At 35.0% G+C, this 144,179-nt stretch overlaps 1 pseudogene across 1 annotated transcript; it reads right to left on the bottom strand.

Annotated features, from left to right (window-relative positions):
• Positions 1-61,008: 61,008 nt before the first annotated feature.
• LOC309971435 (E3 ubiquitin-protein ligase RNF13-like) lies at positions 61,009-115,382 on the bottom strand (annotated as a pseudogene). The gene is made up of 2 exons: positions 115,181-115,382; positions 61,009-61,553 (listed from the first exon to the last, which is right to left on the bottom strand). The product of its transcript is annotated as an E3 ubiquitin-protein ligase RNF13-like (transcript).
• Between the last annotated feature and the right edge of the window lie 28,797 nt (positions 115,383-144,179).

Here is a 144,179-nt window from a genome sequence, read left to right as displayed (position 1 = left end):
TCTTCTTTATCCAGTCCTCTATCAATGGACATTTAGGTTGCTTCCATGTCCTGGCTATTGTAAATAGTGCTACAATGAACATTGGGCTACATGTATCTTTTCAAATTATGGTTTTCTCCAGATATATGCCCAGGAATGGGATTGCTGGTTCATAAGGTAGCCCTATTTTTAGTTTTTTAAGGAACCTCCATACTGTTTTCCACAGTGGCTGTACCAATTTATATTCCCACCAACAGTATAGAAGGGTTCCCTTTTCTCCACACCCTCTCCAACATTAATTGTTTGTAGATATTTTCATGGTGGCCATTCTGACCAGTGTGAGGTGATAACTCATTGTAGTTTTGATTTGCATTTCTCTGATAATTAGTGATGTTGAGAACCTTTTCACGTTCCTCTTGACCATCTGTATGTCTTCTTGGGAGAAATGTTAATTTAGATCTTCTGCCCATTTTTTGATTGGGTTGTTTGCTTTTTTGATATTGAGCTGCCTGAGCTGTTTATATATTTTGGAGATTAACCCCTTGTCTGTGGCTTAGTTTACAGATATTTTCTCCCACTCTGTGGTTTGTCTTTTCATTTTGTTTATGGTTTCCTTTGCTGTGCAAAAGCTTTTAAGTTTAATTAGGTCTCATTTGTTTACTTTTGTTTTTACTTTCATTACTCTAGGGGGTATATCAAAAAAGATCTTGCTGCAATTTATGTCAGAGAGTGTTCTGCCTATGTTTTCCTCTAAGAGTTTTATTGATATAGTATTCACTCTTACATTCAGGTGTTTAATCCATTTTGAGTTTATTTTTGTGTATGGTGTTAGAGAATGTTCTAATTTCATCCTTTTACATGTATCTGTCCAGTTTTCCCAGCACAACTTATTGAAGAGACTGTCTTTTTTCCATTGTATGTTCTTGCCTCCTTTGTCATAAATTAGGTGACTATATGTGGGTGGGTTTATCTCCAGGCTTTCTATCCTGTTCCATTGACCTAAATTTCTGTTTTTGTGCCAGTACCATATTGTCTTGATTACTGTAGCTTTGTAGTATAGTCTGAAGTCAGGCAGTCAGATTCCTCCAGCTCCATTTTTCTTTCTCAAGATTGCTTTTGCTATTCCTCATCTTTAAATGATAATAACAGAACCAGCTTTTCAATATCACTGTGAAGATTAAGTGAGATAATGAAAGTTCACAGGAGGAGGGAAAATTTAATATGTCGCCATGTTCCAAATAGACAGCACAAGCACAAATTCACAAATAATCACATGAAAAACTAACAAGTAAAAAAGTAGCAAATAAAATGTCAAAGGGTATAGAAAAGGAAACATTATCTTTAACTAAGGGTGCCCCCCAAAAAGGAAATGATGTAAGAAATGGGCATTGCCCTGTGGACTGTTCTAAGTAGAAGTCAATGAAATACATTTCAAGTGTAGGTGAATATGTGAATAAAGGTATAAGAGTTGTGGGTGGAGAGAAAGACACATTAGGGAAAAGAAATTAGGTATGTTTGCCAAATGTCTGGAACTTCCTTTGAAGAAAGTTGTAAAGACAAAGTGACATAGATCTGTGCTGACATTAGTACTATGATAATTATTTTAGATTTCATTTGATAAAGAAGGAAATGGATGGTACATGCTTCTAAGCAATGGAATCTCCAGGACATAATGATTAACTAAATATGCATTAAAAGAAGGTGAAGTTGGTGTAAAATTAATTTCAAGTTTGCCTGGGGTATAGGTGATGCTAATAACAGGAAGAGAGAGAACAGTAACAGAGCCAGATTTCAACCCAAGAACTAGTAAAGCAAAGATTAACAAAGAACATTATAAATATATCTGGGAAATAAAATAATTTAAAAGCACATATAAATTGAGTGAAGTCATATATATGACTTGCTTGTGTTTGGAATAACTGAGACCCTTTCACTATGAGGACATTTTGTGATTTCAAGTTTATTTACACAATATGATAGAAATTTTAAGAAGCAGAGTAAAGCTTCAGTTAGATGTTGATCTCAGGAGCTGTGATGAATGGCCGTCTACTCTCTCCTTATTCTATTTTGCTAATTACAGTAATTAGCAATAAAGTAGCTTTAAATTTTTTGCCTCTGAAAGAAGTTTAAGAAGCATAAATATTGTACAGCTGAATTCTTATATCATTCAGTTCAAATTCTTTATTTTATAGAGGCCCAGATGACTTACTGAAGGATTCAGAACATGATTTCCAAATCATGATTTAAAACCATCTTATTTTCTTGTAGAAAACATCACAGTTCATGGTGATAAAGTACAGAATATCGTTAGCATTAAGAGAATTCAGAAATCCTGGTCTTCCTTGGTGGCGCAGTGGTTGAGAGTCCGCCTGCCAATGCAGGGGACACGGGTTCGTGCCCCAGTCTGGGAAGATCCCAAATGCCATGGAGTGGCTGGGCCTGTGAGCCATGGCCGCTGAGCCTGCGTGTCCAGAGCCTGTGCTCTGCAATGGGAGAGGCCACAACAGTGAGAGGCCCACGTACCGCAAAAAAAAAAAAAAAATTTCAATCTATAAACTTTAACAGCTGTGTAGTCTTATGAAATGCATCACAGCATCAAAAATATTTTTAAGCTGTATTTTTTTGCATATACATGTGCAAAAATGAAAAATATGAGAAAGAGTTACCTAATATAAAAATCAATAGCAAAACAAATGGGCACTTAAAAATGGGCAAAAGACTTGAATAAGCATTTCTCTAAAGGAGACCAACAGGGGTGTGTGTGTGTGTGTGTGTGTGTGTTTGGGTGTGTTTCCACTTGCACATGTGTGGAAATTTACATGCTAATTCAATAATGTATATGGAGATGCAAAGGATATGTAATATTCAAGCCAATTTTGAAAAATAACAATGATAGGAAAAAACTATTTGATTTTAAGATGTACAATAAAGAAATTGATATGTGTAATCAAAAGAACAGAAGAATATAAAGTCAAGAAATAGACTGACACATAGGTAGTCATTTGATCTTCAACAAAGGCACCAATGTGATTTAATGGTTAAAGCTTAGTACTTTCAATAAATCATGTTGGACAACTGGATATATATCTATGGAAAGAAACTAACCTTGACCCTTGCCTAATATCACATTAAAAAAATACTCACAAGAAATTACAGCCTTAAAGGTAAAAACTAAAATAATAAAACATCTACAGGAAAACAGGAAAAAAAATCTTGGTAACCTTGGGATTGGTAAAGATTTCTTAGATCACACACATACACACACACACACACATACACACACACACACACACACACACACACACACACACACACACGCATACACCCCATAAAAGAAAAGCTGATAAATTGGATCAAATTGTGATTTAAATTGTCTACTCCTCAAAAAACACAATAGAGAAGGGAAAAAGTAAGCCACAGACTGGGAGGATACATAACAGTTACTATATCAAACAAAAGAGTTTTATACATAACAAATGAAGAATTCTAATAATTCAATAATAAAATTAACCCTGAGATGTGTAAAAAAATGTTGAAAGACATTTCATAAAAGATTTATGAATATCCAATAAACTCATTCAGGGAAGCTTACATAATTAGTAATCAGAGAATGACTTCGAGATACCTCAAAACACCCACTGGATTGGATAAATTTAAGAAGGCTGGCAATACCAAGTATCAGTGAGGATGTGGAACCAATTGGTGTTTAGAGTGTAAAATGGTACAAACACTCTGGAAATGAAGTTTGGCAGATTTAGCAAAGTTGAAACACACTTATATGAGACACCAATTCCACTTCTACATATTTTCCAAAAAGAAATTAAAACACTTTATTAGCAAACCAAATCCAACAATACATTAAAAGGATCATACACCATGATCAAGTGGGATTTATCCCAGGGATGAATAATAATTCAATATCTACAAATCAATCAGTGTGATACACCATGGTAACAAATTGAATGATAAAATTATATGATTATCTCAACAGATGCAAAAAAAAGCTTTTGACAAAATTCAACATCCATTTATGATAAAAACTCTCCAGAAAGTGAGTATAGAGCAAATATACCTCAACATAATAAAGTCTGTATATGATAAGCCCACAGCTAACATCATATTCAACAGTGAAAAGCTAAAAGGATTTCCTCTAAGATCAGGATCAAGACAAAGATGCCCACTCTTACCACATTTGTTCAGCATAGTCCTAGCCACAGTAATCAGGAAAAAGAAATAGAAGGAATCCAAATTGGAAAGGAAGCAGTAAAACTCTCACTGTTTGCAGATGACATGACACAATACATAGAAAATCCTAAGGATGCCACCAAAAAACTACTAGAGTTCATTGGTAAAGTTGCGGTATACAGAATTGCTATACATACATCTATTCCATTTCTATACACTTAACAACAAACTATCAGAAAGGGAAATTAAGGAAACAATCCCATTTAAAATCTCATCAAAAAGAATAAAATACTAGGAATAAACCTACCTAAGGAGATAAAAGACATGTTCTTGGAAAACAATAAAACACTGATGAAAGAACTGAAAATGACACAAACAGATGGAAATCCATGTTCATGGATTAGAAGAATTAATATTGTTAAAATGACCATACAACCCAAGTAAATCTACAGATATAATGCAATCCTTATCAAAATACAAATGCTTTTTTTTTTTTTTTTACAGAACTAGAACAAACATTTTTAAAATTTGTATGGAAACACAAAATACCCTGAATAGCCAGAAAAATGTACAGAACTGGAGGAATCATGCTCCCTGACTTCAGACTGCACTACAAAGCTGCAGTAATCAGAACAGCATGGTAGTAGTACAAAAACAGACACAGGTCAACAGAACAGGGTAGGGAGTCCTGAAATAAACCCACACCCTTATGGTCATTTAATCTATGACCAATACAATGGAGAAAGGATAATCTCTTCAATAAGTGGTGATGGAAAAGCTGGACAACTGCATGTAAAAAAAAAAAAAATGAAATTAGGGGCTTCCGTGGTGGCGCAGTGGTTAAGAATACACCTGCCAATACAGAGGACATAGGTTAGAGCCCTGGTCTGGAAAGATCCCACATGCTGCAGGGTAACTAAGCCCGTGAACCACAACTACTGAGCCTGCACTCTAGAGCCTGCGAGCCATAACTACTGAAGCCCACACGCCTAGAGCCTGTGCTCTGCAACAAGAGAAGCCACCGCAATGAGAAGCCCATGTACCACAACGAAGAGTAGCCTCTGCTTGCCACAACCAGAGGGAAAAAAGTCAGCACGCATCAACGAAGGCCCAGTGCAGCCAAAAATAAAATAAATTAAATAAGTAAATTTTTTAAAAAATTAGAACATTCTCTAATACCATATACAAAAGTAAACTCAAAATGCATCAAAGACCTACATGTAAGACCAGATACCATAAAACTCCTAGAGGAAAACATAGGAAGAACACTCTTTGACTTAAATCACAGCAATATTTTTTTGGATCTGTCTCCTAAAGTAAAGGAAATAAAAGCAAAAATAAACAAGACCTAATTAAACATAAAAGATTTTTGCACAGCAAAGGAAATCATCAGCAAAATGAAAAGACACCCTACTGAGTGGGAGAAAATATTTGAAAATAACATGACCAATAAAGGATTAATATCCAATATATATAAACAGCTCATACAACTCAACATCAAAAAAAATCAAACAACCCAATTAAAAAATGGGTAGAAGAAATGAATAAAAATTTTATCAAAGTGGAAACACAGATGGCCAACAGGCATGCAAAAAGATGCTCAATGTCACTAATCATCAGGGAAAAGAAAATCAAAACCACAAGGAGACATCACTTCACACCTGTCAAAATGGCTGTCACCAAAATGAACACAAATAAATGATGGCAAAGATAAAGGAGAATTTTATGTTGGTGGGAATGTAAATTGTTGTAGCCACTGTGGAAAACTGTACAGTTTTCTCAAAAAACTAAAAATAGAACTATCATGTGACCCAGCAATTCCACTCCTGGGTATATATCCGGAAAAAGAAACATGCTAATTCAGAAGCATATATGCACTCCAATGTTCATAGCAGCATTGTTTTCAATTGCCAAGATATGGATGCAACCTGTGTCCATTAACAGATGAATGGACTTGGAGGACGTTATGTTAAGTGAAATAAGTCAGAGAAAGACAAATGTTGTATGGTATTACTTATATGTGGAATCTAGGAAATACAACAAACTAGTGAATGTAACAAAAAAAGAAGCAGACTCACAGATATAGAGAACAAACTAGTAGTTACCAGTGGAGAGAGGGGGGAAGGGGCAATATAAGGATGGGGGAGAAGTAGGTACAGAATACTGGGTATAATATAGGCTACAAGGATGTATTGTACAACATGGGGAATATAGACAATATTTTGTAACTACTGTAAATGGATTGTAAACTTTAAAACTATAAAAAATGATTTTTCCTAAAAAATAAAAATAAATACGTACATACATACAAAAAAATATGGAGGCAAGAGGGTCTGACATTATATAATCTTTTGAACAAGGAGATGAAAGTGGAAGTCATTGAAAAGACTTCTAGAAAAATTATTTTAAATGAAGGGGCTTTCCTGCCATTTCCTTTCACTTATTTCTGTCTGAAATGCTGATGAGATGGTGTTAGTAAAGCAACTATTATGCAACCACGAGGTAATAAGATGGAGACTATAAACCACCTTCCCAAGATGACTAAGCAGAAGTTTTGACAGTATTGTTTCACTGACCACATTCTCAAACTACCATATCAGCTCCAGATCAAATATCTTTTTAGTTCTTGTTAGATGGGGAAAAATTAAACTGATTTAGATACACTCATTAGTTAGATATTCTGTTATACTCAGGTTTATTCCCAGCTAATGTAGAAAGAAAGTGTTGTCTTATTTATCTTATTTAGTAAGCACAACTGTGATCAGTTGTTCCCTCTACTTCCTCACCTGGTTTGTCCCTTAAGATACTTTAGCCCACTACAAGTCATGTATCAAGTTCCTTTTGTAAATCAGGAAAAGATTTCACAGAGTATGTCCTCCTGCATGTTCAAGGCATACCTAGACTTATTCCAGTAGTATCCCTTTGAGAAAAGATTCATAAAAGCTTATAAACATTTTTATAATTTATAACAGAAATAGTCCTCTGTCTCTTTTTTAGAGTCTGAAATGATGTCTTTTGTTCTAATCTGTTCTCCTGTTAAAACTTATTTCTTGCTATAATTCCGCTAAACCAACATAGCATAGCTATTTTTAGGTATAGATGAATTTGCTTTCATGTGATTTTTTTCTTTTATCTACAGTGAACACAGGTCCAAAGAAAGTAATTTTCCAGAAGTTTCATGACGATTTTTCCCTTAGCTTAAGGAATAAATGGCAGCCATTCAGAGAAGCAGAGAAACTAAAATATTGCACATTTCCCAAGAAAATAAATCATAATATAAAATTAGATATAATTAGACACATTGTCTCTTGCCTGTTAATTATCCATGTTCAAATCCAGTTAAAAATACCTTACCCACTTTATTCTTTGTTCCTATTTTCATCCAGAGAACAATTAATATCCTAATATGCCATAAAGAAAGACTGCTGTACTATATTTTTTTTGAAGGAATGAAAGCTAAAAGCAGGGGGTGAAATGATTGTTTACCTTGGTCCGAGGTAAAATTGCTTTAATTTTCCCAGCTATGTTGCTGCAGTAATTTAAAAGCCTGAGCACGTCCTCCCAGTATCATTAAAACAAAACTGGAATTAAGACCCAGCCCACTCAATCCATATCATAAAGCAGTCAAGGAAATGCTGATGGTGTTTGAACTATTGACAGTGGGTTGAATTTTATGAACTAATGGAGTATATATCATCACCGATTATGCTGATAATGAATTGATGATGTTATGCTTAAACAAAGAAAAGGGCTTGCCTGAAAGATTTCCTATTTGAGTAATCATTTTTCTTTCACTTCATGCCTACAACACGGATATGGGTAAGAAAAAAATTACCCATGAAAAGAGATATTGTTACATCTGAAACTCAAATGTGAACCGTGTCAGCCAGATAGAACGCTTGGGTTCTACAAAAGTATAGTTAGAACATTCCATTTTGCGGTGGTGATGTGTTTATGTGAAGTACTTAGCACTAGAGAGAGATCTCCATCCCTGCAAGAGTGTCTCTGTTTTGAAAATTATTGTTTAGTACCTCTCCTTTAAGTAGTGGTGGTGGTGGTGGTGGTGGTGGTGCTGGTGGTGCTGGTGGTGCTGGTGGTGCTGGTGCTGGTGGTGCTGGTGCTGGTGGTGGTGCTGGTGGTGGTGCTGGTGGTGCTGGTGCTGGTGGTGCTGGTGGTGCTGGTGGTGGTGGTGCTGGTGGTGGTGGTCGGTGTTGGGGAGCAGAAGTGGTTATTGAGGGCTAGCCAGTCAAATGATGATGATTATTAGGGATATCAACAGAGTTGGTATTGAAACCAAAGCAATCATTGGAGCCAAAATTCAAAGGAGACGCTGTGATCAGTAAAATAAACACACACCTTACCTACAAGCCAACAATTCCAATTCTACGTAGATAACTATGGACACTCTGGCATAGGAGGCATGTACAAGAATTTTTGTAATATAAAGAAAAAGGGAGGGCTTCCCTGGTGGCGCAGTGGTTGAGAGTCCCCCTGCCGATGCAGGGGACACGGGTTCGTGCCCCGGTCCGGGAAGATCCCACATGCCGCAGAGCGGCTGGGCCCGTGAGCCATGGCCGCTGAGCCTGCGCGTTCGGAGCCTGTGCTCTGCAACGGGAGAGGCCACACAGTGAGAGACCCGCGTACCGGAAAAAAAGAAAAAAAAGAAAAGGGGAATCAACCTAAATGTCACCAATATTAGGCTGAACAAATTAATTATTATTTATTCATTCAGTGAATCATATGCACAGTAAAAATGAATCAATAAGCCATATGCATCAGATATGATGAACCCTAAAAATGTAATACTAAGAAAAGGAAGCAAGTTACTTTTGAAACTTTAGTTCAAAAGCAGATAGTACTAAGTAATATAATTCGAAAGGACAGTTAACATGAATTTAAGAAGAGCAATTTAAGGGAGCAATTTTGAAGGGTATGGTGAATGATGGCTAGAAAAAGTTTTCCAAAATACAGTAAATATTCAATTTTTAAACTTGGTTTGGTAGAAACAGGAATATTATGTAAAAAATGTGAACCACTTTTATTGGCTCTCTTTCCTTGAGCATTGTCTCATGGAATTTTCACAATTTATCATATATTATTATTATCCTACTTTATGTAAAGGCAAACTTAAGCACGTATTAACCTGGCCAAAGTTGCACAGAGTGAATTATCCAAAATAACACAGCTAGCAACTTTCAGAACTGGGATCCAAATCTCGGTAATTTGACTGTAGAGCAAATGCTCTTAACCACATGATTATAGACCCTCTGTGCCCAGGGCATTATCAAAGCACATGCATAATTTCAATGTAGCCATAATCATATCCTGCATTTTATATGTAATATCGCATTTAGGGAAACAGTCTGTGTCATTATTACCTTCTGAAAATATACATATTAATGGTTGCATAGTATTTTATCCTGTCTGTGCCATACTTTATATAAAAAACAAATTTTGATTTCCAATGTCTTGATATAATAGTGTTTCAGAAACATCCTTGAAAGTATCCATTATTTTCCTAAAGTAAATTTTTAGAAATCCGATAATGGTAAAACATAAAAACACAATTTTTAAACATTCTGTCTAATTACTCTCTAAAGGGTCTTTATCAACTTATTCTCTTCCTAGCTGTTTATGAGAAAACAAGCATTTTGAAAATTTGACACATTCTGATTATACAATAGTGCTGTTTTAATTTGTATACATCTAATAAGTAATGGAATTTTATATTCTTTCTGATAAATAATTTTTATTTCTTTTGATGATCTTCCTATAGCTATATTAGCATTTGTTTTAGTGTTTAGTAAGACAATTTTCTGTAAAAAATAAAGAAAAAGGGATTCTCTGTCATATTTGTTTAAATGTTTTATTAGTCTACAGATACCTTCTAAGTTAATTTTTAACCTAAAGCTTTTTCAGATTCTTCATAAGTCTATGTGGCGTTAAAATTTTTTTAATATGTTTAGGAGATAATTTTCACCACAAAATGCCATATGTAGGCACCTTTTTTCCTTCTCTTCATATTTTTAAAATCATAAGTTCTCATTGCACCTAAAAGTATATGTTATTGTCAGATGTAAGATAAGGATGTCACTTTTTTCAAAATTATTTCTTAAATTTCCAGCAATGTTTGTATATTTACTCTTTTAAATTAATTTGGGTATTTCAAAACTTATGCGTGTATATTATATATACAATGGTCAATTTCTGGGCTGTCATTCTTTTCCATTATTTTCTCTATCATTTCTTGCCCTATTGATTTCTAAATCACTGACTTATCTATCAACTTTTGTACTAATCTCTACTCCTACGAACGTAGTAGCATCATCAATTTCTTGGATGATTGCAATGACATCCTCACTGGTTTATCTACTTCATCACTGCCCTCCATCATCAGTTCACCATGTAGCAGTCAGAGTAAATCTCAAGTAAGTCAATCACATCATTTCTCATTGTAAATACTCTAGCAGCTTTTATTTCATTTTTAAATTTAAACTAATCATGGATTACACATCTCCATAGCACCTGACCTCCTCACCCTGGCCGTAGTTTTTGACTTAATTATCCATTTCTCTCATTCTTCTCTAGTCATTTCTGCCTTCTTAGTATACTAGTGACAACCCAAGTATACTTCTCTCCATACAAAATGTTAAAATTTAATAACATTTTCAGTACTTCCATGCTTATTTCAGTAGTGATTTGGAGAATAAACCTGTCACTGCTAGCTCTCTTAGTACATTTTAATCAGAAAACACTTTACAAGATTTATAGATCTTGAAATGATGTTGGCATCAATTAAAAATAATATTACTGTCATTTTCCAGTTTCTAAATGCAATAAATATAAAATAAATTTGTATTGCTCAAGCAGGCTTACCAACAGACTTAGATAAAAACTTTTTTTTTTTTTTAACATGAAAGGAGTACCATGTTACTTACTGATGAAAACATCTAAATTGTAGCCCCCGGTTAAAATCTAATCACAAAAATGCTACTCTCTCTGAGATTTGGGAGTGACTACAAGCCCATTTGAAAATTAGGGGTAGGTGAAGCTCAGGAATTTGTGTCAGCACAAGAGTCTCGGGGAAATTAGTTACATCCCACTCCCAACCCTCAATTTTCTTGTGACAAAAACTATAGTGAAAACACATCCAGTAGTCATATTCTATCTGTTAAAGGCACAGTGTGGTTAAGGAGAGGTCATTGGCTACCCAATGACTTTCCTGTGTTCTTAGTTTATTTTTCTTATGACTCTTTAAAACAGCCTAAGAATACAGGAAGAGGAAATTATTATCAGGCTTTGTTTACAGATGAAAAGATTAACAAACAAATTTTCTTTTCTTTTTTTTTTTTTTAACATCTTTATTGGGGTATAATTGCTTTACAATGATGTGTTAGTTTCTGCTTTATAACAAAGTGAATCAGTTATACATATACATGTGTTCCCATATCTGTTCCCTCTTGCGTCTCCCTCCCTCCCACCCTCCCTATCCCACCCCTCCAGGCGGTCACAAAGCACCGAGCTGATATCCCTGTGCCATGCGGCTGCTTCCCACTAGCTATCTACCTTACGTTTGTTAGTGTGTATATGTCCATGACTCTCTCTCGCCCTGTCACAGCTCACCCTTCCCCCTCCCCATATCCTCAAGTCCGTTCTCCAGTAGGTCTGTGTCTTTATTCCTGTCTTACCCCTAGGTTCTTCATGACATATTTTTTTCTTCTTAAATTCCATATATGTGTTAGCATGCGGTATTTGTCTTTTTCTTTCTGACTTCACTCTGTATGACAGACTCTAGGTCTATCCACCTCATTACAAATAGCTCAATTTCGTTTCTTTTTATGGCTGAGTAATATTCCATTGTATATATGTGCCACATCTTCTTTATCCATTCATCCGATGATGGGCACTTAGGTTGTTTCCATCTCTGGGCTATTGTAAATAGAGCTGCAATGAACATTTTGGTACATGACTCTTTTTGAATTTTGGTTTTCTCAGGGTATATCCCAGTAGTGGGATTGCTGGGTCATATGGTAGTTCTATTTGTAGTTTTTTAAGGAAGCTCCATACTGTTCTCCATAGTGGCTGAACCAATTCACATTCCCACCAGTAGTGCAAGAGTGTTCCCTTTTCTCCACACCCTCTCCAGCATTTATTGTTTCTAGATTTTTTGATGATGGCCATTCTGACTGGTGTGAGATGATATCTCATTTGTAGTTTTGATTTGCATTTCTCTAATGATTAATGATGCTGAGCATTCTTTCATGTGTTTGTTGGCAGTCTGTATATCTTCTTTGGAGAAATGTCTGTTTAGGTCTTCTGCCCATTTTTGGATTGGGTTGTTTGTTTTTTTGTTATTGAGCTGCATGAGCTGCTTGTAAATTTTGGAGATTAATCCTTTGTCAGTTGCTTCATTTGCAAATATTTTCTCCCATTCTGAGGGTTGTCTTTTCGTCTTGTTTATGGTTTCCTTTGCTGTGCAAAAGCTTTGAAGTTTCATTAGGTCCCATTTGTTTATTTTTGTTTTTATTTCCATTACTCTAGGAGGTGGTCAGAAAGGATCTTGCTGTGATTGATGTCATAGAGTGTTCTGCCTATGTTTTCCTCTAAGAGTTTTATAGTGTCCAGGCTTACATTTAGGTCTTTAATCCATTTTGAGCTTATTTTTGTGTATGGTGTTAGGGAGTGACCTAATCTCATACTTTTACATGTATCTGTCCAGTTTTCCCAGCACCACATATTGAAGAGGCTGTCCTTTCTCCACTGTACATTCCTGCCACCTTTATCAAAGATAAGGTGTCCATATGTGAACAAACAAATTTTCTGTGCATCAAGTACCTTTATACTGGGGATACATTTTCCCAAGCAAAAAACTCAGCTTTCAAGAAACATTGTCTGTTTTTTTCTCTTGGTTGACTGAAATTTATTTATAATTCAAGGCTTTAGTCCACTAGAAGAAAATAACTTAATCTAAGTAAATTGAGTTATTTTCTGTGTACACAAGGATCCACTTTCATGACATCTGCTCTTCTACGGATCAAATCTAATTTCCTGATGGGAGTTGCGTACAAATCAGGCATTTTGTTTAATACCATTATCCATGGTGATATGACTTGGGCACCCAGATTCCCATTAGCTCTCACAATTCACAAGGTCCAGGAGGATCACAGCTATAATCTTTTGACCTCCAACTGCATGAGCATTTTAGATCCTACATTTTTCAGTTATTTTCATGGCCCAGAGAAGACACAGAAAATGATTTCATGCCCTCCTGCACATCTCTGGGGCTATGGAAAAACTCTCTTAAAATTACCAGCTCCTGGGGAAAGAATAGTCTCTTCAGTAAATGGAGATGGGAAAACTGGACAGCCACATGCAAAAGAATGATGTCGACCACTGTCTTACACCATACACAATAATTAACTCAAAATGGATTAAAGATGTGAACTTAGGACCTGAAATCATAAGACTCCTAAAGAAAATATAGGCAGTAAACTCCTTGACTTAGGTTTTGGTGATGATTTTTTGAATCTGACAAAAAGTAACAGAGGCAAAAATAAATAAGTGGGACTATATCATACTAAAAAAGCTTCTGCAAAGCAAAGGAATCCATCAACAAAATAAAGCAACCTACTGAGTGGGAAAAAATATTTGCAAGTCTTATATCCAAAAAGCAGCTAATATCCAAAATATATAAAGAACTCAAACAACCCAATAGCAAATAAACAATCTATTTAAAAATTGGCAAAGGATCTAAAAAGATATTTTTTCCAAAGAGGACATACAGATGGCCAACAGGTACATGAAAAGATGATCAGCATCATTAATTATCAGGAAAATGCAAATCAAAACCACAATGAGACATCACTTCACACCTATTAGAAAGGCTATTATCTAAAAGACAGGAAGTAACAAGTGTTGGTGAGGATGTGAAAGAAAAATCCTTTTACACAGTTGGTGGGAATGTAAATTAGTACAGCCACTATGGAAAACAGTATGGAGGTTCCTAAAAATATTAAAAATAGAACTACCATATTATGAAGCAATTCCAGTTCTGGGTATTTATCTGAAGAAAATGAAAACACTAACTTGAAAAGATATATGCACCTCCATGTTTTTTGCAGCATTATATACAATAGTCAAGATATGGAAACAACCCAGGTGTTCATCAGTGGGTGAGTGGTTAAACTGTGAGATATATATTTATATGTATGGAATATTTTTCCACCATAAAAAGGATGAAATCTTGCCATTTACAACAACATGGATGGACTTCAACAGTATTATGCTAAGTAAAATAAGTCAGAGAAAGACAAGTACTGTATGATCTCAGTTATATGTGGATTCTGCAAAACAACAACAACAGCAAAAGCTCCTGTATACAGAATACAGTTTGGTTGTTGCCAGAGGCAGGGGAGGGACTGGGGAAAATGGGTAAAGGGAGTTAAAAGGTAAAGAAAAACAGCAACAACAAAAGTAAATATGGTGCAGCATTACTGAGCAACAAAAAAGAAAATTTTGAAATGAGAATCTCTGATTATTTCCTGGAAGGTAGGTAGAAGAGGAGAAATAGGGAGGGAAGAAAAAGAGTAAAATATTCCTTGTCTTATTTAAAGATTATGATATAGATTCTGATTAAACTCTAGAGGTGCTTATATAAATATAGTTCTAAATATTTGTATTCAAATTTTAAGGGTAGAGAACTTTCTGAAAAACCAATAAAATGATGGCAAAATATTTTTAAAAGATATATCCCAAAAGGGTGGAGAATGGTAAAGAAGACAATAAGTAGATGGACAAGTGGTAAGTGATGCAACAGACTCAAGAAAGCTGAATCTTAGAGCATAAGTTGGAAAGCTGGAAAGGATACCATAGAAAAGGAACATTCAGTGTAAGAAATGAGCATTTGGAAATTAAAAACACGACAGTAGAAATGAAGAGATGGAAACTAAAGTGAAGGAAATCTCCCAGAAAAATAGAACAAGAGATACAAGAATAGACAGTAGAAGAGAAATAGAAGGTAGGAGATCAATCCAGGAGATCCAATAGTCAAATAATTAGTCAAGAAAGAGAAAATGGAGAAGAGGAAATTATTTACAAAATGATTTAATTTGATACAGTTTTCCAGAATTTTTGCCATGATGTGCAGTACTGCTGTGAACACTTGTATATTGTTAAGAACACACCACCATCATTTAGCCTGTGCATATTTTCTCATTTTATGCATTTTGATTTGCTCGTGTATGCATTTATGGATGCATTTATTTATATAATGAATTTCCATAAACCCACTACCCAACTAGCCAATAACCAGCTATGGTATTCTTGCCTTTCAATAAACAAACCAGCAAATAAATACGACCTCCCATATTTTAATCCCTTATATTGTCCTTTCTACTCTTCTGTTCCCAGAGAGTTAAGAGCTTTGCTTTTTGAAAATCTACTTGGGAAACTGGTCACAAACTCCACACTCATCAATTCTCATAACCTCCTAGAGAATCTGTTCTTCAGTTCATCCATCTGTACCCCAGGAAGCAGTCCTTGTAGTATGGCAGGTCAGAAGGCTTTTTTCTCAGGAAAATATACAGGTGATTAACTCCTTTCTTGCCATCAGACTTCATTTTTTCTGCCCTTTCTCTAAGTGGGGGAGAAAACTGACTACTACTAAGGAAGCATTCTTCTATGCTCAGTATTAGCTTATAATGCACATTTATGTCTACAGTTATTATGGGTTGTGGCTTTTGTAATACAAAAGTAATTTTCCTTGAGAGATTATACTTCTGTGGTGATTTTAAAATCCCATTCTGAAACTCAAAAGCCAATACTTGATAAGTTTTGTTCTTCGTATTTTTATGTGGTATCTTTTACTGAATGGACCAATTAATCATTCTGAATGAAGGGAAAAGGGCAGAAGACAGGAAAAAATTCTTGAGAATTAAAAAGACATGCATCGATATATAAAAATAGTCTCATTTTAAAATGAAACTACTCAAGAAAATAAAATCAAAGATGGAAGCTCCTGTTTTCCAATTTCTAGTATATTGCATTGAATAAAACTGGCTTCATTGGAATATGGATGATCAGAATGTTAACTGAATCCTAGCCCTACTGGCCATCTTTTGAATTATCTCCCTATCTATCTAATCTCTATCCAGTATCATCTATCTATGGACATGCAAATAAATAAGAAATATAGACACATAAAACTAACACTTGTGATTCACAACTCAGTTGAAGAAGTAGAGCATTACAAAGAACTTTCAAAACTGAAATACCCTTTGAAGTCTCCTAATTTTTCTCTAGTATCAAATACATTTCTCAATTTTATGCTTATCACTCTTTTGCTTTTCACAATAGTTCTAATGCAAGTGGATGTGTTTTTAAATATGAAACTGTTATACTTTGTATTCTTAAAAATTTATATTAATAAGATTATACTAAATGTATTATTGCCATTTTCTTTTTTCACTCAACATTGTTATTTAATATTTATCTGTGTTATTTCACACAGATCTACTTGATTTTTTTTAATGCTATCAGTATTCCATTGGTTGGATATTCCACAATTTTTACATCCATTCCAGCATGTTCTGCATGATACCATTTTTTGAACTTTTTTGAGATATGCTTTTTGCCTCAGTGCAAAGTAAATTTTCATAATTTTGTTCATGGGCAAGAATATACTTGGGTTGAGATGATTGCATTTAACATCACAGATCAATGATTCTAATATAAAATACAACACACCCTTCTTTCCTCTTCAGTTTCATGCTCTGAAAGCAACCCTGTGCATTTTATTCGTTGGTAGATGTGCCTATGGGGAGATATCAGTCCTGCTGCCATGAGTATTACAACCTCTTCGGTAGTATTGCTTTTCTCCTTGCAACCAATATATTGGACTTGTAATTTATATGTCAGTCTCTTGTGAATCTTACCTGGAGAGAACAAATCAATTTTCTGGAATGGCAAATTTGAGGATCAAAACCCTTTAGCCTCAAGCAATTTTGTTTCCCTAGAAGACTTTTCATCTTTCTTCTTACTATGCCACACAGTTGCTCAGAGAATTCCTTCTCAGAAAACTATAGGAACCCACAGTAGCTCTACTGTATATTCTCTGAAAAAATGTGTAATCAATGAAGTGGCATATGACCAAAACAAATAAATAAAAGTCCTCATGATATAATACAACATTGGTCACTCTTTATTCTTTTAAGATATTGGTTGCAGTATAGATTAACACACAATGGAAAAAAAAAAGTCTCCTTTTTTTTCTCATTTTTTACTTTCCTTTTATTGTTCCTTATTTTCATCATTCATTTTTTGTTTTTACTTTAATTGCTTTCCTTGTTGATAGTTGAGAAAAGCTGCTAAGGTTTAAGATAGGGTTATGAAGGAAAAGCAGTAGAAAATAATCATATGCTATTTTAAAAATTGTAATGTATCATGATAATTCATGAGATAAAGAATGGTAGAAATCTGTTGAAACCTGAGAAATAATGTCATTTAAAGATAATTGGTGGGAGCCAAGATAATTTCTAATTAATTATTGACAGTTAAATAGAGGCAGATAAAGTAAAAAGTATGAACTAAATTTGGAGTAAGATTGCCTTTCTAAAGAAGCATATGTTGACTTCCAAAGCCTAAATTCTGTCAGAATTTTTCATCTTTGAGCAAACCAACAATTGAATTTTCTTGTAGATTTAAGGAAAATTATTACTTAAATATGATGCTAGTTCTTGATGAATCTACTGTGTGAATTTGATGAATCAAATTCCTTGCTCTACTCTAATTGTCTTATGTTTGCCTAAGGATTATGTTTGGATGTTATCATGGTAGTCTGCTTATTCTGATATTCATAAACGGTCTATTTATTCATACATATTAATGCTATGAATCAAATAAACTGTGTCATTGCCACAGGCAAAACTGTATGAAAAGGGAAATCTGAAAGGGAGCTTTCTCAGATCACATTAGTATTGTTCTGTGTCTGTCTTATCCTTCATTTGTCTATAGGTAAATAATAAAAATATAACTTTCAAGGTAATTCCTCTCCTCACAGAATTATTTTCCCAACAAGTTTCAAATCATATGTTATAGAGATTAATATTTTCTAATTTCCCCTTTTTTGCTAATTTATCCACATTTGCATATTTCCTTTGTGAAATACTACATACATGTGATTATCATTGAATATGCCCTGACAGTGCATGTCAGACTCATATCATCTACATGTATGTATATATATATGTATGTATGTATGTATGTGTATATATGTATATATAAAGAGATATATAGATAGATATCCTCATTATTTGCTGATCCCATATTCATATATTTTTCTACTTGGGAAATTTTATATGCGATACTTGGCAGTACTTCTGCAGTCACTCATGGACATACACAGAGTGGTAAAAAATTTAAGTCCCCTAAGGTACATGCTCCCAGCCAAGGTCAAACAAGACGATGCTCTTAGTTTTATAGCTTTCATATTATAAACAAATGTGTTTTTTTCCCACAGTCTGCTTAGTGCCGCATTCTTCACATTTTTGTGCTTTTGGTTGGTTGATGATTTTACTGTTTAAAGTGGCCCACAGGCATAGTGCTAAAGTGCTCTCCAATGTTCTAAGCACAAGAAGCTGTGATGTGCCTTACGGAGAAATATGTGGGTTAGGTAAACTTAGTTCAGGTATGATGTATAGAGCCAGTTGGCTGTGAGTTCAATGTTAATCACCTATATATACTTATATTTATATTCATATTTATGTATTTATTTATATTATATAAAGTATCTTTAAACAGAAACACACATAGAACAAGGGTACTTATAAATCAGTTGAGGAAGATGTGGTGACCAGGCTCACAGGACTCTAACCTTGTGAGACTCTAAACTTTATCTCAGGGCAATGGTTCAGATTTCATTAATTGAGATTTTGCAGAGCCTATAGATTATAATTACTATTATTAAGGAGAATTGACTGTAAATGGATGATAGATGGTTGATAGACAATTATATAGGTGTATGTATGCATACATAAAATAGTGAAAATATAGGTGTTTTAATAACTTTTCTACAATAAGCTCTGATATATTTCCCACAGACACTTTCTTTTGACTGTGTATGTTGTGCAAATACATGAACATTACACAAAAATATTTTGTAAACTTATCTATATTCCTGAGTTTCTGTTTTAGCACAGATAAGTTATAATTTCTGTTTTCGCATAGATCTGTGGTTTTCGAAGTGCATTCCCTGAACCAGCAGCGTCAGGATCATCTGGGAAGTCGTTAGAAAAATCTCAAGCCTCACCTCAGGTTTAGTAATTCTGAGTCTCTGGAGGTGGGGCCCAGCAATGCTGTTTTTAACAGGGCTCTAGGTGATTCTGACACACACCAAAGTCTGTGAAATGCAGGTCTAGATGATTGCAGTGGCCACACAGAGATTTGGCAACATTCTATTATCACAATTCAAAAGAAGAATCTTAATTTGAATGAAATAGTAGATTTATATCAACTTAATATTTGGCTTCTCTACTTGACTACATTATAAATAAAAATGATGACACCTTTCAATTTCAATTTCTTTCATTGCAGCTACGATTCTTAGGAGATAATCCTTTATAAACAGTCGTAGACACCTTCAGTCAATCATACATAACAACATACCACATGTTCAATAATGCAACATGTCACATGCACATGTACAAACACACACCTAAGCACACACACATTAAGTCTTTATTCAGGCTATTTGATGGCAGGTCTTACCAATGACAAGTAGTTTCAAAAATAATTTATTTGTGCTTATGTTACAATAAAAATACGAAAGATACTTTCAAACTACTTATCTCAAGGACAAACATAAACTCATTAATATGGCATTCTTCATTTTCTGAGGATCTTTGTATATGATATAAATTATAGTTCATTTATATTCTACAAACATTATTAATATGGGATTTCAACAAGGAAATTAGATTAACTGTAAACACCCCGAAAAGAAATTCAGATGCTCAAAGATAGTAACTGTGCAATATCTTCAGGTATAGAAAACAAACCTACATCTGAGAGATATTACTAAGAAGATAATTCTAGTGTCTTGGCATTTTCCTAAAAGAACACTGATTTCAGAATGAAACACTACAGAATCTGCTTAGGTTCATCTGTCTTAGATATCCACATCTGCCAGTAACTTATTTTTAAATTTTTTTTTTCACAATTTCCATCATGCCAATGGCAAGTTATATGGTGAAGCCAAACCTTAGCAACTTCTAGGACTAAAATCAGTAAGTCAAGGATCTCTTGTGACTTTATCTGGGTTTTAAAAATATCTTGGACAATACCATCAGCCTTGACTCTTGACATCTCTGAATGACTTCTCGAAATGTCTTCACACAGACCTAAAGGTAGAAAGAAGGCCTGAAGTAAACGGGAGATACAGTACTGTAGTTAAACCAGTAAAGTCTAAGGTTGCAGCAAGCATAATGATAACCTTGTCCTTCTTTTTTTTTTTTTTTTTCCTTTTGCAAGATAATTTGACTTTCTCTCATGGAGTGATTTTATAGGCTTAGAAATAAACACTAATTTGCAGGTAGTAAATATTTCTCAAAGGGTTTACTGCAGCCCAAAATTAAGAACTGGAGAAAGCATAACTACATGTTTTGTTTACAGAACAAGAAGCTGTATTTTGACCAAATTCTAATATTTCCAGTTTGAAAAAGAATAATTGAAAATGTGCTGCTTACAAATGTAATGAGAGTTTCACTGTATTGTTGAGACGTCTCAGCTTTTTAACTGGTTTTGTTTTTTTTAATGAATTTATTTATTTATTGGCTGCATTGGGTCTTCGTTGCTGCACACAGGTTCTCTAGTTGTGGCGAGTGGGGGCTACTCTTCATTGCAGTGCGCAGGCTTCTCATTGCAGTGGCTTCTCTTGTTGCGAAGCAGGGGCTCTAGGCGTGCGGGCTTCAGTAGTTGTGGCACGTGGGCTCAGTAGTTGTGGCTCACGGGCTCTAGAGCGCAGCCTCAGTAGTTGTGGCACATGGGCTTAGTTGCTCCGTGGCATGTGGGATCTTCCTGGACCAGGGCTCGAACCCGTGTCCTCTGCATTGGCAGGCAGATTCTTAACCACTGTGCCACCAGGGAAGTCCTTAACTGTTAAGTGAACCCCTTTGAGCCACTTTATGGAACAATCTTCTATGACTTTAGTGTTTTTGATTCTTTATCATCAGGATTTGTCCAGAGCTTGAGATCTGCCTAGAACATTTCTGGGCCTGTATCCCAACCAATCATAATTCATACATACATGTAATTCATGAAATTTCCCGAGAGCTGTTCTGCCAAGTAAATCTATTCTGAACCTTGTTATGTATATAAAGGTTGGACTCATGATGTGAGTAGAGAACAAAATTATTATCTTCAGATGATGAGCACAAACATATTTTATTTAAAGAAAACTCCCAGTTGGTGCAGAACTGAGAACAGATGGAACCAGCAAAATTGCCTACTTGCTTAGGCTCAATGCATTAACTATTTCAGATCACTAGGAAACCTCTAAGTAAATTACTGTTCTGAAAAACTCCGATGGTGGGATAATACAGCTATGCTAATTAGAATGGTTCAATAAATACGTGGGCCTGAAATCTAGGAGTCTATTGGTAAGTGTCGGTCGTTTAATACAAGATGAAGTGATACTGCTTTCTAGGGTATTACTTACTAACATAATCAGATTTTTCACATTTTAAGGGCAATGTGAGAGCAAGTAAGAATTGAGAAGGGAACGAAGTATGATAATATCTTTGAAAATAAAAATATTTTATTTAAATTCCTTTCTAGAGCTGCTATTATATTAGACAATACCTCAATGAGATAACTAAGTAGATAAGAAGTCTTAATTTACTTCTTATAGTTTTTTTGATGCTATAAAATGCCCCACATGTTTGCATACATATTTTTTTTTTCTTCTCTGAGAACATGAATTGCTCTGGTCCATTGCCTGTTTTTGTTTTTTTGGGTATTTTGGAATAAAATACACGTAATGAAAGTTACCATTTGTTATATTTAGTACATTCACAATGCTGTGCAACAATTACCATAATTGAGTTTGAAAACATTTTAATCATCCCAAAAGGCAATCTCAGACCCATTATGAAGTCACTCTCCATTCCCGCCTCCTACTAGCTCCTTGAATCCACTAATTTGCTTTCTGTCTCCATGGATAGTCTAATCTGAATATATCATAGAGATGAAATCATTTAATGTGTGACCTATTGTGTCTAACTTCTTTCACTTAGCATATCTTCAGGGTTCATCCAAGTAGTAGCATGTACGAGTACTTCATTTGTATTGCCAAATAAGATTTCACAGTATATATCATTTCATCAGTTGATGAACATTTGAGTTGTTTCCACTTTGGGCCATTGGGAATAGTGCTGCTCTGAACACTTGTGTATACGTTTTTGTTTGAGTACCTGTTTACCATTCTTTTCGGTATTTACCCAGGAGTAGACTCAAATGGTTATATGGTAATTCTGTGTTTAACTTTTGAGGAACTGCTAAACGATTCTCCAGAGTGCTTGTACCATTTTACATTCCATCAGCAACATACAATTTCTCGATAATTTGGTCAACACTTTTTCTTTTACAATAGCGTTTGTAGTGGGTGTAAATTGATATCCCATTGTGCCTTGATTTGCATTTTCCTAAGGACTAATGATGTTGAGTATCTTTTCATGTGCTTGTTTGTGACTTGTAAATCTTCTTGGGAGAAATGTTCATTTATATCCTTCATCCATTTTTAAAAAATTGAGTTGCTTTCCTTTTTGCTGTTGAGTCATAATAGCTCTTTTTATATTCTGGATACTAATTCCTTATCATATATATGATTCACAGATATATTCTCCCATTCCGTGGGTTGTCTTTTCACTTTGTTTATAGTGTTCTCTGGTGCATGAAATTTTTAATTTTAATAGAGCCAGATATATTTCTTTTTCTTTTTTACCTGTTTTTTTTTATGTCATGTATAATTAACCATTACCAATTCCAAGGTTGTGAATATTTACCCCTAATATTTTCTTCTAAAAGGTTTAGGGTTTTAGCTATTATATTCAAGCCTCTGAACCATTTTGAGTTAATTCTTGTATATGGTTTGAAGTAAGGATCCAACCTCATTCCCTTGCATGTTCCCAGTGCCATTTGTTAAAAAGACAGTTCTTTCCCCATTGAATGGTCTTCACACCCTTGCCAGAAATTACTTGATCATAAATGTATGGGTTTATTTCTGTACAGTCACTTCTCTTCTATTGACCTATATGTATATCCTTTTGTAATATCAAACTGTTATAATTACGGTAGCTTTATAGGTACTTTCGAAATTGGAAAGTGTGGGTCCCCTAACGTTATCCTTTTTCAAGATTGTTTTGGCTACTTGGGGACCTTTGCAATTCCATACACATTTTAGAATAGGCTTTTCCATTTCTGCAAAAGAAAAGAGCAGGGGCTGTTGGGATTTTGATGGAGAATGCATTGAAAACATACATAGCTTTGAGTGGTAGCACCATTTTAACAGTGTTACATCTGCCAATTCATAAATACAGATGTCTTTCCATTTGTTTATTTTCATTTCTTCCAAAGATATTTTGTAGTTTTCAGTGTACATATTTTGTAGCTCCATAGATAAATTTATTCTAAATATTTTATTCTGTTTGATGCTAATTATAACTGGAACTGTTTTCTTTCATTGTGTATAGAAATACAATTAAATTTTTCATGTTGTATTGTACTCAGCATCTTTGATGAATTCTATTAGCTGTAATAGTTTTTTCATTGATTCTTTAGGAATTTCTATAAATAAGGTCATGTTTTCTGCAAATAGAAAAAAATTTACTTTTTCCTTTCCAACTTGGATGCTGTTTGTTTCTTTTCCTTGCCTAACTTCTTTCACTAGAACTTCCAGTAGAACATTGAATAACAGTGTAAAAATGTGATGCTTGTCTTGGTCCTGATTTTAGGGGTACAACTTTCAATCTTTTACCATTTAGTAGTATGTTAGCTGTGGGTTATTCATAAATGTTCTTTATCATGTTGAGAAAATTCCTGTATATTCCAACTTCCCTCTTTTTTTTTTTTTCATGAACCCATGTCCCCTGCATTGGCAGGCAGACTCTCAACCACTGCGCCACCAGGGAAGCCTTTCCCTCTTTTTTATTATGAAAGGATGTTGGATTTTGTCCGAAGCTTTTTTCTATGTCAACTGAGAGAATTGTGTCAGTTTTCCCTTCATTCCGTTAATGTAGTGTATTATATTTATTGATTTTCATATCTTGAACCACCCTTGCATTCTTGAGATAAATCCCATTTGGCCATGAGGAAAAATCCTTTTAATACTTTGCATTTGGTTTGCTACTATTTTGTTGAGAATTTTCACATCTGTCTTCCTATGTGGTCTATTGTTTTCTTTTCTTGTGTAATCTTTGTCTAGCTTGGTATCAGGATAATTTTGACCTTATAGAATGATTTAGGGAATGTTTCTTCCTTTTCTATTTGTTGGAAGAAATTTGAGAAGCATGGATGTTAAATCTTTTAAAAATCTCTGAGAGAATTCACTAGGGAAGTAATCTAGTCCTAGTTATTTCTTTGTTGGGATGTTTTGATTAATAAATCTGTCTCTTTATAAGTCTGCTAAGATTTACTATTTATTCTTGAGTTAGTTTTAGTAATTTGTATGTCTCTAGTAATTTTTCCATTTATGTAGTTTTTTCTAATTTGTTAACATACAATTGTTTATGGTATTCTTTTAATATTGTTTTTATTTTTGTAGGGTTAATAGTAATATCTTCACTTTCATTTCAGATTTCAGTTACTTCTATCTTCCCTCTTTTTGTAATAGTCTACTCTAATGTTTGTCAATTTTGTTGCTCTTCCCAAAGAACTAACTTTGGTTTCATTCCTTCTATTGTTTTTCTATTTTATTTCATTTATCTTCATTCTAGTTTTTATTATATTCTTCCTTCTGCTTGCTTTAGGTTTAGTTTGTTATTTTTCTAGTTCTTTAAGATATAAAGTTAGGTTATTGATTTGCCATCTTTCTTCTCTCATAATGTAGGCATTCATAGTTAAAGATCTCCCTCTGAGCACTCCTCAGAGGTGTTAAAGAGTAGTAGAGGGAAAGTGTTCTATGGCCTTATGATTTAACCTCAGTCTTTAAGTGGGCCTCTTCCTAAGAGCTGTGACCTTCACGAGTTTCTCTTACCTTCTTTTTTTTTTTTCCCTCTTCTTCTTACCTTAGGTGAGACAGGAAGGTTAGAGCTGGGTGGTTTTGACACCTGTCATCTCTGTGAATTTGACTCCATATTATGTTGTCCGTGATCCTCATGGACTAGCTTATAGCTCTCTTGTAAGTGACTCTTGGCTTACTCCTTGTTTCAGTCTGGGTGCCCTGAATCTCAGCTGATGCATGTCGGGCAGGCAGAAAAACTTCTAGAGAAGGGCAATGTCCAATAAATTTAAGAAAAGAGAATTTTGGAAAATAGGAAATATAAGCATTGACAAATGTAATGGGACTACAAAGAAAATCATGTTTGAGAGGCTTGGCCAAACACACACACACACACACACACACACACACACACACACACACACACACACGGGATGTTTTTGAGGCCCTTTGAGACAGTATAGTACTGGATACACAGACGGGATCATTGCTGGTTAGTTTGATTTAATAGATGTGTCTGTTTATTTTTTAATGTTTTTAGACTTGAAGTAATTTGTTTTCTCCCCTTAGAATATGTGTATATCTACAATATTCACTAATTTATCTTTTATTTCTTCAAAAGTAAAAGCAGTAAAAGAAAAATGTCTCAACAAAGAAAATTAAATAAGGAGTAGACAAATATTCTATCATAATTCAGAGTAAATGACTATTATTGCTTTCATTAAAACAAGTTTCATAAGAATATCTTGTGAAAGATGATATCTTTGCATGGAAAAGTGACTTTATCTAATTTTTTTTCAAAAGCAGCATCAGTTCAATTGAGAACAAGCTATGAAAAGCTGTATAAACACAGTCAGAATGCATTTATAGAAATTTTATTCAAACATCAACATCTAAAAAACATTAAATTACACTTCCCATTAGAGTTGGCACATATCTAACCCTTTACAGGTGCCCATAAACGTAATCTTACATGTATATTTTTCAGTGTCACATATTGAAAATTTAGTGGTAAAAGGAATTTTAGAAAACACCATCATCTATTATGTCTTAATTTGTACAGCCCTCATTTAACATTTATGTTCATGTAATGACTGGGTTCAAACTCACATAACAGTGAAATTCTAGGACATAAAAAGAAGTGAAGTTCTGTAGCTATTCTCATGAGGATGCTAGGGTGACAGTTAAGATAGGTTATAATTGACACTAATTGGTGCTCTGGATTGCTACAGCATTATCTTCTTTATAATAATGTGTGCAGAATAGCTTGATACTTTCAAAGCATCAAAAACATGTCTTTTATGAAATAAACACACTGGTATCTGTAACTGAATAACAGCAACAAATAGAGGTGACATTTTGAAAAATTCATTATTGTTTTACAAAAATATTCAGAGGTGATATAGAAATGCTGTAGATTCCATATATTTTTTTCTTTCTAAAGTGAATTTTTATTATATTAATTAAAAGATATAAATATTAAAAACTATGCTATCTGAAGCATAACTATTCAGTCACAACTATTCTCTATGATGTGTGTAGTTCCTTCAAGTTTTCTTTTTGTAGACAATTGAAATATTGAATATGATTTTAATGCTGATTTTTTCTTCTCTTATCTTCAACTAATAAATATTTTCCCAGTATATTCCAATAACATTACCTATTAACATTTTCAATGGCCACATACAATTTTAAGTGGTTCATCACCATTTACTTAGCCTTTCCCCTATGTTTGGAAATGTAAGTTATTTCAGAATTATACAGTTACAAAAACACACTACCTTTAGTATCTTTGTGCTAATCAATGTTTCCAATTCATAATTATTTCTAAAATAAACAGCTGTAAAACTTCTGGGATAGACACATAAACATTTTAAGTGTGTTGATACAAGGATATATATTGCCAAACTGCTTTATAAAAAGATAAACTCACTTGACAGTCTCAATAAAAGATCTTATGAATACTAACCAGCCTAGGTAAGTTTTTTCTAATTCTGTTTTAAACTGTATTTCTCTTATTACTAAGGAGGCAGACAATTTTTATACATTTGCCTAATACTTGTATGCCAAAGGGATTATCAGTTCCTTATCTTTACTCACTTTTTAATTAGGGTCACAATGTTGCATCTTATTGCTATATAGGTTTCTTATTTAGTAAAATATAAATGTATGTCATAATGACAATAAATGTATTCCCTGTTTTTGATCTGTGGCTTCTGGTTACTATTTTACATATCCAATTTTCAAAATTTTGTGAAGTTAAAATCTATCCATCTTCTGCTTTATAATATCTCCTATTATTTTAATAAAAATTAGTCTATCCAAAATAACTATATTTTTATCCATTTAGAATGTTTTGGTTTGTGTTGTAAGATAGGACTCTATCATTTTTCCAAGTGGTTTATCAGTTGTCTCTACACTGTTTAATATAAATTCCATTCCTCCTTGATTTATGCTTTCTCTTTTATCATATAATAAGCTGATATGTAATAGGTCCTGTTTCCTGGCTGTCAACTCTGTTTTATTGCTCTGTTTATCTAATTTTATGTCGTTTCATACTATTAAAATTAGGCATAAAATGGCTAGTGCCCTCTCATTGCCCTTTTATATTAGAATTCTTTTTGCTGGGCTTGTCTTCTTATTTTTCTTGATAAGTTTCAAAATCATTTGGTCAAAACTCCAAAATAAGGTCTACTGTTTTTTTGTAGAATTGAATTAAATCCGTTAGTGAATAGGAGTTAAAATTTGTCTAAAAGTGGCTTCAACCCAAATTAAGGAAGCTATTCTGAATTCATCACTGAGTTTATGAGGATTAGTAGTCAAAATTAATTTGGTCAATATTTCTTCACCATTGTCCTCCAAGATTTATAAATATTACTGTTAATCCATGTAATTCAGCATTTCTTATTTATTAAATGTTACCATTCAGTCCCTGTGAATATTCCAATATGTAGGAATTATGAGACTTTCACTAGTCATCCCGTATGATTTCACTAGTCATGATGCTGGACGTGAGGAAAAATTAAGCACTGGGATGTAGTACTGAATGTTTCAAAAACATGAATGAGCGAAAAGCAAGGTTCACAGTACAAGGCTTACTTTCCCTGTCATAAGAGTGTCATATGTGACACTGTGTGAATATTTGCAAGGGGAGGAAGGACTGTTTCTTCTTTCTCTATAAACACTTTTAAGAGTGTCAATTTCTAAGTTAGCTGGGAGAAGTTCTTCCCCTAGTTGCATTAGTATATTATATTTCAGGATCCTTCTCCACAAAAGTGAGATTTGAATTCTACATAATACTCAGGTCCTTCAAAAGTAGCCTTGGTATTGGAAACATTATCTTCATAATATTTATTTGTATTTTTCCCATGAGAGATATCCTTCATGCATTCTCCTTTATGCCAGAAAAATTAAAAAGGGCAGTTGCAATAGTTTTCCATTTTATTTATTCAATTATAGTCCACTTGATTTTTCATAAGATATGAGGAGTCTTGAATGAATTAAAGTAATTTAGGAGGAAAATTTGATAAAAATCAGGATCAGAAAAAATACAAAACGAGGAAATGATCAAAAGTGAGGAGCAGTATGAAATTTATATATGTATATATATATTAAACCAAAGTTCTACAGAATTAAGGTTGAACTGCAAATCCAGCTCAAATAAAATAGATACACTTTCAGCTATGTGACTCACTTTGTTCATCAGGCCCACATATACTGATTTCTCAGAGGAAAAGGATCATTTCCCAGGCTTTTGTTAAGGAAGAAATTTCAGACATGAATCTCATCGTGCAGGCAAGATTGATGATGTGAGAAGTGTTGGCGCCTATATCCATTTAATAAATGGAATAACCAAAGCTGTACAGATTGTTACCGCAATCTTCAATATTGGTCAATGTGATGGTGTTAAAGTATAGGTCTGTTATCACCCTTTTGGGTGGGGAGCAAAATGGAATGACCAAAGCATACAGCTTTCTGATCATTTGCCTTGATTCAAGATAATAGCAAAAGGATATAGAGTAGATGAACTGTGAATCGCAAGCTGCCTTACAAATATATCAATTCTTTCAACCTGACCTTTAACAAAAGTTACAAATCAAACACTTTGAAATCACAGTCTTTGGCCTGGTCTATGTTGTTCATTAAAGAAAATTTATATACTTTACAACTATATGAATAAATAACATGGTCTATTATCCTCTTGTGAAAGTAGGTAGTAGCTGCTGAGTGAGTGTCTAGTCATTATACCACTGAAGAGGGCTGAGATTTTTTTTCTCAAAACAGAGAGCTTGTTCCTCCACCGGTTCCAATTATAGTTGGCCTTGTGTATTGGAACTACATTCTGCTTACATTTTGATTGATTAACTTGTTTCTAATATTGACATTTTTCTGTTTTAAATATTGCTTCATTGAACAGATATCTTGTCCCGATATTAAATTACTAGTGGGCATTTTGTTTTCCTTTTATTCATTTTCTGAAAATGTTACCTGAACTGATTGTGATCTACCCCAAAATCTCATCTATAACCACTCTTCAGCATCTTACTACACAGGTCTTTGCTTAAATGTCACTTCCTGAGACACAAGTTCATGGACCCCTTTGTCCAGTGTATCTGCCCACGCTCTCTCTGTGCCACCACTGGCTTGTATATTCTTCAGAGCACTTACTGTAGTATTTGTCCCTCTCAGTAGAATGCAAAACCTATGAGGCCAAGAACTTTTAGAACCTAAAACAGACTATAACACACTGAATATTTGTAGGATCGATGAATTAGAGAAAGCTGAATGAATACATGAATAAAATTGTTAATGTAAGTAACATGTGCTGACTTCTTAATTATAATAATGACTGGTAATTGCAAGTAAATATACTTTAGCACACTAAAATGTTTACCTCTGTCTTCTCTAATAATTGTATAATATGAGCATTGGATTTTATCAAAATTTTAAGAATAATATTGATGCATTAATTATTTTATCTGACCTTTCAAAATCATATACTTTACTACTATATATCCCAATTTTCCTTGTGTATTTGGGTAAACCCTACCTAGAGGATCACCTTTAAATATACTCTTCATTTCTATTTGCTATTATTACATCAAGGATTTTTACACCTACACTTCACAGTTTTTAATTAGTTTATATTAAACATAAATAGATTCATTTAGTTGTATACCTTTTAAAAATATTAAAATTTTCCTTTCTTGACCATTTTTTCTTTTATTTTGGGTGTGAGCTATAAAATGGTCCATGCAAAGAATGATCTGTTATATTTAGGCGTTCAAGGTGTTATCCCTTAAAGTAGCCAATTTGATTGACATCACAGTTAATATTAGATGAAATATATAAAATATTTTCTGAAATATCTGTTTCAGATGGCTATTTAAATTTATAGAGAGAAATTATTTTAACTCTAATGGAAATTAACTTTTTAACTGAAGAAGTAAATATTGTGCATATGCTTTTTGTAGAGAGGGGGTGTGTGTGTGTGTTTGTATGTGTGTCTATTACTTACCTTTCAATGTATCCAAGAAAATTTGGGATATCCATAACTAAAGGAAAATTAACACAATAGATATTGAGATGCAACTAGTACAACTATGTATAATCTATACAAGATTATACATAGATCCCTCAACTTGGGATGCATATTTCTTTGTACTAGATGCAGTGTTAGTTCTTCATATATTTGTGGTAACATGAAGAGAGCCTTAAGGACAAATGGCATTTAAGTTATGAACTGGAAGAAACCAGCCACTCTGCTTTTGTACTGGAGGATGACACGGCCCTTAGGTCTTAGTATATTTTGATATGTTCCACAGGATCTATTTTATTTTTCTAGCATGCCAATCTCTTGTACTGTGTTAATGCCAATAAGTTACACCAAATATTATGACAAAATGTCTAGTATGCTCAACTGGGGTAATAAAAATGTCCTTGTTTTTTCCTGCCTGAGGTAACGTTCAGTTAAAAACAATTTCTGCTCACTGAGATTCAATAGCTAATCAGATATATATATATATATATATCTTGTACTTGTTGATGGGCTGTAGAGGAAAAGAAAATTAAAACCCTTTCTTTGACCTTTGCAATTTGGAAATAATCTTTTATTACACACTGATTTGACATATCAGTTAAAAGTGCCAATTTTAAATGGCAGTTATCCCTCTCCCATCTACTGAACCTTTTGATACACATACAGAAGCACAGAGAATTAAAACGATGCAGGAAATACTGGAAACTTGCCTGCTTGCTGCTACTTTTATGTGTTGCATCGGAAAATGAAGTTAACCTCTTTGCTTCCATCTCATTTTTCACTTATGTGATGTGATAGAGGGAGTGAGCTGCTATTTGTAAAGAGCTTCAAAGCTGAAAACTAGTGTGTAACCAGCGAAAGTGCTTCAATTAGATTTCAGATGATGTAAACACAGCCCAGTGTAAAGCATCTCCTCAAACACCTGCTCTCTCTTTTCAAATTAATGTGTTTTTCCACAGAACATGAGTTCATTTGAATTACTTTTTAAAATATATGCTTCATACACATTTTTAGAGTCCTGTTCTATTAAAGAAATTGATTCACATCTCATGTAACTATGTTTTGAAATGACTGAACTTTCCTCTCTCTTATAATTTGCTTCCCCACTCAAAGAATAAATAAGAAAAAGTATGGACTAAATGAAACAACTGACAAAGCTAAGAAAGAGCTAAAGAATGCATGTATTGGTTAACCCTAACTACGTTGCCTCCTACATGTGAGATTTAATAAGTAAATGTAAGTTACATAGCATAATCTTTGTGAAATAATCACTAAATGTAAATACAAATACGTTATAACATTTACTGATTAAAATTCTCCAGAAAAGTCAGTATTTCACTTTCTTCTTTATGAAGTACGTTATCTCCTTGGCATTTTCAAGTTTCCAGTTTTAAAGTGGGAAAGCAAGTTCAAGTTTGTGGGATGTTTGTGGTATTCTAAGACAACTTGATCTTGCCCATTGTGAGGCTTGTGAGCAAATGGGAAAATATTTCTTTTGCATTTTGGAAAAGAGTACATATTTACTAGTATTTATTGAATTCATAACAGCTTCTATTTTTTAATGAAAAAGTAGCTCAATTCGTATCTACCTAGTAGTGCTTAAATGCATGTCAATACTTGTAGCTGTTATACAAGCAAAACTCATAGTTGTAGTTCATCCTATAATATTTACTAAAAATACAACTTCTTTCTTTTTTAAAAAAAATTATACCTGAACCATTATGTCAAAATATCCTACCAACAAAATTTCTGGAATTTAGCCCCCATTTAAGGGGTTTTTCATTTACGTCTGAGTTTCTCAGAAGAAGGCCTTCTGATTCTTCTTGCCTTGACAATATTGACTTTGCAATTCAGAATCCTTGAGATGCTGTCATCTTGCTGCTCAGAGCTGGCCCTCATTAGTGACTACTGCTATCCCTCACACTATTCTTTTTTCTTTTTTTTTTTTTTTTCTGGTACGCGGGCCTCTCACTGCTGTGGCCTCTCCCGCTACAGAGCACAGGCTCCAGACGCGCAGGCCCCGCGGCCGTGGCTCACGGGCCCAGCTGCTCCACGGCATGTGGGATCTTCCCAGACCGGGGCACGAACCCGTGTTTCCTGCATCGGCAGGCGGACTCTCAACCAGTGTGCCGCCAGGGAAGTCCCCTCACACTATTCTTGATTGTTTCAAGGGTAATGAGAGTGTGTTTGTGGTGAGATGGTACACTGATCTCCTCATCACCTAAAAATTGGTGTAGACCTAACTTCTACAAAAGAAGTTTGGATATACAATTAATAAGATTACTACAATTACAATTGTAGTAATTGTAGTAAGTAAGTAAGTAAAAGATTACTTGTAGTAATTGTAGTAAGTAAAAGATTACTACAATTACAATTACTACAATTACAATTACTAAGGATTTGAGGGTAAACCAAGCACATCACACACATATTTTTTACAAAGTAACCTAAATTTGCCGCATAAACCCACACTACTTTAAGAAACCTTAATCTTATTTCTCTATGTTGCTCACTACATCTTACACCTAGGCTTGGAAATTTGGATAAATCGACCTCAGGTTCTAGATAGAGGCAATATTTTTATTTTAAGCAGATTTTTAAGGCTTGCTTCCAGAAGTTCTTATTTTTTGCCCCTTTTTTTTTTCCAAGGTGACTGGCACTGGGACTGCACATTCCATGAAGGCAAATGTCCACCCTCCCATTATGCACGCTTGCTTTATGGTCCTGCCAAAATATCATAACACATTCCAAAGTTGATAATTTCCTAAGGTCTGGATTATTTATTATCTATAGCAACTGTTGTATAGCAGTTTGAAGATTTTGATATAGTGTATTATGTTTGCAAAATGAAAATCACAAATAAAAATTGCATCAGTTGTACATTGTAGAAATCTGTGAATAGTTGAAAAACGTAAAATTATACAAAATAGTACCAACTACAAGATCACTGCTATTTTTCATTTTGGAACACTGATTTATCTATAGCAATCAAATAATTGATAATCTACTAATGGTTACTAGATACATATAACACTGTTTTAACCATTCAGAAAATCTTGATAACATAGCTATATATTTAACATAAATAATAAAACTATATGGGTATTTTTTTAAGTTTAATAGGAGTTTTAAGGTATTGCTGTTAGTGATTTCATTCAAAACATCTAGAAGGATGTGAGTGTGTGTGTGTGTGTGCATGTAGCACACATGTGAGTGTTTTGAAAAGCTAAACAAGTGTGTACCAGAAAAAGAAAGCTTCATACACTGTAACTTCTTAAGGAAATGTTTGTATTTCTTTGTGTAATTTGTACCAGCTTATTGTACATAACAATAGATGTGAGAAAGATAATTCTACTAAAATTCTTTTCTAAAAATCTTTAAATGATACTTGCTTTTAGAGAAACTGTGAAGTTGTTGCAGCTCATAGAGAAGTACAATAATTTTGAACAAAATGTGAAATTGCCAGTATAAGTGATCAGCTTCTAGTTCACAGTGTAATTTAAAACCATTTTTTCTCTTAATTCTTACAATGTTTTTGCAAAGCTATTGTGTGCAAGGCAGTCATTGTGTTTGAAAGATCTAAAAACACACTCTCTGCTTTGAAAGATATTTCAGTATGGTGGCGGGTTTGGTGAGAGAACAATCCTGAGATTAGGTATGAACGTGAATATAATGTATGCAGAATATATAAAATGTTCCAAAATATTAGAAGGATTTTGCATGAAGATATTATTACCTTCTGTAGGGGGACTTCAAGAAGGATTAAGGGAATATTTGGATTGTAAGGTTGGGACCCTATTTGAAAGGAGTTACATTTAGTGAGGTGAATTAGATTTAAAATGTGGAGTTGAGAATGGAGTTTAATTTGTAGCTTTTACACTAGAGATAATTATAACAAAAATAATTACAGCTACAATTCGTAAAGTTGAATTAAGTGCTATGGGCTAAGATAAATAGTTGGGAGGCATTATTTCATATAGTTGCAACTAATTCCTTATAGGAAGGCACTGCTTACTATCATCCCCATTTTATAGGTGAGGAATCTGAATCATAAACATCCTGGATAATGTTCACAACTTGTAAGAGGTGGACTTGAGTTCAAGAAGCAAAAACCATCTTTGTAAATGTAAAGGCCATGCTCTAAATTAAAACTGTATAGTTTTCCCACATAACAAGGATCAGAACATGGCTTTGGTCATTGAAACAGCATAGGCCTCCTTGGTTCTAAACAGCAGATTCAGAGAAACGATATGGAAAGGTAAATGTTTATAAGCAGGATATACTGGATCTGAGTGTCATAATATTTTTAGCTCTGATGAGCTCAAATATGTACCCCCAATAAAAATGATAGTTATAAAATAGATTATGTGAAGTAATGGATTTTCATCTAGTAACATTAACTAGCTTGCTATAATTATGTATAATGCTTTAAGGTTTTATCTATTGATACTACAATACTATAACAATTAACAAGACATTTAAAAGTATTATATCTCAAATGTTTACTTTTATATTTTATATGCTTTATAATACACATGAAATAGTAATTCAGGTACATATAAGGAGTGAGTACTCTAAATTATTTTAGACAGACATAATATAATCAAGCTAATTTGCAGACCACTGATTAAAGAGGCTGCCATCACAAGGGTCCACATCTAAAAATTAAAAATGTGACCATAATACTTAATTTTAAAAACCTTCCACTCTCTTTCAGCAGAGTAATATTTTAGTATTTGGCTTCACTTTTAACTCCATGAGTAGATTTTTTCAGTAGCCTACTAGGAGACTTATTTCTCATATATAGATTTGCAGTAATTTTCAGTAATTCTTCCCATGACAGATTAAAGAAAAATGCATTTCTGCCAAATGCATGCAAAACATTTTTACTCCCTTCTCCTTTTCATTTTCCCCCTTATCTTTCAAACTGATTCTTGAGTTCCATGTATACTGTAGCATTATTTTAAATGTTTATTGTGAACTGTGATGCAAAATAAGTATTCTTCCATTGAATGGCCTTGGAACCCTTATTGAAAATCAAATGACTGTAAAAATTTAGATTTATTTCTGGACTCTCAGTTCTATTCAGTTGTTCTATATATGTCTATCTATATGCCAATACCACACTGTTTTGATTACGATTACATACCTCTGCAGTAAGTTTTGAAATCAGGAAATATGAATCCTCTTTGTTCTTTTTTTTCAATGTTGCTTTAGTTATTCAGGGTCCCCTGCATTTCCATATGAATTTTAGTAGCAGCTTGTCGATTTCTGAAAAAGAAGCAAGTAAGATTTTGATAAAGATTTTGTTGAATCTATGGATCAATTTAGGGAATATTGCCATCTTAGCAATATTAAATATTTCAATTCATAAATGTGGGAGGTGTTTCCACACAGTTTGATCTTTAATTTATTTCAACAATATTTTGTAGTTTTCACAGTACAAATTTTACATTTCTTCTGTTATGTTTGTCCCTAGGTATTTTATTATTTTGGTATTATTGCAAATTGAATTGGTTTTTTTAAATTTCATTTTCTGATTATAGCTTTGTATAGATATAAAATTATTAATTTTTGTACACTGATCTTGTACCCTGCAACTTTATGGAGCTCACTTTTTTCTAATACTTTTTAGTGGATTCCTCAGGATTTTCTGTATGCAACATAATCTTATCTGCCAATAGAAATTGTTTTACTTCTTCCTATACAATCTTTATGCCTTTTATTTGCTTTTCTTACCAAATTGCTCTGGCTGGAAACTCCAGTATAATGATGAATAGAAGTGGTTAACATAAGTGATAGAAACAGAAATACTTGTCTTCTTTTTGATTGCAAAGGGAAAATATTTGGTCTTTCACCATTAAGTACAGTGTTAGCTGTGTATTTTCATAAGTGACCTTTATCATGTTAATGCCCTCTAACAATTACATAAATATACTTTCTATTCCTAATTTTTTCAGTGTTTTCGTTATGAAAGGGTGTTAGTTTTTTTTTCAAATGTTTTTCTGCATCTATTGAAATGATCATGTGGTTTTTGTACTTTTATCTACTGATGCTATAATATAACATTCATTAGTTTCATCTCTTAAGATAATCTTGCATTCTTGGGATAAATGCCACTTCCTCAGAGTGTATAATCTTTTTACTATGTTGCTGGTTTTGGTATTTTGCTGAGGATTTTTTTGTTTGTTTGTTTGCTAAGGATTTTTGTGTCTATGTTTATGAGATATTGGTAAATAGTATTTTTCCCTGTGAGGTAAAAAAAAAAACAAAAAACGTTATTTTCCTTGTTATTGATATAAAGATAATGCTGGCCTCAGAGAATGAATTGATAAGGGTTTCCTCTTCTTTTTTTCTGGGAAGAGTATGTTAAAAAATTGTATAAATTCTTAATTAAGTATTTCATAGAATTCACCAGTGAAGCCATTTGGTCCTTTTCTTTTGGAACTTTACTTTGCGGGATGCTTTTTCATTACTAATTCAGTCTCTTTCCTTGTTAAAGCTCCATTCAGATTTTCACTCCCCTTTTGAGTCAGTTTCAGTGGTTTATGTCTTTGTAGAAATTTTTCCATTTTATTTAAATTATTTATTTTTTGACATCCAGTTGTTCATAGTATTCCCTTGTGATTTTTCTATTTCTGTAAGGTTGATAGTGATGTCCTCTCTTTCATTCCCATTTTAGTAATTTGAGACTTTTCTTTTTTCTCTAGGTTAATCTAGCTGAAAGTTTGTTAATTTGTTGATCTTGTCAAAGATCAAATTGTTTTGTTTCATTGATTTTCTCAAATGTTTTTCTATTCTAATTAATTTTTGCTCCAGTATTCATTATTCCCTCTTTCTGCTTGCTTTATATTTAGTTTACTCTTCTATCTTCAGTGTATTAAGGAGGAAGGTTAGGTGATTGATTTGGTATCTTCTTTTTTTTTGGGGGGGGTGTATCTTCTTTGTAATATAGGTACTTATACTTACAAATTCCTTTCTAAGCACTGCTTTAGCTACACACAATATGTTTATTATTTTTATGTTATTTCCATTCATCTCAAAGTATTTTCTAATGTGTTTTGTGATTTCCTCCTTGATTTATCTGTTATTTGGAAGTATCTTGATTGCTTTCCACATATTAGCAAATTTTCTAAAGTCCCTTCTGTTACTGATCTCTAGTTTCACTCCATGGTGGTCAGAGAACATACCTTATATGATATCAATCTTTTTAAATGTAATATTTTTATGGCCTAGTATACAGTGTATCCTGCAAAATGTTCCACGTACACTTGAAAATAATGTATATTATGCTATTTCTTTGTTGAGTGCCATACAAAGATCTGTTAGGTCTAGTTGGCTTATATTTCTATTCAAGCATTTCATTTATTTCTGTGTAGTTATTCTATCCATTTGAAAGTGGGTTACTGAAATCTTGAGCCATTATTATTGAATTATGTATGTCTCAGCTAGATATTGTCAATTTTTGCTTCACGTATTTTAAGTCTCTCTTGTAAGTGCTTGCTTATTATTTATAACGGTTAATTTTTTATAATGTTTCTAACTATAAATATTATTGTATATTTGTATTTATTAAATATTCTTCATGTATTAACCTAATTATTAAATCTTATCTCTAGTAACATTTATTTGTTTAAAAGTCATTTTGTCTCATGTTAGTAATGCCATTCCACCTCACTTATGGTTGCTGTTTCCATGGTATATCTTTATTCATCTTTTTATTTTCAACCTACTTGTACCCTTGAATAGCAAGCATGTCTCTTTTAGATGATATATTGGACTTAGCATTGTGTATGTTTTCTTTTTAATCCAATCTGACTCTCTTTTCTTTGGATTGTTTAATCCATTCACATTTAATACTATTATTAAAATAGTTGAATTTGCCTCTGCTGCTTTTTTAAAAAATTATATCTTATTTACTTTTGTTCCTTTGTTCCTTTTTTATGTTGTTTTCCTTTTGCATTAATGGAGTATCTTTTAGTGTAATATTTTAATTTCTTAATGATATACACTACATTAAAATTTTTTGTTTTAGTAATTGCTCTAAGGCTAACAATACACAACTTAATTTATCAGAACCTACTTCATATTTACATCACCTTTATTCCAATGAGATATAGAAACATTATTCATAAAGTTCTGTTATCTCATCCACATTTTTGTGCTATTATGGTTATGCATATGACATCTATTTATATTACACACCCAACAATATATAGTTATAATTATTACTTTCTATAATTTTATGTATTTTAAAGAAGCTGGAAAAAGAAAGGATAGAAAGTATATACTTCAGATTTTGTTATATTAACTTTTATACTTAGAATTCTGGGTATTCTTAATTTTCTATTTCAGTTTTAAGGTCCAGGCTTTGGGTAGCACACAACTTAAATGTCAGCTGTGATCTCCCCTTGGTATCTTTCTCATGATTTATTCTGTGGTGAAGAACAGCAACATGTGTCTCTTTTTACTCCACGTGAATAAAAATGTTAGTGAGAATATATAATTTAGAGCACACTACATATTTTATAACACGTTGATTTATCCTTCGACCAGAGACAACATATGTTTGATCAACGTTCATATAAGCAATGAATTTGTGTTACTCTTCAGTAATTCATTTGAGGAAATTCTATGCGTGGGATGAACACTGCATGCCATGTATAGAGCTTGGGTCATCTCATCAGAATTCATTTTATAAATTTCTAATTGGATTGGATGGGACTTAGATTTATTGTTTCTAATCTTTAGTCCTGCTTGGACTTCTGATAATGCAACTACCCCTCTCAAACTAGTGGGAAACAGGAAAATGCAGCTGGCAAAAGAAAAAGGCAACTTTAATACTCCCAAACACAAACCTGAAAAAGATTATATAGTACTGGCATGTTTACATGAAGGTAACATGTTACTAAAAAACATTAGGAATTTTAGCAAATCAAAGATACCTGTAATTGTTGAATAGCAGGTGCTTTGGCCGTTATACTAGTGAGATCCATTTCCTTCACTAACTGTTCTAAATACATTTCTTCTGCAAAGAGAAAACAGTAGGATGCTGATTATTTCTCATCCTTTCTGGCCTTGTATCACACTTTCAAAGGAAAACTGCCCTTTTAACTATAATTTATAATGCATTATGTAATTTACTGCTACAGTGAACATGCAGAAAGTATTTGTTTAATTTGCAATTTGGGGACTGCTGAGCTTGGACCAATTAGTGGCAAAGCAGAAATCTTTTACTTTTGCTGAAACTCCACATTCCACACTCAATACTTGAGCAAACTTTTTTTTTTTTAACATCTTTATTGGAGTATAATTGCTTTACAATGGTGTGTTAGTTTCTGCTTCATAAAAAAGTGAATCAGTTATACATATACATATGTTCCCATATCTCTTCCCTCTTGCGTCTCCCTCCCTCCCACCCTCCCTATCCCACCCCTCTAGGTGGTCACAAAGCACCGAGCTGATCTCCCTGTTCTATGCGGCTGAGCAAACATTTTTGATACGTCAGCTTAACCATATGTCATTTCCTTTGTAAGTTGAATTCTATCAATCACAATTTTGATTCCCACTTATGAAAACAAGCTCTTTATAATGACTCACATATATCTCAACTTGGCTGCAGGTATTCCATAATAATAAGTCATTTCCTTTTTTACAGATGATAAGCAATTTAATAACATTGATCAAGGGTTTGGTCTTCCTACATTCTAAGCTAATAAATGATGATGGGAGTGCTATATGTTTGTGTGTGTGTGTGTGTGTGTGTGTGTATGTGAGTGTGTGTGTATTTCTATATATGTATATATATGTACATATATATGAAAATAATTTTATTAATCTTTTCATATAATTTGTGAGTGATCATTAATCCTATTTGAAGCCGACCTACTCTTTAATATATGTGGCCAAATACCTAAGGAATGTTTCTTAGGATTTATCTTATTTCCACCTGATTAATTTGTGAAGCCACAGAATTTAGATCACCAGTAATTTATAAAGGAATGAAAAGACATTATTTGGGCACCTACTTATAACCCAAACCCCAAAGGCAATACTGGAAACCTCAAGATCCCAAACCATTAGCAGCAAATCAAGACTGACATTAAGAATTATTGTTTCCCAGTTATCCCCCCAGGAAGTCAGGCCCCCTGCATATATTTCCAGAAGTTGTGTACTACCCAGCATTAGGGAACTCTAGTCATATCAGCTTGTGAACATCAACCATCTTCAGTTTAACTCCATTTGTGACTCTTTGCCCTCAGGAGAGCCAGCAGACCAGCTTCAGGCAGGGTTAATTCCATTTCTCTGATGGGATCTGTTTTATGTAGAATAGAGACATTCACTCTCCTCTCCTTTCCTGCTTCCATCTCCTCTTCTGATACTTTCCTGCCCTGCCTCCATATTCAGTATTTCCCAATTGGTAGGGATATCAGAGATTTCTTATCCATGAAGCAAGGGATGTTTAGTCTGTTTTCAGCAGTTTTCTTGGAGATATTTGGCTAATTTAACACTGGGCCCTGTCCCCACCTGGCTAGTGAAAATAAGTCTCTCCTGTTCCTGGTAAGTTTTTCGCTTTTTAACTAGTGTTATCTGCCTTGCTCTCAGTTCTCTGAACGTTCATTTTTTCACTCAGATTGAGAAAAATATAGATGCACATAATTTAAATATACCTTCTAAACACCATGGGGGATAGATATTATTATCCCAATTTTATAAATATGGAAACCAGATTTTATAATTCACCCAAGTCAGGCTACTGATAAATGGTAGAATTCTAGTCCCATTCTATCTTATTTCAGTATCTTAAACTCTTTCTGCTAGTTAACAGTTTCTTAAGATTGCATTTAGTGTTCTTAATTCTCCCTTTCCATCTCCCTGACTCTTACACTTTTGATCTTGTTGGCAAGCTTTCATAGTAATATCTGGATGTAATATATTTTTCTTGGAGGGCTATGTATTCTCATCAGTTTTCTTCTAAATTGTGTATACCTACCACATTTTGTTTGTGAAGAGGGCTGGATTATAAACATCGGGAGTCAGTGACATCTAAAACATTATTTTTTAATTAAAAAGATTTAGGAAGATACCACAATAGGTGAGCACAAAGTAAGAGTAATTTTATGATACTGATTTGCATCAGGAGACCTCATTCCAGGAACCAAATCTGACTGATGCATTGACACTTTCTGCTTGCAGATCAGTGTTGCCCTGCTGGATGAAAAGCCCACTTTAAGCCCCAAGTCCCTGAATGCAAGATTGCAGCCTGTCTCTTAGAGTTTAAAGAGTTTTCAGGTAAGGACATTTGGTATTTCATAGAAATTAGAAATTTAAAATCCTTACAAATAAAATATACCTCAGATGACAATGTCACTTACATGAAGATTGGGAAGCACCTCTGCTTTGAGAGTTAATTTTACTCTGTTTGCTAGAAGAGATTGCCCAGGAAAATCAGAATCTTCGGAGCAATAGTTGAGTTCAAATCTCAATTAGAGTGTGCATTTTCACTCCCATGTTCATTGTAGCATTATTCACAATGACCAAGATATGGAAACAGCCTAAATGTCCTTTGATGGATAAATGGACATCTATCTATCTGTCTACCCCTATCTATTTATCTATTTAGATATAAATATGTAATGGACTATCATTCAGCTATATAAAACAAGGAAATCCTACCATTTGTGACAACATGGTTGAACCTGGAGGGTATTATGCTAAGTGAAATAAGCCAGACAGAAAAAGACAAATACTGTATGATCTCACTCTTTTGTGGGACTCTATTAAGAAAAAAAGAAGAAGAAGCAAATTTCATAGAAATAGAGAATAGAATGGTGGGAAGGGAAAAAAGGAGGGAGGGCGAATCTGTAGGTCTCAAAAAGTACAAGCTTTCAGTAATAAGAAGAATAAGTTCTGGGGATCTAATGTACAGCATGGTGACTATAGTTAATGATACAGTATTATACATTTGAAAGATGCTGAGACTAGATCTTAAGCATTCTCACCGCTCAAAAAAATGTAAAAGTTAACTATGTGAGGTGGTGAATGTGTTAATTATCTTAATTTTGGTAATTATTACACAACATACTTGTATATCAAATCAACACATTATACACTTAAAATATATTCAATTATATTTGTCAATTTTTCCTCAATAAATTTGGAAAAAAGGGGAAAATAAAAGAAGAGAAGAAACAGACATATGCCGGTAAAACTGAAAACAAAAGAAAATAGCCCACACAGCTTATGTCAATTAATTTGAATATCAATGTGAAGTAAATGTTCTGGGGAAAATAAATATTACTGCTATTGACCCAAGAAATCTAAAAAAGAAATCATCAAGTTAATTGAAAAGTCAATTAAAGATCTCTCTGTAGTATCCAAGGAACATGTAATTAATGTACTCTTTGTCTCTTAGTACAGAAAAAAATTGGAAAACTCCAAATTCACTTTATGACACTAAATTATGTTGATAATACAATGATTAATGTTAGCCCCCAGAAGAAATGTACTGGGGGGCCCACAACTGGTGTATTACATTAAGAATATGCAGATTCTGATCTGCTGAAGAAGGTGGCACAAGCCACGCACACGTGGTCAGCGGGTAGCTCCCTCAGCATCCAAGCTCCTCCTTTGGGGAAGTGAAACCCACAGGATCATTTTGATTCAAGTCATGTTTTCAATACACTGACACAAAATAAATAGTCACAAGATCCCAGAAGCAAAGAGGCTCAATGAGCTGAGTCTTTCCTCCAAGGTCAGAAGTGAGCAGAAGATAAGGAGCAGAATAGAAAGCAAAGATGGTTGGGGTGAGGGTTACTAACTTTTCCCAGGCTTAACTCTGAGTGGTTACTATTTTTAAAAGTGCCCAGGAAAAAGGAAAGCAAGAATTTATGATAGGCATCCTAAATTCAAGTTCTTATCTAAATGTCCAGACTCTGGGTATGAGCAGGGTTATTATATTGTAAAATGCCTAGGCGGCAACTCAGAAAAACAAAAGTTGTTTTTCTCCACAGCTGTTTTTCTCATCACAAAAAGTTTGTTCCAATTTCATTTACTAAATTGAATTAAAAAATCATAAATAAAATGTTAGCAAATAACATTCAACAGTTCTTTAATTCATACTTTGTCCTATCTTAGAAGGCATTATCCCCCCAAAAGTTGCAAGGATGTTACAAATGAAGAATTATTTTTATAATTTACCACATTGTCAAATGTGGTTATTTGAATAGGGAGTGACTATGGGAAAGTCTGGAGGTAGGAGGATGTAATTAGGTATTCATGAGTAGCACTAAATGACCCTGATCTTGGTGACTATCTATGAACAAGAAATATCTGTCAGTGTCATTTTATCAACAAACACCCCTGTGGGTAGGAATAGGCTTTACCTTTGTTTCAGCCATCTATCCCTGCTGAGAAACTATCCCAAAATTTAACAGGAAACTAACTTTCTATTTCTCATGATTCTGCCATTTGTGCGTCGCTCAGCTGGGTAGTTTATGTGCTACATGGAGTGTGTTAGGGATAGAACTTCCAGGATGGCTGTATTAGTTCTCTAGGGCTGCCATAACAAAATCCCACAGAATAGGTAGTTTAAACAACCTCAATTTATTTTCTCACCGGTCTGGAGACTAGAAGTACAAGATCAAGGTGCCAGCAGGTTTGGTTTCGCCTGAGATCTCTCTCTTTGGCTTGCAGACAAGAGGCCTTCTCAGTGTGTCCTCAGGTGGCTTTCTCTTTGTGCTTATGCATTTCTCATTCTTCCTCTTTTTATAAAAATCCAGGCCTATTGGATTATGATCCTACTCTTATAACCTCGTTGAACCTTCATTACCTCCTTTAAAGGCTATATTTCTAAATATAGTCACCCTGGAGGGTTAGATCTTTAACATGAATCCAGGGGTGGGGGTGAGGGGTGGCACACAATTCAGTCCAAAACGGTGGCTTTATTACTCACCTGTTCTAATTCCTCAGTTGGGATGGTTGGAACGTCTGGAGGCTGGTGGGATATTCTTCTCTCTCCAAAACGCTTCTCACTGTGGCTAGCTTGGGATTTCCTACAGCATGGTGGTCTCAAGATAGTCAGACATCCTATGTGGTTCCGGCTTTCAAGAAAATAGAAGCTTTGAGGTCTCTTTCTTGAAGGTTAGGCCAGAAACTGATAGAGCATTATTTCTGTCACATTGTATTAATCAAGGTAATTAACAGTTCAGCCCAGATTCAGAGTGGAAGGAGTGGAGATATAGACTCTTCCTTCTTCATGGGTGCAAGGGCACACATATGTAAGGAAGAAAGGAATTACTTTTTTTAAAGTTTTTATTTATTTTTGACAAATAAATATTGTATATATTTAAGTTATACAATGTGATGTTTTGATATATGTATACATTGCAAAATGATAACAACAAGCAAATGAATTAACATAGCATTCTGTAGTTACCCCCCCCTTTTGTTTTTGGTGTGGTATTAACATGAGATCTACTCTTTTAGCAAATTGCAAGTATATAATACAGTATTATTAACTATAATCACCATGCTGTACATTAGGTCTCCAGAACTTATTCATCTTACAATGGAAAGTTTGTGCTCTTTGATTAATATCTCCCCTTTTCCCCCACCCCCAGGAAGGAATCGATGAGTTCTTTCTTCTAATGCTTTCTATCACACACCTAAAATGAATTAGTGTTCCCAACGTCAAGCAACCTATGAAGGTTAATCCTGGATAGGGAATAAATTTCACGAAAGAGACATTATACCAACTCAGGAGAGAAGCTTCTTTTTTTTCTGGGCAATAGAATAAATGCCCATATTCCAAGCCCTCTGGAGGCCTGAAGCAGTTCTAGAGTTGTTAGAAAGATTGGCTGAAATTGATTAAGAGACCCAACGCTTGGCCAGAAGTTTTACTTTACTCTTGTGCTGTAATTTCCATTCATTGTCCATACCCTTTCATTAAACTCTGACTAAAATTACAGCCTGGTATTGGTTCTGCTCTCTGGAGAGAGGAAAGGGTCTATGTCCATAATTGAGATGAAATGATACAAAGGAAAAAGCAGTGCCCTTTGCCCAAAGACTAGGGAGGAAGTATTAGGGGTGATCAGTAACAGGAAATAGCCCAACCAAGGCATTGCAATAAGGCAAATGTTATTTATAATACAGACAGTAACAAGGTTACATCAATTAACAGTTCCTAATCTCATGAGAAGCTATAACCTAGGAAATAATGTTGGTGAATGTTTGTGCCACTGTGATTGGATGCAGAAAGACATCATACTAATCCCTGTTCTGATTTAAATTATTCATGTCTTCTAGTGTATCTGGTCCCATTCATGTATCTGGTTTCATTTAAATCACTCACATCTTAAAGTGCATATAGGATAAAAAGTAAACATCATAGCATAATATAAAAAAGTCCTCTGTGATCTTGAGTCCATGGATGGACATAATATTGATGAAAAATTCTTCACAAAATAGAGTGTGTGTCTTTTCTGATTAAGACATTTTCCCTCAGATTATTAGTAGAATTCAGTATCCAAAAAAAAAATAAAAACCACTGTCTTACTACCTTATTTCTCACTGTTATTTCTGTGACCTTCAGTCACATTGTTTGCTACTCCCTGAAACTGTTTTGTTCTTCCATATTAGCATGCCTTTGTTTGTTGTATTTCTGAATCCTGGACTCCCCTATCCTTTCTGTGTTCCCTCAGAAATCAATTACTAAGATTCAGTGCAAGCCTAACTCTTCAATGAAACATTTCCCAATAATTCTTAGCTCCTGACAGTTCTCCGCTACTATATTGTGAACTCCTTGATGGTAAAGACCACACCTTACATACATCTCCAAGGAAAAATAACAGGGAAACATTTTTAAATGATTAAAAGAATGATATAATATCACACTCAGATTTTAAATGGAGATTGCACTGGCTTTCAATCCCATGAAACTTCAATTTTGAAGAAACCTGACAAAACAACAAATTAATCTCCATATGTTCTTCTTGGAATGCATATGCATACTGAATCGCAGGGTAAAACCTCAGAATTACATAGGTTCTTAAAATAAATGTGAAAAGTAATTCTAATGATAATATTTTGTGGCATATGTTTTGGTCAAATAAAAGAAACCATAGCAAATATGCTGCAAAAATGCTTTGGTTCAAAATGTCATTTTAGATCATCTTTTCCCAGGTAAAGATAAACGTGATTCTAACAGTATTTGGCCAGTAAATGTGTTTTCATTGATGTAGGTTGGCATTTTCCTTTTGTAAACTAAAAATTAATAATTTGAGGGATTGAAAAGACATGTAAGATATGGTAACTGAGAAAAGAGACATGTATAACATCATTTAAAAGAGTAGAACTTTCATGATATGTTTCTTCTTGGTATGCAGTTATAAAAATGATTTTTTAATGTTCATAGTGTAACAAGTTAGTTTTTTCCCTCTTGATGTTAAAGAAAAATAATAAAATATTAGATTCTCCTTTGGAGTGTTATTTTTGATACAAGAAATCAAGTGGACATCAATGCATTTCTCTATATAATCAGATTGCTTTATTGCAATCATCAGAAATTAACTTTGCTTAAGCATAATAGAAACATTTTGGAAGAATATCAGGTCTTACGGAATTACACTATAGGCTAGATAATCAGGTCCAGAAAATGAACAGACTTCACCACCACTCTCTAGGTTATTGCCACTGACAGCCTGTGACACTGATATTAATAATTTCTCAACTTTGCTATACCTTTGACTCAGTTCTGAAGAAGTCAAATCTCTAGTTGACCCTGCCTGATGGGGAGCAGGGACTGAAAACATCTTACCTCTTTCTCACTTGTTGTAGGAGGTGGGACGTAGGTAAGGAAGATTTCCCAAAACATAAAAAGTGTTGAGAAATTGGTAGCCTTCACATGTATAACTATCTGGTATACATTTTTAATACATCAGGAGATAGAACATATTATACATTTTGGCTCTTTTCAAACTCAATATTTGGCAGTCTCCACGTTAATCTAATATAAAAAGTAAAGATTGTGAGAGGACTCATTCTTTTCTATTTGAAGTTAATTTTCATAATATACATGGGAATAAAAAGATAAAATAAAAGATAAAAATATGTTACTGTAGAGTATGGAATCTTCCCTTATATTAATCAGACTGTTTGTACAGGATAAACTTGACAATTTTAGAGTTGACATAAAAAATAATCAACAGAAGTAAGATTTTTGTTTTAGCGCCCCCAAACTGAGTCATTTACCAACTAGGTGGGGATTCCAGAGAAGATTATGTCATTTGTTTGATGAGAGTTTAAAACCCTGCATACTGTGATCCTGTGCTGACTCTTATTTTTAATGCTGTAATGACAAAGTAAATGCCAATGGTTATAATTCAGAAGATAAAGACATTTCTTATGGAACTGCTGAAGGCAAATCAAATCACCAGAATAGTGTCAAGTGGTGTCAACAGAATGGAGATTATTAAAGAACATGAAAATACTAACAAAGTACCCTCACTGAAGTTCCAGTAGCATGATAATTCTTGAAATGGTGAACAACCAACACAAATAATATGTATCACCACTGCTATTAAAAAGCCATTAGCCTAGATTGGGAAGAACTATTCAAACTTAGAAGTAATAGAAGAGATTACAAACAGAGGTATAGGCATATTAAAATATACAACACTTGAAACTGATATGTATCAAAGTAAACATCACATCACAATTAAAGGCAAATAATATGGTACTTAAAATATTTTCAGTAAATATGACAAAGGATTAATATTCTTAATGCATCAAAAATGCTTTCAAATTGATAGCCTTTTAAGATCTCAATATATAGATGGATAAAGAGCATTATTAGAATCAAGAAAGAAGATGCTGAAATAGCTTGTACAAATATAAATATATGTACACATTCCTCAACATTTTTGTAATAAAATAAATACAATTAAAAGCATCATATTTCACTTGGAAAGCATCAATTTTTTAAATGATAATATGCATTGTTCAAAAAGTACAGTAATAAAAGGGCACTTTTATTTATTCACTCTCATAGGACCTGAGGATATGATAAGTTTTTTGAAAGCAATATGGCTCTAGGTATCAAAGCAATACATTCATAAACTTGAACTCAGTAATTTAAATTATATGGATTTAATTTGTCACAATATAAAAATACTGTTTATCTCTGTATTATCTCTTGTAATTAGAAAACAAAAACTAAATGCTTAACAAGAAATAAGTGAAACAAACTATATTCAGATAAAATAGTTCAACCATTAAAATAGTTACGAGACAGTTTTAGCTCCAGAGAAATAGTCACTCCCATCATTACAACAACAATTTAAAAATGCCTCTTTGACTCGTCAGAGAAGTGAGATTTCAGGACACATTATTTTCATGAAATTTAGAGAGACAGGTGAATTCAGAAAGTCACAGCAGAGATCTGATTACCTGGAACAAAAGTCATTGGAACCATAAAATGGTAGGAGCACTGAACGGTAATTTTCATTAATTGCTTTAGATTGAATATAGACTAACGTGAGAGGAAGAAACTCCTGGAGGCCACAGTCTTGGTGGAATGTGGGCAGCAAAATGTTCATGAGCTTTACCTCCAGGAACTCCACTAGGTTCTCATGGTTGAATATCTAAGAAAGGACACCTTTTGATTCAATCAACTAGAAAGAAAGAAAAATCATTCTGAAATATTACCACCGCATTGTCTATAACAAAGGCCTTCTCTCCAGGATAAAGACTTTACCAGAGTCTTGTTCCAGAGTCATGGAGAAAGGGTGTTCGTCTCACTGCAGCCCCTTCTATCCTTCCTATCTTACGCAAGTACAGGACTGGAGTGGGAAACTCTACGAGAATAAACACTTGTATAGGTCACAGGTCACAGACATGAACACACTAAAAGACAGATTTACCTAGAATGCTTCCAACTCCCACACCTTACCACCACACCAAGAGGGCTCCAGTGTAATAGTGGATTATCAGAGATAGTAGATAGCTAGTATCTCTGAGGAAGGGTATATAAGGAAGACCAAAGTCAATACAGGAGACAAAAGCAAAAACACTACAGGATTTTGAGATCCCTAGGGGGTACAGCTACTGCAAACACTAAACATGGCACAACTCTTAGCCAGATTTTTTAAAAAGCACAGTGGAAGAGACAAAGCAGATATTAGAGCCAGATCCAGGTATGACACAAATATTTTTATACACAGGAATTTCAAAACACTATAATTAATATGGTAAGGGCTCTAATGGAAAAAATAGACAATATGCAGGAACAGATTGTAATGTTACTAGAAAGATGGACATTCTAAGAAAGAATCAAAAGAAAATGCTAGAAATAAAAACACCCTACTAGAAATGAAAGCAATCTTTGATAAGCTCATTGGTAGACTAGACATGACTTAAGAAACAATCAGTAAGCTTGAGTTAAATCAACAGAAAGTTCCAAGACATAAATGCAAAGGAAAAAAAAAAAAAAAAGACTGACAAAACAGAACAGAATATCCAAGAACAATTTCAAAAAGTGCAAAAATGCATAACTGGAATACTAGAAAGAAAAGAGAGAACAAATGAAAGAAATACTTAAAGTAGTATTAACCAATGACTATGCAAAATTAATGGCAGATACCAAACCACAGATCTAGGAAGCTCAGAAAACACTAAACAAGATAAATGCTAAAACATAAACATATGTTTATCTTATTTACATTGTAGAAAATTAAAGACAAAGAAAAAATCTTGAAAGAAGCAATAGGTTAAGAATAAGGATAGGAATTAAGTGGATTTTTCATCAGAATCCATAATAGCAAGAAGAGTTGTGTGAAATACTTAGGTGCTGAAAGATAAAGCCCTAAGAAATGAGAATTCTATATCCAATAATATTACTCTTCAAGAGTGAAAAAGAAATACTTTCTCAGACAGACCAAAACTGAATAAATTATTCACCAGAAGATCTGTCCTGCAAGGAATGTTAAAAGAACACGTTTGAGGAAAAGAAAAATGAAACTCAAACCTAGAAACTCACACTCAAAACTCAAATGAAGATAAAATAAACTTTTTTACTTTTCTTGTTCTTAATTAGTCTAATAGTTAACTGTTTAAAGTTATAATAGTAATATTTCATGCAGTGATTATAGCATATGATAAGTAAAAGGAATGATATTAACATCAAAGGGACAGAAGGGAGGAACTGAAACTTCATGTTAAATGGTATAGTGTTATTTCAAGGTGGACATATATTAGTTACAAATGTGCAATTGGAAATTCTAGGGCAATCACTAAAACATTTTTTAAAGCATAATTGCTATGCTAAGAGAGGAAGTAAAATGGAATAAAATACTCAATAAAAATGCTCAGTTGAAAGCAGAGAAAGGAGAAAAAGAGAAAACAAAGAACAAATGCAATGATTAAAAACCAGTTACCAACGTGATATATATTAATCCTGCTATATCGATAATCACTTTTTCATGATAGTTGTATGGAATCAGTTTATTCTGCAAGACTAAAATAAAATGTGTATATATTTAAGGAGGTGGCATTCCATAACGATTTGAACACAGTCTTTAGAGTCAGACAGAACTAAGCAGCTCTGTGTCCTTGTGGAAGTTTCCTAAACTGTGTCTTCATTACTTCATCCTTAAAATGAGTTTATAATACTTCAAATTGATTTAAATGAGGTTATGCATATAAAGCTCTTATCCCAAAGTCTGGTATGTGGTAAATGTTAAATAAATGGTAAGTATTATTATCAAACTTTTTATATTCCTATGGGAAGAAAGTCCCACTCAAGGTAAATTTCACATCACTAACAGAAAATAAGGGCAGACACATTCTATATGGATGTTACAGAGAGGAATTCATTCATAGGGTAAATTGTTTCTATGTCTTCTCAGTTGAAATGTACAGTGATGTTATGACTTTGGTCTCCTAGTCAGTGTTTTCACTTGTGAATTTCAGGAGGAAATAGAAAAGGCATTATATCAATAATCACTTTAAATGTGAACGAGCTAAACACACCAAATAAAAGAAACTGCTAGAATGGATAAGTAAATAAGACAACCCAGGTATATGTTACATACAATAATGGATAGATCAATATATGGATGGATAGATATATATATAGAGAGATAGATGACAGATAGATAAATTAAAACTTAAAGGATGGATAAGATATGTCACACTAACGCTATTCAAAAAAAGTTGGAGTACTTATATTAATTTCAGACAAAGTACACCTCAGATCAAGTAAACCGATGACATATATAAAGAAAGGAAGTACATAATGATAAAGGAATCACTTATCCAAGGAGATATAACATTCTTAACATATATGCTCTTAACAAGAAAGCATCAGAATATGGGGCACAAACTGCTGGAAATAAAAGGAGCACTAGGTAAATTCACTATTACAACTGAAGACTGCAACAGCCCTCTTTCAATAATTGATACATCAAGCAGGCAATCAGTAAAGATAATAGTTGACCTAACAGGACTATAAATCAACTCGATCTAACTGGCATTTATAAGGTACTTAATTCAACATCAAAATACACATTCTTCTTAAGAAACATGAACATTCACGAAGATATACCACTCCTGGTCTATGAAGGACAGCTTAATAAATTTAAAAAACAGAAATCCTATAAAGTATGTTCTCAGACCATAATGGGCCTGTATTCAAAATCAATAACAGAAAGATAGCTGGACGATCACCAATTACTTGAAAATTAAACAATACAATTCTACATAATACATGGAGAAAAAAGAACTCTCAAAATAATAAAACAGGGCTTCCCTGGTGGCACAGTGGTTGAGAGTCTGCCTGCCGATGCAGGGGACACGGGTTCGTGCCCTGGTCCGGGAAGATCCCACATGCCGCAGAGCGGCTGGGCCCGTGAGCCATGGCCTCTGAGCCTGCGCATCCAGAGCTTGTGCTCTGCAACGGGAGAGGCCACAAGAGTGAGAGGCGCATGTACCACAAAAAAAAAAAAATAATAATAATAAAACAATACTTTTAACTAAATGAAAATGAAACAACATCTTAGCAAAATATGTGGAATGCAATGAAAACAGCATTTGAAAGGGAATTTATGTGTTAAATAAATATGTCAGAAAAGAAAAATGATCTAAAAACTATCTTAAACTTCCATTTTAGGAAGTCTTTTAGAACACCAGAGAAAGAAGAATTTAAGTCTAAATCAAGTAGAAGTAAATAAATAATAAAAAACAGAGCAAAAATCAATGAAATTGAAAGCAGGAAATCAATAGAGGAAATCAATGAAATCAAAAGCTATTTCTTGGAAAAGATAAATATAATTGATACACATGTAGGCGGGTTAACCAAGAAAAAGAGAGAAGACAAAACTTACCAATATCAGATATGAAAGAGGGGTCATCCTCGCTGATCCCACTATCATTAAAATTATAACAGAGAAATACTATAAAAAGTTCTATCAATTTGATAAATTACAAAAGTATCAATTCCTTCAAAGACCAAACCACCATAACTAGGTAACCTGAGTTTCCCTCTTTCTATTAAAGAAGTGGAATCAATACTTAATAACCTTACAAGAGAGAAAACACCAGGCCCAGATGGTTTCACTGCTGGATTCTACCAAACATTTAAAGACAAAATGTTATCCACTCTCCACAATATATTTCAGAAAATAGAAGCAAGTAAAACTTTTCCTACCTCCTTCTATAAGGCCAATATTACCCTAGTACCATTAAATACCATTATAACCAGATAAAACCATTACAAGAAAAGAAAGCCACAGACGAATATCTCTGTGGACATAGATGAAAAAGATTCTCAACAATATATTAGCAAGTGGACTCCAACAATGTTAAAAGGAATTATACACCATACCCGACCGCATCCATAGTTTTAAGAGGAAAAATCATATGATCATATACACTACTCCCTCAAGGAGATGGAACATAAATCTCCACTCCTTAAGTGGTGGCTACACAAAGTGATTTTCTTCCAAGGAGTACAGTTTGGAAAGTGGGGGAAGGAGAGTAACTATACAATGCAAAAGTTGATAAATACCACTTCAGTTAGGTGGTCAAGGTTAACATCAACAAGTATAAATCATGTTGATAGTTTGTACCCTTAATATGGTAGGATGAAAATGGCCTCTTCTGTGGTCTCCTTCCCCAAATCACTTACACTAATCTAATAATAAGAGAAATATCAGACAGATTTCAATTTAGGGGCGTTCTATCCAGTACCTGACCAGGGATCCTCACACTATCAACATCATTAAAAAAAAAAAAAAAGTCTGAAGTTGTCATAACTAAGAGGATCCTGAGGAGATATGATGACTAAATGTAATGTGCTATCCCAATACTGAAACAAAAAGTGTATCAGGAGAAAATTAAGTAACTCTGAATAAAGTGTGGACTTTAGTTAATAATAATATATCAATACTGTTTCATTAACTGTAACATGCACCATTCTAATGTAAGATGTTAATAATAGGGGAAACTGCAAGTTATTTGGGAACTCTCTGTACTATTTTGCAATAAATCTTCAAATCTAAAAATTTTCTAATATATAAGGATTATTTTTAAATATGAGTTTTTTAATGACGGGGAGGCATGCTTATATCATAAGATGAAGTGAAATACAGACACAATTAAAAATATAGTAAGATCTCAGCTAGGTTAAACAATGCTCATGCAAAATAATCTGAAGAACATCTACTACAGTATTATCAGCATTGTTTGTTTTGGAGAGGCTGTAGCAGAATAGGTGATGCTTATTATTGTTTTTATACTTTGTACAATTTCAAATAATAATTAGAAACATGTTACACTAAAAGATATAAATAAAGGCTGATACCTCAGCTTTGAATATTTGAAATCACAGAATATCACACCTCAACATATTTTCTCAGTTTCTGTAACAGGGTCAATGTCAGTAAAAGAATAAAAATTTTTAAAAATTTAAAAAAACAACAACCTCTTTGAACTACTCATGCCAAGTGTTACTATGGCAATATTCAAAATGAATAATTAAAGTACATTTCAAAATTAATAAACATTTGATAGTTTGGAAATGTTCCCACAGTTTCTATGGAGATAATTATTATGCCTATTTGAACAAATATTTCTCTTGATAAATGAAAGTTTATTTTCAAAATTAAAACTAAGACCTTCTTACTTTAATCTACTTAACACAAAACAGAATTAAACAAGTAAAGTACTCTTAACAATCACTGAAGACTAGAAACCACAGAAATTTCTGCACTCTATGCTTTAAAATATGAATATGCTGGATCTTTTATTGCAAGGAAAGAGACACTTCAGGCATTTAGCTTTCCCTGAGAATGAGTTTTCAAAGACTGTAGAATCAAAGATGAACTGAGGTTACTTTTCCAAAATGCAGTGTTTAGGTTAGAAGTTTTATTATGAAAGAAACAAAATTAAACTTGAGCAGTAGTTTAGGTTAAAGGTCATTATAAATCAAAGATTTGTTTGATTAAAACATGCTTTGTCTTAACCTCTAGCCCTGATAGAAAATATCAAGGATATTTTCTATCTGAACTGAACAAGGAAAGGTTAGAAAGAGTGCCCCTAAGTCTAATATGATGACTTGTAAGGTGATAAATTGGCTGGCTAGTAATTCATATAGCTCTCTACAAACTTACATTATATGAAAGATCTGGAGCGGGTGGTGGGGGTGAATGAATTTGATATTAGGTAGACAAGAACCAATTAGGATTGTCTTCAATTTTAAGCAAAAGACCCAAGTCTCTCTGGACTCCATGTGACTTTCCTATGATAGATTTGGTGGGACCATGATTTTGATTTGTCCTTTCTGACTATTAGCTAGAGAATTCAAGTATGCTCAGGAACAACATCAATGCATGTATTATATGAGTAAAGAAATGTGATAATAATGTGAAGTGTATTATCTCTGAGTTTATAAGAGAGTGAAAATAGCATTTGATATTTTGTGAGAAAACTGCTCAAAAGAAGTTTGAATGCTAAAGGTGCTTAAACATGTCATTTAGAGGCAAAGAAGAAAAAAAAACATTTTCACAAAAACTGTATGAGAAATCAATATTAAGAAGACAAACAACCCAATCAAAAAATGGGCAGAAGACCTAAATAGAAATTTCTCCAAAGAAGACAGACAGATGGCCAAGAAGCACATGAAAAGCTGCTCAACATCACTAATTATCAGAGAAATGCAAATCAAAACTACAATGAGGTACCACCTCACACCAGTTAGAATGGGCATCATCAGAAAATCTACAAACAACAAATGCTGGAGAAGAGGGATCCCTCTTGCACTGTTGGTGGGAATGTAATTGATACAGCCACTATGGAGAACAGTATGGAGGTTCCTTAAAAAACTAAAACTAGAATTACCATATGATCCAGCAATCCCACTACTGGGCATATACCCTGAGAAAACCATAGTTCAAAAAGACACATGCACCCCAATGTTCATTGCAGCACTATTTACAATAGCCAGGTCATGGAAGCCACCTAAATGCCCATCGACAGATGAATGGATAAAGAAGATGTGGTACATATATACAATGGAATATTACTCAGCCATAAAAAGGAACAAAATTGGGTCATTTGCAGAGATGTGTATAGACCTAGAGACTGTCATACAGAGTGAAGTAAGTCAGAAAGAGAAAAACAAATATAGTATATTAACACATATACGTGGAATCTAGAAAAATGGTACAGATGAACTGGTTTTCAAGGAAGAAACAGAGACACAGATGTAGAGAACAAACGTATGGACACCAAGGGGGGAAAGTGGAGGGGAGGATGAATTGGGAGATTTGGATTGACATATATTCACTAATATGTATAAAATAGATAACTAATAAGAACCAGCTGTATAAAAATAAATAAAGATAAAAATAAAAATACTATGTGAGAAATGTTTCAGGGTAGAAAAGTTGCAATGATTTTGAGAGGCTCTGAGTCACCTATGGACCTTATTATTGTAGGTTTGATGAAAGTGGGGTTCAGCTCCTCTGTGGGATTGACCTTGTGGACACACGTTGTGTGCCTAACTTGACCTGGTCCTCTAAGCCTTTTGTCTCTTATATTATTCATTTGTTCTCTTACACTGTTGATCAGTTCTTTTTTCTGTTCTCTTAAAGACTTTTAAGCCTGAAACCATAGAAATTCACAATGAGAGTTAAATGTTCCATGCTTAATCAAATGCTTTGTCTCTGACTGTTTTTTTTCATTTTTAACCTTTCCAACATGAAAGTAAATATTAAAATATGTGTATTTTTTTAATTTCAATAAAAAGTCATTGGATCTTTTTATAGTTAAGGCCGTTTTAGAATCTAGAAGCATGACGTTGTCTTTCTTGGAAGTATTCAATTTTACATCTTAATGTTTTAATACAAAGAACTCTTAGAACTTTCTAAAATCATGGAAGACTTTTTGATTTCTATAGTGGGGTTGATTTTTTGTAATTTATAAAATTAAGTTTCTTGAGATGTGATTTGTATACAAATACAACCATTTTAACAATACTAGGTTTTTTTTGTTTTGTTTTTATTTTTTTACATCTTCATTGAAGTATAATTGCTTTACAATGTTGTGTTTCTGCTGTACAACAAAGTGAATCAGCTATACGTATACATATATCTGCATATCCCCACCCTCTTGCGTCTCCCTCCCACGCTCCCATCCCACCCCTCTATGTCATCACAAAGCATCAAGCTGATCTCCCTGTGCTATGCAGCAGCTTCCCACTAGCTATCTATTTTACATTTGGTAGTGTATATACGTCACTGCTACTTTCTCCCTTCATCGCAGCTACCCCTCCCCTGCCCCACCATGTCCTCAAGTCTATTCTCTACGTCTGCATCTTTATTCCTGCCCTGCCACTAAGTTCATCAGTACTGTTTATTTTAGATTCCATATATGTGTGTTAGCATATGGTATTTGTTTTTCTCTTTCTGACTTACTTCACTCTGCATGACAGACTCTAGGCCCATCCACCTCACTACACATAACTAAATTTCATTCCTTTTTATGGCTGAATAATATTCCATTGTATATATGTCTTTATCCATTTATCTGTCTATGGACATTTAGGTAAGCATACTAGTTTTGACAAATTTAAATTTTTGAGTAATCACCACCTCAATCAAGACACAGTATTTTCATCCACCCCAAATGTGCCTTTCCCAGGCAATCATCTCCTCCCAACACTGGCTCCAGGCAACCACTGACCATCCTTCTGTCACTATACATTCAATTTACATTTTCTAGAGTTTCATGTGAGTAGAATGATATGGTACATAGTTTTTTGGAGTCTAGCTTCTTTGTCTCATAGTGTATGTAATATTTACAATCCTCTTGTGTTCCTCAGTAGTTTGTTTCATGTTATTTTGAGAAGTAATCTATTCTTTGAATATACCACAATTTGTTTATTCATTTAACTGTTGGTAGATTTGAGCTATTTACAGTTTGGGGCTACAACAAATAAAACTGATAGGAACAATCATGTAAAGTCTTTGTGTTGATGTAAAGCTTAATTTCTCCTAGAAACATCTAGGAGTGAAGTTGTTGGGTCATACAGTAATTGTAGGTTTGAAATTAATAAGAAACTCCAAACTGTTCCAAATTGGTTGTATCATTTTGCATGTCTACCAGCAGTATATAAGAATTCCAGTTGCTGATATCCTTACCAAAACTGGTACAGCCAGTTCTTGTAAACTGAGCCAATCTATTGATATGTAGTATTATCTGCTTGTGATTTAGTTTGAATTACCACAGTGGCTAAATATCTTTTCATGTGTTTGTCTATATATCTTCTTTTGTGAAGTGTCTGGTTTAAATAGTTTGTCCTTTTTTTTTTTTTTTTTTTGCGGTACGCGGGCCTCTCACTGCTGTGGCTCTCCTGTTGCAGAGCTCAGGCTCCTGACACGCAGGCTCAGCGGCCATGGCTCACGGGCCCAGCCGCTCCGCAGCATGTGGGATCTTCCCGCACCGGGGCACGAACCCATGTCCCCTGCATCGGCAGGCGGACTCTCAACCACTGCACCACCAGGGAAGCCCGTTTTTTTAATTGGAGTTTTAGTCTTATTATTGAATTGTTAGTGTTCTTTATACATTCAGCATACAGTTCTTTTATCAAATAAATACACATATATATTTATTTATCAGAATTACATATAAATGTACATATTCATATGTCATATATATTTCTTTGAAGTATGTGATATGCTTTTTTATTTTTTAGTTGTATCTTTGAAAAAGCAGAAAATTTTAATTTTTTTAAGTCCAATTGTCAAGTTTTCATATTATGTGTGTATTTGTACAGTCTTAAAATCTGATAATATTATGTTCTCCAATGTTGCTATTTTCTTTTTAAATTGTTTATTCGTCCTTTGCAATTTCACATAAATTTTAGAATTGCCTTGTCAATTCCACCCAAATAAGTATGCTGGGATTTTGAGCAGGATTATATTAAATCTATAGATTCAAATGGTGGATAATCTTAAAAGATATTGAGTCTTCCAGTCCACAAACATAGTATTTCCTCTTTTGCTATATGTTCTTTAATTTCTTGGCAATTTTTTTTTTTTTTTAGATTTTTTCATTGAATAGGTCTTTAAATATTTTGAAATAATTTGTCTCTAACTATTTTAGGTATTTTAATGTTTTATAAGTGTTATTTTGCTTTCAAGTTCCAATTGTTTATTGCTAGGCAGTAAGAAACCAAATGCATTTTGTATATTTATTTTGCATTTGGGAAATATTAATCTCACTTATTTTAATAAATTCTTTGCAAATTTTGTGAGATTTATATCATACAAAATTGTCACCTGCCAGAAAAGACAATTTTGTTTCTTCCTGTCCAATCTGTATGCCTGTTATTTTTTGTTTGTTTGATTGTATTGCACTGAGTAGGATCAATACAACATTGAATAGAAGTTGGAAGAATTGTCTTTCTTTCATTTTACAAATCTTACCAGGGAAGCTTTCATTAAGTATGATGTTAGTTGTAGTATTTTTATTTATTCATTTATTTATTTATTTTTTGCCAGTTCTTAAAGTGGAAAACGTGTTTATTAACATTCAAACTCCCTTCATACAAGGCCATATAAAAATTCTTAACATTTTGACTGTACATAAGTCTATATTTTCTACATAGTTACAATAATGTATAATTTAGCTTTTCATAATACATTGTTTAAATACATCATTAGTCCTGTTAAACATAAGCAATATTTGCAAATCTAATACTTGAACAATTTCCTCTGTTCATAGTTTAGCAGGACTAATTAGCATAAGATGCTCTTTTTTAAGAGGTATATAATCTGAGTATTAACAATTACTGAAGTTTGGTATTTCTATACAGCATTTTCTTTTTGCTTTGATCACAATAACACAAAAAATCCTTAAGGATACTGAAATTCAGTAACTAAAGCCCAGAGACATTAGCCAATAAGTCAAGTTCATACATAACACTATAGTATTAAAAACCTTAAAAAAAAAAAAAAAAAAAACCTTTTGCAATCTGCCCTAGTAGAGACTGTTCCTCTCAGGATAAGACTACTTGGCAATAGAAAGGAAAAAGACAACTTTGAGTCTCTGTGGTGCTGATCGGAAGAAAAATGTTAACTTACCTTGTCGCCTCTCACTAATGATGGCAGTAATACCAGAACAACCATATTCCAGCTCAACAACTCTAGGTAACTTTATGGAGATGGGAGTTGGCTTAGCTCATGCTAGGTGACCACAGCACTGACCTTGTGTGTAAAAACATGGAACATTTGCATATTGTGATCTAGGTCTTAATTGTAAGCTATACTGAGGAATTTTTTTTTATGTTTTGGCTATATTTCATTCCAAAAGAAGAGTTGATTTGATGCTTGAGTTACAGCACCAGTCTGTATTACTTATTAGTGAAATGAAGTACACTCCTGCAGATAAATACCAGGTCAAAAAAACCTGTTTCAGTAATCTGATTAACCTGTAGAATACTAAAAAATAAGTTATTTCCACAGAAATCTCTGAAGGGAGCAAAATAACTATATGCCTAAATAAACATTTTAAAGGGAAATAACCCAATACCCTCTGAAGGTCAAACAGTGTTTGCTATGTTGTAATCCTATTCATCATCAGGCTGCAGTTGGACTACAACACTATGTTCATTAGCTTCGTTTTCTGCATCACTACTGTCAGTATCTTCATTGTCATCTTCCTCATAGTCTGAAGATTCTGTCAAGTTCTGATGTGAGCGGGATTCCGGCAAAGCCCCAAATGACTGGGTGCTGACAGAAGGCAAAGGTCTGAATAAAGGCGTATGTTCTGACACTTCATTTTCTTCTTGACTACTCTCTGTGTCAGAGTCTGAATCGCCTTGAGAAGGAACAACTTTTTGCTTGCAGACTGGACAGGTTTTTTTGGTTTTAGTTAGCCAAGGATCTACACACTTGCAATGATAAGCATGGGAACACGGAAGGATTCTGAGCTTGTCTCCATCTTCATATTCATCCAAATCAATGGCACATACCTCATACTCATCTCCTTTTTTGAATTTATGTATAGGGAGTTTCTTAAGTTGATCTTTACGAAGTCAGTTTCTTCTAGCTCTATGTCTATCCTGGACAGATTTTGTGATCTGTACTTACTGTCCCTGGATCCCATGTTAATGAGGTCATCAGAATCAACAGTGTGAACTATGGCTGCTTTGTATCCTGCTCTCTGTGCATTTAAAACCTTTTCATCAAAATTACAATCAAGTCTTCTAATTAACACGATGAAAGGGCCAGATGAATTGTCTCTTAGTGGCGGAGGCACTATGAGTTCACAGGCATCCTCTGGTTTTGAGTTAATCAAAAAACCCTTTAAACCTTCAGCTGGAAGTCTATAACCAAATCATGCTGGAAGGTCATCAATGTCTGAGACGTGTTTTCAAAATTACATGCTAAAATGTCCGCTTCTACAGGCAGTAGGTTTAGGAATGCAAACAGCTGGGCAGTCAAGATGGTATAGACTTGTGTGGCCGACAGCATAAGCATCCCTATGGAGAGCAGCATCTCACTGTAAAGTCACCTGGAAGCCTGACGCCACAACACAAATAGGCTCGCCAGCCACGTCACTGCGGGAGAAGTCCCTAATCCTGACTTCATGACTGAATCTCCGCACCGACCCCCACCCTAGCTGTAGTATTTTTATTGATGTCTATTATCAGAGTGGGAAAAAAAGTCCCTTTTGATCTAAGTTTGCTGAGTGTTTTTATCATGCATGACTGCCGAATTTTTCAAGTGCTTTTTTCTGCAACAATTATCAACAAAATAGGTGTTGAGGTGGTCAATTGGACAGAAAGACTGAAAGTACTAATCAAGCCTTTATTCACTTACTGTGACAGTGAATAATGCAAGAGGTTAAAGGAAGCTCTGGCTCCCTGCTATTTTGTTTTTCTTCATAGAATGGCAGGAGAGGGTCAGATGGATGGGGCGCAGAAAGGGGTAGCTGTCTCTGAGGAGAGGCTTAACAAAAGGCTCTTGTCTCTTCATGGACCATGGGCTGAAGGTAAGGAAAGAAAGAAGAGGTTAGGAGTTGGAAGGTACTGAGTTGAAGTACAGTGCCTTAGCCACGGGCACTGAGATGGAGGCCTCAAAATAGGTGGTCAGGGCTAGGAGTGCCCATATGCCTATGAGGATGCAGATGAGTGGGGTGGGGGAAATCTGAGTCCTTGACTACAACTTTCTTCAGAAAATTGCAGTGTAACATTGTGCACCAAATCTGGTGAGGGGAAAGCAGCTTTCACTCATGAGGCCTGTCAGGCAAAGCTTGGTAATTGCCTATAGTTGGGCCTAAGGATTCCACACAGGATTTAGGGATGGAGCCAGACTCCTCAGTCACAGGTTTTTCTCCTTTATTGTCTTGATAAAAACAATACTTTAAGTTCATTCTTCTTTCCTAATATATGCATTTGGAGCTTTAAGTCTCCCTCAAAGCACCACATTGGCTGCATATCCTGTTATTAGCTATGCCTTGCCTTTTTTTTTTTTTTTTTTGGCGGTTACTCATGGGTTGACATTATGCATCTTTAAATTTTCCAGTCTGCCTTCAGATAATATTGAACCACTTCACACAGAATCAAAGGAAAGGCTGAAATGAAAACAGGGATCTGTGATGTATTATTTTAAAGCAGGATACTTTTTAGCTGGCTTGCTGGTCCATGAGATTAGGATAAGTTGAACGTGGAGGTACAAAAGTGTGATGTGTTATAACTGATATGAAGATATGAAGGAGGTATTCAGGAAGGCATCAAGTGCCCAACTGAGTTTGGAGAACACAAATTTGTAATGGCACTTGTGCGTAAGGCTGTATGGTTTTCTCCAGCAGATCTCAGCAACCTGAGTAATAAGTGGAGAAAAGTGGGTTGGAGTTGAGTAGGACTGATGGGGTAGAAAGAAAAAGCTCAAGTATTGATGGTGAAATTAATTGATTGAAATGACACATCATCTTCCCTAAACTGGATAAGAGAGAAAAGGAATTGAAGAGGTAGGTGAAAGATCAGGAAACAAGGAAATTCCATATTCAGTCTAACATTTCATTTTCATGATAAGTGTGAGATGAGAAGAAAATGTACAAAAATTGAGGGAGAGAGGGAAGAAAAGCATGAGAAAAATTTTAGATGTAGCAGAATTTAACAATGATATAAAATCTCTATCAGATCCAATTTGCACCATTCTTCACTGTACTCTTTGCCCTGAGAGGATAGCCTGCATAGAATTATATCATCAATAGATTTCCTTTACCTCAAGCTTCTTTCTAGGTTTGAACATTGAGAGGCACTAGCATGAGATCAGAAGACAAGACAGGTCGAGGTAGTTATTCTTCTTGATGCCTCTTTGCCAAGCTGCAGCTCCTGCCAGGATGTTCCTTCTATAAGGCTCCTGTCTACAGATTCTAATATTTATTTCCTTTCTTTGTCCCTTAAGAAGTAGGGTTGTAGCCATTTCAGGTGCCACATTATTCCCCAAATGCTGCTCACACCTTTGTAGAGCATCTCCTTATTAAATTGACCCTGAACTTTCCAGTTTGAGTGTGCCATCTGTTTCCAGTAGAACCCAGGCTAACACACACGCACACGCATACACAGTAATAGCCCAATGTGATGTCAGATTTCCTTCCTCACTGAAAATCAGTATTTCTCTTGGATTTGTCATACAAGTTCACATGTTATACAGGTTCACGTATAAGTGGAAAGTATGGCCACCAAAGTGCTATGTCTTGAGTGGACAAACTGTCTGATCTTTATGCCCCACTAATTTTGGTGTCTAAAATCATATTATTAACCACTCTAAAACAAGATAATGAATCCAGAAAAATCTAATCCAACAAATATTTATTTAAATGCTTGGTATGTACCTGGCACTGACCTGATGAAATGAACATGACTCAATGTGTGTCATGAACACTAGTGCAAGTGATTTATATGAATTATCACTGCATTTCTCCAGCACCTAATGTCTTCTTTCTTCTTTAAAACTTCATAGAAAGTTCTGTTTGAAAACATATATTTTAAATGTCTAGCTTAGCTTATACCATTGTTTATCTTTGTATGTCTAATATATATATTTCCCTGTCAGATTCAATGTAATTCATTTTTATGAATTCTGAATTGCCTGTATTTTTCAATACCCTTCATTTGCTACCAATCAACTTAAGACTCACAGAATTTGAACAGTTTTTTTTTTTTTTTTTTTTCAGGATGATATTGAAGATACTCATGTTGTTAGGTCAGCAATCATATTTCTAACTGCCTCCCCCCAATATCTGCCTTCCTCTTCATATGGCGTTCGTCCCCTGTGCATATCTGTGTCCGCATTTGTCCTTTTTATGAGGATATCTGTCATGTTGGATTAGGGGCCAAGCCTACTACAGTATTACTTAATCTTAACTAATTACATTCCAATGACCCTATTTCCAAATAAGGTCACATTCTCAGGTACTAGGGGTTAGGACTTCAACATACGAATTTAGTGGGGGGGACACCATTCAATCCATAACAATACTCAATAAATAAACTACTGCATTATTTGCCAAGTGCCTCAGGTGGACCCCAACTCTGAGACTTAATACATTTATCTTATTATAAAATACTGACAAGAAACTGGTTAGGTATACTTTGCTAATCATAAGGACTAATTTTATTTTCTGTACTCCTGATAGCAATTTATGGAGGTAGACTAGAAGTACCTCGTGAATGAATCCAAAAGACTACCTTCAAAGCTTAGAGCACAAAAGGTGGAGTATTAAATTCCAAGCGTAGGCACTTGTCTGATGGATGAGTTCTTTGATCCTTCTCTCCCTTTCTCTGAAGAGGATTTAGGGTAAAGAACTGAGTATATATAAGTACAATCTCTTTTTCACTCTCCTCCTCTCCAGTTCTTCCATTTCACTTCCTATTTCTTTGTATAAAAGACTTTGGAGAGCCCAAGAGCATAGCAGGCCTTTTTTATGTGTGTTTCAAATCAAAGAGATATCCAGTCAGCAAAAATCAAAGATCACAAGTAGCAAATCTGTCAGGTCTGAGATGTAACCCTGTGTCTTTTTTTCCAAAAGAGACAATTGACCTTCTCAATAAGTCATAACTTATGTACTATGTACAGAGGTATCAAGGGTTTTAAAAGCACAGCATGTTTAATACAAAAAGGTGTATTCTGCTATCTATAAGTAACAGAAAATAAAAGAATAAGTGTGACTGCGTCCACTTTAGTCTAATTTTTATGCTAATAATAATGTATCCTAAAGAGCACAGATTGTTTTTCCCTTAGTAGGTGGAAAGATATAGAAACAGATATAATGAAAGCTAGATAACATAAAATATGATTTTTAACTACTTATTCATTTCTTTTGTTCTTGAAAATGTGTCACATTCACTACATAAGTGAGAAATAAGTGATAAGAAAGAAGGGCACCCCAAGCTTGAAGAAATAGCAGAACATGGAAATAAGTCTGAGGTGAGAACCATGAAATAAGATTCAGATCAGGGAAGAGAACAATTCTAAATAAAATACACTCTGAAGAATAAATGTAAGAATAAAGGCAATTTTAATCTGTCATCCTATTTGAAGCTTAAGTCCACATTAAATCTCCTACTACTGGAAAAAAGGAGGTGGTAAGAAAATACAAAGGAAGAGATTATTGGAAACTGCATAAATTAGTTGATGAGGACTCATGAATAGGAGCTTTCCAAAGTTTCAAACACATATTCTGTATGTGTGTGGGTATTTGTTTGCATAACTCATATTTTGTCAAGTTCAAGACAATTGTGACTCGCAGGATTGCTGAGGGTCTGAGAGGGAGAAAATGTATCTAAGAACAACTACCATAAGAGTTGACATATACTGGAGGATTAAAATTAGAAGTTAGTTTCTGGTGTTGGTTTCATTAGTATTGGCAGCAAAAGTTTTCACTTTGATTAAATAATTTTCTCTTTTATATTCAAAAGCTGGAAAAAGATAACCTACAAAATAACATTAAAGGAGAAAAAGTAGGATGATAAAGCAGCTTGTTCCCAAGAAATCCTTAAATCTCAAAAAAGAGAATGATTGTTGTTTCTTGTTGTTGTTGTGTGTGTGTGTGTTTTAGGAAAACAGCTGTATATATCAGCAGGAGATGGTTAGGTTGGGCAGAGGTCATGAGAGAATAAGTGATAATGAGAGCATTTTATTTTTATTGTCTGGAACTTTTTTCTCTGGGATGGAGCTTCAAAAATGGAACCCTCTCCTCTCAAGGTTTTCTCCTCATAGATATTTTGAAAAAAATCTTTATTTTAAGGATTTTTTTCCATGATGGTTTAAAATAACTACATAAATTATTTTATGTAGTTAAAAGGCTCCAGATAGGTGACAGGGAGATTGAAGAAGGAGGATGATATGGTCCAGAAAAACTATTTCCAAGAAAACCCAGCCCCTTAAAATCACGTGAAGTGTTTGACCATATAGCAAGGTGTTTTAGATTCCTTTTTATTTTCAGTATCTTTAAGGGAAAAGATGGATAGGTAAGCACCTAATGAGGCATTAACTTAACTGGGGTGGAAAGCGGGGAGATGCATAAGAAAGGAAATGTAATCATTATGGTATGTATCTCAATTGTGAATAATACTATGAATTATTATGTATTTCATAATAATGAAAATATGTAATACAATTTGCCCCCAAATTTTGATATGATTACATTGGAAGAATACCTTTAAGGTGGAAGGAGCTTTATAAGAGTGCTAAACCCTCATTTTACTGATTAGGAAGGCAGTAGGTAACATGTGTAACTGAAAAATACATTGTATTATAAGTGTGTAATTTAAACATATAGTGCAAATACCTCCCAAAATAGTTAGAAATGTGTTTCTCTCTGTGAGTGAGCAAAGGAGATTGGAGGGTGGAAGGTGGGGACTGCTGACTTACACAATGAATCTAAACAATAAAAACATATATTTTTAAGTCAAGAAAGAAACAAATGATAAATATAATTTTTAAAAGCTATCTAGTTTTTCAGGAATTCCCTGGTGGTCCAGTGGTTAGGACTTGGCACTTTCACTGCCAGCGCCTGGGTTCGATCCCTGGTCAGGGAACTAAATCCCACATGTCATACGGTGCAGACAAAAAAAAAAAAATTGTCTAGTATTTTATCATAAATGTAGAATAATGTTTGGACACTGTGACTAAATTAAAAAATAAATTGTTTCAAAGATAAAAGCTATGCTTGCCTGTATCTTAAATAAGACAGCGGGAAGAAAGACAAAGAATGTGAAAGAATAAAGACCAGGTTGCATTTGTGCATATGAATATGACACAGCACTTACTTTTGACAGCACATATGTAGCTAAAAATGCATACATACATCTAAATGCTAAGCAGTTCTACTGCCATATATGTGTAACATATTCACATCAAAGTTAATTAATGTATTATCATTCTAAAAATAAATACCAGATTTTACCTTATGTGTTTCTCATGTCCAGGCTTCAAGACTTTATTGTGCCATTTATTCCTTTAAGCAATTGCTACTCAGAGGAATATTTAGTTTGGTTTGGCAATTAACAGCATAAAGAGCTTAAGTGGCATTTGTTGAGAACTTTTTAGCCTTGGACAGAAGCCTTCTCATAGAACAAAGTTTCGTATATATTCTTCAGAGAAATAATACCAGAAGGTGCTCCTTCAAAAGAGTAGTTCCAAGACAAATTATTTTGGAAACAACATATTACACTTTCATTTTGGATTTTGACCAATATATCCTTAATGTTTTCCTCAGCTTGACTACACATTAGATAGGTTTATTCCTGAATCTAGTCCCCTTTTTCTTAGAACAATGGCAGTTAGAAATATGATTGCTGAGCTAACAACATGATTATCTTTAATATCATCCTAAAAAAAAAAAAAAAACTGGTCAAGTTCTATGAGTCTTCAGTTCCCTTTTTCTTAGAACAATTACTATAGAAACCTTGCAATTGTAAGTGCTTTCTCTGTCCCTTTGAGATGTAAATCTTCCCTCAGTCTCTTACCAGTTTTACAAACCAGGAAGGTCTCTCTCAAACATCTGCGAGCCATTCCTGTGAAATGTAGTCATAAAGAAAGATAAAGTCCCCATCTTCCTATCTCTGGGGCAGGTATCACTAGCAAATAGAGATACCCTGATCACAGTCACCACCCTTCCATATAAAGTCATCTAGTACATTTTCACTAGCTCACCTCACGGCTTCAAAACTCCTAACTTTTGTTTCAGTAGAGAGGAGTTCAATCTCTCTCCCCTATTTCAATAGTCTTGAATAGTTTTCCCTGCCTGTTTAACGCCACCTGTTGCAGTATTGCTTTGGCAATATTTATGAAATACATTTTATATTAAATATTTTCAGGAATACTGCAGAAAAGAAACGAACCTACCTGAGGTTCCTAACCAAATGTTCCCAATTCATAGCAAAATGAAAACTTTTATTTGTTAATACATATTTCCATTATACCAGTAGTTTTCTTCAAAGCATGGCTCAAAGACCAGCAATATCAGCACCAAATGGGAACTTGTTAGAAATAAAGTTTTCAGGCCCCACCGAAACCTTTTGAATCAGACAATTTGGGGGTGGGGCTCAGTAACCTGTGGGTTACCAAGTCTGCCAGGTAATTGTGATGCATGCACACTAAACCAACACTTTTTATCACATGTGTTGGGAAATTCAATCCTAGGTAACAGCAATAAAGAAACAAAGGCCAGCTAAGAAAGAGCATTACTCTATTTATTTATTTATTGCATTTTAATAATTGAAATTAACACTCAGACAAATTTCTGTCCTAAAATTAAGAATGCAGAGCAAACAAATATATTTATATTTCATTTATGACTAAAGGCTTTTTAGGTTTCCTTGTTAGCTGTCCTCTCTGCCATGCACTCTTCTTTCCTGCTCCATGCATTATATGAATACATTTTTATTTGTCATTATTCTAGAACTAATATAAAAGTTTTATGATCAAGAATCTGGAGGTTTATTTGCACTCATTACTGTTAATTCTGGGAAGTCTTTCTCTTGTCATAGTTTTTGACATCCCATGAAAATACAAAACAATTCTCCAGCACCTAATGTCTTCTTTCTTCTTTAAATCTTCATAGAAAGTTCTGTTTGAAAACACATATTTTAAATGTCTAGCTTAGCTTATACCATTGTTTATCTTTGTATGTCTACATATGTATATTTCCCTGTCAGATTCAATGTAATTCATTTTTATGAATTCTGAATTGCTTGTATTTTTCAATACCCTTCATTTGCTACCAATCAACTTAAGACTCATAGAATTTGAACAGTTTTTTTTTTTTTCCAGGATGATATTGAAGATACTCATGTTGTTAGGTCAGCAATCATATTTCTAACTGCCATTACTAAACCAAATATTGTTTCTTGTGATTAATGTATTTCCTTCCAGATGCATATATAAATTGCATGTTACATTCAGAAGTAGTACAGAGTCTGCAGAGAAAGCAGAACTCTGAATTAGAGGCGATAGCCCTTACAGAAAGCTCATGTGACTTATTTTTTGGGTTTTTTAGCTGTGGAGAAATGACACTAACTACCCATATTATACAAGGCTGATTTTCTCCCTCCTTTACAAACAAGATCCATTCCCCACCCACATCTTTACCTTAGGTCTTTAGACAATATTTTTAACACTGAAGCTGGAAAAGCTAGGACTGAGAAAGTGGGAAGCTATGATCACTACATACCAAAGTGTACTTAATAATCACAGTCATGCACAGAGATAAAGTTCACCTTTTATAATAACATTTGTGAAGTTTTACATTTACATAAGTGTAATAAGCCTAGCAGTTCCTCCAGGTATGCATATTAAATCTTCAAGCAAAGACAGGTATACTGTGTATTTCCTTGCATTTGCATTAATATTTGCCACTTTTTTTCATTGTCCCATCGTGAATCTGTTGGAATCTACAGACTTTCCAGTTGGTTTTGTTACAGCATTTTCTTTTGTTACCAATTTGTCACCACATTATAGATGAGAATGACACCAAATATAACTATCACTGAATGAAATTTGAAATTTTTAGCGCATTGGGAAGGACTGTTGGTTGAAAAATCTACTCATTCCCATTTTCCCAGAAAAATCAATGAGAGGAAATGAATTCAAGTGCTCTTTTTTTTTTTTTCTGGATTCTTCTTCTAGAAGATATTTAGTCAACAAGCAAACTGTTTGTCACAGATTGCTTAGGGTAAATTTTACTCTGAGACAGAGAATTGTCTACATGAGAGCATTAGAATTCTTGACAGACATGGACTATGTCTGGAGGAACATCTTTGAACTTGGAAGCTGAAGATCCTGTTTATAAATATAAACCTACTTCATATTTTTGTAAATTTCTCTGCTTTTCTATTTTCCTTTGTGTTTTGAAGGTGTTCTGTGCACTGATTTAAAAACTATTGGGGACCCCACTGGGGTTAATGAATAGGTAGAACCAAATAATTTGATGTCACGAAGACACTGATTGGCAGTGATTGTGCTGGCAAAACACTTTCCTCTCTTCTCTAAATTCTCTATGATACCATTTTCTGTTCTGTTAGTCACATAACTGTGTGGAGGATAAACCTTTTCAGTTTCTAATTGCACTTGTTGTTTACTGTAAATTACTCTTATGAAAATATTCCCATGTATTTGCCTGTGCAAGTGTGCATGTAATTGCATTTTGGCAAGAGGGCAAAAATACATCCACTTTGAAAATGAAGTCTAAGGGGTGCTTGTACAATGACACTTTTAGCTTGACTCTTAGTTGAAATTTCTTTTGTACTCCTAAAACTGACAAGATGACAGTCTCGTCATCTTAGCTTCTCCAGCCACAAGATAGGTACAAAACTGATGCTTCTAGGTTTTTCCTGACATTGAACCTTTGTCAAACATGCCACATTTAAGGATAAAGGGAATTCTCTTGTAAACTCTCATATCTTGCTGTGGGCATGCATATGTACCTCTCAAAGCCCATCACCAAGTCATATGCAAATATATTCCAAAAGGTGCCATTGCTGTCATAACAGGGAGGTGAATTGGAGGTCTTTCCAGAATAATGGTAGAAAGCTGAGCTGAAGGACTGCTGTCTGCTTCTACCTATGAATAACCTGGCACCCCAGGCAATCAGCTCACTCATGAGCAGATGATAGCTGTCTGGAGTTTCATGTCATAATTACTGAAAAGGAAAACTTCTGAAGTGAAAAAATAGGTTTGATAAATACACAGTCACCACAAGAGTACAGAAAAATTATTTTTTTATAACTACAGTATCAAAAATAGGCTATACATGTTCCTTCTCAGAATAAGAAGTACTATTATGAGGGTGCTAGAGCTTTGTATAATCTTTGTTTTCCCAGGTAGAGATCATTAGGAATTTTACAGGCTTAAGCAAAGTGATCTGGCAATAATAAATGGAAATATGAGTTTATAAGCTCAGCTGTCTTGCCAGGCTGCACTGTCTGCCCATCTCTGGACTATTATTTGTGTAAGAAATAAACTATCTTATTTAAACTACAAAAAAAAAATGGAAAGAATAGTGAAAGGAGAAAAATGGGAAAACTAATGGTGTTTCTCTTTTATTATTTGGATTTTTTGAATTTTATTTTATTTATTTTTTATACAGCAGATTCTTATTAGTTATCTATTTTACACATATTAGTGTATATATGCCAACCCCAATCTCCCAGTTCATCCCACCACCAACCCCTCTCCGGCCACTTTCCCCCCTTGGTGTCCATACGTTTATTCTCTATATCTATGTCTCTATTTCTGCCTTGCAAACCAGTTTATCTGTACCATTTTTCTAGATTCCACATATATGCATTAATATATCATATTTGATTTTCTCTTTCTGACTTACTTCACTCTGTATGACAGTCTCCAGATCCATCTGCGATTCTACAAATGACACAATTTCTTTCCTTTTATGGCTGAGTAATATTCCACTGTATATATGTATCACATCTCTTTATCTATTCACCTGTCAATGAGCATTTAGGTTGCTTCCATGTCCTGGCTATTGTAAATAGTGCTGCAAAGAACATTGGGGTGCATGTGTCTTTTTGAATTATGGTTTTCTCTGGGTACATGCCCAGTAGTGGGATTGCTGGGTCCTATGGTACTTCTATTTTTAGTTTTTAAGGAACCTCCGTACTGTTCTCCATAGTGGCTGTATCCATTTGCATTCCCACCAACAGTGCAAGAGGGTTCCATTTTCTCCACACCCTCTCCAGCATTTGTTGTTTGTAGATTTTCTGATGATGCCCATTCTAACTGGTGTGAGGTGATACCTCATTGTAGTTTTGATTTGCATTTCTCTAATAATTAGTGATGTTGAGCAGCTTTTCATGTGCTTCTTGGCCATCTGTATATCTTCTTGGGAGAAATGTCTATTTAGGTCTTCTGCCCATTTTTTGATTGGGTTGTTTGTTTTTTTAATACTGAGCTGCATGAGCTGTTTATATATTTTGGAGATGAATCCTTTGTCCGTTGATTTGTTTGCAAATATTTTCTCCTGTTCTGAGGGTTGTCTTTTCGTCTTGTTTATGGTTCCTTTGCTGTGAAAAAGCTTTTAAGTTTCATTAGACCCCATTTGTTTATTTTTGTTTTTATTTCCATTACTCTAGGAGGTGGATCAAAAAGATTTTGCTGTGATTTATGTTGAAGAGTGTTCTTCCTATGTTTTCCTCTAAGAGTTTTATAGTATCTGGTCTTACATTTAGGTCTTTAATCCATTTTGAGGTTTTTTTTGTGTATGGTGTTAGAGAGTGTTCTAATTTCATTCTTTTCCATGTAGCTGTACAGTTTTCCCAGCACCACTTATTGAAGAGGCTGTCTTTTCTCCATTGTATATTCTTGCCTCCTTTATCAAAAATAAGGTGACCATATGTGAGTGGGTTTATCTCTGGGCTTTCTATCTTGTTCCATTGATCTATATTTCTGTTTTTGTTCCAGTATGATATTGTCTTGATTACTGTAGCTTTGTAGGATAGTCTGAAGTCAGGGAGTCTGATTCTTCCAGCTCCATTTTTCTTTTCAACACTACTTTGGCTATCCGGGGTCTTTTGTGTCTCCATAGAAATTTTAAGATTTTTTGTTCTAGTTCTGTAAAAAATGCCACTGGTAGTTTGATAGGGATTGCATTGAACCTGTAGATTGCTTTGGGTAGTATAGGCATTTTCAAAATATTGATTCTTCCAATCCAAGAACATGGTATATCTCTCCATCTGTTTGTTATCTTTGAATTCTTTCATCAGTGTCTTATAGTTTTCTAAGTACAGGTCTTTTACCTCCTTAGGCAGACTTATTCCTAGGTATTTTATTCTTTTTGTTGCAATGGCTAATGGGATTGTTTCCTTAATTTCTCTTTCTGATGTTTCATTGTTAGTGTATAGGAATGCAAGAGATTTCTGTACATTAATTTTGTATCCTGCAACTTTACCAAATTCATTTGATTAGCTCTAGTAGTTTTCTGGTGGCATGTTTATTTATTTATTTATTTATATTTTTGGCTGTGTTGGGTTTTCATTGCTGTCCATGCGCTTTCTCTAGTTATGGTGAGTGGGGGCCACTCTTTGTTGTGGTGTGCAGGTTCTCATTGCGGTGGCTTCTCTTGTTGTGGAGCACGAGCTCCAGGCATGCAGGTTTCAGTTGTTGTGGCATGCAGGCTCAGCAGCTGTGGCAAATGGGCTTAGTTACTCCACAGCAGGTGGAATCCTCCCAGACCAGGGCACCAACCCATGTCCCCTGCATTGGCAGGCAGATTCTTAACCACTGCGCCACCAGGGAAGCCCTGGTGGCATTTTAGGATTATCTGTGTATAGTGTCGTGTCATCTGCAAACAGTGACAGTTTTACTTCTTTTCCAATTTTTATTCCTTTTATTTCTTTCTCTTCTCTAATTGCCATGGCTAGGACTTCCAAGACTATGTTGAATAATAGTGGCGAGAGTGGACATCCTTGTGTTTTTCCTGATCTTAGAGGAAATGCTTTCAGTTTTTCACCATTGAGAATGATGTTTGCTGTGGGTTTGTCATATATGGCCTTTATTATGTTGAAGTAGGTTCCCTCTATGCCCACTTTCTGGAGGGTTTTTATCATAAATGGGTGTTGAATTATGCCAAAAGCTTTTCTGCATCTATTGAGATGATCATATGGTTTTTATTCTTCAATATGGTGTATCACATTGATTGATATGCATATATTGAAGAATCCTCGCATTCCTGAGACAATCCCACTTGATCATGGTGTATGATCCTTTTAATGTGTTGTTGGATTCTGATGCTAGTATTTAATGAGGATTTTTGCATCTTTATTCATCAGTGATATTGGTCTGTAATTTTATTTTTTTGTAGTATCTCTGTCTGGTTTTGGTATCAGGGTGATGGTGGCCTCATAGAATGAGTTTGGCAGTGCTCCTTCCTCTGCAATTGTTTGGAAGAGTTTGAGAAGGATGTGTGTTAGCTCTTCTCTAAATGTTTTATAGAATTCACCTGTGAAGCCATCTGGTGCTGGACTTCTGTTTGTTGGAAGATTTTTAATCACAGTTTCAATTTCGTTACTTGTGATTGGTCTGTTCATATTTTCTATTTCTTCCTGGTTCAGTCTTGGAAGCTTATACCTTCATTTCTTCCATGTTGTCCATTTTATTGGCATAGAGTTGCTTGTAGTAGTCTCTTATGATGCCTTGTATTTCTGAAGTGTCCATTGTATATTCTCCTTTTTCATTTGTAATTTTATTGATTTGAGTCTTCTCCCTCTTTTTCGTGATGAGTCTGGCTAAAGGTTTATCAATTTTGTTTATCTTTTCAAAGAACCAGCTTTTAGTTTTATTGATCTTTGCTATTATTTTGTTTCTGTTTCATTTATTTCTGCTTTGATCTTTATGATTTCTTTCCTTCACCTAACTTTGGGTTTTGTTTTTTCTTCTTTCTCTAGTTCCTTTAGGTGTAAGTTTAGATTGTTTATTTGAGATTTTTCTTGTTTCTTGAGGTAGGATTTTATTGCTATAAACTTCCTTCTTAGAACTGCTTTTGCTGCATCCCATAAGGTTTGGATCATCGTGTTTTCATTGTCATTTGTCTCTGGTATTTTTTGATTTCCTCTTTGATATTTTGGTTATTTAGTAATGTATTGTTTAGTCTCCCTGTTTTTTTGGTTTTTTTTTTTACAATTTTTCCCTGTAATTGATGTCTATTCTCATAGCCTTGTGGCCATAAAAGATGCTTGATATGATTTCAATTTTCTTAAATTTACTGAGGCTTGATTTGTGACCTAAAATGTAATCTGTTCTGGAGAATGTTCCATGTGCACTTGAGAAGAAAGTGTAATCTGCTGGTTTTGGATGGTATGTACAATAAATATCAGTTAAATCTATCTGGTCTATTGTGTCATTTAAAGCTTGTGTTTCCTTATTAATTTTCTCTCTGGATGATCTGTCCATTTGGTGTAAGTGAGGTATTGAATTCCCCCACTATTACTGTGTTACTGTTGATTTCCTCTTTTATAGCTGTTAGCAGTTGCCTTATGTATTGACGTGTTCCTCTGTTGGGTGCATATATATTTATAATTGTTATATCTTCTTCTTGGCTTGATCCCTTGATCATTATGTAGTGTCCTTCCTTGTCTCTTGTAACATTCTTTATTTTAAAGTCTACTTTATCTGATATGAGAATTGCTCCTCCAGGTTTCTTTTTTTTTTTTTTTTTTTTTCTCCAGGTTTCTTTTGATTTCCATTTGCATGGAATATCTTTTTCCATCCTGTCACTTTCAGTCTGTATGTATCCCTAGGTCTGAAGTGGGTCTCTTGTAGACAGCATACCTATGGCTCTTGTTTTTGTATCCATTCAGCGAACCTGTGTCTTTTGGTTGGAGCATTTAATCCATTTTTGTTTAAGGTAATTATCGATCTGTATGTTCCTATTACCATTTTCTTAATTGTTATTGGCTTGTTTTTGTAGGTCCTTTTCTTCTCTCGTGTTTCCCACTTAGAGAAGTTCCTTTAGCTTTTGTTGTAGAGCTGGTTTGGTGGTGCTGAATTCTCTTAGCTTTTGCTTATCTGTAAAGCTTTTGATTTCCCCATCGAATCTGAACGAGATCCTTGCCAGGTACAGTAATCTTGGTTGTAGGTTCTTCCCTTTCATCACTTTAAGTATATTGTGCCACTCCTTTCTGGCTTGTAGCGTTTCTGGTGAGAAATCAGTTGTTAACCTTATGGGAATTCCCTTGTATGTTATTTTTCATTTTTCCCTTGCTGATTTCAGTCATTTTTCTTTGTCTTTAATTTTTGTCAGTTTGATTCCTATGTGTCTCGGTGTGTTTCTCCTTGGTTTTATCCTGCCTGGTACTCTCTGTGCTTCCTGAACTTGGGTGGCTATTTCCTTTCCCATGTTAGGGAAGTTTTTGACTATAATCTCTTCAAATATTTTCTCGGGTCCTTTCTCTCTCTCTCCTTCTTCTGGGACCCCTGTCATGCAAATGTTGGTGAATTTAATGTTGTCTGAGAGGTCTCTTAGGCTGTCTTCATTTCTTTTCATTCGTTTTTCTTTATTCTGTTCCACAGCAGTGAATTCCACCATTCTGTCTTCCAGGTCACTTATCCGTTCTTCTGCCTCAGTTATTCTGCGATTGATTCCTTCTAGTGTATTTTTCATTTCAGTCATTTATTGTTCATCTCTGTTTGTTTCTTCTTTAATTCTTCTAGGTGTTTGTTCTTTAATTTTTTTAGGTCTTTGTTAAACATATCTTGCATATTCTGGATCTTTGCCTCCATTCTTTTTCTGAGGTCCTCGCTCATCTTCACTATCATTATTCTGAATTATTTTTCTGGAAGGTTGCCTATCTCCACTTCATTTAGTTGTTTTTCTAGGGTTTTATCTTGTTTCTTCATCTGGTACATAGTCCTCTGCCTTTTCATCTTGTCTATCTTTCTGTGAATGTGGTTTTCATTCCACAGGCTGCAGGATTGTAGTTCTTCTTGCTTCTTCTGTCTGTCCTCTGGTGGATGAGGCTATCTAAGAGGCTTGTGCAAGCTTCCTGATGGGAGGGACTGGTGGTGGGTAGAGCTGGGTGTTGTTCTGGTGGGCAGAGCTCAGTAAAACTTTAATCTGCTTATCTGCTGATGGGTGGGGCTGAGTCCCTTCCCTGTTGGTTGTTTGGCCTGAGGCATCCCAGCACTGGAGCCTACCTGGCTCTTTGGTGGGGCTAATGGCAGACTCTGTGAGGGCTCACGCCAAGGAGTACTTCCCAGAACTTCTGTTGCCAGTGTCCTTGTCCACGTGGTGAGCCACAGCCACCCCCTGCCTCTGCAGGAGACCCTCCAACATTAGCAGATAGGTCTGGTTCAGTCTCCTGTGGGGTCACTGCTCCTTTCCCTCAGTCCCGATGCACACATTACTGTGTCTGTGCCCTCCAAGAGTGGAGTCTCTGTTTCCCCCCGTCCTGTGGAACTCCTGCAGTCAAATCCCACTAGCCTTCAACATCTGATTCTCTAGGCATTCCTCCTTCCATTGCTGGACCCCCCCTGATGTGGGGCTCAGAACCTTCACAACAGTGGGTGGACTTCTGTGGTATAAGTATTCTCTGGTTTGTGAGTCACCCACCCAGCAGTTTTGGTTTTTGATTTTATTGTGATTGCACCCCTTCTACTGTCTCATTATAGCTTCTTATTTGTCTTTGGATATGGGGTATCTTTTTTGGTGAGTTCCAGTATCTTCCTGTTGATGATTGTTCAGCAGTTAGCTGTGATTCCAGTGCTCTCGCAAGAGGGAGTGAGAACATGTTCTTCTACTCTGCCATCTTGAAGCAATCTGTCTTTTTCTGACTTAATCTTCATCTGCTTGTGACACTATTGACCTCCCCCTTTATAATCCAATCCTAAAATATCTTGCCAAAGTTTCCCACTTTAACGTTCTGGTATAGTCAAATATATTGTAAATATAACTTTATTCTAAATGTGCCTCTTTCTTTCTATCCTATGTGACTTTATTTATCTTGTACTCTCATTTTGGAAGCCCTTCTAATTGCATGAAAGTTGATGGTGATTGTCCAGAGAGAACTCCTGCTCAGTGACTCTTGCTGCATTCTCAGTTCCTATTTGTACTTGACTGAATGGATGTCTTTCACTCTTATCTAACTGTCAATAAGTAAACATCTCAAGCCTTTCAGGTGGTGGTTCCCAGACTTAAGCTTCTTTACATTTTCTATTATGCTTTGTATAAAGAGAAGGCATCCATATTTCTTAGTAAAGTGTTTTATAATAGGTTTACTGGACTTGTGATTTAATAGCTGACTATTAGGAGGATTCTTCTATCTTATTAAAACTCATGACCACCCATTATCACTATCAGAGGGGGATTAAAACAAAGGGCTATGCTTGCTGATGTTTGTAAAAGCAAGACAAGTGGGAGAAAAAGATATGGAAAAGCTGATTTAGCATATAGAATACTGGTATCATGGTTCAGTTTCAGGGGTTCTGGCAACTAGGGCAGTAGTTATAAAATGGGATGATCAGTTTTAGAATCAAAGTAGGTATTATTTTAATGCACATTTCTTTTTCTCCTTGAAAATTATTCACATATTGGCAAGAAGATTATTGGAGGTGAGTGGAGTATGCATGTGCATTTTGACAAATATACCCAAACTATTTAGAAATCCCTGTTATATATTTTCTCCCACAGGTAGGAAAACAATAACATAAGGATAGAGAGCCATAAAAGAAGAGATATAAGACTGATTTACCCCCAGAACTTCACCTTTGTGGTTCCTGGGCCTAGCACAGTGTATGTCATAGAGTAATTGTATAATACATTTGTCTTGTTAAAAAGAAAAAGAAACAGCACTACTTCCACAGTGGCATTGCATACCTACAAACAGTTCTGTAGTCAGATTTGCTTGGGAAATTCTGGATTAAATGAAGCTTAACCAAGTCTTTCCTGAAGTCTTCTCACAAATGTAAACATGCTTTGTAAGTTTTCAAAAGAAGCCATATGTTTCCCAAACTGATTTTACCAAAGGATCCTATCCCTGTGTTTTTCCAGGGACTCTAATGGAGCCGTGATTCCATGGAATAAACTATTAGAGATACTGAATTAATTTTTAAAAAATAAAGAAAACATATGTTAATATAAAAGATGAAGAAGTCAAGCTAATAGGTCATTTGTGTTATGCTTTAACATTATTTCTCTAAAAATTTACCTTTGTTATTTACCATTTTATGTTTAAAAATATAGTTTAGCTGTTTGCTAAACTATATTTAACAGGATATAGTGAATGCAGGATTTTTTGATTATTCTTTTGTTAGTGAAGTGTGCTTCACACTGACTCACACCTCTTAACCCAACCATCACCTGTAGAAATGGAGATCTTCTCTATTCAGAATTCTATTTTACCTCTGAAAGAACAAGGCCATTAAATAATTGTGCTCTTATAACAGAGCTTGGACTACAACCTGGATGTCAACTCACCAGCAGTGGGTCTTCATATACAATCTTTGATGTCACATTTCTGTCTACCCCTTGATCTCATGTTTCAAAATTCTCATGAGATACTCCTTTCAAAATTATTAAAAGAAACAATCAATTCATATTGTCAAGTGTTACTGATTTGCCTATGTAGATTCACCACTTCCAGGTTTTCAGATAGTATAATTCACTTCGTTAAATTACTGAAGGAGATTATTTCGTCTGTATCTATCAAAGAGGAGAGAAAAATACTGATAGAAGTTGTAATGCTTTAACAAACATTTTAATGATTTCGTATAGAAATAAACCATTGTTTTGAAATATTTAAGTAATAGAATCTGTCGAAAGTCAGATCCACAATAAATAGCTACCTCCAAAAGTGACATATATACTTTATGCAGTTTTCCATTTTTTATTAATCATTATGAATTTATAAATTTCTTCATGAAAAAAGATAAATACAAAAAAGTAAAGAGAGTGGTGTAACAAAACCTCATGTACTGCCTACTTCACCTCACCAATACCAATACAAGTACAATTTTGTGTCATCTCAAACATTATACCCTCCCACTACTGAATTATTTCTAAGAAGAAAATCCCAAGCATCATATTTTACTCATAAATTCTTTAGTACCTTATGTAGTTTCATACAATATATGTGTTGCAATAAATACAATCAGTATTATCCTAATCACATTATTTTCTTTTTTAGTTCAATTCTAATGAGAGCTTCCCCAGGCTGATTTTAGGACACTGGAGGGTCCTAAAAATGGCTGCTCTCTATTTACTCCTAGGACATGCTATTTCCTATCAGGATGGCAATTTCTCATTGTTCTTGTCTTTTTTAATTGAATTATTTTATTTTTACACAGAAATTCCTCTAAGTTTCTGGGGAAATGGAAAATATTACCATCTTTGTAGGAAGTCTGGGTAAGGTTAGAAACCTCTGCTTACCCTTCTTTTTTGTACAAAGTTCAGATCCTGATGATTAAAAATGACTCAATTGGGCTTCCCTGGTGGCGCAGTGCTTGAGAGTCCGCCTGCCGATGCAGGGGACATGGGTTCGTGCCCCGGTCCAGGAAGATCCCACATGCCGCGGAGTGGCTGGGCCCGTGAGCCATGGCCACTGGGCCTGCGCGTCTGGAGCCTGTGCTCTGCAACAGGAGAGGCCACAATAGTGAGAGGCCCACGTACCGCAAAAAAAAAAAAAAAAAAAAAAAAGACTCGATCATTATTATTCATTGTATATTTTAGTTTATTTGAAATAAATAAATAAGTAGGCCAGAGCGTTCTGCATTTGTTTTGGAAGTAGCTCTTATACCAAGTCTTTAATCTGAGAGTTGGTTATTTAAGTATTTTTTTCTGTCCTTTCTAGTAGGACCTATATTTCAAGGTAACCAAATAACTCTAAGTGATAAGGAAAAACTCTTCTTTACAAAATAACCCCATCTAATATACAGTGAAAGAAAATTTTAAAATTCACCACTTTTCTTACTAAGTAATTTCCTCAAGCTAAAACCATTATGTTAAGAAAAAGTGTTTAGGAATTGAATATTTACAGTGTCCAAAGTGTCATCTGGAGTAATATAAAGATTTGTAATGGAGGAATTAGAGTATAATCACCTGAACCCCAAGCTAATTTTATCCAAACTAATAGAAAGATAAATAAGACACACCTGTACACTGATGTGATCCAATATGTAATACACAGCTTCATCTCCAAAGTATTCTTGCCTAATTTTTAAATCTGAATTCAGTTAAGTCTCTTTATAAGAAATGTAGGGGATAGAGGGATATGTAAAAGGAACTACCAGGATGAATTAGATAAATCCATAAAGAAAACTGATTTTCTCCCAACAAGTTCATGGAGTAAAATACAAGGGAAGAGCAGTGGCGTTTCTAGGTTAAAAGAGATTAAAACGACATAATATCCAACTCTCAGTAATTGATTGTAGAAAGATACTTCAGGTACAATTGAAGAAAAGTGAATATGAATTGAACATCAGATGATATTAAGGCACTACTGTGATTTTGGGATATGATAATGATACTGCTATGAGAGAAAACTGCTAATGCCTTTGGTCATGCATACTAAAGTAGTGGTGAGATATAATGTAAATAAATGTAATTTATATAATAAATATATAAATAATATTTCTGTTACCCCAGAAGTTGCCCTGGACCTGCTTCAAGTCAATCCATTCTTTCACAGAGGCAACTGCCATTCTAATTCTTATTATCACAGATAAATTTTGCTTGTTCTTTGGCTGCTTATAAGCGTTGTCAAATAGATGTAATTTTTGTATGTGGCTTCACTCAGCATACTGGTATCATGTTCTTTTGTATAGCTGTATTTCTTTTTTATTTCTGTGCCATATTCCACTGTATGAATATGCCAAAATTATTTTTACTTTGCTCAGAGTTTTTAAAGGGGAGAAACATTTTATCAAATGTATTTTATACATGTATTTAGATGATAATATATTTTTTTATTTTTTGGTGATGAATTATATTGATTGACTCTAGGTTCTTTGAATTTTAGGATCAGCCTGTCAGTTTCTACGAAAATCTAGCTGAGATTTTATTTTTAAAAAATTTTTAAAGTATTTTTATTCTATTTATTTATTTTGGTCATGCCACACAGCTTGTGGGATCTTAGTTCCCCAGCCAGGGATTGAACCCAGACCCTGAACAGTGAAAGTGCAGAATCTGAACCACTGGACTGCCAGGAAATTCCCTAGCTAAGATTTTAAGTGTGATCTGATCAAACTATAGATCAATTTGGAAAGAACTGACATAACAGTATTGAGCCAATCCACAAACAAGATACAGCTCTCCATTCATTTGCATCCTTACTTTCTCTAAGCAACGTTTTGTAGTTTTCAGTGTACAAATCTTTCATATCTTTTGTTAGAATTTTTTCTAAATGTTTCATATTTTGGTGGTATTGTAATATTTTATTCCAACTTCTTATTTTTCAATATAGCAAATAGAAATACTTTTTATTTTGACCTTGTATCCTGCAATATTGGTAAACACACTTATTATTTCTAATAACTATTTTATAGATTTTATCTAATTTTCTTCATAAACTTTAGTGCCATCTGTAGATAAAGGCCATTTTATTTCTTGCTTTCCAATCAGGATGCGTTTCATATATTGGGTTGGCCAAAAAGTGCCTTCGGTTTTTAAGCAAAAATGAAAGACACATTTTTCATTTTCACCAAGAACTTCATGGAGCAATGTATTCACCCTTTTGTTCCACTACCTTCTGCCATTTTTCAGGCAACTTCATAATTCCATCTTCCCAAAACTTTTTTATCTTTTTGAGCAAAGAACTGGTCCAGGTGCCTTTTACAGTCTTCCAGGGAATTGAAATTTTTTCCATTAAGAGAATTTTGTAAAGACCGAAATAAATGGAAATCCAAAGGTGCAATGTCTAGTGAATACAGTTGATGAATCAGAACTTCCCAGCCAAGCTGTAACAGTTTTTGCCTGGTCATCAAAGAAACTTGTAGTCTTGCATTATCCTGATGGAAGATTATGCATTTTCTGTTAACTAATTCTGGACACTTTTTGTTGAGGCTGCTTTCAGTTGGTTTAATTGAGAGCAGTACTTGTTGGAATTAATCGTTTGGTTTTCAGGAAGGAGCTCATAATAGAGGACTCCTAATCCCACCATATATACAACATCACCTTCTTTGTATGAAGACCGACCTTTGGTGTGGTTGGTTCATTTCACTTGCCTCACAATCTCTTTCATGGCACATTATTGTACAGTATCCACTTTTTGTTACCTGTCAAAATTTGTTTTAAAAACAGAATGTTTTTGTTAAGTAGAGAATTTCATGTGGAAATAGGGTAAAGAAGTGTACTTTGGCTTAACTTATGTGGAACCCAAACGTCAAAGTGATTAACATAACCAAGCTGGTGCAAATGATTTTCAGTGCTTGATGGATATTTTGAGTATGTTGGCTGTCTCCCATATGGTATAACGTTGATTGTTCTTGTTGATTGTTCTCAGTTAATGTCTCGATTTGATCGCTATCAACTTCAACTGGTCTACCCGCCCGTGGAGCATTGTCCAGCGAGAAATCTCCAGCACAAAACTTCGCAAACCACTTTTGACATGTTCCATCAGTCACAGCACCTTCTACACACACTGCACAAATCTTTTTTTGCGTTTCAGTTGTGTTTTACCTTTCTTGAAAATATAAAGCATAACATGCTGAAAATGTTGCTCTTTTCTTCCATCTTCAATATTAAAATGTCTATACAAAAATTCACCAATTTTGATAAATCTTTTTTTAAATACACACTATGACAGCTGTCATAATCTAACAAAATTGTTTTGAATGAAGTAAAAGACAAATAAGTGCTACTAGAGCCATCTTATGGAAAAAAAAGGAAGGAACCTTTTGGCCAACCCAATATTTTTCTACCTGATTACACAGGCTAGAAACTCCAGTACAGTGTTGAATAGAAGTGGCAAGAGTGGATATTCTTGTCTTGCTCTTGCTCTTAGAGGAAAATCATTGAGTTTTTCTATCAGTATTATGTTAGTTAAAGGATTTTCAAAGATACCGATTTTCAGGTTGAGGAAGTTGCCTTCTTTGTCTAAGTTGCTAAGGGTAGGTTCGGTTTGTTAGTTGTTTTATCACAAAGGAATGATGGATTTGTCTAATGTTCTTCCTGCATTTACTGAGTTAATCACATGAATTTTCTTTTTAGCTTGCTAATGTGGTGAATTATCTTGATTGATTTTTGAATGTTAAACCAAATTTATATTCCTTGGAGAATCTCCCACTTGCTCATGATACAATGTTCTTTTTTACATATTGTTGAATTTCTTTGTTCAAATGCTATTTTTAATCTTTTTGTCTACATTCATGAAGACATCGATTTGAACTTTTCTTTTTCCCCTCTTTATCCTTTTTCAATCTGATAGAATGAGTTGGAAAATATTCCTTCTTCTTCAATTTTATAGAACAGTTTGTGTATAATTGGTATTATTTCTTTCTTAAGTATTGGTTTAATTTGCCAATGAAGGCATTTGGGCCAGGAATTTTCACTTTAGGAAGATTTTTAACTCTAAAGTTAATTTCCTTAGGGGGTATAGGACTCTTCACATTATGAATTTTTCTTGAGTGAACTTTGGTACCTTGTGTCTTTAAAAAAAATTGTCTGTTTCACCTAAATCTTCAAATTTATTGACATAAAGTTGATAATAATATTTCTTCATTATCTTTTTGATATCTGGTGAATATCTCACCTTTTTCATCCCGCTAATGGTGATCTGTATCTTTTCTCTCTCTTACTCTCTCTTTTTTTTTTAAATCTATCTGGCTAGACATTTATAAACCAGTTTTCATGCTTTAAACAATTTTTCTCCATTGTTTCTGCTTTATATTTTATTAATTTTTTATCTGATTCATTTTATTTTTATCTACATAACTTGGTTTCATTTGCTCTTTTTTGTCTAGCTTCTTAATGTGGAAGTTAAATTCATTGCTTTGAGATCTTTCTTATTTTCTAATACAATAAGTATAATGCTATAAATATTCCCTAAGTATTGCTCTAGTGGCAACTCACAAATTTTCTTGTGATATGTTTTCATTTTCATTCAGTTCAAAACTCTTTCTAATTCGCCTCTGTATTTTTTTTTTTTTTGACCATGCTATTTTGGAATTTTTTTCCCCCTAAATATTTGGACATTTTCCAGAGATCTTTCTATTTTTTTTTCTAATTTTTATTTGAGTGTAGTTGATTTAAAATGTGTTAGTTTCTGCTGTACAGCCAAGTGAATCAGATATATATGTGTGTGTGTGTGTGTGTGTGTGTGTGTGTGTGTGTGTATATATATATAGTCACTCTTTTTTAGATTCTTTTCCCATATGGATCATTACAGAGTATTGAGAAGAGTTCCTTGTGCTTTACAGTAGGTCTTTATTAGTTAGCTATCTTATATATAGTAGTGTACATGTGTCATTCCCAGTCTCCCAATTTATCTATCCAGAGAGCTTTCTATTGATTTCCAATTTAATGTCATTGTTTTCAGAGAACATACTTTTTATATGTCATGAATCCTTTAAAATTGATTGAGATTTGTTTTACAGCCCATAATACATTGTGTACATGTGTAAGAAGAATTTGTATTCTGTTGTTTTGGGTGTCAGGAGAGAGCGTAGAAATGTTAATATGTCAGTGTTCTTTTATATCCTCTTTGATTTTCTCCAGAGTTCTCTGGGCCCTACATAGTCTGTGTAGTGTTTCCCTGAATACATGACGTTTTCTTATAAGTATCTCCAAGGGGCAAGACACCATGTTTTAAGGAGGAAGGCAGGCCAATGCCTGGTCTCCTGACAAGTATAATTGCAGGGATAGATGGTGCTTTCATTAGAAAAAAATATTGTTGTTTATTATTGTTGGAGCCACTAGGTAAATCATTCTTCAGTCAGACAGCAGGTTTATAGTGCTTAAGGGACCTCCTGTGGAGCCTCCTAGACAGCTGATAAAACCTTAAAGTTCCTCTTCTGCGGTGTATCACACTGCAAATTCAGATCACATCTAGCCCACATCACATCACCCTGTGTGGCTTTGGACACGAGGAACTCATGAAATGTTCACGGGGAACATGAGAAGCTCTCAGTTTACTCTTCTGGCTGTGAGCAATAAATGGTCTGTTCTTCTGAACCAGGGATATTTTGTATTCTGTCAGTATTCATTAGCCTGCAAGTAAAGTAAGATGTCAGACCCTTCAGTTTCTTACTTAACAGAGGTCTGTTAGGATTCTTGGAAACGAGGAGTTTTGTTTTCATCAAATTTGGATTTTTTTCAAACATTTCTTCTAATATTTTCTGTCTCTTCCTCTCTCCTCTTCTTGGATTCCAATCACATGTACATTAGGTCACTTTAACCTCTCTCACAGCTCACTGATACTCTTTTTTTTTTTAACATCATCATCATATCATTCTCTTTTCTCTCTTTTGTTTTGGATAATTTCTATTGCTAAATTTTTCAAATTTACAAATCTCTTTTTCTGCAATGTCTAATCAGAAGTTGATCTCATCTAGTGTATTTTTCATCTCACACATTACAGTTTTCATATTTGCAACTTAAATTTTTGATCTGATGAGTATAGTCATTGGTGAGAGACAATTCTTTATGAACTGTTTCTACATATCTTGCCAGCAGAGGGACTGACAGTCTTTATGTTTTCAAGGATGGTTGTAGAGCAAACAGGCTTGGAAAATAGAGATAGTGTCTCTCTGTGGAGTAAAGAGCAGAATTGTTTATTTTACTATAGCAAATATAATGTTTTCCTCTGGGGCAAAGGGCAGGTTTATTTGCACTTCATTTATAAAAGATTCTGATTGTCTTTAAGGTTCCTCAGCTGTGATAAAACTCACTGTAGGTACAACTTTCACCTAGGCCCTTTTGTGTGACTCCAGAATTTGGAGGCAAGAGGTATAGATGTCAACATAAGTTCATGGTTTTTTGCTATGAATAACAAACTCCTTGGTCCCTGACCCAAGTGTCCCATGTCTTGTGAGAGTATCCATAAAACGATGGTAGTCTAACTTGTCAGCTTGCAACTAGTATAAAATTTCAGACCCTTCATGGTTCTTGACAGTTACCATAATTAGTTTAATATCCTTATCTACTAATTCTAAAATTTGTGTCAGTTCTAGATTAGTTTCAATTGATTTATTGTTTCATTTTAGGCTTCATTTGCCTTCTTCTTAGTATCCCTGGTAATTTTCGATTGAATTCTGACACTGATTTTTATCTCATTGGGTACTGAATAATTTTATGTCTCTATACATACACTTTTTTTTACACATATATACATTCTTTTTTTATATTCTTTTATATTATGGTTTATCCCAGGAGATTGGATATAGTTCTCTGTGCTATAGAGTGGGACCTTGTTGTTTATCCATTCTAAATGTAATAGTTTGCATCTACTTACCCCAGACTCCCAGTCCATCCCTCTGCTCCCCCTCACTTGGCAACCACAAGTCTGTTCTCTATGTCTATGTGTTCGTTTCTGTTTTGTAGATAGGTTCATTTGTGCCATATTTTAGATCCCACATATAAGTGATATCATATGGTATTTATCTTTCTCTTTCTGACTTACTTCAGAAAGTATCATACTTCAGTATGATAATCTCTAGTTGCATCCATGTTACTGTAAATGGCATTATTTCATTCTTTTTTATGACCAAGTAGTATTCCATTGTATATATATGTACCACATCTTCTTTATCCATTCATCTGTCGATGGACATTCAGGTTGTTTCCATGTCCTGGCTATTGTGAATAATACTGCTATGAACATAGGGGTGCATGTCCTTTTACATACTCTTGAGCTTTGTTCTGGAATGCTGCCAAGTTATTTGGAAACAATTTGAACCTTTAGGTTTTGCTTTTAAGATCTCTAACTTAAGCTAAACCATAGAAGTTCTCAATCTAAGGCTCTGGCACTCCCGTTGCATTTAAAGCCTTATCCCTGTCATTATATTCACCATATTACAGTGATATTTATTAGTTTCCTTTCATATCAGACATACAGCCCTTTAAGGGAAATATCAAACATGCACATAATAGATACTTAACAAATCTGAGCTCTTCTGAATTTTTATTCTTTTCCTACGTTTGTATCAATATTCTGCATCCAAAGATTCACTTCATCTAGCGCCATCCACCCACTTCCTAAGAGGCAGCTCTCCTCATATAAACAGATCTCTTGGCCATTCTAAAATTAGAAGTTCCCAGTGGAACTGTATATAAAATAGCTAACTAATAAGGACCTGCCGTATAGCACAGGGAGCTCTACTCAATACTCTGTAATGGCCTATATGGGAAAGTAATCTAAAAAAGAGTGGATATATGTATAAGCGAATCACTCTGCTGTACACCTGAAATTAACACAACATTGTAAATCAACTATACTCCAATAAAAATTTTTTTAAATGAAGTTCTCAGTGGAATTATCTGAGTCTCTCTCACAGCCATCTCTCAGTTTTACCATTTTGTTTCAACCAGTAGATCTTATGTAGCTCTTAATTCATTTAAAATGTTGACCTATTATTGGGATAACATATAAAAACTCCCTCCAAATGACAGATAAATATTAGATATCGTGTAAGTACTAAAGACTAATTCCATAGGAAGAATTAAATCATACCATATATTTATTAGTTAGTACTACATCTGATTTTTTTCTACTAAACATTCATTTTTATAGACAATTTTATGGAAAATTTGAAGAAAACGGGCAATATGATATTCAAAGAAGTCGGTCTCCACCTTTTACACTCATGGCACTATATTATGCCTTGAATTCTTTGTTGCTTTCTTAAACTGTGCAGCAAACACTTTTCAGAGGCTGAAAGAACCTTGGTAGATACATATAATATGCTTTTAAATTCTTTTAGTAGTGTTATAAATAGAGAAGTACCTACCAGCAATAATTTAATTACACACAAGTTATGTGGGTGTTATAGTTTAACTACACCCTGGTGATCTGCTTTGCCTGTGTCAGATTACCAACCTCAAAGACAAGCTAGCCACGTGCCAGTTACTGAGAGACCTTTCAACACTTAAGACAGTTGCTTCTGCATTTAGTGTCTGTTTTGAGCCACACATATATTTTTGAATTGACATTGTATTCAACTTTATACTTTAAACATGGAAAGATTGTAACAGAATGCTCTGGCTGGAATATTTTAAAAAGATACAAATATCTCAGTGCAATTAATTTGCTGTCTTTAGAATCATCATTATTGACAGCAACAACAACTACAATATGGCTTTTTCTTCTTCTCTTTGGTTTTACGTTCCAAATATATGCTTTTTTTTTGGCAATAGTTATAAAAAAGAAGAGTTGAAGGAGAGCTATGCGATGGGCATTCTCTCTCCTTAAGCTTTCAAGAGATAATGATAGAAACAGCTTTCTGTTGTATTAAACTTTGTTTCACAAAGAAAATGCAAATAATTTAATAAAAACAATCTGAACAACAAGACTTGTTACAAATGTCAGAAAGTTTAACAAGTAACAAATCTACTAATCATTGCTTTTAAAAGTAGTCACTATCTAAATAAACAAAAGAAAACATATATTAAATATTTTAATCACTGTTTTTTTAAGACACCAATCCTCCATCCCCAATGAGACCTCTTCCTATATATAACCTTTATATCATTTCTTTGACATGGATGGTTTACATTCTGGGCATTTTCAAAATCTTTCCTGTTAATGCTTATGCTTTTCTCTTTGAATTATTTTTCAATTAATGGAATATGCACACAAAAAATTAAAAACACAGCCATTATCTGAATTCTTCTACTATTGCAGTAAATATCATACAAGGTTGTCAACTATGTTTTTCTGAATGATGCAATACTGGAGAAACAAGCCAAGTAAATATTTTTTTCAATTTTATAAATCTGTTTTATATTATCATGGTGCTTAACTGACATTATTGCTCATCATGGTATCTATATTAACATTTTTCCTATGTAACTGTTCTATTAGAGTAGAACCATTATATTTTTCTATAGTGCATAGGTTTTTATTGTTTTACATGTAATCATGAAGGTCCAATTTAAATTTTATTGAACTCTAAGGTATATTTCTAAGAGGTAGGAAGGTAGCATAAATGCAACAAATGCTCAATTTAGTAGGGTCTGTGCAGAATTTAATATGACGAGATCATAATTCCTGACTTCTCAGTATTCATAATCCAGTTAGGGTGAACAAATACCTGTAAGGATAATTTAATAACAGAGTAGAGTGTTATAAATGCTCAATAAAAATGTATTTTCATACAATAGGAGTTTGGAGTGATGGAGATGCTTCTGAGTTAAGGGATCTAGAAGACTTCTCAAGGGAACTATAGATTAGCTTTCTCTGGAATTATAGATAAGACCTTTATAAGCAGATACAAAAATGGAATGGGATTGAGGGAGATTCTGAGCAGAGTGAACCAACATATATAAGCAGAGTAATCAAATTTAGATTAATAATTTTTTCATTATCAAATAGAATTGTTTGTTTCATCATTTCCCAGGTGTGTACTGAAAGTTTGTTGCTTAACTTCTATGAGCTCCTCTAGGTTTTTTCCTCCTATTACTTTGAGAGTAAAGGGTAATTTCATATAAAGTAGTGAGCACAGCACTCAATAAACATTTACTTGTATATATTTAGCATTGTTATTATTTTGTTAAATTAAAAAATATAAAAACTTTTACCAAAGTAAATTTGACAAGGATTTTAATATTTATCAGGGCAAATCTTCAGCTAAAATTATACTAGCATTATGTACATTATTAACATTCTTTATTTACTCAATTAGTTGAATAATGGTAGGTGACATTTTTCTCCTATTGAATTCTTCCTTTCTCAGTATTGAATGTCCAACATTCCTACATAATTTTCATGCTAATTTGCTAAGAATATATATTGAATCAGTGGGCTACATAAGGAAATTGATAAAAGCCAAAAATACAGTGATTGAAAAAGTAGTCATGACATAGAACATGTTTTTTAAAAAATCAGTTCTTAACTTGGAACCATGTATCATAACCTTTTTATATTGCATTAGGGAAAACTTCAGTGTCTGAAAATGGACCAGGGGATTAAAATGGCTAAGAATAGTTTATGGGCTAATTGTAATTGTCTAGGTTATATTAGTTATCTCTACACTAGCAAAGTTAGGTACAGACCTCAAATCCTCTTATTCATACCAGCCATCCCTGACTTGAAAGAAAATAATAGATTTCCTATGTGTTTGTTGAAACAACTGCTAAGTCATTTCTACTAAGGTCTCTTTCTAGAGAAGGTTAGGGAAAGAGTCAGTATTTATCAAATCATTATCATCTTTAGTCAAGTGGGATTTGTTATAATAATTCAGCCCGCTAGTTCATAAATTGTCTCCTGAACTAGCGTTATCTTTATCCTGTGTCTGCAAATGAAAACTCTTTTTACATTGAAATCCTCTGGAAATTGACATTGAATGAAAACTGACAACATCAGTCTAACTCTTGCAAATGTATTTACACATTCTCTGAAGTGGTAGCATTTATGATTTACCACTCATTTAGCAATTAAGGCAGTATTACATTTATTGTGCTTTTGTTCCGTATAGGTAATTAGCATTTCCTCTATAGAAGTCCTTTCTCTCCCAATCTAGAATAAATACACTAGAATAAATAAATACAACAAGAGGCAAGAACAACATCAACAGTAACAACACCACTGGAGGGCAAAGGCTACCCATTAGTCTTCAGATCTCCCTACAGAATGAAAATAATGTCCCCTTTGTGTCTTCATATATAGATATCAATTCAATGAAATCAGAGAGCTGTCCATTGTTAGTATTTATAAAAGCTCTGATTATTTCTCCTACTTTCATGTCTTTCTATTCCAAAACAGCTTGACACAATTTGTGGGATATGATTTGATTTCTATGATAGTCCTATAATTATTATTTGATAGTCATCACAAGTGTATACTGTACTTTTATTATTAAAGAGAAGCTGTGTTTAGGGATATAACAGAGAACGTCACAAGAATATCTAAATTGTTTTCCTTAACCTCCTGGAAAGCTCAAGATTGGGTTGCTCGCATATAACTGTCAGGCTCTCTAATAAGAGTGTTTTAAGCTGTTGATTCTTTCTTCATTAGTGCATGGATAAATGACATAATAAACTCTAATAACTTCAATTACATAAATACATATTTAGGAACTTTTTAGGATGCATACTTTTGACACAATCCACGCTAATAGCTTCTTCAAAGATCTGTTGTTTCACAGTCTGTTTGAAGGTGCTTCGTAACATAAATTTTCAACTCTTTAACATTCATATTACTGACAAAAATGTAAGATAAAACTTTTTGTTGTTGCAGTTATAGCTTACAATGAAAATAATTTATGTTCTACTTGAATATCACTAATTTGTGGTTTCTCTTTTACAGTCCTTAAATGTGTGTATATGTACACAGAGATTGAAATGCCAGCAAACAAAACTGGGTGCCTTTTCATAACTCTTAAGTATCGAGCACATTTTTATAAATACAATCATTTAGCAATATGGCTTAAGTGTAGTTTAATCAAAGGCATATGGCTTTTAATTTAAGCTTAATTAAAATACAATTACTTTAAAATATTTGTATAATTATTTGGCAGTAATATTGCTAAGCGTGATTATATAATTTACATTACTTATGTAAAATGCAAGCCATTTGTAAAAGCACACATGAAACAAAAGTTGTGCTTGATTAAAATAGTATAAGTGTACCTACATAGCAATCAAATTCCAGATCAGCTTAAGAAGTTGTCACTGGAGTACCCTCATCTAGTGATTAAATAGTTTTGGCACTTTAGTTCAACTTAACAGAGGTCTGAGATATGAATTGCATATGGATCTTATTCTTTTTTTAAATTTTTATTTATTTTTTTAAAAATTTATTTTTGGCTTCATTGGGTCTTCACTGCTGTGCACAGGCTTTCTCTGGTTGTGGTGAGCAGGGGCTACTCTTCGTTGCAGGTGCGGGCTTCTCATTGCGGTGGCTTGTTGCAGAGCATGAGCTCTGGGTGCGCCGGCTTCAGTAGTTGTGGCTCGTGGGCTCTAGAGCGCAGGCTCAGTAGTTGTGGCGCACGGGCTCAGTTGCTCCGCGGTATGTGGGATCTTCCCGGACCAGGGCTCAAACCTGTGTCCCCTGCATTGGCAGGTGGATTCTTAACCACTGTGCCACAAGGGAAGTCCGGATCTCATTCTTAAACATACCTAATTGTTTGGTTAATTTTCAGAGATTCACGTTTTCTGAGAACTAGTCTATACATCAGTTTTCTTGACATTTCATGTGTTAGTATGCCAGTGTGATGCTCTCCTTCCTAGCACAGGGTTTGCACTTACATTCTAAAGGTGTTGAAATTGTTTTCTTAATTCCTCAATTATATTTCCTGCCCTCACTTTCCACCTCCCCATACCACACCTTACTACCTGGAAACCAAAATATATCTACTAATAGTATATGTGTCCTTAGCACATCCCATTTAATTTAACAGAAGTTCTGTTTGATCTAAAGCCAAAATTGGTCTCAATGATATTTCAAGTGAGATTTTTATTTATTCAGCTACAAACCTGAGGGTTTTCCATGACTATAGTTCCAAAGAAGAGTTTTATACATTGGACAAATTTGGATTTTAACCCCAGTTCTGCCACAGAGAAGTTATTATCCTTAAACTTACTGTTTGAATCTGTAGATGTTGTGAGAATTCACTGAAATCCCATATGTAAAACCCCTAGCTCTATGTTGCCATGTCTGGGAAAATATCCTCAATTCCCTTTATATTTCACTTAAATTTTGATATTTAGATATATCATTTCATACAATGCTACTAAATTTCTCTATGCAACTCTTGTGTTTGTGTGTCTGTTTGCCTGTTCAGGGATGCCAAAGCATATTGCTTACATGAACTCTCTTTCCATGAGAGGGCATGCTTCACAGCAGCAGCAGATTTTTCTATTCCTCCCCTGAGAAGCTCAGATGTTTTTCCTTCCATTGAGCAACAAATAGATGCTAATTAGAATTTGGTCCCAAGATAAGGCTTTCTTTTTAAAAATCTCTCATTTACAGGTTAATTTGTATTATATGGAATTTTGGCTCCACTGTCTCAAAAATCACAACACATTATTCTATCATCCTACCACTGTTCTTTTGTTTCATGGCTTAAAAGCAGAGTCAGAGGGCCTTTAAATATACAGCCCTGGATCCATATTTTGCAGTTGAGAAAAATTCGGAAAACTGGAAGGGACATAATTTAAGTCACATTGGAAGTGGCGTAAACAGATTTGAACTAGGAGATGCCTCATTTAATGCCTTTTATCTACTATACAATTTGGCTTCGCTGAAAACATTTCCTATTCTATGAATAAATATCCCCATCCCATGCACATACATGCACTACCCCTGTTGCCTTCCTGAGAAAGGAACTTCTGAAACCTCATGATCAAATGAAGTATGAAAAGACAAAAACAAACAAACAAAAACAAAAAAGAGAAGACACTGCCGCACCTGTCTACTGCAGACTTTGCTAGCATTCCTTTGGATAAGATCTAGCCCAAAGTGAGGAAGAATCCAATAGCCATATTCACTACAGGGCCTTAACTAGCATTTTACGGGTGAGGTATTTGAATGTGAACATGGCTGAACACTACTGCTGTTGTCCAGTCTCATAATCAGTAGTGGGGACAAACCATGACAGACTTCATTATGCTTCCAGATTGACAGCTTGGGAATCTTTCTCTTATATGGAAACTTTAGTAAGTCTATTTCTTTTCTTTGTGTTTTTGTAAAAACCAAACACAACAACTTAGGACTGTTACAGTGACTTATAATAAGCATTTTTCCTTCTGAAGACATTACTTCCTTTCTGTTTAAAGAATATTTATATGAATTAAAGACAGTGAAAAATAAAGAAATAAAGGCTCTGCATCTCCCCCAGAATTACTAAGTTAGGGGGAAAACTAAGACTCTAACAGGGAGTATTTTATACTCTTTCTACAGAAGTGTGCTATTTCTACACACCATTTTACTTACTTTAAGTTTCCAATAAATACACTAATTGTACCCAAGTGTATTTTTTATGTTTAGTTGGAATGATTTATTGGATGGTAGTGACATCAGAACTGCATAATATCCCTCAAACACCTCATCTTTATTTATGGCTTAGGCCAGGGTTGGTACACTTATTTTGTGAAAGACCAAACAATAAATATTTTAGAGTTATGGACCATATGGTCTCCATCACACTACTCAAATCAGCTGTTTTATCACAAAAATCAACAATAGACAATTCCTAATGAATGGGCGTTGTTGTGTTCCAAAGTCTTTATTTCTGGACACTGAAATTTAAATGTCATATAATTTTCACATATCATGAAATATTCTTTTTTGGAATTGTTTTATCATTTAGAAATTTAAAAATGACCCTTAGCTTACAGACTGTACAAAAAAAGGTGATAAACCGAATTTGGCCAACAGGCCATAGTTAGCCAATTCCTACCTTAGACCTGTTTAAGGAACCTTTTATTGGATAAGGGAGCATTTCTCAAAAGATACGCTTCACAACAGTAGTGACCTATCAGCTGCTATCTTATGTTACTCAAAAGAAATTTTGTCTGGTTAAATTATTTGAAGATTTCACCAATTTTATTCTTTAATAAAGGTCTAGCATACTAGATACTCCAAAATATATTCCAAGAAGATACTATTTCCTAAACATCTTAAACCAAACCATAAGTCATCCTTGAACATTTATCTATTCCATATTTGTTCAGTACTTAATAAGTGCCGGACCAATTCTGGGGTGAGCAGGTAACAAGACAGAAATGATAACTGTTCTTATGGGTATTAAAGCCTAGTGTTGGATATAGACCTTAAATAAATACTTAATTGATTACAATTTCAATAAGAATCACAAAGTTAGAAGTAAGAAAGTGCTATGAATGTATATAAAAGCGTGATCTAGGATGGTCTGGAAGATCAGGAAAGCCTCCTGATATTGAAAGGAGTGGTATTTAAGCTAAAAGATAAATATTCTACCAGGCTAACAGAAGACAGAAGAGTGTATGAGTGGAAATAGCTCAAGTGGAAGAATCTGAATCACAAAGAAGCTTAGGGTGTTTGAAAACTGATCAAGCAGTATGCCTAGAAAACAAGGGGAAGTTTGGGCACAATGTGTTAAGTGATTAGAGTAAAGTAATAAGTAAAAAAAAAAAAAATGACAGCAATATCACAAGGGACAAGTGGAGGAATTGGGAATACTCTGTTATAAGGTACCTGTGCTGTACATGAAGTGTCACAGTATTTTTTGAAGATGGAATTAGATTATTTTTAAATGTATATTGTAAACTCTAGGGGAACCACTGTTTTTTTAAAGGAATATAATTGATATGTTAAGAGAGGAGATACAATGGAACCATATAAAAACTCAAACCAGAAAAAGCAGAAAAAGAAGCCTGTGGCAACAATATAAAACAGTTGCAGACATGGTTGATAGCAATTCAAATACAGCAAATAATAAATTTAAATGTGAATGGCCTAAATACATCAAGTAAAAGATAAATTTTGTTAAAATACATTTAAAAAAGCCCAAGTATACATTGTCTACAAGAAACCTAATTTAAAGTTTCTGGTACATAAAAATAAAGGGATGGAGAAAGACATATCATGTTAACTCTAATCAAAAGCTAATGGAATAGCTATAGTAATTTCAGAAAAAGCATAATTCAGAATAAGTAAAATTATAGAGAATAAAGAGGGATGCTACTTAAAGGACTCAATTCTCAAAGAGACATAAAAACCCATAACACGTGCATCTAATGACAGAGTGTAAAAATGCATGAGGCAAAAACTGATAGATCTCTGAGGAAGAGCAGATAAATCCACTATTATTAATTGATAGATCAAGCAGGCAGAAATTCAATAAGCATAAACATGACCTGACCAGCAATAACAGTCAAATTGATGTAATTGTCATGTATGGGATACTTCATCCAATTAAAGCAGGATATACATTCTTCTGTAGATTGCATGAAACATTCACCAAGGTAGAACATATTCTGGGTCATAAAACACACATTCACATATTTAAAAGGGTATAAATAATACAAAGTATGTTCTCATACTGCAGTTCACTTAAACTAAAAATCAATAACAGAAATATAGCTGGGAAATCTTCCAATCTTTGAAAATAAATAACACTCATCTAACCTAAACCTATGGATAAAAGAAATCTCAAGAGGATTTTTTAAAAATATTTTGAACTAAATAAAATTGCAGTATGATTCATCAAAATTCGTGGGATGGAGTAGAGGGAGTGCTTAAAAAGAAGCTTATAGCTTTAAATACGTGTGTCAGAAATGAAATAAAAATGAAATAACCAAATTTTCTACATTAGAAAACTGGAGATAAAAGAGCAAATTAAATTTAAATCAAGAAGGAGAAAAAATAACACTAGCACAGAAATTATTGAAATTCAAAAAAAAGGAAAATAATATAAAAATCATGACACCAAAATCTAGTGCTTTGAAAACATCTGGGAAGTTGATGAAACTGTTCCAGTGGACATTAAAACGATAATAAGTAACATCATGAACAACTTAAGGCCCACAAATTTGATAATATACATCAAATAAAACAATTTCTTGAAAGACACACCTAAATGATTTTTATAACCTCCAAATAGGAAAAAATCAGGTCCATATGACTTTCATTACTGGTGAATTCTATCAAACGATAAAGGAAGACATGACACAAATTCTCTAAATTTCTTCCAAAAAAATAAAAGCAGAGGTAACATTTCCTAATTCATTCTATGAGGCCAGAATTACCCTACACACCAGAACCAGATAAAGATATTACAAGAAAGGAAAATTAAAAGCTGTAATACCTATCTATAAATGTTTATGGCAGCTTTATTCATAATCACTGAAAATTGGAAGCAACTTATATATTCTTCAGTAGTTGAATGGATGAACCAAATGTGGCACATGCATACAATGAAATATTATTAAGTAATAAAAAGAAATGATGTATCAAGCCACAAGAAGACATGGATGAATATTGGTGAATACTGTTGAGTAAAGGAAGATAGATAGCCTGAAAGGTCTACATACTACACTTTTCCATTGTGGAAAAGGCAAACCTGTAAGGACAATAAACAGGGATTATATGTGAAGGGAGGATTAATTGGTGAGGCATAATGGATTATCTGTGAATAACTCCATGCAGAAAAATGAAACTGGACCCTCATCTTACACCATACACAAAAATTAACTCAAAAAGTATTGAAGACTTGAACATAAAACCTAAAACTATGAAAATCCTAGAAGAGATCCTAGTAGTGGTAAACTTCTTTACATCAGTCTTGACAAAGTTTTTTGGATTTGACACCAAAAGCAAAGGCAACAAAACCAAAAACAAACAAGTGTGACTTCATGAAACTAAGAACTTTCTACACAACAAAAGGAAACCATCAACAAAATGAAAAGCCAACCTATGGAATGGAGTAAATATTTGCAAATCATGTAAGGGATTAACCAGTATGGAGATTCCTCAAAAATTAAAAATAGAACTACCATAGGATTCAGTGATCTCACCTCTGGTTATATTCCCAAAGGAAAATGAACAGTATCTTGAGGAGACATCTGCACTCATGTTTATTGCAGAATTTTTCACAATAGCCAGATTATGGAAACAATGTAAATGTCAATAGATGAATATATAAAGAATCTATCTATCTAATATAGATACAGATATATATCTCACATATATTTAAATATTACAGATATTATTTAGCCATGAGAAAGAAGGAAATCGTGTCATCTGCAAAAACATGGATGAAACTTGAGGGCATTATGCTGAGTGAAATAAGACAGAGAAATTCTTTATGGTATCACTTACATGTGGAATCTAATATAGCTGAAACCGTAGAGACTAGAATGCTGGTTCTGGAGGCTGGGAGGGTAAGGGGAATTGAAAGCTATGGATTCAAGAGTACAAACTTCCAGTGTTAGATACACACATTCTGGGGATCTAATGTACAGCATGATGATTACAGTTAATAATTCTGAATTAAATACTCGAATGTTGGTAAGAGTGAATCTCCGGTGTCCTCACTATAAAAAGAAATGGTAATTAGGTGACATGATGGAGATGTTAGCTAAAGCTAGCTATGGTTGTAATCATTTTGCAATATATAGGTGTATCAAACCAACACTTGTTTTATTGGCGTATAAAAACATTGCTTTACAATGTTGTGTTAGTTTCTGCTGTACAATGAAGTGAATCAGCTATATATATACATATATCCCCTCCCCCTTGGACCTTCCTCCCACCCCCCCACCCACCCACCAAATCCCACTCATTTAGGTCATCACTGTGCACGGAGCTGAGCTCCCTGTGCTACACAGCAGATTCCCACTAGCTATCTATTTTATACATGGTATTTTTTCAAAAAAAATATTGGAGTATAGTTGTTTTACAATGTTGTGTTAGTTTCTACTGTACAGCAAAGTGAATCAGCTATACATATACATATATCCCTTCTTTTTTGGATTTCCTCCCCATTTAGGTCACCACAGAGCAATGAGTTCCCCGTGCTATACAGTAGGTTCCCATTAGTTATCTATTTGATACATAGTATCAATAATGTATATATGTTGAGCCCCATCTCCCAATTCATCCCACCCTCCTTACCCCCTTGGTGTCCATAGGTTTGTTCTCTACATCTGTGTCTCTATTTCTGCTTTGCCAATAATATCATCTATACCATTTTTCTAGATTCCGTATATATGTGGTAACATATTTGTTTTTCTCTTTCTGACTTACTTCACTATTATATATATATCAATCCTAATCTCCCAATTCTTCCCACCCTCCCTTTCCCCCTCCGTGTCCACCTGTCTGTTCTCTACATCTACGTCTCTATTCCTGCCCTGCAAATATGTTCATCTGTACTATTTTTCTAGGTTCCACATATATGCGTTAATATACGATATTTGTTTTTCTCTTTCTGACTTACTTCACTCTGTATGACAGACTCTAGGTTCAACCACATTTCTACAAATGACCCAATTTCATTCCTTTATATGGCTGAGTAATACTCCATTGTATGTATGTACCACATCTTCTTTATCCATTCATCTGTCGATGGACATTTAGGTTGCTTCCATGTCCTGGCTATTGTAAATAGTGCTGCCATGAACATTGGGGTATATGAATCATGGTTTTCTCAGGGTATATGCCTAGTAGTGGGATTTCTGGGTCATATGGTAGTTCTAGTTTTAGTTTTTTAAAGAACCTTCATACTATCTCCATAGTGGCTGTATCAATCTGCATTCCCACCAGCAGTGAAAGAGGGTTCCCTTTTCTCCACACCCTCTCCAGCATTTACTGTTTGTAGATTTTTTGATGATGGCCATTCTGACTGGTGTGAGGTGATACCTCACTGTAGTTTTGATTTGCATTTCTCTAATACTTAGTGATGTTGAACATCTTTTAATGTGCCTCTTGGTCATCTGTATGTTTAATGACACAAAAACAAAAATAAACGGGACCTAATTAAACTTAAAAGCTTTTGAACAGCAAAGGAAAACATAAACAAGATGAAAAGACAACCCTCAGAATGAGAGAAAATACTTGCAAGCGAAGCAACTGACAAAGGATTAATCTCCAAAATATACAAACAACTCAGGCAATTCAATATCAAAAAAACAAATAACCCAATCAAAAAATGGGTGGAAGACCTAAACAGACATTTCTTCAAATCAACACATTTTACACCTTGTTGGAATATGTTACACAACATTACATGTCAGTTATATCTCAATAAAGCTGGAAAAGAAAGAATTTTCAGGACTTAACAACGATGTGGGAGATAAGAAAGACATGTCAAGAAATGGCATTCAGATTTCTACGCTCTTGAAGAACTAGAATTTGTTCCAAGGAACACATTTTAAGAGTGCTGGAGCTGAGATGAATCATGGTCCTCTTTTACTTACTTAATGTTCTGTCCATAATATTTTGATACTGAATATCTTGATATTGATAAAAAACATTATATACTAAGCCCTTGAATTTGATATGAATATTGTTCAGCAATTCTCAAATTATCAAATATAATTTCTCCCATTAAGTACAATAAGAAAAATTTAAACTTAGTTAACTGAAAATTCAAGACACTTCTTCAGTTCCTGATAAGCAATAATGAAAGATCTAAAGCCACATCATGTGGGGATGCTAGGAAGTGACTAAACTCTCACTGTCTTCTCTGTACACAGAGTTTCACACCTGCACCTAAATAAAAGGACAAGTTATTTTGGGTTATACATTTTCAAGTTTTCATGTGACTAGTGGTAAATAAAAATATTATCCAGTACAAATAGCCTCTGTAGCAGTTAACATTTTGGAGAAGTAAGCATTTATTTTATTATTTTTTAAAATTCATTTATTTTATTTATTTATTTTTGGCCGTGTTGGGTACCCGTTGCTGCACATGGGCTTTCTCTAGTTGCGGCGAGCAGGGGCTACTCTTCCTTGTGGTGCACAGGCTTCTCACTGCGGTGGCTTCTCGTTGCAGAGCGTGGGCTCTTCTAGGTGCGTGAGCTTCAGTAGTTGTGGCACTCAGGCTCAGTAGTTGTGTCTCATGGGCTTAGTTGCTCCTTGGCATGTGGGATACTCCCAGACCAGGGCTCAAACCCATGTCCCCTGCATTGGCAGGTGGATTCCCAACCACTGCGCCACCAGGGAAGCTCTGAAGAGGTCAGCATTTAAATTAAGCTATACTGGAGTTGATTTTGACCCCAAAGTCTCTGTTGTTTCAGAGACTATGAGGAAGATTTAAACTCCCAAACTATGTGAATTATTGCAGCTTACTCTAAAATTTGGGGAGATAACCTGCACTCCAATTTATGTGCTGACTTACCTTCTTTCAGTCGAGAATAAAATGGAATCTTAAAGAAAATATATTAACAATTTTTTAGTCTCTCAAAGGGTAATCAACTTCATTTATGACACTGACTTTTCTCTCAACATCTAAAGATATTACTTCAGTGTAAAATTCCTGTTAGCTGGGAAGTTAACATTAATACTTATCCCTATATGACTAGTGATTATTAAAGATGTAGAATAAGCAGAAACATTGTGTTGGATCTTGGAAAGAGATTTCTAATTCCACTGTGTACTTTCTTTATAAGAAATGTCTTGAGAAATTCATGCCACTTGCCTGGAGGCAAACATATCTCAGTCCTGGTGAATAAAGCTCTGAATGAATTAGCCCAATTCCATTATGTTAAGTCTGAGAAGTGTTGCCTTTACCCATTGAAAAGTTTATAATTTATTAAAGCCTCATGATCATACAATTCAGCCCTTTGAAATGGAGCTCAGCTTGATTAATTAAATTGGGAACATATGCCTTTCTTGCAGTTAAATAGAGAAAACACATTGTTTAGAATGCCTAAATTGCTGGTATATGTGTATTTGTGGATGGAAAAGGATAAGCTATCGAATAATCCAGTGACAATTAAAATACTTTCTGAAGAATATTTTGGCTACTTTTACCCTCATTAAGTGGAATTTTACTGAGCTAAGGATTGTCTGTTGGTTCCAGAACCATTGCCATCGGTCAAAGTTCAAACCTCTGAAGTTTCAGAAAATTAAATATTAAGTCACAGTTACCGGATTGTTCTTGAAGTACATAGAAACTTTAAAAATGGCCTATGAAGGTAGCTATATGTCCAAGGCAATTAAGCTTAGAGAAAATTTGAGGGTCTAGAAATGTTTCTCAGGGTCTAGTCCTTCACTCTCTACCTTGAGCGTGGGAATTTTTTCTCTGTTACACTTTTAGTATTGTGATTGGTAGCCAATATTTTATGTTGCTGAGAATGGATAGAGGAAAACAAGAAGCTAACCTATTAATATGAGAACAAACACTAGTCTTCTCTAAAAGAGTCAAACTCTGAGCATCTCATCTAATCCCCCAATTCATTATCTCTGCCATCTCAACTTGCTATCTCCACCTCATCATAATCACTTCCTGCCCCCACCCCCACAAAACACAAGTGCAGAAAGCCACAAGGGTGTGGTCTCCATTGTGGTTCTATGGGCTCTAGAAGACCTTTTAGAAATAAACATTCAGCAGAAGAGAAGTAGTCATAAACTGATAAATACAAGAAAGAATAACGTGAACTCTTATTCTGTTCTTGTTGGAACCTTAAGCAAGTCACTTAATTTCTGAGTCTATTTTTTTTTCTTCTTTAAAATAGATGTAAACTATCCATTTGTACAACTGATTCAAAAACACCTCCAGATTTGTCCACACCTTTTTCTCTTGCAATGTATTTTTTTCTGAAGATGACTGATTGGCACCATTGCAAAAGAATCCAGTCATGATTTTTCAAAAAAAAAAACTCTAGTTATTGAAGGTGAGCTTGCATTCTGCCTCAGCATGAAAATATGTGCATCTCACTTCTCTCATTTTGCAATAAGCTCAAATATACTTCTTTGTCAACATAGAGAAACTCATTAAGAATAAAGCCAAATTGGAGGTCACTCTTCATTGTTTCTGAGTGAGAACACACAGATTCTGTCCCTAAAAGACCCCAATACTTGCCAAAAGTAAATTGTCATAAGTTGTGTGCTCATTTACTCTACACTCATGTGATGACTTTAAAATAATGAAATAAATGAAGCATTTAATTTAAATGATACTTCATCTGTTAATGGTATTTGTGCCAATTTTCAATAGCTTTTGGTAGTGTTAATGTTATTTGATTTCTGAATAATTAAGCAATACATTTAGTACTGGCAAAGTGATTAATTAGAAACGTTGGACAATGTGCCAAAAAAGTTATCTTTTCCTTCTTATGTTATTTATTTTTGAAGCATTACAGAAGACTAGATTTATATAATTTCAGGCTTGTAGATCTTAGAGGCTATATAGTCCAACTGCCAACCTGAGGCATGTACCAGGTCTACATTTTCCCAGGAAAGTAGCTGCTTAAAAGGTATTGCAACATACATTATTACTTTCCAAGGAAAACTAGGCCATTGTTGAAGGGCCTGAACATTAAAAACAAACACAAAAACAAAACAAAAAAAATTAAACTACTTACACTATCTATCACCCCTAATGTTGCAGAAACTCTATTTGATGCTGGAAATGCAAGGTTGATTTAGGCAAAATTCCTGCTCCCAGATAACTTGCAGTCCAGTAGGAGATTAACAGGTAAAACAGATAATCCTGACTCAGGACACAAAATTTTTGATAGAGGTGTTTGTAGGGCACAGTAGGAAGATGGAGGAGGGCAGTTAACAAAGATTCAGGCTTGAATAAAAGCTTGTCTAAGAGCTGAGGCCTGATCTGAATCTTGATGAAGAATGAATGCCTATAATAACCTAGCGGAATATTTGCAACGGACAGTTGAGTATATAGGCTGAAGTTGAAAGGGTTAGAGATATAGAGCTGGGAGTCATTAGCACACGCATTTAGAACTCAGACGCATAAAAGGGGGCTTCCCTGGTGTCGCAGTGGTTGAGAGTCCGCCTGCCGATGCAGGGGACATGGCTTCATGCCCCGGTCCGGGAGGATCCCAAATGCCACGGAGCGGCTGGGCCCGTGAGCCATGGCCGCTGAGCCTGCGCGTCCGGAGCCTGTGCTCCGCAATGGGAGAGGCCACAACAGTGAGAGGCCTGCGTACCACAAAATAAATAAATAAATAAATAAATAAATAAATAAATAAAATAAAAAAAAAAAAAAAACTGGATTAATTCAGGTTCGAAATTTAAACTGCAAAAGCAAAATGAAGAAAAAGGCCAAGATTACATAGTAAATGGGGTTGTCATTGAAAGCGTAAGTGACAAAGCAGGTGGGTTGGGAGGATGAGCAAAAGTCCCTGAGTCAAAAAGCATATCATTAATTCTAATGTACAGCATAGTGACTATAGTTAATAATACAATATTGTATAGATGAAATTAGCTAAGAGAGTAGATCCTAAGTGTTCTCACCAAAACAAAAACAAACAGAAAAAGTGACTATGTGAGGCGATGAATGAGTTAATTAACTTGATTGCATGTAATCACTTGACAATCTATGCATGTAGGTACCAAATCATCACATTGTACATCTTAAACTTTCTGTTTTTGTATAATTTATTGGCCATATTAGGGGCATGACCTAGGTGTAGTATAAGTCTTAATGATTGATTTTTTTTTTTCATGCAGTTACCTGACTTAAGCTTTGATTGCTGTGGCATCCACTTCAAAGAGGGCTCTCTGAATAAACACACTGTCAACCACATGGCTAGATAAAGAGCCAGGATGTGCCCCCTGCACTCCCCTCTCCCCCACATACATACCCAGACTCTTGGTTTTAGAGATCTTGGTTGATTTTAACAACTGACCATTTGGGCCTCTTGTTTTTCTCTTTCTAAGCTTTAAATTTCCACTCTTACGTTTTAAATTCACCAATAAAAAGTGAGCCCACAAAACCCTTATAAAACAAGGGAAATAAAAGAGCATTGCTTACCAACTAGTTCTACAAGGATTGAGTCATTAGTCACTGCAGTCACCAACCAACAGTGCACCCTGAGAAGAATTCAGAATGAAAACCAGGATGAGGCACTCTGTGCTTTGGATAAACAGGCCATATGGGTAGTTAGATGCATATCTCAGGAAGAATTCTAATGAACGCAGATTCTTGCATCTTCCCATACATAGAAAAGCACTAAAATCATGAACTTGGGATATCCGTTCTTTGTGACTAGCTGTAATCTTTTACCAAGATGTATGTATGCTGGACTGCACATATTCCCTAGCCAAAAGTTATATACTGGTTTCTCCCCTACTTCTCTGGAGCAATTTCCCCAGAGCTACTGAGAGGCTATCTCCTGGGCTATAGTCCTAGGTAAGATCCTGAGTAAAACCTAAACTCACAACTCTTATGTTGTGCATTTTTCTTTAAGTTGACACCCTAGGCCTCCACCATTCAACCCAATAAAAACAGAATTTCAGGACTGCATGTTCTCTCTGTCTCGCTCTCTGTGACCTCACTGTGTGGCCCCAGAACCTGTAAATATGAAACCTTGTCTATTTAAACGTTTTCAAATGGTTATTGCTGAGGGTATCTTGTAATCATAAGAACAAGGGTTGGTCAAGCCACAACACAGGTTATTCATATGCTGAGACTGTAGGCAGATAGGGTTAGGAGTCCCCAGAAAAAGAAGGGAAAGACATAGCTTTCTTGACATAAGAGAAGCCATTTTAGGCCCCAAGCCATTCTGTGATCTATGCCTGACCTCAATACTTGCCCAAGCACATTTCTTGCAGAACTTCCTGGTTGAAACTGTAGAAGAAGAGGCCTCAGTAATTAATGATTTTAAAGGAACAAAGAATGCAAGAACAAGCATCTCTTACCAGACCAGGAAAATAGTTTGACCATATCTGAGACAATAAATCAGTCCCACAGACTCCCAGTTCTGTTTGAAAGTAAAGATCAGCCTGGCGCACATTGCACATTCTTGAGCTCTTTTGCGGGTTTCAAACCCCTTGAGCACGCAACCACTGGACTAACTGGAGCCTGAGAATCAATGAGGCCAACCCTTATTGGCCCTCATGACTTCAATCAGAGCCTGGACTCTGTCAACCTAGAATGACCTTTGCCCCAATTCTATGATGAAATCTCATCTCCACCAGGCAAGCACCCCTAGCACTCTGTCTCTCTACCTGGAACGACTATACCTTTCCTTCATATAGTATATGCATGCACCCTTAGCTTAAAAGCTCCCTGATCTTGCTATTTGGTGAGACACTACTTTGGGAAGTATCCCTGGTGTTCCCCTTACTTGTTGCAAGGAATAAAATCCTCTCTTCTCTTGCTCCTTAACTTGGTTGTGCCCTCTGACTAGATACCCACCAAGAGGTGAACCCAGTTTTCAGGTAACAAAACCAGCACAAAACACCTGGGCCTCTAGAGACATGACTGAAAAAGGAATATGCTAGGTATAGCTTATGGCTGAGTTCTAGAGTGGGTGTGCCCCTCCCCCCCTTTAAGGACAAGATATCTTTTTCTAAAGAATGGACTTTTAGACTTCTTGTGTTTCAACATTCTAATTTGCATCTAAAGCTTGCACTCAGTGGGTTAAAACTTTTATGATATTGGTCAAATAATTGGATAATTCAACTTTTTCCATTAATTTGTGTTTTGAGCTCCGCAATGTAAACAATATTAGAAACTCAATTCCAGAATTCCTCCTAGGGAGGGAATTGTCTTTGCTTTCAGAAATTCATCAATGAGTGATTAAGATAGAAAATTATGCCCTGAATGCCTGAGGGATGGCTGCCAGTAAAGCATCAGAGAAAATGGTTTATAAATAAATAAAGAGATGCATTTATTGCTGACTTGGTATTGTTTTCTCCTAGGAGGAGGGATAGTGTTCAGATTAGAAAAGATGACAGAAAACAAGAGATGAGAGCGGGGCTATGAAAGCATGTGCTCTTGGCTGCTGTGGAAAGATGAAGAGAGCAGCCACTGGGTACATGTGAATAAAGAATATTTCACAGAATAGAAATTTCTAATAAACTGTTTTATTTTTTTTTCTCTTATGTTCAATATATGTTATAAATCCCATGCAGCCATTATGCAGTTGAATTACTTCCAGAGGCTAAGGAAGCTGAAAACGCTGAGCATTTTATGTCTTTTAGACATGGTACAGAAGTCCACATGGAAGGAACTGCTCAGAGGGAAAGAAGTAAGCTTTGATGGGAAAATGCATAATTGAGGGATTGTGTCAGGCTATCACAAGGTATGGCATGGGGCTGAGGTATAGGTGAAAGGTTAAAGATAACTTGATTTTACCAATAGCTGATAAAGGCTATTTTGTCCTAGCTCATAGGCAGATTACATTGTAAAGAAGGATACCTCACATTACTTGTTTAAATATGGAGTTTGATTATTGGCAAAAGACCAAAGAATTGCTGGGTTTTGACTGGTTAAATGTCCTTAAAGTGTGATTGGTCCATAACAAGTGACACACATTTGCCTGACTGGGCTGCAATAACGTATCTTGCAGGGAAGTGTGGTTGTACCAGTTTTATATTTTACTAGGTACAATTTAAATTTTTTAAATTTGCTTTATTTGTTTGAAACATTTTACAATATCAATTTCAATGGATTCCATAATTAAATTCCTCAAAGAAAAATGCTCCCAAGATAAATGGCTGAAAATGTTTATTTGTATCATATAGATTATAAAAATTATACTGTGAAAATGGAGCAGAAACATGTTCATTGTCAAATTCACATTCTCTTGTTAGACCAAGAACATATTGGTTGTAGTCTAGTGTTAGGCTGATGGTCTACCAAAGTTTCTAGTATAATTCAACACATAGTTCATGACTTATCTTTCATACCACACAGCTGCTTTTTGTCTTTTGAGCTATTTTTTATAAACATAATTTAGCAATTATATTCTTTGTCTTTTTAGGTTGATGTTATACAAAGTCCTAACACTTCTCAAATATCTAAGGCAGAAATAATGAAGGTATATCTTAGTATTGTTGTTTTCATTAATATTTTTATTTCCAAGAAGCTTCCTTTGTGATGTTAAGCTCTGCGCACATAGCTTAATTATCAGGATTGAGAGTAGAGACCAACATTTTCTAAGGATTTCGTGATCAAGAAGAAGGCAGTTAAACCAATACGTAACTTCACTGCAAAACAATTTATCTGAACAAAGAGTTTGCTCATCTGAGAAAACAACTTACTTTTCACAGAATAGTTTACTTACATGGATTCATTTCAGTTCTCAGTTTGCTGTGTCTACCAACCCTAAACTGTTATATTACAAATGTCGCCCAATTATGATTTTTTTCCCCTTTAAAGTAAGTAAGTTAAGAAAGTAAGAGCTCAATTTGATTGATCAATAGTTTTTCTGGTGGTCTTTTTATGGAAGATGACAGTCATCAACCTTATCAAGTTATTTACGTCAACGTGTCTGTTACATTATTTGTAAATAGAATCAGTATGTTTTTTGTGATTACATGAAATAATTTAAGTAATATACTAATGACAGTTCCAAGAACATAGTGATTGCTCAGTAAAAATTGTTTATTATTAACCAAAAGCATTAAGAGCAATCCCATTGTTCTTAGAAATACATGGACACAATATAATAGTTTGATTTTTTATGATAACAACATTGTTTCCCCTATAGAAAATTATGTTAAATGAAAACGATGTTAAACTATTTCTTAACTTCTTTTACTTTAATCTGTTTATTTAAACCAGGTGAGGTGGCTTGATATTTTATTGAGCACTAGGTGCAGTTTCCTCAGGTGATAAATTTAAAGAGGAATAAAACATTAACAAATACACTCTCAACCATCCTTTATGTGAGATGCACCAGGGAACGGAGTGTAGATATTTCTTTGAGAGAAAAAACCTATGAGAATATGAAAATGTGAATCTGGTTGTAGGTCAATAACATCTAGAGAATCAAGGAACAGAGTGAGAAAGAGTAAGTGATAATCAGTCAAGGAAAACATGTTTCTTTTTCCCTGGTAAAATCCACCTATAAAATTAACTCAGCATCACCTTTTTATTGAACTGTTCAAACATGGCCAACGTGGTTTTATTCTTGCATTAAAAGTGTTTTTTTTCACAGGTTTATAGAACAAACCTGACACAACAATAAAGCTTTCACAAACATGTTAGTCTGTCTAAATTTGGCCATTTTTTTTGCTTCAGTATGTTTTCACACTTGTCCAAGTCAAAACCATCTTTAGATTGTGAGGAAATACATTGCAGGAAACTTGTTAAGCTGAAGCCATCTTACCTGTTAACTTCATTTTAGAGAGAGAAAAATGCTTCATAAAATTCTCATAATGACCAATAGAGCAAACATCCTTATTCTATAGTTGCATTAGTGAATTTATTACCTAATGTGTCTCAAACATTTCTGTAGAGGCCTTTGGTTTTCTTTTATTTAACATTTTTATTGTGAGTCATATAAGAAACTTTGCTGTGTCCTATAAAACAAGTTACCTCAGTTTCCAACCTAGCTAAAATTCTATCTTTAATGTGATGGGAAATGTCTGCATTTTCTGGAGCTCTATCTTTTTATGAATCCCATTTGTTTAATTGCCAAAGAACTGAGTGGTATCTTTATTGACATCACAGACATGGCCACAAGGGACTGACTTTCCAATTCTTAAATTATTTAAAAACAGACAAATGAAATATCTTTGGGTGAGGATGGGTAAAACTTATCACTTAATCATCAGTTGTCTTCTCCTTCTTCCTCTTCCTCTTCTTTTTCCCCTTCCCCATCCCCTTCATTTCCATCATCAGTACAAGCAGCTGTCCTCTTATGGCCACATTTTGACCCTTCTCATTTCATAAGAGTTTTATAGGGTTAAATATAAAATTTATGGAGAATAAAGCCATATTGAAATTTCTGTTTTTGCATAATCAGATAATTTCACTCATTAATCCAGTGTTTATCAAACTCTGGGTCATGATATCAGTGTGAACATTAAATACATAATTAGATTAAATATATCATGATAAGAAAATGAATCATACATAGAAACATTAACAGACTTTTACTTGATTATCTGTTGTAAATGCTCACCTGTATTCATGAGAATCCTGGAACTAAATTTTGTAGAATCTCCTTCTATGCATTTTTCCTTGTTTAGAGGCTTCAGTTAAGAAGCACTCAAGTGGGTAAATTCTGAAAGAATTTAGAAAGACTCACCCATAGGCAGAGTTTGAGCTCTTGAGCATCGTCTCCCTTAAGGATGTGGGCAAATAAAATCTGTGGCAGCGGTGGCCACTCTTGCATACCTAGAGCTTCAAGTTGTTGAAACTGTGGGTAATCAGTCAAATCCATTTCACCTGCTTTCACTAATCAAGCTCGTTTTAATTATTGCTACAAAAGACTTGCATGTCCTCCAAGAGGCTCGTAGCCTAAACAATAAGATGTTTGCCTGAGTTGTGTGTTTCAGGAATTTGGAGTCAGCTGTGTCTACTTTGAGCTGAGCTGGTTAAGATTGAAATTGAATGTGAATAGGCCTTGTCGCGTAGTTACGCCTGCGCAGAACGGTGATTACACACATTTTCCCAATCATCTTTCCCCACGCTCCCCACGTATCCCACGTTCCCTACGTTCTCTACGTGTCAGAACGTCTTTCTTTCTTCCTTATTTATTCCGTAGGTAGCGCAGGCCTCTTACCTTTGGACGCCAGAGTTTGCAGTATCCTGACTTGCTGCGCGTTGGGCAAAACAAACCTGGTTGTCTCCGGACTGGTGAAGCTAAGATTTACCATCTACATTCTAGCATGAGGTTGAGACTCCCTTCAGTCTTCAGCGTCTCCCTCTGAAGTCCTGAGACTCATGGTGGCTTCCAGGTGAGTTCCAATGAGTCATAGCTTTTAAACGCTGCTTTTATTTTTTCTAATTCCACCAGCACTCCCAAAGGTATACGTAAATCTAATGTTATGATTTCTCTGACGAACTCCCTTCAATTGCTTTTTAGTTCTGTATTTTTTGTTGTTGCGTTGAATGAGCTGTTTGTGTATTTTGGAAATTAAGCCCTTGTCCGTCTCATCATTTTGCAAACATTATCTCCCAGTCTGTAGGTTGTCTTTTCATTTTGTTGATGGTTTCCTTTGCTGTGCAAAAGGTTTTGAGTTAATTAGGGCCCATTTGTTTAGTTTTGCTTTTATTCTATTGCCTTGGGAGATTGACCTAAGAAAACATTGTCGGAGAATGTTTTGCCTATGTTCCTTTCTAGGAGTTTTGTGGTGTTGTGTCTTATGTTTAAGTCTTTAAACCATTTTGAGCTTATTTTTGTGTATGGTGTGAGGATGTGTTCTAACTTCACTGACTTGCATGAGGCTGCCCAATTTTCCCAGCACCACTTGCTGAAGAGACTTTTCCCCATTGCATATTATTGCCCCATTGTGTATTCTTGCCTCCTTTGTCAGAGATTAATTGACATAGGCATGTGGGTTTATTTCTGGACTCTTTATTCTGTTTCATTGATCCATATGTCTGTTTTTTGTGCCAATAACAAATGCTGTTTTGATTACTGTTAGCTTTGTAGTACTATCTGAATTATGGGAGGGTTATACCTCCTGATTTGTTCTTTTTCCTCAGGATTGTTTTGGCAATTCTGGGTCTTTTATGATTCCATATAAACTTTAAGATTCTTTGTTCTAGTTCTGTGAAAAATGTCATGGGTAGTTTGATAGGAATCACATTAAATCTGTAGATTGCTATGGGCAGTGTGGCCATTTTAACAATATTAATTCTTCCAATGCAAGAGCATGGGATATCTTTCCATTTCCTTGAATCAATTTCAGGTTCCTTTATTAAGGTTTTGTTGTTCTCAGCATATGTCTTTCACCTCCTTAGTGAGATTTATTCCTAAGTTTTTTTGTTTGTTTGTTTCCTTGATTCGATTTTAAAAGGGATTTGTTTGTTTACATTCCCTTTCTGATATTTCATTGTCATGTCCCTTTAGTCCTCCCCAATCTGTGGCATTTCCTCAGTCTTTTTTCATTCATGACGTGAACACTTTTGAAGAATATTGCCCAATTATTTTGTAGAATGTCCCACAGTTTGGGTTTGACTGATTTTTTTTCTTCATGACTAAATTCAGGTAATGTGTTTTTAGTAGAAATGCCACCAAGTGATGTTCTGAGTTGTCACCTTCTCAGTACACCACATTGGAAGGCACATAACATCAATATGCATCAGTATTGGTGATGCTAACCTTAGTAATTTGGTCAAGGTGATGTGTGTCCAGTTTCTCCACTGTCAAGTTACTATTTTGCCCTATATTATTAAGTATATTATGGGAAGATATTTTGAGACTATGCAAACATCCTGCTTATCATATTTTTGCTCACCAATTTTAGAATACAGTGATGATGCTTGTTGAAAACAATTATTACTGTACTGTTTGCCAAAAGACACTTTTCAATTTCTGACATTCTTTCCATATTTATGAAATTGAATTTTTACTATTAAGAAGAGTTTTCTCCTCTCAATTTATTTATACTAGTATTGTTTTATTCTACTTATATTAGAATGAAATCATAGGTATTTGTTTACATTATCTCAGATTTCTCCATTGACAGCCCCTTCAAGTTGTTGGCTATTGACATAACACCATTTTTTGAGCATTTCTTACTTTCCATGACTACAAGACATTCCAGGATCACCTTGTGTTTTCCCTGTCCCAGCAGTCTTTATATTCGTCAGTTATATTTAGAAAATAAGATATGAACACTAGATATTCTTATTACCATTCATATATATTTTGCCTCCAGGCCCTCTAAGCAGATATACATACATATAACTAAATCTATTTATCTATCTATCTATACAAGACATGAGTTCATACTGATAGCTCTGAGTGCAGTCTAACTCCATAGGGTTTATTCTAACCTTTATTTATTTATAACTCCTGTATGGAAAATGAGAAACCTGACTCATTTCCTCAGGTATTTCCTTATTTACTCAATCCTGGAGTACTTTAAATTTTTTGTTAAATACCTTCAAAATTGTTAACCTCTTTAACCCTCTGAAAAACGTACTGGCTAAATGGAGTATTTTGTATCCTTCTTTTTGTTTTTAACTTTCCAGTATACAGTAAAAATTCCTTCTTCAAAGTTACTTAGATGAGTTATTTTCTATTCAACATTCTTCACTGTGATTATGTCATGAATCTGTAATGCAGTTAGGTTCATTTGTAGATCATGGAATCTAGAAAGAGAAGAGAGGGAAGTCAGAACAAAAGAAATATTTTAGAAGATACTATTTGAGAATTGTCCAAAATTAATGATGAATACCAAATCACAGTTCCAAGACACTCATAAGTCAGCAAAGCAGGATAAATGCCAACAAAAGCACACACACACACAAAACTAAACATATCATATTCAAGCTGATGAAAACCAAACACAGACAAAAAATCTTAGCAACCATAAAAAAATGACATACAAATAAAAAATATAATAGTAACAGTAGATTGCTAATCAAAATCATGCAAGCCAGAAGAAAATGGAGTAAATCTTTAAAGTACTGAAATTGAAAAAAAACAAAATACTGTCAATCAGAATTCCATACTAAGTGAAAATAACTTTCCAAAATAAAGGAGAAATGGATATTTTTTCATATAAACAAAAACAGATAGTTAATTGCCAGCAGACTTCAACTAAAGAATTGTTGAAGGATTCTTCAGGTGAAAGTAATATGTTTAAATCAAACCTAGACCTAAGGGAATGAAGGTGTTGTAAATGGCATAGATGAAGGTAAATAAAACATTTACATTGTCCTTATATTCAATAGTTCTAAAAGATAACTATCTAAAGCAAAAATAGTAGTATGTGCTGTGTTCTTACTGTATATGCAAAATGTAAAGGTATGACCAGATATCACAAATGATCGGTGGAGAATTTTAAATTACAGGTTGTAAGTACCTTACAGGATATGTGAAGGTAGACGTTGATTTATTAATGAAATATATTGTGTTAGAGTATCCATTAATTTTGTTATTTGTGTATTCATCTACTCTCATTTCCACCTTTGTTTTAGTCTTGAGTCTACACATATAGACTTATTTGTGTATTCATCTACTCTCATTTCCACCTTTGTTTTAGTCTTGACTCTACACATATATGTTAAAGTATTTACCATCAGTCTTTTTGCTGAAGGTTGGATGAAGCTCATCCTCTAGTAGTTTCTTTAAGAAAGACTCAGGGATGCAGAATTCCCCTGGTTCCTTTACATTTAAAACCATTTTTTCCAAAGCTTTGATTAAAAGATTTAGGACTTGTAAAATGCTCAGAATGGTATCCGACACATGGGCAAGTGCTTCACTGACAGGTGCTTTCATGTTCTGATACAGTGAAATTTTCTGGGACAGATTGGGGTGTATTTGATAAATGGGATCAGGCAAGGATCTAACAATATCCACAGTTCTTCAGTAGAGTTGAATTAGTGAGGCTAGTTTGGACCTGAAGCCAAGGTGTAAGCATTGTACATGCCCTTGGAATGAAAAACAGTCACATCTATACACCCTTAAACACCTACCTTATTTTATTATCACTAGAAAATATGGAAAGGAAAAGGATGGTAAATAGGCAGAATTAGCTCAGTCGGCTTACCATAGGGAGAGAGGAAGTACAGGTGTTCATTGTAATTAGGTGCAGGCGGACTCAAGGGACTGTAAAGCCGAGGCATGAACTGTGTGTGATCTTTAATCCCACCAGCCAGCGAAACAAGAGCTGCTGGATATCAAGCTCTCACAAATTAGTTTATTTACTCCTGTTTCTCAGAAGAGGGGCGAAAAGAATGTGGAAACTAATTTCAACATTCTCCTTTTCTAGGTAACTTTATTGAGCACTTATGTGCTTCATTGTACAAAGCATTTAATATGCGCAGTATCCTTCTTATCACAGTAATTCTATAAGGTAGAAACAATGATAATGAATATTACACATGAGCAAACTCTGATGAAAGAAGGTAAAGAGTCATCTACAGCAGAGCTTCTCAAAATTGAGCGTAGTAGAACCACCCTGAAGGTTTGTTAAAATACAGATTTCTGGGTCCCAACCCTCTGACTTTGATTCTGTGGGTTTGGAGTGGGAGCCCAAAATGTGCATTTCTAACAAGTCCCTGGGTGATGTGATATTGTTCTTAGAGGACCACACACTGAGAACTACTGCTTGGTAGAAACATGAGGGTAAAGTGAGAATACCCTTCTTCACCCTCCAACATTCCCCATGTTTGTTCTCTTTATCTTAACAACCAAGCATGGTATTAATTAGAAACTTGGGTCTCATTAAGGCCATTCCTGTGATTTCTAACAATATTCCTTGGGATTTCTCTCTGATAATCGGTAGAGAATTTAGTTTATGCCCCAAGAAATATCCAAATTCTGTCAAGTCATATTGCACCACAGGTCAGTTATTTACTGCCTTTTCTGTTATGTGTTTCAAATTATACCAACCATGTTTTCCAGTGTAACTCACCAGAGATTACACAATGAACTCTAGTATATAATGAACAAAAACTCAAATGTGAACACTATCAAACTCATATTATTCAATTTCCACAGAAAAACTAAAGTAATAAAATAAAATAACCTTAAGCTGAAGTTCAAAGACATTAAAAGCCAAACACTTTTCCTATTCATTTGTTTGTTCAGTTTCCTCCAACGTATCTTAGCAGATGAAAGCCCAGTTCCTTGTTTCATTTTTCTTCATTTTTTTCCCAGTAGAATAAATTTGGCTTCTCTGAATGCTCCAAATTTGAATAAATCCAATTCCAACCTGATCCTGGCTTGTCTTCCTTTTCCATAGATACTGTTAATGGATTTAATATTAAAAGAGGATAAAATCAGGATTCTCACATAAAATGAACACATTAAAATCTTTATTTTACTCACACTAATGAGAGAACCAGGTAGTTATTACAGCTAGCTCAAAGGAGAATCCAAAAAGACAAACACATTTATAGATCAGAAATATTGAAATAAACTTGTAAATGGATATAAAAGTGACTTTTTCAAGGTGGGAAAAGAGTTTTCCCACGAACAGACAGGATTCTTTTGAATACCTACAAACAAAATTAATTCTACATTGCTGCCACTTATCTGTGATTTACAAAATTGTAAAATAGCTCAAAGGAATTTAATGGCTAGAATGGATAACCCATAAGGCTATGCCCCAACAATGTACATTCTTCCATTGGAGATACCCAGTAATCTTTTTGCTTATTCCAAATTTCCTTAATACTTCAAGGGTCATGGGGTATGTCTATATGATTATCATAATACCTACACACATCTATAAAACTTTGAAAACACATATAATATTTCAAGTCATATAATAATCATTCCAAGAAATAATTTTTCTTGGACACAGTATAGAGTATAAGACAAATCTCCAATGTCTGAAAATCAGGGGTTATGGTAGAGACTTGAATAGAAGCTAGAGAGAAAAAAAAAAATCATTAAAGAGATTTCATTATGTTTTTCAGCCTCTTCATATTAAGAAGTTAATTGAAATACTAAGCTTGCCACGTGATGTTGGAGGAGGTAGTTCTAAATAAGCATACACCCTCTATTGTCAGAGGGCAGCATTTGAAATCTTTTGCATTTTCTTGAAAATTTTAAACGTATATACAGTGGTGACACCCACCTCCTTCAGCTTCCCATCTTCTGAGACTCCCCTTTCCCTTTAATACTCATCCCACATATTTAAAACCACTTAACATTTTGCCTTTGAGTCTTAGATATCTGGCCTCCTCTATATACAGGCTTCGTCCCCTTTCCTCATTCCAATTAGAATATCTGATATTTATAACAGGAAACACCATAAGCACAGTTTATTGTCATGCATTTTGCACAGATACAATATGCTGTTCTTCTTTGTGCCCAGAGTGATCTTAATACATTTTTAGTTGCTCCATACTTGCAGATTCTGCTTCCTTTTCTGTAATTTTTCAAATGCATAGGTTATTTTTGCCTCAGTTGGAGGATCTCCACAATAACTTGTTGAACTGAAACAACTGGTGATGCTAGAAAATAAATCATCCGTGACAGGTCAACATCCCTCACATTCGCTGTCCCTCAGCTATTGAATTTTTACCCAGAACATACTTTCTTTATACATCTTTTCTTCAAATAATTATTTATAATTCTAATGTTTTACTTCCCCCCTCCCAGTTATTAAGTTTATTTATTTACTTAAGTATTTACTTATATTTAAGTATTTACTTCCCCCCTCCCAGTAAATAAGTCCAGCTATATGTAAATAAGTCCAGCTATATGTTTATCACTTCAAACTACTTATTTTAGTTCTTTCCTTCCCCACTTCACTCATACTTTTCACTGGACTTAGAGACCCTCCTTCTTCTTGCTTTCAGGTCCAACCTTTACCTTCTGTCTTGTACTCCAGATTCTGTCTTGCAGAGTCTCCTGTAGTGAGACATATAAAAACAATGAGTTTTGAATTTTTCAAAAGCATACACCATTTAAGTAAATTCACATAACCTTCTCTCTCATGAATACTTGATTTTGATTTTTCATCTCTCTGTGCTTTTATTTAGAATTTATTTAAATTTGCCAATCCATCCTTCATATTAACTCTATTATTTTAAAGTGTATTTCATACTTTCAAAAGTATTGTACATTAATTTTCTCAGGACTTCTTCATTCAAATTCATCCAAATGTTGAATCATCTCATAGCTAATTTAATCATTATGGAGCTGTTTCTCAATTGCTTTCATAATTGATTTTTGATTAACAGCTTAAAAAGGAGTCCTCATTATAGATTTTGGGGGTCTTGGTTCCTCTGGAGGAATCAATTAGGCATCTGAGATCTCCTCTTTGTTTTGTTGTTTTCCTCTTGTTTTGTTGTTTTCTTGGTTTTTCTATTTTTGTTTGTTTTATTTTCAGCTCTAGTGACCCTCCTAACCAACAACAGCTCAATTTTCTCCTATTCTTAGTTCCATCTTTAAGGTAGGCCTTTTCTTCCCATTTGATAGATAGATGATAGAGTGATCAATCAATTGATAGATAGGTAGGTAGATAGACAGGTAGATAGACTAATAGCTTGGTCTCTAAGATCTCAGTCTTTCTCAAAATAAAATCACTTCTTTCCATCAGGCAAACCATGTGTCTTTCTTTTTTCCATGTTTCTATTTGAACTGCAAGATCATTTTGGATTTCAATTTATACCATTCATTCTTCTGCTGAACAAACATGGCAACTAGAAGATCTGGGTTTAAGTAAGTCTTTTTTTTCTTTTAAGTTTATTTATTTATTTATTTTTGGCTGCACTGGGTCTTTGTTGCTGTGCGTGGGCTTTCTGTAGTTGTGGCGAGCGGGGGTTACTCTTCATTGCGATTCCTGGGTTTCTCATTGCAGTGGCTCTCTTGTTGTGGAACACAGGCTCTAGGCACGCAGGCTTCAGTAGCTGTGGCATGAGGGCTCAGTAGTTGTGGCTTGTGGGCTCTAGAGCACAGGCTCAGTAGTTGCGGTGCACAGGCTTAGTTGCTCTGTGGCATGTGGGATCTTCCTGGTCCAGGGCTTGAACAGTGTCCCCTGCATTGGCAGGTGGATTCTTAACCACTGTGCCACCAGGGAAGTCCCTAAGTAAGTCTTTTTAATTTCCTTCCAAGATTTTATTTTTGTAAAATTACATTAAATTATTCTTCTACTTCAATCTAAGAAAATGACATATTTCCATATAATAAGGATCCTCATTTTTATCTGTTATTTAATGAGATGTACTATTTGAGCATAATTAACCTACAGGCTATGTCTCTGAATTAAACAGCGATAATCAGAGCTTATAAAATAGAACAAAATTTATACTGTGTACATGTGATTGAAAATAATTGTCTGCATTCTGGTGATGGCATAATAAAAGAAGAGAATGCAAAACAAAACACACTTCCCTAGCCAACCCAACTATGCTTAAATAGCCTATATAGTGATGTTATTCTTTCTTTGAGGTGAGCCTTACCTGGAAATTAACAAAAAAGAAATCCTGATAATCTAGCATCTAGACCATCTAGGCCTTTAGGAATATCCATGGTCACAGTATAAGAAGCTACTGAATGTGCAGTTTATTTCTTGCTTGCCCTAGGTCTGCTAAAGCCAGTTACAGCACTGGCACCTAAAGCCTGATTCACTATACAGTACTTTGATAAAACCCAAACCAGTGTCCGTGTTTATTCATAAGGATTTCTTGTTAATCTCTCAATATTTGCAGTGGCATGGGGAGATACAAGAGTAAGCCTAATACTCATTCCTCCTTGCTTTGGAGTATAACCAATGAAGAATAGACCCAATGAACTAGGCCTGGAATGGATTTAAATTGGGGATCAATATGTTAGTTTTAATAACTGGTCAGGAAGGTACCCAGCAGCTCAGTACTCTGAAAGAATAAGGCCATCTAATAAAGTTAAATTGGAAAATGCAGCTTGAATCAATAATCAAAGTGGAGGGCTCCTTACTATCTCCCCACATTTAGAACTCAATTATCATTGATGGAAAGAACTGGGTCTGTAGAGATATTATAGCTGTTGACATTGAAGATTTTAGACTTACTTCTTCACATAATTGTTGACAAGACACTGAGAAGAAAGGAGGGAGAAAGGGTCACACACTGTCTTAATGCAGCAATCCTTAACTCCTAGTGTAAATGTTAGATGCTCGGTAATAAGAGTAAATCTCCATCTCCCTGTAAGAAGAATGAGTTAATTAGATGAAAAGAGAGGCTCAAAGCATTTATTCTGATAATACACCCTTGTGGGGGAGAAAGAAAAGCCACAAAATGTGAACATGACATAGATGGGTCCTAGTGCATTCCAATGTTTAGATGGAAGTGTTGATGGTCTAAGGGTCATCTTTTTCATGAACATCCACAATTAGTAAAATTGTCAGAAAATGAGTAGGTTAGAGAAGTAAAGAAATGATTTCAGGAATATTTTTTAAAAAGATGTCAAGGAAAAAGTATGATCAAAATACACTAGTGTAATTTAAAAAGAGAGAATGGGAAGAAAGAAGATGGAGGCAAGGCTACAGGATTATGTTTGCACAGGAAACATAATTGGAAACAAAACTGGGAGTAGAAACCAGATAGCAAGTGAGGGACTAAATGGAGACAAAGAAAGCACATCCCTCATTTAAAAGTTTGGTAGAGCAAGGGAATGAGGGACATAGTGAAGATGTTTACATGATTGGACAGAACTGCACATGCTTACAAAGACAGATGGATCAAGTAAAGAATTAGTAAAACTACCTAGGACCTGCAGAAAGGATGAAAGGGGTACTCAGTGAGAAGAGGCTTCTTGATTTGGTCCTGTATACTTAACCTTATCAAAAATCTACCTGGTTCCCCAACTACTGAAAGTTAAAATAGTTAATTGTAGAAATGAAAATGCCAAGAAGGGATGGTGTCTGGGTGCAGTAATCTTTAGAGGGTATGAGGGAAGACCTTCTTAAACTTAAGGGAAGGATGAGAAGATAGATTTAGAGCTTAGTACTCAACCTTCGGTGCACACAAGAATGATCAGCAGAGAGTTTTAAAATTCTGATACTCCAGTCACACTTCTGCCCAACTACATCAGAACTTGTAGGAGTGGGAACAGGAATCATTGATGTTAAAATTACCAAAGTGATTCCAATCGGTAGCCAAGATTGAGAAGCACAAACGTAAAGCACATTTCCCAAACATATTCTATGAAACATTAATATGCTACTTGAAATAGTTCAGATATTGAAATGACTTGGGGAAATTGTCTCCTCTATATTCTCCTTCTAATTCAAAATGTAGTGTAGAATATCAAAAAGCCTGAGAAATCCCACAGTTAAGGAAAAAAGCCAATTCCATATTGATAATCCAGCATTTCCCCCAAGTTATACACCACAGAACCTGAGTTCAGTAAATCTCATTTTAGAACTTAGAGGTATAGGGGAAATGGGCTAATTAGAAATGAGATTATGCATAACATTTATAGGTGACATTAATCTCTTTTTTGAAGTAGGTGGCAAGGAAGATAAGACAAGACATATCATGTACTGAGCTAGCATGTGGTGAATGAGATTATGGACATGAAGCCTAGAGAAAAAGGTTTCAAAGAGTAGATATGGGAGTGTGATAAGGAATCAGAATAAGGAAGGGGTGCTATGCAGGGGTATTGCTCTTAACTTTGCTGCTGAGGTAGCATTACTTTTTAATTTTTTTTTAAATTTTTGGCTGTGTTGGGTCTTCATTGCTTCTCATGGGCTTTCTCTAGTTGCAGCGAGCGGGGGCTACTCTTCGTTGCAGTGTGTGGGCTTTCATTGCAGTGGCTTCTCTTGTTGCGGCACACAGGCTCTAGGCACGTGGGCTTCAGTAGTTGCAGCACGCGGGCTCAGTAGTTGTGGCGCACGGGCTTTGTTGCTCCGTGGCACATGGGATCTTCCTGCACCAGGGATTGAAACCTTGTCCCCTGCATTGGCAGGCAGATTCTCAACCACTGTGCCACCGGGGAAGTCCGGCAGCATTACTTTTCATGAAATAAAACTACATAGTGACAGTATGTCTTCATACATAAATTGAGTTTCTAAGTGGATAAGCCAATGTCACACAATTTATGTTAAATTAAGGATCAGAAGGAAATCTGCAGGATATAAATGATTTTGTTTCAGATTTTCAAGCTTAAAACAAGAGTTTTAGTTAGAGCCTTATTTTATATCTAAAAATTGTAATGAAATTGTGAGGTGTGATTATTATTCAATTGTTAGGTAATAAATATGAGAATGATGTTTGTGGTATTTTAAAAACTTGGCCGTTAGTTTTAGGGGCATAGAGTCAATCATTTGTAAAAGAATATAGGATTCTGCTGTACTTATTTTATGTTGTATGAAGTGACGCAGGAACATTCAAAACAAGTTTTCCTAGCTTCATTGATAGTGCTTTTATGCTACCCTATGTTTATATCCTGTTCAAGTACTGAGGTCCAGGGAAGCAGTTCAATGATTATATTTCTTGAAGTTTCAATACTAAAAGCAAAATTGAACTGAGCATGTACACTTGTAATTTATTCACTAGGCTTTTGCCAGTAAGATATTAAAGGTATTTGTTTGGTCATGAAATTTTACACCCCCAAAACAAATTTACCAAGCTAAGAAATATACTGAATAATCTCAATAGTATAATGTTCATGGATTCTTCATCCAGGGATTGTTCATTAATGGAATTCTTAGATCTTTTGTCGAAAGATATTTTCAGTAATGCAATAAACACTCTTATTTGGAGAAGTGGAGGCAGGGACAAGGGAGTTAGAATTTTCTGCTATTCAAATATTGGATTTTCATCATGTATCGAGGGCCCGTTTTTAAACACTTAAGGGAAAGTGAAATACATTGACATCATCTTAAACACTGTTTGCTCTTTGGTAAGTTGATAACTAACCCACTTGTGTCAGTTGCTTCAGGGTTCCTTAAGGGCATAAAATTTTATCACACTGTAGAAGGTGGATAAGAATGATTGTGCTTCAGGGAGATTAACTCAGTGCTCTGTGACAACCTAGAGGGGTGGGATAAGAAGGGTGGGAGGGCTAGAAAAACTTTTTTTTCTCGATAAGGGTAAGGGGCCCTGTTAAACTTCTTTTCATGGTGAAGTTATAAATTACAGTGTAAATTACTTCACCGGATGCTTTTGTAAAAAATGAATCAAGCTATGTGTATGAAAATGATTTGCAGTGTACTGTGTATTATTCAAATGTAAGGCATTTTTAAAAACATATGGATGGCTTTTTGATATGTCCTATTTGCTGTGAATCTTCATCATTAGAAATAAAAAGATGAGGCAAATTTGAACAAAGTCTGAATCACGGAGTTAATGTGTCCTCATTCCCAAGCGTCCTGGGGCCTTATCAGTAATGTATGTAAAAGATTTTTCTGTGAAACATACCAAGAGAATGGCAGATGGTAGCAGGCTTCTCTGACCCACGACCCAGGGCCATGGCCACATGTGTTTGCTATCTTTTTGTTCACCTAAAGGGGAGCAAAGTATTTGTCTATGAATAATTCTTAAAAAATCCATTGAGAAACGTTTCACATAAAACCACAACGTGCTGAAATTCCCAAAGTAAAAATAAACACGATGTCTTTCTGCAGTTTTTCATAGCAAACTTCATGTTTCTAACTAACAGCAACTTAGAAAATTTTTATGACAGACAAGATCAAAAGAATTTCCCTTTAGACTATTTTTAACAAAACTCTTTGGAGAATTTTTCAGCCAAATATACTCTTTACATGTGACAGTTCTTTCACACTCTAAACAAGTGTCATTTTAATCAAGTATGTGAATTTACAAAATGTGGTATCAGCCTCGACATCTCTGCCACAGAGAACATTTCCTCCTGAAGGAGCATTGACAAACATTGAAAATCATTAAATATGTTTAGGTTTTTCTAGGCAGTAATTTTGAGAGATTATGTTAGAGTGATGACAAAATGAACACAGGTGAGAGCTATATGGCATTTAGACAGCCTCTTGGAGGAGAGGGAGCCCTCTGGCTTCACAAAATAGAGCAGTGGCCTGAAAAGAGGGCAAACAACCGACGCATGGAACCACACCTTTCTATTCTGGATGATCTGCAAACATTGGTGATAGAGAGAGAGAGTTTACAGTCATTCACATGAAATGCAGAGGCTGCTAACGGCAAGGACGAAGCACTGTGGGAGAATCACATTTCAGAATTCAGTATTTCCCCATCACATCAGGCCAGGTTTCTTTGCCTGGAGTCTGTGTTTTATAATGAAAGTTTTTTGGGTTTTTTTGTTTTTTTGTGTGGTACGCGGGCCTCTCACTGTTGTGGCCTCTCCCATTGCGGAGCACAGGCTCCGGATGTGCAGGCTCAGCGGCTGTGGTTCACGAGCGCAGCCGCTCCACGGCATGTGGGATCCTCCCAGACCGGGGCACAAACCTGCGTCCCCTGCATCGGCAGGCGGACTCTCAACCACTGCGCCACCAGGGAAGCCCCATGAAAGGTTTTTTAACTCACTCAAGAGTTAGCATCAATATAAAGGCTGTGGTAGTGTTTAACATGACTTGTTAACTGATGTTCCTCCCATCACGTTAACTATTTTTAAAAGTCATCTATTTTTATTTGAGAATACTTTTGCACTTATAGAAAAGTTAAAAGAATATTACAGAGAGTTCCCAAATACTAGTTTTCCCTATTGTTAAGATTCCTGTGGTGCATTTGTCACACTAATAAACCAATATTCATACATTATTATGATCTGAAGGGCCTTTATAAGGGCTCCCTTCCCCATAACAGTCTGAATTTTACCCACATCTGTGTCTCCCAAATGCAATCATTATTATTATTGAGATATCTTTAGATTTTATCTAATATCCTTTCCATATTCTAGAATCCCACTCAAGGTACTACATTACATGTAGTTGTCAAGTCTCCTTAGCCTTCTCTAGACTGTGAGAGCTTCTCAGAAGTGCATTGTTTTTTTATGACCTTGACAGTTTTGAGGAGTACTGGTCAGATATTTTACTGAATGTTCCTCAGTTTGGTTTGTCTGAAGTTTTTTTCATGGTTGACCAGGGTTATGTGGTTTTCAGAGGAAGAGCACAAAGGTAAAGTATAATTTACATTATATCAAAAGTGCATACTGGGCTTCTCTGGTGGCGCAGTGGTTGAGAGTCCGCCTGCCGATGCAGGGGACACGGGTTCGTGCCCCGGTCCGGGAAGATCCCACATGCCGCGGAGCGGCTGGGCCCATGAGCCATGGCCGCTGAGCCTGCGCGTCCGGAGCCTGTGCTCCGCAGCGGGAGAGGCCACAACAGTGAGAGGCCCGCGTACCGAAAAAAAAAAAAAAAAGTGCGTACTATCAATGTGAACCATTACTCACGATGTTAACCCAGCTCACCTGGCTGAGTTAGTATTTGTCAGATTTCTCTACCATAAAGTTACTCATTTTCCTTCTTTCCATACTGTACTCTTTAGAAAGAAGTCACTATGAACAATCCACACTCTGGAGTGGGGAGAAATTTGCCATATCTTTTAGGGAAAATAATCTATATAAATTATTTGGTAATTTTCTGTATGAGAGATTTGTCTTTCCTATTTATTTATACATTTATGTATATCCATATGGGCTCATAGATAGTTATTTTGTACTTTGGGCTGTAATCTAATACTATGTTATTTATTTTGTTGCTCAAATTCTTTGGCCATTGGGGGCTATTTCAGTTGGTTCCTGTGCTCTTTGACAGATCTCCATCATTTTGTGTTTTTAAGCTTCCTTATTTTCTGGCACCATAAGATACTCCAGGTTCATTTTGTATATTCTCTGCCCCAACCCTAGAATCAGCCATTTCTCCAAGGATCTTTGATTCCTTTTATTGGAGAATATTAGAAACCAAGATACAGGTGAAGGGTGTGTTTGTTGCCACCAGTGTATCATTGCTTCAAAACTCTCAGTGAGCAAAACTAGTTAAATATGTGTGTACCACCTGTGTATACACATATATCTATGAATATTTCTGTATGTAACCATCTGTATATATTGTGAAAGGAATATCAAAACAGAGTCAGTGTTGCTAGGAGAGCTCTCTAAAATGAAACCAGGAGGTGTGAGGAAGTGTGACTTACACATGTCTTAGCCTGAATGGAATCTGACCTTTTGACCACTTTTTGTCTTAACATAGGCATTCAGAACATCTACCAAATGTTCCAGAAACTCAAGATACTTATTGGGCCCTTGCCCTACAATAACTCATGACAGCCTATCCCTTAAGGACAAATATTCCCTTTCCTGTGCCAGAGTCAATTATAATTCCTGCTAGACAGCTTTAACAACCTTGCGGTTTTTGCTTGTATAAGCCCCTGACTCACTTTCCCTTAACACTCTTTTGGTTTTACTGTTTTGAAATTCCCAAGGCCCCAAATAAAGCTTTCTTCTTTGCAGCCTTGATACTGATTACTGGCTCCCTCTCCCTCCCTCCCTCCCTCCCTCCCTCCCTCTCTCTCTCTCTCTCTCTCTCTCTCTCTCACACACACACACACACACACACACACACAAACACACACACACACACTTTATACTTTTGGATATAAATCTATCCAAGTATTCATACTGATGTTTCTTACTCCCATGCATTACCATATATTTCTTTCTAAGCTTCACCCTTTGCTTATTGGTAACCCCTACTCCAACAGTGAGAAACCTACTTCCCTTTAACCACCATCCTACCCCAGAATCCATGCAGAGTCATTTCAGAGCTGTTTGCCTGTGTCCCATACTTGGGGCAGGGTGAGGAGAATTTATCAACTAGAGTACAGTTCTTTTTGTCTTTAATCTTACAGTTTCCAATTATTTTCAAAATTACTGAGATCAGCATCTTTTTCCCTAACTCCCTTCAGTGAGGTGATGTCAAACATTTGTGATACAGTTAGATCTTTTTATTACAATCTACATTCCATCTTGGGATTCCTCAATCTCCTAACTTATTTTTTCCCAATTAGTACACATTAAAGCTCACTCTTTATGCTGTAAGATTCTGTGTTTTGACAAACTCATAGTGTCATGTATCCACTTTGGTAACATACAGAATAATTTTACAACCCTAAAAATCACCTGTGCTTCTCCAATTCAACCTTCCCCAAACTTCCAATCCCTGGCAACTGTAGACCTATTTCCCATCTCTACAAGTTTTCCATTTTCAGTATGTGATATAAATGAAATCATATAGTATAGAGTCTTTTCAAGTTGGCTTCTTTCACTTAGAAATACACGTTTAAGATTCACACATGTTGTTTTGTGGATCGAAAGCTGATCCCCTTTTATAACTGAATAATATTCCGTTGTATGGAGGTTCCACAGTATTTAACCATTCAACTGTTAAAGGACATTGTCATTGCTTCCACGTTTTGGCAAGCCTAAGTATTGGCATGTAGGTTTTCCTGGGAACATCAGTTTTGTATTCAGATGAACAAATTCCTAGGAGGAAAAATGTTTAATCATGTGGTAAGACTGCTTATCATTGTAAGACATTGCCAGAATGTCTTCTAGAATGTCAGTACTGTTTTTCATTCCCACTACTAATGAATGAGAATTCTGGTTTCTTTGTATCCTAGTCCGCAACTGAATATTGTCAATATTTTGGATTTTAACATTCTAATAGGCTTGTAGTTACATTCATTTTTTCAACATGGAATTGGGTGGTTGACACAATTTTAAATTGAAGTATCATTGATTTACAATACTATAGTAGTTTCAGGTGTACAACAAAATGATTTAATAGTTTTGAATTTGAACATATTATAAAATATTGGCTACATTCCTGTGCTGTACAATGTATCCATGTATCTTATTTATTTTATACATAGTAGTTTGGACCTCTTAATCCCATACCTCTGTCTTGCCCCTCCACCCTTTCCTCTCCCCACTAGTAATCACTAGTTTGTTCTCTGTATCTGTGAGTCTGTTTTTGCTCTGTTATATTCATTGATTTGTTTTACTTTTTATATTCCACATATAAGTGATGACATAGGTATTTGTCTGACTTATTTCAGTACATATAATGCTCTCTAGGTCCATCCGTGTTGTTGCAAATGGCAAAATTTCATTCTTTTTTATGGCTGAGTAATGTGTGTGTGTGTGTGTGTGTGTGTGTGTATGTATATGTGTATCACCACTTCTTTTTCCATTCGTCTATTCATGAACACTTAGCTTGCTTTCATATCTTAGCTATTGTAACTACTGCTGCTATGAACATTGGAGTGCATGAATCTTTTTGAATTAGTGTTTTGTCTTCTTTGGATATATACCCAGGAGTGGAATTAATGGATCATATGGTAGTTCTATATGTAGTTTTTTGAGGAAGCTTCATACTGTTTTCTACAGTGTCTGCATCAATTTACATTCCCACCAGCAGTGTAGGAGGGTTCCCTTTTCTCCACACCCTCTCCAGCATTTATTATTTGTGATCTTTTTGATGATAGCAGTTCTAACAGGTATGAGGTGATATCTTGTAGTTTTGATTTGCATTTTTCTGGTGACTAGAAATGTTGTGCATTTTATTCATGTGCCTTTTGGCCATCTGTATGTCTTCTTTGGAAAAATGTCTATTCAAGTCTTCTAATTAAAAAAAAAATTGAATGAGCTGTTTATGTATTTGGGATATTAACCCTTTATCATTCATATCATTTGCAAATATTTTCTCCCATTTAACAACTTGTCTTTTTGTTTTTCTCAGTGGTTTTCCTTACTGTGCAAAAGTTTTAAGTTTAATTAAGTCCCGTTTGTTTATTTTGCTTTTGTTTCCTTTGTCTTAGGAGACTGATACAAAAATACATTGCTACAATTTATGTCAAAGAGTGTTCTGCCTATGTTTTCTATTAGGAGTTTTACTGTTTATGTTATTGCATTTAGGTCTTTAATCCATTTTGAGTTTATTTTTATATATGGTGTAAAAAAATGTTCTAATTTCATTCTTTTACATGTAGCTGTCCAGTTTTCCCAGCACCACTGATTGAGAGATTGTCTTTTCTCCATTGTACATTCTTCCTTTGTCATAGATTAATTGATTCTAAGTATGTAGGTTTATTTGTGGGCTCTCTTTTCTGTTCCATTGATCTCTGTGTCTGTTTTTGTGCCAATACCATACTGTTTTGATTATTGCAGTTTTATAATATATAGTCTGAAGTCAGGGAGTGTGATACCTCCAACATTGTTCTTTATTCTCAAGATTGCTTTGACAGTTCAGGGTCTTTTGTGGTTCCATGTAAATTTCAGGATTATATGTTCTAGTTCTATGAAAAATGTCATAGGTATTTTGATAGCTATTGCAGTAAATCTGTAGATTGCTTTGCATAGTATGGACTTTGCTTTTTTTTATTTCTTTATTTTTCTTTTTTTAATTTTTTTTAAACATCTTTATTGGAGTATAATTGCTTTACAATTGTGTGTTAGTTTCTGCTTTATAACAAAGTGAATCAGCTATACCATATCTCTTCCCTCTTGCATCTCCCTCCCTCCCACCCTCCCTATCCCACCCCTCTAGGTGGTCACAAAGCACTGAGCTGATCTCCCTGTGCTCTGGCTGCTTTCCACTAACTATAGGTTTTACATTTGGGCAAAGTGAGAGAGTGGCATGTACATATGGACGTTTTAACAATATTAATTATCTCAATCTATGAACATGGAATATATTTCCATTTCTTTGTATCATCTTCAATGTCCATCAATGTTTTATAGTTTTCATGGTTTCTTTTCCACCTCTTTGATTAAGTTCATAGTTATGTATTTTATCATCTGATGTAATTTTTAAAAGAGTTGTTTCCTTGTTTTCTATTTCCCTTTAAAAAAATTTTTTTATTGACATGTAGTTGATGTATAATAGTATATAAGTAACAGGTGTACAATATAGTGATTCACAATATTTGAAGTTTATACTCCCTTTATAGTTATTACAAAATATTTGCTATGTTCTTAGGGAGGAGCACTATAGTGATAGGGGATTAAGAGGTACAAAATATTAGGAATAAAATAAGCTACAAGGATATTTTGTTTTCTATTTCTGATAGTTCATTTTTAATGTATGGAAAAGCAACACATTTCTGTATATTAATCTTGAATCCTTCAACTTCCTGAATTCATTTATTCTGATAGTTTTTGGAGGGAGCCTTTAAGGATGTTTATATGTAGTATCAGGTTATCTGCAAATAGTTTTACTTCTTCCCTTTCAATATGGATTCCTTTTCTTTTTCTTACCTGATTGCTTGGCTAGGAAGTCCAATACTATGTGAAATAGAACTGGAAAGAGTCAGCATCCTTGATTTGTTTTTACTTCTAGAGGAAAATATTTCATCTTTTCACCAGTGAATATGATGTTATCTGTGGGTTTGTCATAAATAGGCTTTATTATGTTGAGATATTTTCCCATTTATACCAACTTTGATGAGATTTTTATCATGAATAGACGTTGAATCTTCTAAGAATCATGTGATTTTATCCTTCCTTTTGTTAATGTGGAATATCACATTGACTTGTGGATATTGAACCATCCTGCATTCTGGTAATTAATCCCAATTGATCATGGTGTATGATCCTTTTTATATCTTGTTGAATTCAGTTTGGTAATATTTTCTTGAGGATTTTTGCATCTTTATTTATCAGAATTATTGGCCTGTAATTTAATTTATTTTTTAGTGTTTTTGTCTGGTTTTGATATCAGGGTAAAGATGGTCTTGTAGAATGAGTGTTAGAAGTGTTCCTGCATCTTCAATATTTTGGAATCGTTTGAGAAGGATAGGTATTATCTCTTTATTGTATGTTTGGTAGAATTCCCTATGAAACCACCCAGTCCTGGACTTTTGTTTGCTGGGAGTTTTTTTTTTTTAAACTAATTCAATTTCAGTACTAGTGATTGGTCTGTTCAGATATATTTCTTCCTGATTAACTCATGGAAGATTTTTTGTTTCTAGAAGTTTATCTCTTTTCTTGTAAGTTGTCTAATTTGTTGACCTATAACTGTTTATAATATGCTTTTATGATTTTATTTGTATCTCTGTGGTATCAACTGCACTTTCTCCTCTTTCATTTCTTATCTTGTTTATTTGGGTACTCTCTCTTTTTTCTTGATGGGCCTGTTAAAAGTTTTATCAATTTTATCTTTTCTAAAACTCAGCTCTTGGTTTCATTGATCTTTTCTATTGTTTTCTGATCTCTTTTATTTATTATCTATCTGATAATAATTCCTTCCCTCCTTCAGCTGATTTTGGCCTTTGTTTGTTCTTTTTCTAATTCCCTTAGAAGGTAGCTTAGATTATTTGAGATTATTCTTTTTCCTTGAGCTAGGCTTGTATCACTGTATACTTCCCTTTTAGAACAGCTTTTGCTACATCCCATAGATTTTGGAAAGTTGTGTTTCGATTTTCTTTTGTCTCAAGGTATTTTCTGATTTCCTCTTTTTTTTTTTTGTTTGTGGTACGCGGGCCTCTCACTGTTGTGGCCTCTCCTGTTGCGGAGCACAGGCTCTGGACACGCAGGCTCAGCGGCCATGGCTCACGGGCCCAGCCGCTCCGCGGCATGTGGGATCCTCCCGGACTGGGGCACGAACTCGTGTCCCCTGCATCAGCAGGCGGACTCTCAACCACTGCGCCACCAGGGAAGCCCTCTGATTTCCTCTTTTATTTCTTCACTAACTCATTTTTTAGTTACATGTTGTTTAGTCTCTACCTGTTTGTGTTTTTCCCATTTTTTTCCTGTAATTATAATTTCATACTGATGAGGCCAGAAAAAATTCTTGACATAATTTCTATACTCCTAAATTTGTTGAGACTTGTTCGTAGCCTCATATGTGATCTATCCTGAAGAATGTTCCATGTGAATTTGAAAAGAGTGTATATTCTTCTGTTTTTGAATGGAATGTCCTGTAGATACTAAGTATGACTCCTGTAATGTGTCATTTAAACTACTGTTGCCTTATTGATTTTTCTGACAGGATGATCTGTCCATTGATGTAAGTGGGGTGCTAAAGTCCCCTACTGTTTTTGCATTATTCTCAATTTCTCCCTTTATGTCACTTAATATTTGCTTTATATATGTAAGTGTTCCTATATTAGGTGCATATAAGTTATTGAATGTTATAGCCTCTTCTTATATTGATCTCTTTATCTCTTTATCCCTACATAATGACCTTCCATGTCTTTTTATAGACTTTATTTTAAAGTCTACTTTATCTGGTATGAGTATTGCTATCCCCACTTTCTTATCATTTCCATTTGCATGAAAAGTCTTTTTCCATCCCCTCACTTTCAGTCTGTGTGTGTCTTCAGCTCTGAAGTGAGTCTCTCATAAACTGCATGTAGATAGGTCTTTTTTTATCCCAAACACCTGTGTCTTTTGATGGTAGCATTTAGTCCATTGACATTTAAAGTGATTATTGATAGGTCTGTCATTGTCATCTTGTGGTTGGACCTTTTGCTCTATGGTTGTTTTTTATCATTCTTCTATGTTTTTTCAGTTTCTTAATTTCTGGTTTGATGATTTGCTTTAGTAGAGGCTTGTGTTCCTTTCTCTCTAGTTTTTGAGCATTTATTGCTGGTTTTTGAATTCTGATTATCATGGGGTTTATATGTGTTGACGTATAACTATATCTCCTTGTTTTAAACTGATAGTCATTCAGGTTCAAACACATTCTAAAAGATCTACATTTTTCTCCTTTCTCCCATATTTTTTCTTTTCGATGTCCTGTTTTACATCTTCAAGTTTATTCCTTCACTGGTTAATGTAGTTATAGTTGCTTTTTACAATTTTTTGTCTTTTAATCTTCTTACTAGGTTATTTAAGTGGTCAATCCACAACCTTTACTACATATTTGTGTTTACTAGTGACATTTTTCCTTTTCTATAGATTTTTACTCCTTGTAGGTTTTCTTTTCCACATAGAGAAGACCCTCTAACATTTCTTTTTAGGGTGAGTTTAGTGTTGATGAACTCTTTTATGTTTTGCTTACCTGAGAAGTTCTTTTTCTCTCCTTTGGTTCTCAGTGATAATCTCACTAGGTAGAGTATCCTAGGTTGTAGAATTTTTTTTTCTTTCAGCACTTTAAATATAACATGCCGCTCTCTTCTGGACTGCAGAATTTCTGCAGAAAAATCAGCTGATAGCCTTACAGCAGTTGTCTTGTATGTGACTCTTTGTTTTTTTCTTGCTGCCTTTAGAATTCTCTCTTTAACTTTTGCCATTTTAATTATGATATGTCTTGTTTTGGTTCACTTTGGGTTAATCTTGTTTTGGACTCTGTGCTTCCTGTACCTGGATATCTCTTCCTTCTTTAGCTTTGGGGAAATTTTAGCCATAAATTCATCAAATACATTTTTGACCCTTTTCTCTCTCTTTTCTACTTCTGGGACCTCTGTATTGTGAATGTTAGTACATTTGATGTTGTCCTAGAGGTCCCTTAAACTGTTATCATTTTTTTTTCTTTTTGCTCTTTTGATTGGGTGATTTCCATTATTCTGTCTTCCAGATCACTTAAGTGTTCTTCTGTATCACCTAGTCTGCTGTTAGTTCTTTCTACTGTGTTTTTTATTTCAGTTATTGTATTCTTCAGTTCTGAGTGGTTCTTTTAGTATTTTCTAGGTCATTGTTAAAATTGCCATTGTGTTCATCTATTCTTTTCTCTAGTTCAGTTAGTATTATTATTACTAATGCTCTGAACTCTTTATCTCTGTTTCATTAGTTGTTTTTCCAGGGTTATTTTTTCTTGTTCTTCTGTTTGAAATAAATTCCTCTGTCTTCTCATTTTGCTTAACTTTCTCTGTTCCTATGAAATTATGTAAAACACTTACCTAACTTGGTCTTGAAGGAATGTCCTTGTGTTGGAGCACCACTATGTAGTCTGCACATACCCAGTGGCTTTGGTGGGAGAGCTGGTTCTGAGATGAATGTGCGTCTCGTCCTTCCCCAGTAATGCTGCTAACTATCACCTTGGTGCTAGGTGTGGCTGGAGTTTGAGAGGCTAGAGCCAGAACCACGTGTTAGGGCTTTGCCTGTGTTCAGTGGCCAGCTGCCCTATTGCGGGCAGGATCTGGCCCCAAGGTGCTAGAGCTGAAGCCCTGAAGGTCGGGCCCAAGCTGGTTTTGTACTCTCTATTTTTGTGTTTTCTTACCTCCCAGCAATGGCAACTTTGCCCCGAAGGGATTAGCCCTGGAACAAGAGGAGCCAGAGTGGGCACCCGGTACAGGGCAGAACTCATGCTGGGACTCTCCCATCATAACAGTGAACTCTTGTTCAAGACAGCTCCCAATAAGCCCCTTCACAAGTGCCAGTAACAGCTGCCCTTGAGCTATTTAGATGCCTTGATGGGTTCTAGCCAGCTCTGTCCCCCAAAACTGCACACTCTCCTTAGCGATGGCAGTCTCCACCCTAGTAGGGAGTTGCACTGGTGCAAGAGGGGCTTGAGTGGGCACTTAGTGTGGGCCATAGTGCGCTGGGGCTGTCGTGGGAAACCACCCATAGTCCCAGGCAGTTAAAGTCTGTACCCTCTGCCTTACTGTGGGTAGTAAGCAAGCCAGTGCATGCTCTTCATATACTGAATCTAAGTTTTTTTTACAGCCATCTTGTTAGTCCCACTGGTTTTCAACCAGCTAAGGGAACTGGTCTTCCAAGTGTCAGACCTCAGGGCCAGGGTGCCCAAAATGTAATTTGAACTACTCAATCCCCAGGGGGTGGATCTCTGAGCTCATGTAATCCCTTTCTTCTTCTATGTTTCCTCCTAGTGGCACAGGTCCCGATTTGATCACTTTTCTTCCTACCTGACTCCATGTGATTCTACAACCTTGGTTGTAGAAGAGTCTTTCTGCCAGTCTCCAGTTTGTTTCCAGTGAGAATCACTCCACATCTAGATGTATCTTTGATGTGTTCTGGGCGGGGTGGGGGGCGAGGAGGGCTCAGCATCCTCCAACTCTGTCATCTTGATCTCTTCCCTATTCCTTGTTGCTTTAATTTGCATATCCATAGTAACACATGATATTGTACATCTTTTCATATGATCATTCGCCTATCTGTATATCTTCTTTCCTGAGATGTGTCTTTAGAGATACCTCATTTTGCTCATTTACTACTTGGGTTGTTTATTTTATTATAGTTGAATATTAAGAGTTTTTATATATTGTAGACATAAAACTTTTATCAAATATGTGTTTTGCAAATACTTTCTCCCACTTAGTGCATTGTATTTTTATTCTCTTAGTGGTTTCTTGTATTTTTTTTATTGAGGTAGAGTCATGTACAATATTATAACTTTCAGTTGTACAACAGTGATTCACAATTTTTTAAAGTTATACTGCATTTGTAGTTATTATAAAAATATTGGCTATAGTCCCTGTGCTGTACAATATACCCTTGTAGCTTATTTATTTTATACATAATAGTTTGTATCTCTTAATCATCTACCCCTATCTTGCCTCTCCTCCCTTCCCTCTCCCCACAGGTAACCACTAGTTTGTTCTCTATATCTTGAGTCTGTTTCTTTTTTGTTATATTCACGTTTGTTGTATTTTTAGTTCCTCATATAATTGAAAAGCTATAGTATTTGTCTTTCTCTGTATGATTTACTTCAATAAGCATAATACACTCCAGGTTAATCAAGGTTGTTGCAAATGGCAAAATTTTATTATTTTATATGAATGAGTAGTAGTCCATTGTATGTATTTATAAGACATTATAACACATATTCTTTATTCATTCATCTGTTGATGAACACTTAGGTTGCTTCAGTATCTTGACAACTATAAATAATGCTGCTGTAAACATTGGGGTACATATATCTTTTCAAATTAATGTTTTTGTTTTCTTCAGATGTACACCCAGGAGTAGAATTGCTGGGTTATATGGTAGTTTTAGTTTATTGAGAAATCTCTATACTGTTTTCCACGGTGATGCATCAATTTACATTCCCACCAACAATGTATGAGTGTTCCCTTAGCTCCATATCCTCGCCAACATTTGTTATTTGTACTCATTGATGATAGCCATTCTGACAGGTGTGAGGTGATGTTCTGTTGTGGTTAGTATTTGCATTTCTCTGATGATTAACAATGTTGATCATCTTTTCATGTGCCTGTTGGTCATCTGTATGTCTTCTTTGGTAAAATGTCTATTTAGGCCTTCTTCCATTTTTTAATTAGGTTGCTTTTTTTATATTGAATTGTATGAGCTGTTTATATATTTTGGATATTAGCCCTTTATCAGTCATGTAATTTGAAGATATTTTCTCCCATTAAGTAGGCTTTTTGTTTTGTTGATGATTTCCTTTGCTGTGCAAAAAATGTTAAGTTTAATTAGGTCCCATTTGTTTAATTTGTTTTTATTTCCATTACTTTAGGAGATGGATCCAAAAAAGATATTGCTGAGATTTATGTCTAAGAGTGTTCTGCCTATGTTTTCCTCTAGGAGTTTTATAGTATCTGGTCTTACATTTAAGTCTTTAATCCATTTTGAGTTTATTTTTGTATATGATGTTAGAGAATGTTCTGATTTGATTCTTTTACATGTAACTGTCCAGTTTTCCCAAAACCACTTATTGAAGAAACTGTCTTTTCTCCATTCTTGTCTCCTTTGACATATATTAATTGACTGTCAGTGTGTGGGTTCATTTCTGGGCTCTCTATTCTGTTCCATTAATCTATGTGACTGCTTTTGTGGTAATACCATACTATTTTGATTACTGTAGCTTTATAGTGTAGTCTAAAGTCAGGGAGCATAATTCCTCCTGCTCTGTACTTCTTTCTCATGATAGTTTTGGATATTTGGGGTCTTTTGTTTTTCCATACAAATTTTAAAATTATTTGTTAAGGCTCTGTGAAAATATCCTATACAAAGGACATTGAATCTGTAGATTTCCTTGAGTAGTATTAATTTTATATCCTGCAACTTTACCAAATTCACTGATGAGCTAAACTAGTTTTTTGGTGGCATCTTTAGGATTCCACGTATAGTATCATGTCCTCTGCAAACAGTGACAATTTTACTTTTTTCTTTCCAATTTGGGTGTGTTTTATTTTTCTTGCCTTATTTCTGTGGCTAGAACTTCCAATACTATATTGAATAAAATAGTGGCAAAAGTGGGCATTCTTGTCTTGTGCCTGATCTTAGAGGAGATGCTTTCAGGTTTTCACCATTGAGTATGATGTTAGCTGTGGGCTTGTTATCTACAGCCTTTATTATAATGAGATATATTTCCTCTATGCCCACTTTCTGGAGAGTTATTATCATAAGTGGATGTTGGATTTTGTCAACAGATTTTTTTTGCATCTATTGAAATGATTTTTATTCTTCAGTTTGTTAAAGTGGTGTATCACATTGATTTGCAGATATTGAAAAAGCCTTGCATCACTAGAATAAATTCCACTTGATCATAGTGTATGATCCTTTTAATGTATTATTGGATTTGCTTTGCTAATATTTTGTTGAGGATTTTTGAATATATGTTCATCAGTAATATTGACCTGTAATTTTGTTTTTTGTGATATCTTTGTCTTGTTTTGGTATCAGGGTGATACTGGCCTCGTAGAATAAGTTCAGAAACACTGGCCCTCTGAATTTTTGGAATAGTTTGAGAAGAATAGATATGAATTCTTCTCTAAATGTTTGGCTTAGAATTGACCTTTGAAGCCATCTGGTACTGGATTTTTGGGTTTTGGTTTTGTTTTGCTACCGATTTAATTTTATTACTGGTCATTAGTCTGTTCATATTTTCAATTTCTTCCTGGTTAAGTCTTGGGAGATTGTACATTTCTAGCATTTCATCTATTTCTTCTAGGTTGCCCATTTTATTGGCATAGAGTTGTTAATGGTAATATCTTATGATCCTTTGTATTTCCATGGTCTCAGTTGTAACTTCGCCTTTTTCATTTCTGATTTTATTGATTTGGGCCCTCTCTCTTTTTCTTGATACACTTGCTAAAGGTTTATCAATTTTGTTTATCTCATCAGAGTACCAGCTCTTAGTTTCATTGATCTTTTCTATTGTTTTTGAGTCTCTATTTTATTTCTGCACTGGTTTTTATTATTTCTTTCCTTCTGCTAACTTTGAGTTTTGTTTGTTCTTTTTCTAGTTATTTTAGGTTTAAGGTTGTTTGGGATTTTTTGTTTGTTTGTTTTTGTTTCCTGAGGTAAGCTTGTATCTTTATAAACATTCTCTTAGAAATGCTTTTGGTGTATCCCATAGATTTTGGATCATTGTGTTTTCATTTTCATTTGTCTCCATGTGTTTTTTTATTTCTTCTTTGATTATTCAGTGATCCACTGGTTGTTTAGTAGCATACTGTTTAGCCTCCACATGTTTGTGTTTTTTGCAGTTTTTTCCTGTATTTGATTTCTAGTCTCATAGCATTGGTCAGAAATAATGCTTGATATGATTTCTATTTTCTTAAATTTACCAAGGCTTGTTTTGTGATCTAGTATGTGATCTGTGGTGGAGAATGTTCTATGTGCTCTTGAAAAGAACGTGTATACTGCTGCTTTTGGATGAAATATTCATATATACCTATTAATTTCATGTGGTCTGAAGTGTCATTTAAGGCCAGTGTTTATTGATTTTCTGTCTGGGTGATCTGTCCATTGGTATAAGTGGGGTGTTGAAGTTCCCTACTATTATTGTGTAATAGTCAATTTCTCCCTTTATGTCTGTTAATATTTGCTTTATATATTTAGGTACTCTTATGTTGGGTGCATATACGTTTACAATTCTTATGTCTTCTTCTCTGATTCATCCATTGGTTATTATGTAATGTCGATCTTTGTCTCTTGTAACAGTCTTTGTTTTAAAGTCTATTTTGTCTGATATTGCTACCCGAGCTTTCATTTTATTTCAATTTACATGGAATACCTTTTTCCATTCCCTCACTTTCAATCTGTGTGTGTCTTTAGATTTGAAGTAAGTCTTTTGTAGGCAGCATATATATGGGGCCTGTTTTTGAATCAATTTAGCCACTCTAGGTCTTTGAGCATTTACTCCATTTACATTTTAAGTAATTATTCATATGTATCAGTATGTTCTTGTTGCATACTCTCTTTTGTAATTTAAAAAAAATTTCTACCTGTGGGGCTTCCCTGGTGGTGCAGTGGTTGAGAATCCACCTGCCGCTGCAGGGGACAAGGGTTCATGCCCCAGTCTGGGAAGATCCCACGTGCCGCAGAGTGGCTGGGCCCGTGAGCCATGGCTGCTGGGCCTGCGCGTCCAAAGCCTGTGCTCCACAACGGGAGAGGCCACAGCAGTGAGAGGCCTGCGTACCACAAAAAAAAAAAAAAAAAAAAAAAAAAAATTTCTAGCTGTGACCTTTTCTTTTCCACTTAGAGAAGTTCCTTTAATATTTCTTGTAAACCTGGTTTGGTGGTGCTGAACTCTTTAAGCTTTTGCTTGTCTGTAAAGCTTTTGAGTTCCCCAACAAATCTGAACAAAGACCTTGCTGGATAGAGTATTTTTGGTTGTAGCTTTTTTCCTTTCATCACTTTAAATACATTATACCACTCCCTTCTGACCTGCAGAGTTTTCGCTGAAAAGTCAGATGATAGCCTTATGGGGGTTCCCTTGTATGTAACGTGTTGCTTTTCCCTAGCTGCTTTTAATATTCTCACTTTATCTTTAATTTTTGCCATTTTAATTACAATGTATCTTGGTATGGTCCTCTTTGGGTTCATCCTGTATGGGACTCTCTGCCCTTCCCGGACTTGGATGTCTGTTTCCTTTCCCAGGTTAAGGAACTTTCCGGCTATTATGTCTTCAAGTATGTTATCAGCCCCCTTCTCTCTCTTTTCTCTTTCTGGGACCCCTAAGGCAAATATTAGTGTGCTGGATGTCGTCCCAGAGGTCCCTTGAACTGTTCTTATTACTTTTCATTCTGTTTTCTTTTTTTCTGTTCAGCATCAGTGATTTCCACTGCTCTCTCTTCCAGCCTGCTGATACATTCCTGTGTTTCACATAGTAGTATACTCTTGATTCCTTCTAGTGTATTTTTTTATTTCGGTTATTGTATTCTTCACCTCTGGTTCGTTGTTCTTTATATATTCTAACTCTTTGTTAAAACTTCTAACTTCTCACTCTGAGCATCTGTTCTTCTCCCAAGTTCTTTCGTCATCTTTACAGTCACTCTCCTGAACTCTTTATCAGGTAGATTACTTATTTCCACTTCACTTAGCTCTTCTTCTGGGGTTTTATCTTGTTCCTTCATTTGGAACCTGTTCCTCTGTCACCCTGTTTTTGCCTAAGTTGCTGTTTTTATTTTTATGTATCTGGTTGGTTGCTTACATTTCCCGATCTTGGAGAAGTGGCTCTTTGTTGGAGATGGCCTATGCCTCCTATCAGTGCACTCCCCTTTCTTCACCAGTACTACTTGCTTTAGGGATTCCTCCTATGAGGGCTGTATGGGTCTTTCTGGGCTGACTATATGGGTGGTCTGGTGGAATTTCATGGCCCCAGTCCAGTTGGTAGTTAGCCCCTACCTTGTGTGGAAGCTGTCTTTTGCTGGTTGGCAAGACTGGGTCACAGGGCTGCTGACTGTGGGACCCTGGGGGCTAGTGCTGCATTACTGGTGGACGGTGTCAGGGTGCAGGTGGCCCTCAGGCTGTTGCCTGCCCACTGGTGGCTGAAATAAGTACCTAGGGCTAGTGCCAACCTAATGGCTGGTAGAGCTGAGTCCTGGGGTCTAGTTGCAAGGGCCCAGGGTCCCAGAATTGGTGTTGTATTGCTGGTGGGAGGGACTGGTTCCTGAAACAGTTGGCTGCAGTTACCAGTGTGGCCCAAAACTTGTGTTGGCATACTAGTGGGCTGGGCCAGGATCCAGCCAGTCCTAGGGCAGGTCTGGCCTCCTGGTAACGGGGCTCCTCCACAGATGCACAGCTGCAGTTTTCTTGAGGCTGGTTTCTGCTCCCTGGTGGGTGAAGCTGGGTCTGAGGGTAGAGCAGCCATGCTGTTGGGCAGGGCCAGGGTCTAGCTGATCCCAAGGCAGGGTTTGGCCTGCTGATAGGCAGGCCTGGTCCACAGACTATGGGTCTGCATTTTCTTGAAGCTGCTGTCTGCCCCTGGTGGATGAGGCTGGACCCAAGGCTAGAGATGATGCCCTAGTGGGCAGGGCTGGGGCACGGGGATTCTGGGGCTGGTACCTGCCCACTGGTGGGTGGAGATGGGTCCTGGGTTCTCTGGCTGGAGGGATTTGTGAGCCCCATTCTAGTGCCTATGCACTGATGTGCCTATGCATATCCAGGGTGGCTGTGAGTTAAAATCCCCCACTATTATTGTGTTACTGTCCATTTCCCATTTTATGGTTGTTAGCATTTGCCTTATATATTGAGGTGCTCCTATGTTAGGTGCATATATATTGACAATTGTTACATCTTCTTCTTGGATTGATCCCTTGATCATTATGTAGTGTCCTTCTTTGTCTTTTGCAGTAGTCTTTATATTAAAGTCTATTTTGTTTGATATGAGTATCACTACTCCAGCTTTCTTCTGATTTCCATTTTCATGGAATACCTGTTTCCATCCCTTCACTTTCAGTCTGTATGTGTCCCTGGATCTGAAGTGGGTCTCTTGTAGACAGCATATATACAGGGCTTGTTTTTTTTTTTTTTTTTTAAAGAAGATGTTGGGGGTAGGAGTTTATTAATTTATTTATTTTTGCTGTGTTGGGTCTTCATTTCTGTGCGAGGGCTTTCTCTAGTTGTGGCAAGCGGGGGCCACTCTTCATCGCAGTGCATGGGCCTCTCACTATCACGGCCTCTCTTGTTGCAGAGCACAGGCTCCAGAAGCACACAGGTTCAGTAGTTGTGGCTCACGGGCCTAGTTGCTCCGCGGCATGTGGGATCTTCCCAGACATGAACCCATGTCCCCTACATTAGCAGGCAGATTCTCAACCACTGTACCACCAGGGAAGCCCCCCAGGGCTTGTTTTTATATCCATTCAGCCAGTCTGTGTCTTTTGGTTGGAACATTTAATCCATTTACATTTAAGGTAATTATTGATATGTATGTTCCTAGTGCCATTTTCTTAATTGTTGTGGGTTTGTTTTTGTAGGTCTTTTTTCTTCCCTTCCTTTTTTGTTCTCTTGTGGTTTGATGACCATATTTAGTGTTGTGGTTGGGTTGCTTTTTCTTTTGTGTGTGTGTAGCTGTTTTAGCTTTTTGGTTTGCATTTCCCATGAGGTTTTGATAAAACAGTCTATATTTATATATACACAAAGTTGTTTTAAGTTGCTGGTCTCTTAACTTCAAGTGCAGTTCCCATTTCCTGCATCTCCTCTTCTCACAGTTGTTGGTTTTGATATCACACCTGCTTTTACTATATGTTTGCCTTTACCAGTGAGCTTTCCCATTTGTGATTTTCATGTTTCTAGTTGTGGCCTCTTTTTTTTTACTCCCCTTGCCTAGAGACGTTCCTTTAGTATTTTTTGTAAAGCTGGTTTGATGGTGCTGAATTCTCTTAGCTTTTTCTTATCTGTAAAGCTTCTGATCTCTCTGTAGAATCTGAATGAGAGCCTTGCTGGGTAGAATATTCTTGGTTGTAGGTTTTTCCCTTTCATCACTTTGAATATATCATGCCACTCCCTTCTGGCCTGCAGAGTTTCTGCTGAAAAATCAGCTGATAACCTTATAGGGATTTCCTTGTATGTTATGTGTTGCTTTTCCTTTGTTGCTTTTAATATTTTTCTTTGTATTTAATTTTTGCTGGTTTGATTAACTTCTGTCTCAGCGTGTTTCTCCTAGGATTTATCCTGTATGGGACTCTCTGCACTTCCTGGACTTGGGTGACTATTTCCTTTCCCATGTTAGGGAATTTTTCAGCTATTATCTCTTCAAATATTTTCTCAGGCTCTTTCTTTCTCTCTTCTTCTTCTGTCACCCCTATAATTCGAATGTTGGTATGTTTAATCTTGTCACAGAGGTCTCTGAGACTGTCCTCATTTCTTTTCATCCTTTTTTTCTTTATTCTGTTCCACAGCAGTGATTTGCACCATTCTGTCTTCCAGCTCACTTACCCATTATTCCGCCTCAGTTATTCTGCTATTTATTCCTTCTAGTGTATTTTTCATTTCAGTTATTGTATTTTTCATCTCTGTTTGTTCTTTAATTCTTCTAGATCTTTTGGTGTTGTACCAGTAACTCATCTTCCAAACCAAGTTTATGCCTATCTTCACCTATGTTTCATTTTAGAAGTTTCATAGTTCTGCATTTTTCATTTGGGCCTCTGATCCATTTTGAGTCAAGTTTTGCTTGAAGTGTGAGGTCTCTGTATAGGCTTATTCTTTTGCATATGGAAGTCCAGTTTTTGAAAAGATCTTTCTGTTGAATTGCCTCTGTGCCATTATCAATAGTTAGTTGACTACATTAGTGAGTCTGTTTTGGGCTCTCAGTTCTGTTCCATTATCAATGTGTTTATTCTTTTGCCAGTATAATGCTGTCTTGATTACAGTGTCTTTAAAACAAATTTGAAAATCAGGTTTCAAGGATGAGAGTGATGACTTCCAAGTTCTTTACATATTGGAGCCGAATCTAGATATTTCATTATATTAATGTTTGCATATATTCAAATTGTCATAATTTAACGCATGTCCACACCGAAAGGAGGTACAGCTTTACTCTACCACCACTTTCTACCT

The sequence above is a fragment of the Leucopleurus acutus genome, assembly GCF_964270905.1.
Source record: "Leucopleurus acutus genome assembly, chromosome: 14".
Taxonomy (NCBI): Eukaryota; Metazoa; Chordata; class Mammalia; order Artiodactyla; family Delphinidae; genus Leucopleurus; species Leucopleurus acutus.
Note: the sequence above shows the minus strand (reverse complement) of the source record. Positions and strands in the feature narration are given on the sequence as shown.